General features: G+C 39.4%; 2 protein-coding genes and 2 long non-coding RNA genes across 8 annotated transcripts; 3 read left to right on the plus strand and 1 right to left on the minus strand.

The window, feature by feature from the left end:
- Window positions 1–1,119: 1,119 nt before the first annotated feature.
- On the minus strand, window positions 1,120–76,050 carry SYNPO2 (synaptopodin 2). Of its 2 annotated transcripts, none has more exons than XM_053975903.1 (5): window positions 75,654–76,050; window positions 23,945–24,096; window positions 18,921–19,711; window positions 13,618–15,803; window positions 1,120–1,882 (listed from the first exon to the last, which is right to left on the minus strand). In XM_053975903.1, exons 1-5 carry the CDS (start codon window positions 75,780–75,782, stop codon window positions 1,316–1,318), a joined length of 3,825 nt encoding a protein of 1,274 aa, XP_053831878.1. In that variant the 5' UTR covers window positions 75,783–76,050; the 3' UTR covers window positions 1,120–1,315. The 2 variants fall into 2 exon arrangements, with proteins under 2 accessions (XP_053831878.1, XP_053831879.1); XM_053975904.1 differs by having other exon boundaries at window positions 1,120–1,874; window positions 13,616–15,803.
- Window positions 21,237–22,508, plus strand: LOC128806392 (uncharacterized). Its single transcript, XR_008436800.1, has 3 exons — window positions 21,237–21,381; window positions 21,464–21,595; window positions 22,386–22,508. It is a non-coding gene; the product is annotated as an uncharacterized LOC128806392 (long non-coding RNA).
- On the plus strand, window positions 38,684–41,304 carry LOC128806389 (uncharacterized). The gene is made up of 3 exons (XR_008436798.1): window positions 38,684–38,818; window positions 39,674–39,813; window positions 41,069–41,304. It is a non-coding gene; the product is annotated as an uncharacterized LOC128806389 (long non-coding RNA).
- Window positions 76,051–93,663: 17,613 nt separating the features above from the next.
- Window positions 93,664–135,549, plus strand: SEC24D (SEC24 homolog D, COPII coat complex component). 4 transcript variants are annotated; one of them, XM_053976293.1, is made up of 24 exons: window positions 93,664–93,705; window positions 96,886–97,068; window positions 97,941–98,067; window positions 99,432–99,580; window positions 100,935–101,207; window positions 101,947–102,068; window positions 104,757–104,868; window positions 106,180–106,307; window positions 119,644–119,782; window positions 120,938–121,053; window positions 123,368–123,492; window positions 125,909–126,100; window positions 126,706–126,799; window positions 128,689–128,805; window positions 129,108–129,275; window positions 129,738–129,834; window positions 130,432–130,577; window positions 131,144–131,282; window positions 131,689–131,807; window positions 132,389–132,568; window positions 132,702–132,893; window positions 133,385–133,474; window positions 133,872–133,957; window positions 134,055–135,549. In XM_053976293.1, exons 2-24 carry the CDS (start codon window positions 96,930–96,932, stop codon window positions 134,179–134,181), a joined length of 3,177 nt encoding a protein of 1,058 aa, XP_053832268.1. In that variant the 5' UTR covers window positions 93,664–93,705; window positions 96,886–96,929; the 3' UTR covers window positions 134,182–135,549. The 4 variants fall into 4 exon arrangements, with proteins under 4 accessions (XP_053832268.1, XP_053832267.1, XP_053832266.1 ...); XM_053976292.1 differs by lacking the exon at window positions 93,664–93,705 and adding an exon at window positions 93,749–93,869 and having other exon boundaries at window positions 96,865–97,068; XM_053976291.1 differs by lacking the exon at window positions 93,664–93,705 and adding an exon at window positions 93,749–93,869.
- The last annotated feature ends 1,061 nt before the right edge of the window (window positions 135,550–136,610 follow it).

Consider the following 136,610-nt stretch of genomic DNA (forward strand, 5'->3'; position numbering starts at 1 on the left):
TCCTTCAAGAATAAGGAGGATTGACAGCACTTCTTAAAACTGGGGGTGTTCATTTAATGCTTAAACAATATCTAAACTACCCAGGAAGCTTGGAATACATACATTTTTAGCCACATATTTCTATTGTTTAAATAAGCTGCAAATGCAAGGTATGTCTCACCAGCAAAAATTATTCACCATCCCTTCAGATCCATCAACATCACTTAGATATAACCAACCACCCAAAAATTTGCTCCAAGACTCGCATCGTGCACGACGTATCAGGAACCCTCTGTCACATACCTACTTCTACATAGAGCAGGAAGTGTCCTTGCTAGACAACTTATCTATGTCTTCCCAACTGATGATACAACTCAAAAGCTTTCTAAACATTGAGCTACCTTAGAAACATGAATGACTGCCCAGCCAGTTGGATTACCAGGCACTGGAGCAGTAAATGCTCAGCAAATAGTGAATTTCACAGAGAAATAAAGGCTGTTCAGCCTCTAACTTGTTTGATAGTTTATTACAAAAATAACTTGCAAACCAGTTTAAATACACTCCTCATCTCTTTTGTTGTTCAAGTATCATGGTATTGATCTCTATTAACAAAGCCTTTCTTCCTGGTGTTTTCAGATTAATTACAAGATGTAAAACTTCATCGGAACTGTCTTGAAATCTATCTTGAAATGAGTGACTGTGTATGATTTCCTGTACCTACATATTGTGGTGATTCAGGCACCATTGCCACAGATGTACTTTAACTGTTGCCACAGTAAAAATATTCATGGATTTACTTTCTTAGCTCATTATAGAAATGCAGTAAAAAACCATATGGCAAATAAGCCAGTGCTTCAAAGTCTTCCACTTTCATTAGAACTTCTGCAAATCTGACTATATTTCATAACTTGGAACTCATGTCAAACATTCACAGAAAACCTACAAGATCCTGTAAAATATTTCTTGGTTTTAAAATGCCCTTATTTTACTTTTTTCCACATTAGCTTAACTGCAAGCATTTTTGCTGTCACTTTCTACACCCTTGCTAGATTTTTGCATCGAGTACATGGATTGTCCCACTTTCATCTCCCCCCCTCACCCCAAGAAATGCATATTTTTGCCTTTTGACAAACAGAACAATCTTAGGTGTAAAACTGAGTCTATTCTAGAGGCTACTAGCGCTGCAGTCATGTGAAAACTGTGCTCCATCCAATTTTGTCTCCTCATTTTTTTACTTCAGAGATCACCAGGTCAGCAAGAAACTTTCCTTCTCCAACTCAAATCTTAGGGCTTGCTGAGCTGGAGGAAGGGAAAATGCCCCAGACCCTTCAACTGCTCATGTTGGACGCCTCCATCCCCTTGGCTGTGGATTGTAGTTTGAATCAGCTGTTGACAAGCAATAGTCAGACCTGGAATCCATGGACATTATATCAGGATCTGTTGTGGAGCGCTGCGTGCAGTAGGGATACTGCAGCTTAGGGCCAGCCTGGGTGGGGGCACTTGGGGCAGACAGAGAGCTTTTTTGGGGTGACAGAACCCCCGACTGCTTCCCTCCCAGTAAGGCTATGCTACCACTTGTGGCTGAGGGCTCATTAGAAACTTTAAGTTTCCATTCATCTGGTGGCTCAGGAAGCGTTTTCCTGCGAGCAGCCGATACTACGTTAGCAGCAATGGATTCCTGCATGCTTTGGGGGCCAAAAGCTTCATCCACGAGGCCAAGGGGAGATCTGGCTGCTGCTTCCCAGGGAGTCAGTCTCTTGCCAGGCTTGTCAGCTGCTGTGTCTGGCTTGCTGAAGTAGTCAGGGGCAGGCTGAAATACAAGAGGAGAAGTAGGAGACATGGCTCGAGAGATGAATGAAGAAGGTGTCCCAGGAAGCGATAATGAGCGGCCACTGCTCCTTCCCTAGGAAGACAAAATACCAAATACAGTTATTAACCAGCAAGAAAGGAAGCCCCTTCACTTCCAAACTGGAACAAAAGACACTGAAGGCACGTGACATCCTGGCAGTCCCTTTTTATGTCTACAGGTATCTTTTAGAACTTTAATTTACTGGAAGGGCAGGAGGCAGAGAAAGAAACAGGAACAAAGACACAGGAAATTTAATTTTTGAGGAACGTAAGCAGACCAAAGACAGGCTTTTACTGAAAAACTACAGTGGCATTAGCAACTGTGCAGCTTTCCCACTACTTAGCTGCTGTGCCTTGCTCTAAAAAGACCATTCTTAATGCAGAAGGGAGTCATGTTGTGACAGTTTTGTGTTTACAAGATTCTTCTAACATTAGGCACAGCCTAATTGATAACAGGCTCTGTCTACGACATCTGTCCAAGAACATATCTCTGGCAATCTCCTTTTAAGAAAGGCTTTTCTTGCTCAAAAATTATTAGACTTATCCTAGTTTTCACTTTTTGGGGCACAAAAGTGAACACAAGCAATTAAAGGCGTTAATACAATCATTCACTTAATACCCTTATATGACGCTACTTTTGGCTTCTTTAAAAGGCAATGCACTCAGAATTTCAGTACATTCCGACCCACTTATAGGAGCAATCCATTAATTTTTGACAAATCCTAATCTTCTTAGTAATGCAGCACTTTGAAACAGAAACTGTGTTTGTGAGAAGGTTCTGCAACAGCCATTTGGCAGCGCACGAAGCAGGTACAGCCTGTCCCCAAGCCAGACCTGCTCTCTGTGTCGCACAAATTACCTTTTCCTTATAGTCTCTATAAATGTGGTTCCTAAACACACTGATTCACACTCATTGATTCATGTCCTCAGGCTTAAATGCCTTTAATTCTGAAATCTGCTGTGGAATTCCTGGCTCTTTTTGCCAGAGACTTTGACAGAATTTACTCTGAACAACATTGTGCTCTGTTACTTTTTCTAATGAGCTTCCCAAACTTGAAGCACTGTGAGCATGAACTAGAGAACAGCCAACTAGGTGTGTGATCATTCAAGGTATAGCTGATCTAGCAAAGATTCACATAGAAATGTCACATTTTAAGTGTTTCTGCCACAGGATCTTGCTGCACTTAAGGAACTTGAATGACCACTGCTTTGGGTATTAAGTCCAGTTATAATATCAGTCCCCTGTATGAGAGATGAAACTGAGGAAGAGACTTCAGATTTCAATCTCTTTTAAAAAGTGTAGTGACACTCAGAGGTTATGTCATGAGAGTTTTGACAAGTTTCACAACTGATGCTTTATGACAGGAGTATCCTTTCACCTCTTAGCTATGATCAGCTATTTCCAGTTTGCATTTTGAGAGAGAAAACTCCCCAACATTATTAATCCCATCCACACACCCCTCTATGTTAGAAATTAATCAGATAACCCAAACTGCAAGAAATTGGGTGGTAATTAAGAATATAAAGCAATTAAGAAGATAAGGTCATACAGAGGGATGAAGAAGTTGATCAAACAGGCTCACCTTGTTAGTCTACATGTGTTAGCTCCTCTAAGTAGGGTTCTAGAGCAGAAAAGTTCCCCTTTTTCAACAGACATTCCAGTTCAAAGCCCTGTGTGTACTTTGTAGGATTTCAGAGATGCAGAGGGAAATGACACTGTTTAAACAAGCGTTGGATAAAATATCTGGCTTTTCAACACCTTTAGATGAAGATACTGTTTAGTCTGTCCTGTTCAGAGGAAAACTCCAGAGTTAATCAAGTTAATCAAGTTATGGAAGTATCTTTTTTATAACCATAAGTTATAAAGCAGGAACTAATTTTCTTTGACAGAGTTTAATCAGAGAATGGCGAGTTATTCAGTGTGTTTTACTACTTTTTTATCAAAATGAACCATTCTATTGTATTGTTTAGGTAGAAGTCCTGCTCTGGGCTTCCATTTCCCACTTGATAGCTTGTCTTTAGAAAAAAGTTCTAAAAACTTATATTATTATCTATAATAAATAGGCTGGGTTTTAACTTTGAAATTCCAAAATATGAAAATGCACATCTGTTTCCTCTAGCTTTGGTAAAGTAAGGATAATCTTTGCTTCCTTGAAGTAAGGACTGAACAGTGTATGGGTTTAACTAATATTTATCTTCTTGGATTGTGAGAAGACAAAACCCGTGAGGGTAAATAGCATTCCAGATGTTTTACCTGGAAGAAGGCTGAAGTACATGGGAAGAACCTTGTCAATTCCATAAGGGCCTGAAGTAATTTGAGGAAGAAGATCCCCACTAAGTAACTAACACATTACTTTGGTTTACTTTGGCTTATTGTTCAGCCCCTTCCAGCTAACAAACTCTGGAATTAAGGCAACTTCCATCACTAGAATTCATCATTCATCTGCTGGACAGCAGTAGCCAGACATGCTAATACTTTCTAATATTTCCCCTTTATATTTAAACCTTGGAGAAACATCTGTTGACAAGCGTGTACTAGAAACAATGCGCAAACCTCAGACACAATAGAAAACATGAAGTGTAACTAGAGAATAATTACTCTTCCCTCTTTTTCCCTTAAGCTACAAGAAAATCATAAAAAGAGGGGTAGAGATCTTCCAATGCTACCAGAATAATTACTTTATCACATTTTGTCTTCCTGTAATCTTGTGGTAAAACAGTTATTAGAATATTGAAGTATTATGCAGCAAGACAAACTAGAACCCTCAACACTGACTAATTTATTCTTTTCCAGTTCCTGGATGTTTTCAGAGGGAAAAACCTTTTCTACAGTAGTTATTGAAGGGAAAATGATTCCTAAATGTAAAGAAGAGGAAGAGCTGTCCTTTTAGAGCTGTCCTTTGCAATCAAAGAATTCTGATAGCTGCTAAATGCCTTGGGTGTCTGTGCAAACAGATTGAACTGTTTAGGTTAGTTTTAGTATTTTGAAAATTATTGAAAAAGTATTTTAGTATTTTGAAAATACAAACTAGTTAAACACTGCTCACTGAAACAAACATTTATGACATGGCAAGAATCTCTGATATTTATAAGATATATGTTAATATAAACTAGTATTTATATAATACTACTTCGGAAAGTAACTATTTCCATATACAAGCAAATGAATGTAAAAGCAGTACTTAGGTGTGTGCATGTATAGATCTAGTTAATGTAAGATGGATGAGTGTGACTGTCTATCTTTGATTCAAGAATATCTTTACCAACAATCAGGAAAAATGGGTTATTTTGAACTTAAAACTATTTCAATTTTCTTGTTAACTATGAACAGCTGCAAGACAAAAAGAACAATACTTAGGTTTATAAAATAGTGCAAATTTTAAAGGCAGGAGTCAGAAAGGTCTTCTTCCTTTTTCAAACTAAATAAGAATGAATAATACTACTTAGTGAAATGATTTCCCAGCAGCTGTTTTTCTGTCTCAGATGGCACATCTCAGTAAGAAAAAACTGTGTGTGTGTGTGTGTGTGTGTGTGTGTGTGTTTTTACATGCCACAGCTGCCTTTTTACCAGTCAAGGAGACAAAAGTGAATTGGACTCTGAATAGTCCAGTGAAACTCTCTCCACATAAACTCCTTCCTAATGAAGTCACTTGAAAAATTTGGACCTTCGTGTTTAAGTCATTAAAGAGATTTTATTTTTGTCTTTTCATAAGGTCCTGCTCCTTAATCCCCTATCAAATCACATAAAAATCTGAGTTAACAATAGTGCCTGGATGCTGTTTACACAGAAAGGGGACAAAGGAGGAGGAAGCAGATAAAACAGTTGGTTTATCTCAAAAAGCGACTCTGTCTTTATACAAAGCCCAGAGTGATGCATGTCTCCTTTGGCCTTCTATGGGCTTGTAATGGCCACTCCAATTAGAGACCAAACCACTGAGAAAATGCTATGACAAAATAAATAACACTGAATTTTTATGCCTTTCAATTCTTTCCTTCTTTCCATTTTTTTTAACATGAAAGAAGCACTTCAGCTTTTTTAACTGAGCTGAGTATGGAAGGGAGACATATTGTTAATATTATTACAGCTTTTTTTTTTGTCCCAAACCATTTATTATTTAAACTTTATGTCATGAAAAAATAATTTCTCTCTGAAATGCTGCCACCTCTGCAGTAAATGCTACAGCTATTTTACAATTCAACTACCAAAAGTTTTGAAATAAAATGGAAAAATAATTTTTATTTGAAACTCTTGAAATATTTTACAGTAGACTAAAATGGGAATGAAGAAATTTGGCTAATGAGCCAATGACAGGTGAGGGAATCTCACCTGTCTAACAACTAAAACCTTGTCAGTGGCTGTACTGAGACCAGAAATAGATTAGAATCACACAGTTCCGGCCTGATCCTGACTTCCTCAAAGCTGTCTTGTCCGGGCTTGATTCTGAAAATTTATGGGGAATTTTAGGACTAGAATCTAATTTATTCTAAATTCAGATTGTTTCTAAATGTGGTGTTATTTCAGGTGAGAACAATCATGTTTTCATAATTTGTATACAAACTAAGGAAGCAGTTACTGTCAGCCACCTCACATAAGTTTTGTGGCAAGTCACGTAAGCTTTGCGACAAAATTTGTGAAAAATTTTGCTTTTGAAAATAAAGTCAATTTTAGTTGTCAAGTAATGGTAGAAGAGGAAAGTAAATTATTAAAATTAGGCCTTCACTACTGCAAAATGCCTGGGTGGCTAAAAAACCAAAAGACTATTGCTAACTTGTCATGAATTATTTAGTTAGCTGAATTTGCACCTGTGCAAATGAAAGAAAATCAGCTTTTCATTATCATTTAATCTTTATCCATATGCAGTTCTCAAAATACAGTATACTTATGCCTATAGAAAGCAAATGTCTGAAACTTTTGGCCGTAGGGATTTCCTTGGAATAAACTGTTTATTTCTTGTAAGGAAGAATGTTTGCTGCCACCTTCTGGATTTTATATTGCACAGCTACCAGTGCAAAGATGGCCCTATTTTCTGACCTTTCTGCCTGGAGATGTGGTACCACTGCCTGCTTTAGAACTGGTTTGACACAAATCTTTGTGTCTGAAGTGTCCCATATTTCAGTGTAAATGTCCCTATGTGTGAACATTCATGCTGAGAGCTTTATGCAAGCTCAACAGGAGCACAGCCTGTACTAGCCCTGTGAGGTAGGAGGGTTTCATTCATTCCTACAAGTGGTGGTTCAATCATTCCCACAATCTGGTGGTTCAAACCCCCTGTTACTGTGTGCTCCATGATTGTATTACAGGTTTTATTTTGGCTCTTAAAAAGCTACCTTGAAGCAATGCTAGTGAACTTGGAAGGTCAGCTGTTCCAAAGCTCTAAAATGAAAGCACCATTGCCCAGTGCTGATGCATTTTGATTAAATTTCAGGATTTCTGCCGCACCAGTGCCATTTCAGGGATTCATTTAGGAAATATTACGGTTCTCTAACATAGGAGTATATTGTAAAAAAAGGTGTTTTTGCAGGTTGGAATTCATAGCTGGTCACTGAGTGTTCCCTTTCTGGAATTCCAGCTGGAGTCTGCCAGCTGTTAACACTCACAGAGGGATGTTAAGGATCACATTGACAGAGTAACTTCTGCGTGTGCTGCTGGGCTCTGGAGGGCCTTGAAGTGCCTTGAACTGGACATCCAGGGCCACAGAGTGCCCTGGTGTCAGTGCTGCTCAATCTGTGCAGTATTTACTCATTTGTAGAATGCAACAGTGTAAAGATGAATCCTGACTTCTGAATGATTTGGGTGCTAACAGCAAAAATCTGTAAGAAAATAATTCAGTATGAAGGGCACCCTTTGAAGAGTGTGCATTGAATAAGGAATGGTGCTGCGCATGGAATGATGTCAAAACAAAGCAGCAAAGAGCTGTTTGTCAGATGGGAATCCCCGGTTGGAGTCCTACAGCAAAAGGAACCACATATGACATGACTGCAGATGTTCTGGCCACACAAACCAAGGAGGTTGGATTAAGCTGACACAGGCAACAAGAATTCCAAGTGCCTCGCTTTGCAATCCAAACAGCAGTGTTTAATATTGTTTTTCTCATAATTCTATATACACAGTGTCATGTGCTTGCATCAGTACCACTTCAGTACTCTAGGAAGAAAACCAAGTGTACCCAGATGCCAGATACTTTGCTTTTGTTTTCAGTATAGAGCCATGTACCAACAACCTGCATAGAGGGGCTGTGAGAAGTAGCATTCTCACAAATCAAAGCCAAAAATCACTAGCAGTTATTTATGGTTTTTTGGGGGAAAAGAATATTTTAGAAAACTGAAAATATTTGTCCAAATGTTTTGTATGGAAACTTTTGCTTATAATATAAATGTGCTGAATTCTTTGCTTCTCAATCAGTTAAAGCTCACACTGAAACTGAATGTTGTGCTCCATGTCACCCTTTGTAATCCAACACGCTCCTGTGATTGGGAATGTATTTACTTCTGTAATGTTACTACTTTTCTTCTGTTTGTTGTATTTTTCTAAAAATCATTACAATCTGCTGTTTCAGACATAGATGGAAACATCAAGAGAAACACTCCATTTGTTCAACAGTTCAGTCTTGACACTTATTTAGAAATGACCTGGTTATTTTCATAGCGTCTTATCTTTGAATTGCCTGGAGTTATGAGGGGAGTTTCTGGTTTAGGATTTCTGTCTTTAAAATGTACAAAAGAATGAGGATTCTTGTTTGAAAATGCTGGTTTTACATTAATTCCCACAAAGGAAGCCTTCATCCAGATAGTTAATCTGTAAATTCAGGAAGTTATTTCTCTCACAGCTGAATTTTCTCAGCCTAAGGGAGTGTGCAGTTATTGTATTAACACAGATGTTTGTGCAGGTTTCACATGCACTGCAATTAAAAAGTTTGTCAAGATCATTACAATGAGGAATAGATTTTTCCTTTAAATGCTGTAGAGGATAACTGGAGACTTGATTAGCACACAAAGAGAAAGTCTGCCTGCCTTACTTAAGGAAGCAAATATTAAACCCATGGGATTACTGTCATATGCTATGCTTGTAAAGAAAGAGTTCAAATCTGCACCTGTAGAGATCATTTCAACATAGAGATTCAGGATTTTTTCTACTTTTTAAATCATTTGATGAAAACATGAAGGGCTTCCTTTAGTAAGCTACCAGCTGAAAACCACTTGTCAAACATAACTCTTGAGTGATTCCAACTGCTCCTTTATGTAATTGCATGCAAAAGTAATGTCTGCTGTAAAACAAGACCAGTTGTTGTCATGGGTACTGTGAAGTTGTGATGGGGGCACCAAGACTGCTGTGAAATTACCATGCTTACATATTTTCCCAAGAGACTACCAGCAGTGAGTTCATTCAGAGCTTCTGAATCCACAGGGTTTTGAAGATCCTGTCAAGTTTCTTCTTCATATAGTGTTTCCATTCCAAGCTGAGCAGAGCCATTATAGAATGCCATTATGCCAAGCTGTGTAATTAAGATTTGCACTTGCCATGCCAAACCACCAAAGCAGTCAGTGGAATCCCAGGTGTTTGACTTCAGGTACAGAAAGTTGCATCATGTAAAAAGGCAAGACTGGAAGAGGGAAATTTTTAGAACCAAAGGGTTTGGAATTTTAAAGCTAGCAAATCTGGAAAAGCATCCTGGAAAAAAGAGAGGAGAAACATTTTGCATAGTGTTAGTTGTTGTCATTTCCCTGCTGTTCCCCTGCCTCACAGTATACAGATCATTCCCTACTCCAGAACAGCTGGAGCAGCAGCATGTGAGGGTCAGGCTGGTCCTTTGTTGAGCTCTCATCCTGGATACTTCATAAGCAATGCTCCTCCCAGATCACATCATTTGGTGTGAAGTTCTCTTTATAACTGCTTGTAATCTTTTATCAGAGTTCAATAAAAAAAAATTCACTAAATGTCTGGAAATAGTCAGCTGTCTCTATATGCAGAATACATGAGCCCCTCTTGCTGGTTGTTCTTTTACCTTCAGTATTTCAAAATCCTCTGACAGGTATTTTACCCTGTGTAGTCACTCTTTTTTTATGGAATTTTGTCCCCCCAGCTTGCCTCCCTCTAATCCCAGTAGTCTTTTCTCTCAAAATTGCTGCTCTGCCACTTAGCACTAATTTTTCTATCTGAACCACACACAAGCTCCACACTTCCTTTTTTTTTTTTTTTTTTTTGCTGGTACCTCAGCCTCTTATTTTTTGTTTTTTCCTTAGGAGAGCAGAGAAAGCAAAATAATCAGGCTTACTTGTAAAAGATGGTAATGTTTACATTATAAAAGTTCCTACAAGAAAAATGCATTGAAATATCTTTCTGGTTGTTTCATAATATATTATTTTTTGACAAGCAGTAACATGGTAAGAGTGGTTCCTCTAGAGAAGGGAGGAGGAGTTAAGCAGTTCTTTGTTGAAGAACTAAATTTTGTGTCCTTTATTTTTGCATCAGAGATTTTAACTTTTTGTCTGAAAGCCACTCATCTCCAAAGCAAATCTTCAATTCAGTTATAAAGCAGGCTTAATAATAAATTGAAGGTATATTAAGCCGTGATGGAGGTAGCTGATTTTATGAAAAGGCTGTCTAGAATGTGAGATCAAAACTGGTGCATTATAGTACTTCCGGTCTGTGCTGTAATTAAATGTGTTAAAATAGTCATAAAACACTTAAATTCCTCCTTTAATGTGAACATACTGGAAATATTGTTATTGGACATGGCTTAAAATTCACTGTTAAATATGCTTCCATAGCAAAGATGACAATTGCATCTTGGCAATCTTACCATATTATATATAATAATTCTAATAGCTTCTTCAGAAAATTATTTATGAAAGCTTACTGCCCTTCCCAAGTGAAATTTTAGATGGCTCCTCTACACAAACAATTCATTTCCTTGATATTTCAGCTATGTTTGACTTTAGCTTTTCATCTGGACCCATGACAATGAGCAGCTCACCTTTCCTCTAAATATCTGCTTCATGAGAGATTACATCTTGGATAAACCTGTTACTGTAGGCAGAGCAGTGTTTTGAAATAGTAATAAGAATTAAAGACTTACCTGATTAGTAAAAAGAGCCTTGAAGCCAAATTGGATCCAAGCCCCATGTGTGTAGGATGATGTGTACATAAGAAATTGAATTCAGAGTTGGGCTTTGAATGAGATTTTCAAAAGATCTGAACTGAGTTAAGAGCACTAATGTTATTGAGACTTTTGTTTTTAACTCTTACTGGTGCTTTAAAAATTCTTCTGTCATTGTTCCAGGCCATATAAAATACTTGTATTTGAATGCAAATATGATCAAAATTCAGCTTTTCAGCATAGATGCACTTTCTAAGCTACTGTGTCTCAGAGCCACAGGCATCAATACCAATACTTGTGAAGGAAGGACAAAGCTGCTATAAATCTCCTCATTAGGGAAAGGAAATATTCTTTTGGTGCTGGGGTGAGCAAGTACAGAAGTATGATTATAATTTACAGATGTGCTTTACAGGAGGAGACTAAGCAAAATCATGGAAAGCGATACGAGGCTGATCAGATTTCTGTGTCTTTTCACAGTACTACTTACCTTTGGCAGGAGATCTTTATTCTAAGTACATACTGGTGTCTTAAAGTCCACCAAAAATAGTGTGTGCAACTCTAGATTGAACTTGGAAAGAGGGGAAGAAAGGAGGGAGCAAAGGAGTGAGGAAGGGGAAGGAGGAGATTTCATGTTTACAGGCTAGCATAGGGAATAGACTTCCCCCAAAAATGTACTGTCAGTGTGTACATGGAAGTGAAACAAAAAAATAGCAGCCAAACCAAAGAAAAAAAGCCACAAACAAGCAGAGAGGAAAGGGACAAGTTTAATGATAGAAGAAAAGTACAGATATTGACAGTGGAAAACAGATAGAAGGGAGATCTCCAAAGGACTAAAATATTGCTACTTTCTATTTCCAGGTAAATGCAGTATAGATATTTATTGAGTTTTCCAATTTTTTCCCCTCTGAATTTCATATCATTTTTTTCTGAATTTTAAGGGGGAGATGGATCCCTTGGTGATTTTCTTCTAATTCAGTCAGTATCCCAATCTAAAATTTAAAGGGGAGAGTAGAATTTTGGAGGTCCAAAATTCATAGGAAGGTTGTCTATTGGTTTGATTAGAGTTTGAATTCAGCCTGCTTTCTGCATGTGCAACCAAATGCATTCTTCTCATCTTTGATTGCAATTTGAGTTACCATCATAGGACCAAACTACAGAGATTTTGTTCATACTTAGGAATGTTTTCTTCATCGAGAGAGATGGTTCTACAAACCCTGCTATGATATACAAGGTCCACAATCTGGTCTGTAACTAGCTGAATGATAGTTTAAACAAATATACCAACAGATTCTGCCACCTTTATTCACAGAGTTATGTTTTAATCTTTAGCTTCACACCTGGGATGGATTTTGATTCCTTCGGTTGTGAGAAACAGCCCAAGCACCACTGATGCTGATGAAAGCCATACTAAACTACTCAAATATTTGCTCTAGATTCACTGCAGGATTATACAGTACATTTCAAGACCACAGGCTCTTAAAAGTTCCCCCCAGTAGCAGTATTTCAATCCTTAGTCCCCAATATGACAAATAAAAGATAGTAAAAGACCAGAGTAAAAAGATTTCACGTGGGAAGAAGCACTGTAGAGACCCAAGAGAAGAAAATTAAATGTGTACAAGAGGCCAGTAGGAAGACATGGTCATAATCATGATTTACTGGTAATTTCTTTGGCACAGAGTACTCTGGGAGCAAGAATCAGCACTCTACAGGCAGCCCTCCAGTTCTCAGTCACTGTGCTTTCACAAGAAACTGGTTCATTACTTTGCAGCTGCAAAACCCAGCTCTCCTCTCTGACTGCTCAATAATTTTGATTTACAGGCTTGTCTCATACTTGCTGGGTTCAAGGCGAACTCTGGTTAAAAATATGCCTGCATGTGGGATGTGAAATTTCCCCAAAATGGGAAATTTAAATAAATTTGTCCAGCTGTCTTTCCACCACTTTTCAGTCTTCATAACACTCCAGCATCTCTTCCAGCACATTCTCTGTGAAATCACAGAGGCAATTCATGATTTTGGATCACAGCTGATCCACATAGCTTACAAGCTAAGCCCCTGGCTGATCAATCAGATTCCTGTGGAAGGACCTTCAAGCCAGGACAGATTCTGAGTGAATTCCATGAGGCTCTGTGCAGGCCAAAGGTCTATCCAGTTGTGTTCTGCTAGTGATCAGTCAGTGTCTAACACTGTATTTTATGCTTTGTTAATAATACCTATTACTATTTGTTAATAAGGCACTTATTTAAAAAAAAAAAAAACAAACCACCAAAGTCCTCTAATCCCTAGGTCATTAGAACACAGTTGGGGAGAGGGACAGGAAGAAAGGTGTTCTCTGTTAATTTGATATACCAGGAATATTGCTCATTGTTTCGATTGTTGTAGTCCTAAAGCAAAAACCTAGTGTCCTGCTCACTTCATGCAATGGCACCTCTCCATTTTAGGATGTCATCTCTGTAAAGCACCTGATAAAATGCATAAATGTACTAAAAATTTTAGATCTATTTTGATTCCTTTAAAAAGTTCAAATATTTTGGACCCAGATTTGAGGTGATACATCTGACATTCTTAAGTAAGCTAAGGAGCACCACTGGCACAATCTCTGTGCCAGATGACTGCAAGTGACTGCAAGCAAAACGGACACTAAGTTTCTGCTTAGAAACCAGGTTTACTCTTGAATAACCGATGGCTTCCACACCTGTGCAGTGACGCCAGCTTTCTTGGCTGAAAATTTTGGCCTCGGAGCAGTAAACAAAGAGGATGTGGTGGTTTCTGGCTTAGAAAACGCAGAGTAGCCTGTGGGTGAATATGATTCATTCCCTGGAAGGGAGGCATTAGATGGGAATGAAGGCTGGGACCCGTAGGCTGGCACGGAGTACACCGAAGACGGCCGGACCCATGTAGGAGAGCCAGCACCAGGTGGAAGGTAGGGAGGTAAAGGCAGTGTTTGCTTTGAAGTGGACAGCTTCGATGTCTGCTTCATGGCAAGGTTTTCTTTAGGAGGTTGGAAAGTAAATAAAGATGGATCAAGTTGATAAGGTTGATGTTTCATGATATCCAAAGCATTGAGACCTTTCTTAGGTTTTCTTTTTGTGTTTTTGGTAGCAGCAGCGGCCTTAGAGGAAGGCTTGGTAGCAGCAGGAGGGTAAGATGGACAGTGGATGGGATTATAAGCGATGGGTGGAGGTGCTCGGACATTAGATGAATATTTCCAAGAAGCTGGTAAAGATGGAGTTGGGGATGTGGCTCGTGCCATGTTTGCCTGCACAGTCTCTGAATCCACCACATACTTCTCCATTCGGGAATGCCTCCTGGCAAACAGCTGTGCTCCTTTCCCACTCATAGCTGGCGGCATCTCAAAGGGAGGCTTTGTTTCTGCAGCACTTGGGGTGACTGGTGTTGCCTTGGGGGCAAGGTTTGGACTCGCCAGGCTGGCCTGAGGCCCTTTGAAAGGACCAGCAAGGTCAAGAGTGCTTGGGGGATGGACGGGAGAATGAGGATACTGTGGAGATTTGGGTGGTGCAGGATACGCTGCCTGAGGTGAAGCTGGTGCTGGGAAAGAAGGAGGCTTGTTGGAAGCTGCAACTGAAGGTGACCAAACCGGTGAAACTGGAGTACTAGCAGAAGGAGACACCTTGAGTGAAGGTTTTGGAGCAACAGGAGGAGGGGCCTTTTGTTTAGATGCTTGAGTCTGCATGAAATTGCAAGCTTCTGCTCCCAAACTGAGGTAGTCTTCTTCGGGTCCTGACTCAAAACCGGCTCCAGTCCCTTTTTTGCCCTCTGCATTGTGTACAAGGGACAACAGGGCAGGATTAGGACTTACTTTGGGTGCATCTTTGAAATTGAACATAGGTTTGGAAGTGCTTCTTCTCTTTGCCTCCTGCAGTATCCCGGTTCTTTTGGCTGGCACGGCAATCCTTTCATCCCTGGACGCGATGTGTTCCGTGGGCTCGGTGGCTGCCCACGCAGGTGGGGCAGCCTTGCTGACCACAGGAGCTGAGACAGGTCTGTAGAAAGCCTCAGCTGGTGGGCTGACAGAGCAGTAAGGAGGTGCTGCTGCTGCATCTGAAAGGGGACTGGTGACATTTCTTATGGGTGAAAATGGTGCAGCTGCTCGGTTTTGAACTCCGGAAGGGAAGGGTTTTGCTGTTTTATTCAGAGATGCTGCCTTTTGAGTTCCAGAGGACTGAAAAGAGAGGTTTGTGCCAGGTGCTAAGCCAAAGCCATTTTGTTGTACCACTTTGCTGTGATTCTGGCTCACGTCTGTGTAGCTTTTGCTCACACAGCTCTGCTGTCTTGACATTTCCTCCTCTTTTGATTGATAGACGGAAGAGCTCACTTTCTGGAAGTTCTCTGTCACGGTGGTTTCCCTGTGCTCCTCTGTCTGCACTGTGCTTGCCTTCATCTCCTCTTGCTCGGCTGTTATCTGATCCATCCTCTGCCGCCTCTTGGCAAACATGAGGGCCCCTTTCCCTGTGCTGTCTGCAAGCGTCTGCATCTCCTCTCCACTTTTTGTCTTCTTTTCCACCTCGAGCAGACCACTGTCCCAGTCAAATGTCACAATCTTGCCGTCCTTGTTAATGTCAGAGAAAAAATCTTCATCTATTTCCGACTCACTCGTTGCAAGCAAGCTCACCTCAAAAGTGTTTTCCTTGTCCCCCTCTTCACCTTCACCCTCTTCACCCTCGTCCTCGTCACGTTCTAACTCCCCAGTCCCGTAGCTGACTAAAGTGTATTTCCTCGCCCTTTGGCGGCGCTTCTTGAACATCAACACCCCCTTGGAATTGGGGTTGGGAGCTGCCGTCAGCAGCAGTGCAATGCTTTTACATTTAGATTTGGCTTCTTTCACCTGCTTCTCCGACAGGCTCTCGCTTCGTCGGAGCCCTGTGGAAAGAAAAAAGAGTGCACATTAAATTCATGCAGCCCATGAAACTGCAAGGAGACTATCAAGTGCATTTTTCTGTACTGAAATTCATTAAATATGAAAACATTTCTTTTGTATGGAAAGTTCATTATACTCGAGCTTTTCTCACAGTATCAGCTGTGTTATAAATTCCGTACCCAGCATGCCTTGGAGACACACCCATGCAAGTTCAAAGGCTACATCACTTTCTTTAGGACTCTCTTAGTTCAACAGGAACATTACACATGTCTTTATTTCTAGCATTCTTAAGTTTTATTTCCAGCACCAACAGGCAGGTGATATTTTCTCATTTATCCAGCTTCTGGTCTGGTATTTTCCAAGCATTTGACTACAAGTTCCTAGGCTTACAGCAGCCATTCCCAGCCAGGCAGGCCCATGACTGCTTTATGTCCAATATTGAATGAAACTGAGCAGATTCTGTCTGACAGTGGCAGCAGCTTCTGCCATTTAGGTGCTTCTTTTACTCCTATAAGTTACAAACTTGCTAAAAGTCAGTATGCTACTTTGTATTAGCTGTTTAAAAGCAAGTATACATCCAGAAGGGCATACACAGACAATATTAGCATTAACTTTCAGCCCCTTGGTAGATGTGGGAGTTTGTCCATGGTACACAGTGAAAGCAGTCTTTAAACAAGCATTCAGTCTTCAGTCTTTAAATAAGCATTATTTGCCTGAAATATAAGTTCTGTAAGATATAACATATAGAGAATATTTATTTTGGAAATGTAGCAAGAATGAATATACATTTAAGAAGGAGATTCAACTGATTTCTCAAGGGTACTCACTGGAGTATCAATGACAATATTTCTGAAAGCATAAACTACTGGTTTTCATCAGGTCATGTGAAAGAGGAACAGATGCAGCTGCAAGGCTGATGGATGCACTGGACATGAGTGTGACTGCTTCCTTGTAATGGGACATGGAGCATGTGCCTCATGGGGCAATGCTAGTAAGGTGGTGCCCCTGCTGCTTTCCCTTCCTCATACTCTACCACTGAACCTCATCAATGACAGCCTCAATAGTTCCTCCCTTCAAAAAAACCACAGAATTTAAAGCTATTCTTGACTAAATCAATAGTCATGAGGAAAAAACATGCCTCTGATAAAAGTAAATTTTTTAGTATCTTTTTCTGGCATAAATAAAACAAACTTATTAAAGAAAGCAATGCCATGTGTTTTCTAGTCATGATCCTTTTAGCCATGTCAGTAGATGGAATCTGATACTTCTGTTAAAGACAATTGGAGTTTTGCCATTATGCCAGATGACTGCGCAACTGGACTAATGGTCCTCACAAGAATCTATAGAAGAGAAAAGAGCATGGCACCCAAACCAGCAATTTGTAATATTTTATGGTTGGAGAGCTGAATCAAAATCCTTGGCTCAGTTCCTGTGACAATGGAATTGCCTACAATGGTCACTGAAGGTATTTTTCCAGAACTATGGGTTTTAGTGTTAGAGTGCTGCCTATTCAGGTAAATATAATTTGAATAATATTTACAGAGAAAATTTCTGCTAAAGAGATCAAATACCCATAATAAAAGTTCTTCTCTAGTTCAGACTTAAATGCTGCATAATAATTTCTATTTTTGCAGAAAACATGCATAATATTTGCTGCACATTGAGCATTCACTATGCTGGGCAATTTGTTTTTTTTAATGTGTAGACAGGTTAATAATAATAATAATAAAAAGAAGAAGAAGAAGTAATATAGTAATAATAATGCAAAAAAAAAAAAAAAAAAAAGTGTTAAATCAGTGGTTCCTAAGGATAATGACCTGCCACTAGTTTAGAAGAGACTGAGATTGTCGTAGTTGACACAGAAAAAGGACAGGACTTCTTCTTGAAAGAAGAGTTTATAATTTAAAAAGTAGTTCATCTTTGTGCTTTTGCCTTTTAAGACAGGCATTGCAAGTAATTCCCTAAGAAATGCAGGCACAGTCCCACTGCTGGTTCTGACTTCGCAGCCAAAATGTGAAGCATGTGCACTTTTCTTTTATACTTCATTTAATATGCCCAAAATATGTGGGTTGCATACAGACAGTTAGGCATAAGTAACTGCCTAATCCACTTGCCAAAGAGACACAAATGGCTATGATGCTAAAAATATGCTTCCAGAGGAATTAGCAGTGGGTTAGCAGAGGAGTTCCAACACTGCATATGAAATAGTTTGTTGCTACAGTATCTCACTGCACACAGTCAAGCACCTTTGACATACTGCTACTAAATCCCCAGACAGGATTCTTCACATTGCTGGGAAGGAGCAAGCAACCAACAGAAAACTCCCAGATGAATAAAATAACAAAGAAATAAATAGATTAATTAATAAATAATACATTTCTACACCCAATTAATCAATATTGGCTCCAGTGACAAGTTTGCTTCCATATAAACTTCTTGGACACCTTTTGAAGTTGACCTCTGGGTCTGGGAGTCAGGAGAAATAACATGTTCACTTTACAGTCTAGAGAAGGCTGACAAAACCAAAAGGATCATGTAACAGTTATACACATGCTGGTGTCTGTCAAAATCTCTTCTGCAGACAACATCAAGCTTTGCTGCTGGACTTTTTTATTAACTTTTCAAAGCAGTGGATTAGCTTTGGTTTTAGATGATGCAAACGACAATGCAAAGCTTTTGCTATAAAAGGAGAAAGCCACAGGATTCACTTAGACACGTGCAAGCAACTTGCTGTTGTTGTTAATATTTTACAGATTGCCACTGAATATGAGTTAGAAGAACAGCAGAGTTCAGCCCTTTCAGGAGATGTAAGTATTTTTAGTTGGACAAAGTAATGAGTTAATTTCAAAGTGGAAGTCTAATAAGCAAAGTTATTCAGCACAGTTAAGGCATGGGTACAGTCTCGGCTCATCACCAGGAGCATTGTATTACCCTGAAAAATACATAAAGCAAGAACAGAAACGTAATTTGAAAGAGAGAGAGAGAGAGGGAAAGTTAGAAAACTGCAGAAAAAAAATCTCTAAACATTTTTTTCTAATGCATTCTAAATCCTGAAATTATATCCAAAGCTGCAAAAGATGGCCCCAGGCAGTGCAAATGATTAGATGGGACATACTCACTTGCGTGCCTTGCCCTGTGCTTGAGAGGTCTGTGTTCCTTTTCTGAGTGCTTGCTGTCTTCTCCCTGCACTGTGGCTTCTGGTGAGATTGCAAAGGAGAGGAGGGAAGGAGGTGCTTCTGACTGCCCTCCTTCTACTTGAGAATCAACACACCCCCTTTCAGACAGAGACCTGGGTGCTTCCTTCTCCCTGTCTGAGCAGTCTAGGATCACCTCCACCCTGGGGATAGATGGAGCTGCACCTTGGATCCTCTTGACCTCCTTGCTGCTAGAAAAGTGGACTACTTTGTTTGACCACTGGATGTTGCCCTCCTTCACACCCAGGGGAACTGCGATGAGGGGGCTGCTCCCGCCCTGTGATGCACTGGGTCCTCTGCCTGAAGGGGGGCACTTTTCTGCCCCCAAGAGAGTCACAGCAGGAGCACTGGTGGCCTTGTGGGCATCATTTGAGAGGGACACCTGCAGCTCAACCATAGCACCTGGCCCTTCTTCTGCCGACCCTCTGACACCAGCCTCATCTGTCACAATCACTTTGGGGGTGCCTATCACTTTAGGAGGAATTCTGTGGCTTTGTGTGGTCTCTTGTTTTGTTTCAGCAAAGTGTGTGTTGCTCTCTGCTGCTCCATGGTGAGTCCCACTGTAAATCTCTGTGATGCATAAATCTCCATGGGGTATCTTTTGCGCTATGTTCATTTGCAGTGTGGTGTTCTCCCCATAGTCCTCAATTTTTATATTCTCGTGCTTCCCATTTTCTCTTTCAGCATTCAAGGTTTCATTTATTCCACTGGAGGATCTGCACATACATAAACAATTCAAGAAATTAAGCTTCTGTAAGCACAGCCATTGTAAATAGAGTTGCAAAAGCAATTTCTGCATAGTATTTCTCCACCCTAATTAATTGTGGCACCTTCTAGCAGGTCCACTTAAATAGAAGAATTTTCCCAGAGTGTAGACATTTTGAATAGAAGCATCTTTGTATCTTTCAAAAGTTTTCAACTTAACAGTCCACTAAGAGGGAAATTACATGACTCTGGTAGAACTATTACCCCACTACTAACCTGAAATGTGGAATTGTATAATTCTTAACATCAGTGTGCTTTTACAGACACATTTCTGTTACAGGGTTTCCAGAGAAATGCTTCTGAGACTTTTGAGACAATACTTCATATTTCACATGTCTGTGAGAAAATTGACTTTGTATGACACCACAGGAGTGGTTAATTTTTGGTTCTGTAGCCACTACTGCAACAATTTTAGGCACCATCCTTACATGCGGTTCCTGTCCCAAATCATTTACTCTCTAAGGAATAGAGAAGTACTGGATAAGAGGGAGGGAAATGAATATTTGAAATACACATTTGAAGAATTCCTGAGAGGATCATCATCCTTATATATCATGGATTAATTGAAATATTCTGGGCCTATTCCAGTGATCCAGCAAAAAAGGGTAGTGAACCTAAACAGTATTTCCTACCTATTTAAAAATATACTATTTCCAACTGGAAAATGTTGTTCTCACTTATAAAACCTACAGTATATGTCACTGTAGCTCCTTTTTCTAAACTATTAATTCCTCTGGCCCAGTTAAGATGATTTACTGCTCTTAGGACACCTGGTGTACTCTCTAGCACCTTCTTTCAGTACTCCTGACTGTACTGAGTACTATTAATTTGAGGAGAAACCTTCTGTGCACAGCAAGGCTGCAGCATGTTATTTAGAGTTTCTATCTGCTAGAAGGTAGCAAAGCACTTTTTCAAATGAGGGAAGTGGTAGATGTCCCCAGTAAAGTCCCCATCAAGCACTACAGAGATTTTTGAAATCAAAAGCAGCCCTGGCTATTCTGAAACTTTGAAACCCCCTAGAAGTAAAGGTTGGAAGAAGCAGCGGAAGGAATGAATCTGTCAGTGTGCTGAAGAAACTTCAATATCGCTTGCTTTTTAGGCGTGCAGCTTGCTGCTTGTGGCAGTCCGGGTCTGCCTCAAATAGCATAAAAGGTGTAAGATCCATTTCACCACATATGGAGCTTGGTAAAGGTCAGACAGATTTTAATTTAGGGAGCTCCTTGTGACTGCTGCTGGATCCCATTGGATGATGCTATTTGGATGATCAATTGTACTGCTCTCGAGCACAGATAAATCACAGAAATCTGTAAACATTTCCTTGTAAGATATGGACTGGGGGCTGGGCCAGCTAAATGTTAGCCTTTATTAGTAGTTGAATGATTGTGTGTATGTGTGGGAGAGAAAGAATTCCACCTTAAAAGGCCCTTGCTACTCTATATAGACATAATTGTGTATCCTGTGTCAAAAGGCAGAATACTGGGTATGATTTCTCTTTTGTAATTTCAGATTCTCTTTTGTTAAATGATTGTTTCTATTTCAGACCTTTCCAGCTCACTGCAGGAACAACAGCCCTGGTGTAATTCCAGGAAGGAAGCTGAAGTCCTGGAGTCAGCACGGCAGGGTTTGTCGCAGGCTCATGTTTTTACTCCCTACATGGTGTATTTCATGTTGGCATGCACTGAGCACTCCCTTCTTCCCCCTAGAAATGTTCTCTCCAGACTCAGCAGTAGCCCAGGAGCTGCTAACACTGATGTGAGAAGGCCAGGTTGGCGTTTCGGTGTTTGTCCCTTCTCTCCATGTTTCCTGCATCCATCTGCTCAGCATTTGCCAGGAAGGTCAGTGAGATGCTCCCCCACACGGAATCTGGGAGTGCCTGCCCTGCAGGGTGTCTCTTTCCTCTCATCCTGTAAACCGAGCATTTTCTGGGCACTGCTGCTGGTCACTAACTCCCTGTGCCTTACACGGCATTGGGAAAACTTTTGGTAGACATCAAAGGCCAAGTAGCATTTTAAAAACTATTTTAAAAGCCCAATTTTCCTCCCAGGAAGATTTGTAAGAGCAGAATTAGGTCAACAATTAATGCCTGTGAAAATCGCATCCTTCATGCAAAAAATTCAGGGACAGCCAGGAGCTTTCCAATGGAAAATATTCTTCCCTGCTAACAAAAGATAGTTAGATGTTAAGATCACCAGTGGAATACCACTTAAATTATTCTTTCCTCATGCTTTCCAGCATTTTCTTGAGATGGCTGCTAACAAGTGGCTACTCAGGAAAGGAAGGATTTGTTTCTCATTGCCCTCAAAGGATGCTAAGACACTTCCTGAAAAATCCTTATGGGGGTAGTGCTGAGAGGGATAGTACCCACAAACAAGGTGGGAGTGGAAGAGAAGTGTTTCAGTCCATTCTCCCATACCTGGGAAGATATAGACAGCAAGGACTGGGATTTGGAAGAGATAAGCTGATGAAAAGAAGTTTAAAGATTCTCACAGTGAATTTCTTTAGAACATTTTAGTCACTTTCAGAGTGTTGAGCAACTGCAAATTTTCAATAATTTCTGACATTGTTTCATTCCATGAAACACTGAATTACATGGTATAAACACTCTGTTTTGGTTCTGATTTTCAGGACATGCCTTGCTGTTTACCATGCATTCTAGCAAGGGCAATGGAGGGTCCCTTTCACCTGCAGCATCCTGTGGCCTTCAGACAACTGAAATATCAGCTATGGAACAGCAACAGGCAGGAATCAAAGTATGTGGAGTTATTTCTATGGTTGAAGAGAAGACAGCTGGTCAGCCACAAATATCATTCTTACAAGTGCAGTTCCAATGTTACGAATTAAAAACAAAAGAATGTAGCTATCACATGAGGAACACTCAGCTGCTCCCCTGCTGAACCAGGAGCAGGAGCTGTGCACTCTGAGGAAGGTAAGCTCTAATCCTCAGCTAATACTGTCCCCCTGATGTCCCCCTGATCCTGTCACACTGATCCATTACTCAGCCCCAGACAGCATGTACACACAGGCCATGCAAAATGTCTGTTATAAATAAAATGAGCACTCCTTGAGAGCATCTAGTTTTGATGGCAGAGTGTAACTTTGAACTGCTAAGCACTTGAGGAAAGCTCCTTTGTGCAGGTTGCAGGAACCATGAGGAATTCCACATGCTGTGTAGCCAGAGACGAGTGCTTGTTTTCTGCCTTTCTGAGGACACTGCTCTGGTAGCTGTCATGATGAATTCTGATCCTTTCCTGATCCTGCCTGTGAGAGGGAGCTGCAGTAGCTCTGGGGGGAGCTTTAAGTCTTTACAAGGAGTGTGGGAGTTTCAAGACTTTTCTTCCTCTTCTTACCTTCACTGAAGGCAACTCAGAGTTCATCCTGTCTGAATTCACTGTCTGGGGAGAATGTGCTTTCCTGTAGGTGGCTCTGAACTCAGGTTGCCTTTATTATACTGATGGCAATTACAGAGCAGGCATTGGAATAGACTGATGTTCAGTCAGCAGTAATGCTGGCCTGCTTGTAAGTTTGTATGAAGCTTCTCTGCTTTAAGAAACTTGAAGCATTTTCAAAAACTGAAATTCCCTCTCACTATTTTATAAAGGCAGAAACTGAGACCCAGAGAGCTGTGACTTCCCCCATCTCATCTAGTGAGGTGATAACAGCTACAGAAATAGAATTCATGACTTCCAGACCCTCTCCCCCTCTTGACCACTAACACATTTTGCCACCTAAGAAGACCACTTGCCATGTCATCATCAAGACCTATCTGTGTAGCACAGTTTCTCCATCTATACAGCCTTTGTTTTATGTAAGCCTCACGTCTCTATCTGTGGGGAATAACAACACTTCACTGCTTCAAAGGGGTGCAGGGAATAACTGAACTCAGGGCTCTGCAGTATGCATATATGGTAGTAGACACCTTGCAAGTATTAATACTTACATTTGGAGACTGTACTATTAATTCTGTGCCTGACTGCTGCTGGCACAAAGTTATATACATTAATTCCTTCAGCTCAAATTCTCTGTCTTCCTTTTCCATCCAGGCAGAGTTACAGACATTAACAACAGGACTATCAGAACCTCTCAGTATAAGTCTGCAAAACCTCTCAGTATAAGTCTGTGTTCAAAGCCAGCATTTTCCAGCTGATTCACTGAATTGCACCAAAGAATCCTGAGCATTCCTGTACCTCTTGACAAGCATCTGCAGGACGTCAGTCAGGCTTTCCATCAGAACAATGACTTCAGCATAGGTTAGGTCTCCACAAGGCTTGCCATTGATAGACACCACCTCATCCCCCTCACACAGTCCAGCCTTGGCTGCTTTGCTTTTGCTGCGAACCTACAATGAGTCAAAGAAAAATTCCAAATTGCACAATTAGTGTTCATTTGAAAACAGCAGCAACCATGTCCTCAGCATGCTTTTTGTCTGTGCAAAAGGATTAATGATATTGATCATAAACAAATTTATGGTAGCACAAATTAATAACTTGTCTCAGTTGAGGTTAATACTATTCTGGCCAGTAATAATACAAAACCTTCTGCTTACTGAGCTTGTGAGCTAGGTGTCAAACAGGCTGGATTAATTCTTTCAAAACTGGGAGACATGGAAGTTTGGGACAGACAACAATCAATTGATCACAGTTTAGCAGAACTGCAAAAAATGCCCCATTATTTTCTCTGAAAACGAAGATTACTAAGAGCTGAAATCTGTGCTGAGATTGTAAAAGAACAGTCTGTAAATTCAGGCCTCTCTGGGCAGAGTATCAATATCTACATGCTGGTCACCTTTTCCTTAGATGCCCAACTGTAGTTTTAGTCTCCAAACGATAGATATCTGCATGCCTGGAGATCCTAAATCCATGTGAGTAAGAGCCCTGATTTATTAAAGCATGCCTGTTATGGTCTAAATTTCCCTGTTAAGTTCTCATTCAAGAATCCTGTGCAGCTCAGTTTTTCATTTTCACTCCTTTTTCCACTGGCAGTGTGTTTTAACTTATCACAGTCTTTGCATAACAAAACCCAGACAGCTCTAACACCACTCAAGGTATGCCTACAGTTGATGGCTATTTTTGAAGTACATATTTGGCAAAGAGTGTGTTATATTAACCAGGATTCTTGCACAAGTCTATTTTAGAATGACATATACACAAAAAAGGGCTGGACTTGAGTTCTTTGATCTCAATCTTCTACTTCTTGGTGTGAGTACTTTGGTCTTATACGACATCCAGTTGTTCATTCAGTGTGTTTCCCTTGTTAATTCTCAGGGTGTTTTCTTGAAAATTTTTAGAGAAGTAGCATTTCTACCACACTCACAGTAGCAGACTCAGTCCCTACTCACTGTAGGAAAGCTACTTCTGATATACTCTGGATCTGAGGGTGGAACTGCCCCGCAGACTCAGGGAATTGAATTAGATTTTCTATTAAGCCACTGGGCTGGTACCTAAGATACATTTCAGAAAGGAAGTTCCTTGGAGTCAGGATGATGTGGGGCACAACAGTAAGACCACACATTTTTCTGTGACAGGGCCACCACATCTATCTCTGCTGTTTCAATTTACACATTCCCATATGTCACATTATGGCTCTTGGAGCAGTGAAGGAACAGAAGCCTGGTACATACAGAAGCCAGTTTCTACCTTGCAGAGTTAACATTTACATATATGGAGTGGTATGCTGCTGTGTTTATCTCCCCTTGGACAAGAGCATAAACATCCTTGTGCCTTGGGAAGAAATGACACTTTAGACAGTGTTGAGAAGGTTTTGCTTCATATAAGAGCTAGCATTTGTGTTGTCTTTTTTTAAATAGAAGGGTATGCTATTAAAATTTTACAAGATATCTTGGCCTGAATGTAAATATTTAATGTAGATGCTATGAAGAATTTTGAGTGAGCCTTTTTCAGAAAATCTATAAACATCCATTATAGAAACCTGTGAACTCTGAAATAATATGATGTGAGATATGATAGATTGTGAGAAGTAAACTTGTTTCTCTTTCTTTATTTAGTGTTTGAGGGACTTCTTGGTATCATAAAAAAGAAAAAAAAAAACAGACAAGGAGATTGATTTTCCTTTCAAAATTTGTAAAAGGTTCTCTCAGTCCATTTTTTCTGCCTTATGAATTATTGTGAGATCACAATTCCAAGATATATGAAACTGCAAGCAAAAACATCCTCCCAAATTTGAACAATGTCTATATAAAATCACCGCAGTATTAACCTTTTTTTTTGGTGTTTCTGTTGGGTTAATAAAAGGGAAGAGAGAATGCCCAGAAGAAAATAGGCAAGGGAAGATTGTGTGGTAAATTATAGCAGTTTGCTTTTAGGATAGAATATCCCATCATAATTTGTGTTATTTCAGCCTCAGCATAACACCCACTTACTCAACAATATGTAGACTGCTTTGCCAGGCAAGCTGTAATTGTTTCTGGCTTTGTTTATTTGTTTTCACTGGACACCCACAAAAATGAATAAATAATTTACTAATGTAAACCAAAACTTTTCAGATTTCTGGGAAATATAATATAAATAAATAAATAATAAAGAAGAAAGACCCACCCAGAACAACAACAACAAAATTCCAAGAAGATTTGTGGAAAGAAAGATCTCCCTGGTAAAATATGTGTTGGGTGGACAGTATTCTCTCAAAGTTTTGGCAGAAAGACTTTGAGGAGCCCACTGGGAAACAAAAGCTGCTTTTGTTGGCAGAAATGCAACTTGGTCACACAGGGGACAGTAAGAAACCTTTATCCAGTTCCTGGGAACTTAAAGCAAGGCATATTTGGTTGTAAAGCAGGAGAGATAGTTAAAAAACTAGTGATTGCTCTTGCCTCATAGTGCAGCCCTGGCTTTTTCAGGTACTTGTTTCTCCTATGCACTTGAAGTTTTCCTGAGGGAAAAAATGTGAGTTTTCCAATAAATTTTTTGAATGGGATCTCACCACAAGAAAAATAAGTTTGGAAATATTTTCTTTGTTTTGCAATGCCTGCAATACTAGTATAACACAGCAAAACTGGGCTGGTGCTGTTAGTGCTGAACCTGTCAAGATAGCAGCTGCTAGTGGGTACCTTGAAGAGCTGCACCCCATTTTCAGCTGGTGCTATCTCTATTGCTTTCCTGCTCTCCTTCAGTCAGGACACTTTATTGTTCAATGTACCTGAATTGTGTAATTTATTTTTATTCCTAGATTTTTCCTGTATCCAGAATTTCCTGCTATCAGGAGTGCCCTTTGATGATTAAAATATCAAGTGCTGAGCAATTCCTCACATCCACAGAAATATTAAACTTAGTAGAAAACTGTTCCATGCTATGTGAAAAACTTAGCTGGGGTGTTCACTATTATCTGAGCACCCCAGGGAATCCAGGAATCCCTGGCACCAGTTCAGAGGCAGCAGGGACTGGGGGCTGCCCAGAGGCTGCTCAGGAGGGTCTGTGAAGACTTCAGGTGGAAACTGTGAGTGAGCAAGCTCTGGGTGCTGTGCTGGCCTGGTGAGAGATCACCTCCCAAAGACACAGGTACATGGGGAAAGTGTAGGACAGGAACTTTGGTGGTGGCTGTGGGATGCTGCTGGGGCTGGAGTAGCCATGGATGCTCACAGCATATGGCAGTTCCAGTCAGTTTCTTAACCTGTAAAGAATGGACGGATACACAGTGGCTGTGCTCATGTGAGTGTGGGGAAAAGGTATTTTTAGAGAAAGCAGATGGGAGGGCCTAGCCCTCATCCTGTGTACACTGTAGTGCTTTTAATTTAAACTAGATCAAGTCTCCTTCTGCCAACTGGATACTCTTTCCACATAACCAGAAATCTTGTGATTCAATCTGAAAGCTCTCCAGTTACAACCCAGAACCATTCCATGCTATGAAACGAAGTGTGGTAAATCAGGAATAACTGAGAAATTTGCTTCAAAAATGTTACCCCAATGAAGCTAAAAATCTGGAGTAGATGCACCTGTCACTTGCTGTGGCTGCAAGTGGATGCACAGACAGCAACTGTGGCTCAGCTGACCAGCTGATGATTTTGGGTGCATGTTTGAGCCCTGTAATAAGCAGATCAGGGCTGAGGTATGTTGAACCTGGTAACAAGGTCAGTGAGTTGTAGTTTAAAGTGAGGCAAATAGACTTGAGGACACTCTGCAGTCCAGGTTCTCTAATGGCACAATGAAGAATTATTAGGATTTTTCATCATTTTTCATCATCTTCACCAGTGATTTTTGTTAAGGATTATGTGTATCTTAATTTTGTCCTGGAGTTTAGTTCATTCTGGAGCCAGGAGTGTCAACTTTTGTCTGGGACATGTCTCTAAGTGCTGTGCATCAGGTATAGCCTTACTGAGCAACCAGCCTGAGGAAATGAGCAATATGACCATAAGCACAGTCCATTTAGCCTAAAAATGTATCTAATAAAGTAAGACTTATGTAGGTTTAAAATATACATATATTTGCACTGCAAAATTCTGAATTTAAAGCAAGCTTTCCAAAACTATGAGTTATTTTCAGAACTGTTTACTCATCCTTTTTCAGTCTGCCAGCCGCTTTTAAACAGCAGAAGAGGAAATATTGCCACTGCCAGTAGCAATAAAATATCCTTCCCTGCCATTTCAGGCACCTTGCTCATACAGAGAGAGTAGTTTCTTTCATTGAAGGGGTTACCTCTGGAAGAGCCTATTCAGTTGGATATCCTGTCTGATTCCTGAAGCCTCATTTGAGCTGCTGTTGCCCCTCAAGGTTTGAAGCTGGTTCCTGGAATGTTATTCACACGTGTGTCCTCAATGGTAGGCTTGGGTCTTTGGTGGCTGGCCTTGTGTTCTGCTGTGATGAATTATGTTGCCCAAAATAGCAAGGCTTATCAGGCAAGGGACTTCTGTAGATCAGTTGTCCATCCTCATTATTGTTTACTCTTTTAGTTATGTCAACTGCAAACTTTACCAGCAGTGATTTTTTTTGTTTTCTTTTAAACTGGTGATTAAAGAGCAATAGCAAAGGACATGTCCTTTGACTACTGTTATGCCCTTACTGAATGATTCCTCGGATTAATGTTACCTTCTCAGACCCAACAACTTGCCAACTTTTAAAGCAGTAATTTTTACTACAGTAGCAAACTGTGCCCGTTGATGTCCTGTTGTTATCAGTAATGCAGGAATGTGTTTAATAAATTTCTATTAAATAAACTTTTTAAAGTAATCATTAAACTAAATCTTGGGATTAGTACCCTTACTCTGTAGAACTAACTAACTAACTATGAATTAATAGAGTGGCATTGTTTAAATATGCCTTGTGTTGAGGTTTTTTAATTGTTCTGTTGTATTGCCAGAGATATGAAATGGTAAAGAAGCAGAGAAAATAGGTGTCAGTATGCAAGAAGGTGGGGCTGGAGAGACCCTGCTGCTTCTTTGGATGTTCGTACTAATATTAAAGCAGTAAATGGTTGATGCACTCCTTTCACAAGTCATATTTTCTCTAAAAGAAGCAACTTTAACTTTGACACCCTGAATACAGTTCTGATGTTTCTAAATGTATTTTTTTTAAATATACAGTCAGATATCTTAACTTTGAGAGCAAGTATAATTAAGTTAAGAATCCAAGTTAAATGGGTTATGTGTCAGAAATAACAATGAAGTCAACTGACTTGAATACGCCTAGTCCTGGCCATAAAAAAGATGGTGATTCAAAGTGATTGAAAAGACAGGGGAAGTGAAGAAGTGATCAAAAATCTTAGTCATTAGAGAAAGTTGTATTCTGCTTGCTGACAAAATGACAGTACTACACATGAAAGTACACAAAGTATAGTGGAACTCAGCTTTGCCACTTAACTAAGTACAAATTAGTATTACAACAGTTAAAGGCTTGCCTTGTTAATTGCTGCAATAAACTTATCTGGCTAACAAGTTTTTCTTAAATATGTTTTGAGGCCAGCATAAATAAAGTAACATATTCAGTACTTAGTTTAATTTTATCAGACATTAAGTCATAATTTCCAGAAGTTATTTTTTCTCATTAATTGATTAGCTAAGTGTTAGTCATGAAGTTCAGGATGAGGGATCAAAGGTCAGTATTTAATACATAGTATTAAAAAAAAAAAATCCCAAAACCCACCAAAAAAGGCACTTCTTCTCTTCTGTTATAAACCCTACAGCAAGGGCAGTGGCTGGTAAATGTATTTTAAAATATTTGAGAGTTATCTGTCACTCTAATAAAATGAGCAATGCTTTGCTATGAGAAAGAAGCAGAAGCACTCAGATTAACAAATGTTAGTGTATTAGTAGTTTGACTTGTATGAAGTTAGGGAATTGAAAATGAAATTACAAATCAAGTTAATTCAGCCACAGTTTATAAATAAAGCTCTAGGGCCTTGTTTGGCAATGGTTATGCATGCAGGAGTCCTTTAGACAGAAAAGTAGCCTTCAGTTACTGAGCTTTTTGAAGGTTAGATATGAAGGAATGTACAGTAAGTTAAGCCTACCTCCTAATGTGCTTGGGTTTTTTAGGGATCTCCATAGATCCTTTAAATAGCTCAGAGACTCCAGGCTGGTAAACAGGGCTATTGCCAAATCAGAGGGGATGATGAAGGGACAAGCTCACATCCCCTTGTTTTCTCCATGGTTTCAGGAGGGGCTTTAAGTCAGGTTTACAATGAGAACATCCAAATGTATTTCCACCTTAACACTTTCTTATCCATCCCCAAGCACTGCCATCACAAGTTATAATGTGGGCTGTATAAATAATGAGTCTTAAGGAAAAAAGTGTCCATAAATGAGGAAAACTGGAAGACGTTTTTGTTTTTAATTTTCTGTTTTACTATGTCTATAAAGAGAAAATAGATGTCAGTAGACAGGTAGCCATGTGCAGAAGGAAAGAGTCATCAGATCTTCAGGGAGGGAATTGGAGCCACTTGTAGATTTAACTGAGTAATGGTAGCAGAGGAGTTCCTTGAGAGGTTTTAAAAGTCATATAATTAGGAAATATTCTTGCCTAGAACTCCTGCTTTGCATCCACATAAATTCATTGGAAATACCAGGTTCTGGTCTAAACTGAAGGCATTTTTGTAGGACAGAGCTCAAGCTTATGGATTGCATTTTGAGCAAAATGGGTTAAATGCTATTGAGGTAACAGTGTCACTGATGGAGTTGGATTTACCTGGGTGTATGTATTCTGTATACAGACTCCACGATGGCTGCATGCATTTTACTCTTATAAAGGGCCTCTTTAGAGCTGGCATACCAAATTTTAGTCTGCTTTCATTAGCCATGCCTGTACTTGAGCATGAGTCTGCTGCTGATGTGGCTCGAGCTATTTGCATCTGTGGTGCCTGGAGGTGACTTTGCATCAAGCTGATTCCAGTTCTCATCCTCTCCAGACTGAACTGCTCTACCAGATAAGCTACTTTTTTTCAGAATCAGTCAGGGTAAAAGCCACAAAGTAAAAGCTTCAGACAGGGCCAGTTGCCTGGGATTTTGAGATACAGCTGCTCCCTAGCTCTTCTGAATGTATGGGAATGCAATGAGAAGCCTTGCCCCAGAGCTAAAGCTGAAGTGCTGTGACTTTAGCTACTATAAATATAGATAATATGATTAGAGACAGTATGAGTATAAACTACTTTTCTATATTTTACCTTGAAGTCTCTGTGTCCCCTCCTTTGGGGATTATATGCAGGATTTACACAGTAAGACTGGTGAGACAATGCAAATGCCTGTTAATTAACTGGGTTAAACAAAGATGCTTCTAAGTTATCTCCCAAACAGTTTTCCTGAGAGGAAGCTTTGAATAATGAAGTATCTTTGGCTTGTAAGGTAAGCACAGAATATTTTCTCTCACCAAATTCTTCCCGGTAGCAGGATAATGATATTGGGAATTGGGCAGTTCAGCCCATCCTTTTCTCCTTCTGGTCTTAAAGGAAACCTCCTAGAAATACCCACTTTCATGTCTGTCTGTAAAGGTAATTATCTTTCTAAATGGGTTATGGGACAAAATAACATTAAAGACATTAAAGGAGAAAATAGTTAATATGTCCAGACATAGTTTTATTACTAAATGTTCAAAAAGCCTTTTCCTGAAGGGGAGGTAGGATAGTAGTCTTTGAATGCACAGGAGTGCTGCCATTGATTATGCTAAGATCATCATGGGAAAAACTGAATGCTGGTATAGTATTATAGTAGTTTATGGCAACACAGGAGATCTAGGATGCCAAGCCACATAAAACAAAGGTACTTTTTAACTTTAAAATCCATGGATCCTATTGCAAAGGTTCTGGCTTTACTTAGCAACTCACTGGTAAAGCAGACCTTTAATCATGGTTTGCTCATGTAAAAGTTCATGGGACATTCTTGCAGAGGAGATATGGTACCAGGTAGTGATTGGTTTACTTTTTGATTAACTCTGTCTCCATTTCTTCTGCTGCACTGTACATGTGAAATCATACTACTTGATGCTGGATCAGTTTGGTGACTGTTGTCTCCTCCTTCCCACAGTGTCAGAAGTACTTACATAAAGGTTCAGCTCTTCACAGTGTCTATTTGACAGACTCAGTTTGGCAGAACTTCTTGCACATTCTGTCGTGGGAGGGTTACAGAACCTGTTTGGCCATTTATATATTGACAGAGCACTTGTGCCATTTGGACCCAGAGAGCATACTGATCTCAGTGAAAAGAAAAGCCTGCTCAAATTCCCAAAAGCCTTGCCTAATGTACTGGTGTATCATCTTACCGGTGGTTGCCTTTTTCTGGCAGGAATCCAAAGTTAGCAGCTGAAGAAGAGATGAGATAATGACCTCTGAAATATTGATGTGGTATGCTGGCGACGCAGCAGATTTCCCAACAGTGAGTTTGGGTGTACAGCACTTAAAAGTCTGCTGTCCATTTTGTACAGCAGATCCAGTGCATAGCCCTTCTTGGAGTGTACCATGGCATACTTGTAGTTGATGTGTCAAAACCAAAATGTTGTGCTGCTTTCACCTTTTTACAGTGAACTTTTGCTACGGCGGAACATGTGACAAGGAGAGGAATGATGCCGTTGTTTTGGTAGATGTGTAGAGAGTATGGCAGATGTGCATTGTCTGCTCTATTTCCATTCCCCTTTTCTTCTTGCACTGCTTGAGCAGTAACTGGCTGTATGCTTCCTGCCTTATTTCTAAGTCCTAAGCAACTTTGATCTCTCCATGAACACTGTAGCTATGTTTTCATTTCTTCCTTCCCACTGCTCCCCATACAGAGAGATAATTGCATTGTCAATGTTTCTTTGGGATTGAGAAAATAAAGCACCTTTACTGAGTGCTTTGGTATAAAAGTAGAATAAAAAGTCTTAAATAGCAGTGTACCTTATGTTCTGGAGACTAGAATTTCTACAATGATAAGGTCAAGGGAGAATAAATAGAGATCTAAAATATCTTTATTATCTGTTACTGAACAGTTGGAGGCAACACGTGCTACAATAGACAGTTCTTGTGATAAATCTATCCACTGCCTAAACTGGGGCTGAGCTCTTGTCACTGAGGAGCAGAGGAACTGCAATATGCTTGCAGTATTTGTACTGTCCCAAGGCCATACACTGGGAGTTTCCAGAAGGAAAAGGGACATCTTTCTTATACCAAAATTGCAGTCAAATCACAGGTAAATGAAAGGTAAAAAGCAAAACCTGCTACCTGAAAGTACTTACCTGTTGATGTACTTACCTGCTGCTAAGAGAATGAGGGTATATAATATTTGCACACTGTTACAAAGAGAACATTTCTAGCCTAGACTTGGGGCTGCTGGGAGAAAGCAGCAAAGGTATGTGAGAGGTAACTGAACCCTTTAGTTTCTTTAAAAAAAAGAAAAAGAAATTAGTTTGCTGGAGGTCTTTGTACTTTCCCCAGTTTAGTCCAAAGCATGTTTGTGTAATTTGATGCTTTGACTCGTGACTTGTCTTTCAGATTAAGCAACGTTTTGCGGGCAGACACAAGGGGCATGAGGGTTTTTTGGGGAGGTAGCAGTAGGGGGGATAACTGGCTTCTTAGTGACACACAGCCTATAAATCCATCTTGCTGGCAGGCAAATGAGCCACTCAGTTTACTGGTGTGCACTTCGTCAAATCCACTCATTCCTAGCTTCATATCCTGTATCAATTACTCTGTTCTGTGTGGCTCCCCTGTCTCATTTTCACTCCACTGGTCACCTGCCCAAATTCTCTTGATGCAAGGGGGATGGGAACAGGCCGAGAAGGAAAGACAGGAGGGTTCTCATTACAAATCTGGATTTGAGACAACATATTTAATCCTTAAAGCAAAACTGTTCCAGTGACAGTTAAAATGTTCAGTCTCCCCAGTCTATTCCCCAAAATGGTATTGTTTATTACAATCCCTTAACATTATGTCATGAGCTTGCAAATACATGAGCATGCCATATGATCATCCTCCCGAAAGGAATAGCAAAGGCAGCAAGAAGGAACAAATGCCATCTTACAGGTTTCTGTTTCAGCAAGGGCTGTAGCTATCACTGTCAGTGATGTCAAGGTTATCCTGAAATGTGTGCCCAGCGATGTATTTCTTGCTACTTGCCTCACTGCTGAGGCAGCAATTCAGTCAACACCATGCAGAGGTAACTGGAAGCTTTGCCTCACTCCCAGTGGAGAAAGCAGTGGCCCTATGTTTATTGTGGGAGCTTTCTGTGTGTACAAAGCTCAGCACAACTGGGCCAGATCTCAGATTACGGGGTAGGGGGGCTTTGGTGGCTGTACTAGCACAAATGAGAGACATTGTTCAAAGAAACTAAATAACATGAGCATCTGGTAAAGGCAGTATCTAGATAATATACATTAAATAGTTATTGTGTTATGCACAAGCAAAGTGTTCAATGCCAAATAATCTTCACAGGAAAGCACAGTCTTCCAAGTCATTTGAAAAGTATGAATCAAACAATGGCCTTAGCTGAGAGCTCCATACAGGGGCTATGTTCCAGCTTCCAGTGCTTGTGGTCATCTTTACCTGGACTGTTCAACTAAATTAAACTTAGAATTAGTCTAAAGAAAAATGGTCCTCTGGGAAAGCTGCTAGATTTATTTACCAGGGCTTCACATGAAACTCCACCATGTTGCTCTCTCTTGAACTGTATCTATTCCTTCCACTCCTCAAAATAAGTCATCTAGATTCAAGCTTCCCTACTTCCCAGGAAAGTTCTTACTGACAATTTTCAAAACTGCCTGTTTCACTGAATTTTCACTCTTCCTTGACATTTCTCTAATTACTCAGTTCTTCATATCTGAGACATGTAGTGTACAAATTTATATTGACAAGTAGCTTTAGCCATGAGGTAGAGTTTCAGACAAGTCTCCCAAGACTCACAATTTAAACAAATAGTCAAAGAAAGCATGCAGAATCAATTAATTCCCTTAGCATTCCTCATGCTTATGGTGTAATGTTTTGAAACAACCTTTTAAAACTGAGGCAGTCTCAGGCCAACCCACCTTGGTGTTTAGGAGGAAAAGCTCTGCCAAAGCTGGTGAATATTCTGTGAGTGCCAACACGTAGGTTCATGTGAAGGCCTTCTGGTGTTGTCTGGCTGCTGTCCTGGACAGCTCCTGTTTTGTGACTCATTAGGAAATCTGGATGTTCATCAGCCTCACATCTCCCTGGTGACTCAAATAAAGCTGGTCAGGAAAGGAGCAATGGTGGTTCCGAGAGTGGATGTACACCAAGGATAACCTAGCCTGGTAGAGGCCAGAAACCTGGGAAGGTCAGTGATCTATTTCTCCTCCCAGAAGAGGAGATAAGGATTCTGTGCTTGTGCTGGAAGCCCTAATGATGGGGAAAATGGAGGCTGAAGATTCCTGAGAGATGTTTTGAAAACCTCCAGGGAATTAAGAGAAAAAAGTATTCCCTCTGTGGGTTTTCTCACCCGCCTGGGCAACAACAATGGGCAAGATTTTTAACTTGTGCTTTTAATAAAAAAAATAAAGCCTATAATCTGCCATGAAGATTTCCTTATCTGAGTCTCAACTTTTAAAGAATATTTCCAGAATTTGACTAGTTATAATTTTATCAGTTTTATCAAGCTCTAAAATGGCCATAGACAGATTGATGCAAACTGTCACAAGAATTCATCTTTCTTTTTCAGTGACTTAATCTGAAGTGGCTTTAACCAAAGATAATTATAAACAGGAATAAATATTTCTATTCAAAAGATCACTTTGTCACCCCCTTAATCCTTTCTTGTGAAGGCAGCTCTTGAACACGTGACAATCATGCAGGTTTCATGAAATTGACATAGAGATTAGTATTCATGATCTGTCTTTCAGCTCCTAAATAAAATCCTGTGTAAGTCAGGTGTGGGACCAACCAGACCAAAAACAAAGTATCTTACAAGTAGAGCATGAGACTTGCCCTGGAACTGAAGGCTGAATAATAAATGAATCTCTCCCAGGGTGAGCTAGAATTATATCCCCATCTCCTCTTCAGATTTTAAGATCAGTACTCACTCACATTTAATAATTTGGAAGTATCAGCAATTTCAAATTCATGCTATATATGCTTCCAGGGAAATATTACAGTGGCAGAAGAAGAGCTATTTTGGCATGGCAAATGAATAGTAGTAGTCAGACCACTCCACTAAGAAAATGCTGTTTTACTCCAACAGTAAATGTGGAAGCTGAGCCAGACTTCTGGCTCCCATGTCCAACTGTGGCTGTTGTCCTTGCACATTTGTGTCTGAGGCCAGTCTAACACAGAGGTGCTGAGCTCTGTTTAATGCTCCTGGACTTAGTGCTCCCAGGAATTAGACCTCCTGTTCTTACAGTCTCCAATTCCAGCATGCTGGCAGAGTTGGCTTGTTTAGTCCCTGACTTTAATAAGAGCAAGTTGTCAACATCTTCAAAGGCTGGATGAAGAGGATTTGTATTCCTCCTGCCCTTCCTTTCTGTATAGCCCCAAGAGGAATGTCTGCCTGAGAATGGGAAAAAACTGCTACCCTGATGTGTGAGATTTCTGTTTGTTTGTTTTTGTCTGTCCTGTTGTCCTCAGTGCAAGTGTTGGGCTTAACTCAGGATATTGTGCCCAGTCAGGCAGTCTGGGAAAAGTTGGCAGCTGTGTCTTGGGGGGGAAAGAAAGAGTGTTATTTTTGCAGAGCTGTAAATCCAGCACCTTTTGCCAGTGCTGCATCTTTTTTTATTGCTTGTTTCTAAGAAGGTATTGCTGCAACAGCACTGGCTGCAAAAATCTTGTTTGCTCAAAGTTCACGACAGGACAGGTCATGCATTTTGAACATGTGCGGAACACTCGTAAAGGAAATACGGAGCGAGCTTTCCAAAAGCTCCAGCTTTAAATGCAACAGTTTCCTTGCTGCCTGGAGCTTCAATGTCAAAGAGATTTCTATTTTTAGAGAGAGATTCTACTCAAAAAACTATATAAGGCTGTGCTGGGGAGACCATTACTTTTTTATTATAGATGACAGTGTTACTCAGTTGGGAAGAAAAATTCTGTATAAAAGTGAGAAACACAAAGATACCCTCATCTGGTTGTCTTTTGTGTGTGAGAAGGAACTGAGTTGAAAGCTGAAGACTCAATATTTGTTTTTCAGTATTTTGATTTCTCTCAACTTCTTGAAACAAGTGCTTTAGCCATTAAAAATGTCAGACATGGCTCTTGATCTGAAGTCATGATGCAAGAGGGAAGAGATAGCTTCCAAGCAGAGTTTGATGCCAAAAGACAACTTACTATGCTAACACGTGACAACATAAGGGAAAACCCCATAAATAATCATTGTTTTATTCATGGGGAAACTAAGTAAAGCTTGATGTTACGGATTCAGCCTTTACAGGTTATATATTTATTGGTTATCATGAGTACAAGGTGCACCTAAACTGAATGGGTGCTGCAGCAAAGCCATCAGGTCAGGTGGGCTCAGAATAGCAGTCACAGCTAATGGCAGGAAAATGGAAGAGTATCTGAAGTTCTACCTCTGCTGGGGAGCCTGCTTCTGAAGTCTGTTTTTAAGTCACATAGAATCATCCAGGAAATACCTAACTCTGTAACCCTTAATATCTGGGTTTGTATTAATAGAGAGGAAAAAGATCTGTACAGAATTGGATGAACTTGTGTTCTCAGTTAATGTTCTCACTATGATTTCTCCTGCAGTTTGGAGAGGAACTGTTGGGCTTCTGGTCTGGCTGAACTTTCAGAGGCAGCCCAGATGACACTGGTTTTAGCAGCTGTTGCCAATGTTAGCAAAGCAGCTGGAGCCAATTTGGTTTTGCTTGAGTAAGGACTAAATGAGGTAACAGAACTAAATTAAGGACACTGGGTCCACTTCTTCTGTAGTCCAACACAGCTCCTGTGATGAATTCTGAATTAGGGATGGGACTGAAATTATGCTGGTCTTAACCTGCCCAGGGTTTCTACTTCTGTTTTTATATTGTCTGGCTAGCTGTGACATAACCTCTTTGGCTTCAGGTGAATTAAATGGGGAACAGCTATACTGAATAAGGGGTGAATGAAAAAACAGGAGCTGGAAATAATGTGTGCATTCCTGTAACATAAGGAAAGACAGTGGTCTCGGGTTGTGCAAAGTAATACAGGGCAGACTAAGTGGTGGCAAAGCTGGAGCATAGGCAGCAATGGCTGAACAGCTTGAACGAGGGACATTCTTTCATACATTCAGTGCACTGAGCCAGGAATAGCAGGAGAAATTACAGGTCTACTTTGACTTTTTTTTTTATTATTATTCTGGAGAAATAAAATTATGAGCATTTAGAAACACACCACATACTGATCCTGGCTTGTTATTAACAGTATGAGAAGCAGTTCAAGTATCTCGGGGCCCAAAGGTACCTTTGCAGAGTTATTGGTGAAATCAGCTTTAATTACTGACACCGGTGCTAGTATAGGATCAGCTGGCCGGCTCAGCTGGGCCTTGTTGCGCCGGAGTTTGGGGGCTGCACCTGAGGGACCGAACTGAGGGGAGGGGAGGGGCGGGGCGGAGCGAGCCCCGCTTCCCGCGCCTTTCGTGGTCTCGCACTGCCCCCTGACGGCCAGCGCTGAGGGCCAACCCGTCGTCAGGGAATTGCAGGAATTGCGAGGCGTCATTCCTGAAAAACCTGAGGCACGTGGCCATAACTCTGCTATACCGTTCTGCTAAAGGAGTTAGGCGTTGTCTAGGAGGGGGTCCACACAAAGCAGCCCCTCACCCGTACAGGAGTCGGAAGTGTCTCTTCCCTCTGAGGTGCCTCTGTCCCTCCCCTGAGGAGGCCCCCCAGAAATGTCTCCATGGCCGTCCCCTCCTCCTTCCCCCCGTGTGCCCGCCGTGCCGGCGAACCCTGCCGTAAAAGCCGCATTCCTCACTCGATCCCCTTGGCAGCTGTCTCCGGGCAGGAATCCCGGGCTGTCTTTCCACAGTTCCTGGACAGTTTCCTTCTGGGATTAAACAAATCCCCACACTGTTTCCCGAACAAGCAACTGGCTGAAGGTTTGGTAATTAATTCTGACTTTTGCTTGCTGTGCATTCAGATGGCAATTAACCTTTTCCTTCTCACTTCTAATAATAGACGTAGAGATTTTCTGATATTGATAAGCCATTTCTTAAAATGTTGTACATCTGGTCAGTCATTTGTCTTAATGTAGTCTCAATTTCTTCAGTGTGGTTTCCACTGAAATTTTCATGCTTCACTTGTAAGATACTGTTCTTCACTTGAATTTGGTTTGGTTTTGTTAGCTACTGTCCATAGGGAGATCAGAACTGATAATTCCTAAATAACTAAAAGCTTCCATTTGATTAACACTACCTTTTCCAAAATGACATAAATGTATTACATAGAGTTTCCATTTGTAAAATGTAAATACAAATATGTTAATATACAAATGCATATTCCAATATGATAATAATGGACTATAAGGTCCTTTTGGACCTGAGAAAAAGAAGTACTAACTGAGGCAAGATCTTTTTTGTGTTTGATTACAGCAAGGTATATAATCCTGCATCACCTGAGCTTTTCCCACTACATTGGCTGGATATGTCAAAGAAAAAGCTTGAAAGTCCTGAAAACCAGGGAGACACAACATCACGCCTGAAATCTTAGTAATCATCGATTGATCATCTGAAATGGTTAGTACAAGGATACATATTTTATCATTTAAATTGGTTTATAGTTATATTTCAGTTGCAAACTTTTAAAAATACTAACTTGAAGATTTTGGAGCCAGTATAAACTCGATCTGCAATTTTTTCTTAAGCTTTGTTCCAATGTCTATCTCTCATGCCCATCTAGAAAAGCACACTTCTGTTTTCTGGGCTCAGTAATCTCCAGTCATATGAGACAGTAATGTATTCTGCATATTAAAAAGTATCTAAATGATGTAGTAAGCACAAGCACTTCTTTAACACAAAAGAAGAAGCATTTTCTTACTGACATGCTGCTGTAGGAGACAAATAGGATTAAGCAACACCATTGTGTTGTAAACAAACACCATCAGTCTAAGTCATGATTGTACAATTATTTCCTCAGGCCTCCTCTTATTAGCTGAAGGTTAACTCAGCAGCACAAAATGCACAATGTTACAAAAACCAGCTGCACTGTGCTTGTGTTAGTATGAGCCTGAATTTAATTAAGGATAAAGATTTATTTGAGAAGCCACCAATTTCCAAAATATTTGTAAACATCTTACTACTCCTGGAGTCATTCTGTGTAGCTGTTTTGAAACATATTTGCTGTGATATTTGTTCTGAGCACCCAAGAAAGAAGTAAACAAACTGGGTAAAAGAAATGAGATTGAGGGGAAATTCTAATTGTCTGATTGTACATGACCGTAAATGCTTGTCATTAGATCTGAATATTTAAACATCACATGTAAAGAACACCAGACAAATGTAGAATGGGATATTTTTTGCCTTTTACCCCACTATCCTTGCTTTCTTGTGATACAGAAAAGATATTATAAAAAATTTATGGAATTATCATAAAGCGTGCATATAAAACCATAACTGACCCTATTAAAACCATACTTTGATGAATTTAACTGCTGTCTCTAGCTTTAGAAAGTTCTGGATTCATATGAATGTTGATCACCACCAGAGGGCCCAAATTTCTCTTTGAAATAGCCAGATTATTTATTAAAAGTAGCATAGTGGAATTTGGTCTGTTTTGATAATTACTGATTTTTTTTTTTTTTTTTGCTTCTGTTGCTAATATGCACACACACATGCTGTGCTCTTTGTACAATGCAATATAATGTAGCTTTACTTTGATGAGATAATAACAAGGACCTTCACGATAATTGGGTCTTATTTTAGTGGAAAGCTTTGCTACCAGTGCAAAGTTTAATTGTGCTTGTCAGGTGAGACTGCTATTTTCTGATTAAAGGTTTCCCAAGTCACCTGGTGTTACAACTGAAGTTAACGTGGTCCCCGGCTGCTCTGTGCTTGTCTCAAACTCCAGAGGGCAGTAAATCCCCGCGTAAGGAAAATGAAAAAGTCTGCTCCTAGAAGAATTCTCGTTCCCTTTTCGTACAATCCCACTTCCTAACCATTCCCTATCAGAAGCCACTGTAAGGCATTCCCAGAGTAAATTACAATAAATCAAATGCATAGTTACCGTGATGTGTTGTTGGTTTGTTTTGGGTTTTTTGTTTTGGTTTTGTTAATTTCTGTTTTGTTTGATGTTTTTGTTTGTTGGTTTTTGTTTGTTTGTTTGTTTGTTTGTTTTGTTTTTTTGTTTTTTTTTTTACTTCCTAGACCTAATACAGGCACAATTCAATAAACTTTGTAAGTTAGTGTAACTTGCAGGCCAGAGCACTGTTTGCTAAGCTGCATATGTTGTTGTCTTGATATACGGTAAAATGGAGCAGAGAAACAAGGACATGGGAAAAAGAAAAGGAGATAAAGTCAAAATTAGGACTCAGGGAAAGGAGTACTACAACCACAAACAATATTAGCTGCAGCTACAGTAGTGGGTGGCTTTTTTGTAATTTTCCCTGTCTGAATATTTTTTGACAGAAGTGAAATATGAACACTAAGATCTGTTCAGATAGGCCAAGGATGTTTAAAAAAACACAAACCACCAAAACACAATCAATAAAAAACCCAGAAAGCTTAGGACTTTCCCTCATTAAAGCTCTTTGCTCCCCAAAGCTAATGACTTTAAAACTCAGTTTTGCAAAGAGGAGTGATTTGATATGAAATATTTGAGCAGCTTTATTAAAAGACATCATTTCATATTCATATTGCACATTCAAAGTATTGCAAACACTTCAGTACCATTTTCACATTTCTTAATCTATTTTTACAATCTCTTCAGATTAACAGTAAGAATCATAAGTTTGATCTAGCTGAGATAGGGACATTTTATCTTTTTTTTTTTTATCCTCACTAAGACCATTGTGATAGAGCATTTCTTGAGCTTCTCTGTCTTCTCACATGTTTGATGTGAGAACATGAGGCTTTTCACCAAGTCTCTCTATGCAGGGAAGTCTCCCCACAGGATTGAAAATTGGCTGTTATCATTAATGGCAGATCTCCTGTGAGTTTCTGTTATTTCCTTACACCACACTTTATTGCCAGAAGATTCTATCTTTGATTGGAAAACTACTAATGTTGTACTCTGAGACACCAGGGAAGGAGTTGCCTTATAAGCCTTTGAAGGCATTTATCATTATTGTCTGACTTCACTGGGTTCGATCCTTTGGAAAATGTTGTTTGGGTTTTGGGTTTTTTTTGAGTAACATTCTACATCCAAGCAGTGTTATAGACTTATGTAAAGGATGCTCTTTTATTACTCCTTTTCATTAGTCCCTCACTGAAACACATATACACATATAACTGACTAATGTATACACATATAATTGACTAATGAGAGCCCACAAGGTATGATTGTTGGCATTGTAAAAGAGCCACATTCAAAATGATCTGGCAAGACAAAAAGTGGATTTTTATAATTCATTAGAGTAATACAAACTGTTTCACTTGGAAAATGGAATTTATAAATGAAGAAGTGTCCTGTGGACATCAGTTCAGCCGCAGAGGTTCTGGAAGGTGTTTAGTGTGACTCTAAAGCTGAATAAGGGAAGCCTGGGGCAGGAGGTAGGTGGTAGGATTTATGTTGTCTGTTAGATTCTTTCCTTAGGAAAGGAGGGAAATGTGATCCTGGGCTATTTTAATAGGATAGCTCAATCTGCAGAACATGGGAGGTAATTATTCATCATTACTTGGTGCTGTGAGTACCCTGTTGAGTCTAGAAAGATGTGGGCAATTTGGAAAGGGTCCAAAGTAGATCAGTAACTATGCTCAAAGAGTTAGAAAGCATGACCTATGAGGAAGCTGGGGAGGAATTTACTGTATTCAGTCTTTCTCTTTTGGAAAAAAAAAAACCACAAAAACAAGTATAGAGATGGGAGGAAGGACTTAACCTCTTCACAGCAGACAACTATTATAAAGAAGGCAGGAAAATTTTTGGTTCTTGTTTGTAGGCTTAAAACAGCAAGAAATCAACTTTGCAGTGAAGAAAATGTAAGCGCATATATTCAGTATTTTTTTGGACAGTATCTTTGAGGACAGTGAAGGATTTTGCTAAGTTAGGAGTCCCGGAAATTCCTTCACTGGAGGATTTTAGGAGAGTTTAAGCAAATTTCTGTCAGGAATTGCCTATGCTGGTTTAATCCTCTGGGCTAGGAGCTGGTTTCAATAGTCTTGAGTGAAGTTTTACTCTGGCTACAAGTGCTGATTTTTGGTGACTGAGATTTTGACAAAGCCCCATTGCAAGTGGTCATCAGTGGGGTTGGTAGATATGAGGTGTTTCAGCTCCAATCAGTGGAGCAACAACCCCTCAAGGCTCAAGCAGCCCCACACATCTCTGCTCAATGCTAGCAACCACCTAAATAATCTTATTGGAAATGGGGAAAACCAGCCAGGAGCCTGGTCTACAGGACCTGACTGAATGTGCAGTTGCCACAGAACTGAAAAGGCCCATGCAAACATGTCTTAAATGGTGCCCCAAACAGCCTTGGTTCATCTCAGCCATATTTTTGATAGGAAGAGTGCCTGCAACATGAATACTTGAAAACATAGAGCCATTTTACCTCTGCGTCTGAAAAGAAATAGCGTAAGAGAAGAGAAATGCATTCCTTTCTGGAATAACTTAGCACAGAATTGAGATTCCATAAGGCCCAGCCTGACTTCACTCAAGAGGGCAGCAGCCACAGGAGGGTGTATTATATGATCTCTCTCATTCTTCTGGGGTCGGTGTAGGAAGCTACAGTCTGTGCCAGAGAGGATTCTGCAATCATCTTGAAGATGTTACTCCACTTGTTGGTGACTCTAACAAGGTCTGGCTATGGAAAATAAGACTCCTATAAGTCCCAGTGCCTTTATCAGGCATCTGGACTCATCTGGCAAAACAGATTGCAGATCACTTTTGCTATTGGGGGTGTAACTACCTCCCAAAGTATGGCTGAGTTAAGTGTCTGGATGACTCAATTAACAAATGCTTCATTTCTCTCCTGACTGAAGTTCATATCGAATATGGAGAATCTGGAATGGCTTTGACGTCACCCTAACCTCCTGCAGATGCTTGTTCACCTTGCATTTGGAGAACACTTCATTATGAGTCATCTGTATTGAAGAGGCCCTACAACTGAAAAAGAGCAGCTCAGGACAGAAACATTGATGAGAGAACAGCCACACACACAAAAAACTTCTGGAAGTCTCTTCTTTTTACTGTATGTATGCAGTGAGACATAGGAAACCCAAACAATTCCTGGCATGAGTAATGCAAGGAAATTAACTGTTTGATTTAGCACTGCTGCCTATCCTCTCAATCAATTGCTGCATCTACACTTGCTCTGGGCACTGTGTCACAACAGCTGTGCTGGCTCCCTATTCAGATTATCAAGTAACAAAATGGCAGGAGATTTTCTCAAAGACTAGTAACTTGTAGAGAGTCATTGGATATGTATAAACTATAGCTTCAGCTCTGAGTAATAAATATGGCAATGTTATATACCACCCCTCAAGCATGCACAGATATGTGTGGACCATGAAATGATAAAATCTTTCCCTACAGTTATTTAGGACTAATGTAGAGATTTATGCTTCATCCAGATCTGTTCTCCAGATTTTCCTTAAGGGAAAGTATCTATGTATTTAGAAGCATAGTCTATATCAACAAAAGTTTGCAATGTGCAACATACGTTCTTATAAGGCACCAGTAGTCCAGTGCTTGTAGTCCAGCTGGATATTTGTTATTAGTATTTTTTTCTCAAAATCTCTTTAATAAAGCAGAAATCAAGGGATTTTTTTGATTACTAGCTTGCTTAGAGGAAGTTGGCTTATTTATGTCAGTTGTCATTTACAGAGACTGCAGCAGTTCCAAACATGATTAATAAAAAATGAAACTTCTTATACTTGAAGATACATCTAAAAAAGAACAGCGGAATGGAAGTTCTGGTTCCTGTCCAATTCTGACAGTGGTTTGGTTTTTACTTTTTTATTTCCTTTCTAAGCAATTTCTTCTCTGCCTCTGGGCATTACAGTAGCTTTGCATTCAGTGAGATCACCTACAGAAGACCCCTGTTTTTTATCAGAGAATCCTCCTGCTTGATGATTATCCTGAATTATTCCTTGCTTTTTGGTACATTACAAAAAGAGCGAATACCTGGAAGCATGCTGTGCTGTATGGATTGCACAACCCTCATATGGTTCATTTGCTCTAATTCTGATGCTGAGGAAGATAAGGAAATCATCAACTAACCTGAACTTAGACACACACAAGGCACTGGAGCTCACTATTCTTCTTACTTTCAAGGCCCTCAGACTTCTCTTTTCTACACCCCTGCTTCTCATTTTTCTGTAACTCAACTTTTCCATTCAAAGCACTAATGATTTTCAATTATAAATTATTTCAGTAATGCCAATAGGAAATATGAGAAGTTCAAACTAGTTTTGACTACCCTATTGTACTTAGAAGAGCTGAGAGTACTGCAGGTTGTGAAGTGAAAAAATATTCCATTTTTTTTCTGGAACAATATTTGTTAAAAATTTGTTAATTTGTTAAAAGTATATTTGTTCCCTGCACTTCATTTCTCTCTCAATAAAATGAACTGAGAAACCTTAAACCCAGATATTAGGAAGTTTTCTTACAATTAATCACTCTGAATAAGAAGCATCTGGTTTTGAGTGTACTAAATTTATGGGAGAAACCATAAATGAGATGACATCTTACATCAGGACTTTATCTTAGCATAAACAAATAACTCATGTATTTCTTTTTCGAACTCTGCTGTCCCCAGTCAGATATGAGAACAAACAAGACATTAGTTTTATTTCCCAGTGTAAAAGTCCCTTAAAGCAATCTACTGGGAAAAGTGGGTCTGGAAACCACTGGCATTGTCTCACCTAAGCTATTTGGGTTGTAATGAATTAAAAAGGAAAAAATTCTAATTTTAGTAGTATTTTAAGTAGGCTTGTGAGAACTCAAAAGAGGATTGAGGTTGCTCATTCTTAATGAAACAATTTTTAGCTGTGGTTTGATTTTTTTTTTCCCCTGAAAAGCAAATTAGATGATATGAATATTGATTAGGGCATTGGTACACATCTCCCTGCAGATAAGGAGATGATCAAAGGACATTAACCTTTGTGCTCCCCCTTTCTATCTCACAGTAGAGCCTAAGGGAGACGAGTTGCAAGGGCAGTTCCAGCAGGAGCTCGGCAACCATGATGATGGTGGTGATCCTACAGTTTCCTTGCATGTTATGTGCTCCCCTACAGGTAGATTGCACCCAACAAGTAAATGATATGGCTTATTCGATTCCCTCATAAAGGATAATATGCTGGATTTGACATGCATCTGGAAAAAGCATTGGTTCTTCAGGCAATGTATGCATTGCAGGCCCAAGAAAAGGCAAGGCAAAAGCAATATCTTTCCACTTATCCTCTGTGTAATGACAACCATTGTCAACCAGCTGTAGAAAAATGTCCCCTTACTTAAATTTTACTTGCCAGATCAAACATTTCTCCTACTTTCCACTTAACACATCTCTAGCTCTATTTTATTGAATCAGCAGTTTCTCCTTTGTTTAAAAGAAATTAGTCTATCTCATAACAAACCATTCCTCACTATTTTTCCTTCTTCTATTTAGCTGAATTGTGCAGACTTGTTCTGCAAGCACAGATTTAGGGATTTCCAAAACCTAAAGGTCAGCCTGAAATTTCACAGCATACTTACTGTACAAAAGCCAAGCAAGGAAGTGTTCAAAGAGTCTTTGGAGAGCACTATCCTAAAATATAAACTTAGAGTCACGGCAATCCCATGTGCCTCATGGTCCGTATCTTTTTTTTTTTAACAAAGGATGTTATTAATATGAATTTTCTCATATCCTGAACTCTCAAAATAAAGCAGACTTAAGAGATCATTTTTACAGTTATCCCTTGTTCCACAGAATGTGGCTGTCACATTTTATGTGACCCTGTATCGACTGTTTTAAACAGGTTAGGTTGCTGTTTTTATTTAACGGCAAAGTCAGTTATTTTTTCCTCAGACCATATCTTGCCCTCAAATACCTTCTTTCGTGATGTGTTCTTAAGGTAAGCAGATATAAATATTGAACACATACTTTAATGGTCTATAATTACAGTGGATGGTCTTAGCAGTGCTGCCCATCCTATATAATTCCCTTATCAGGGAACACACTGGGATCTCCCTGGTCTCAAATAGCTGATTTACCCTGATGATAAAGATATTTATTGACATATTTGCCTGCTTTTTGCAGCTTAAAGCTATCAGGGAGAGTTCCTTTATGAAGTATAGAAAAATATTGGGTCATGGACACTCACACACATTTTCAGATGACTAATGCTGTTGCTGAAAGGAAAATGCTTCCAACAAATCTGCTTGTAATTGGACCTGACTCAGTGCTGATTCTTCCAAAGCTGGCTAGAAAAATATATACTAATTCCAATCTAAATTGCTCATAATCTGCTGTGAGAGAATTGGAGTTACTGTTTACTATCCTTAATATTCTCCACAAAAATATGAAAGTATTGTGAAAACTGTTAAAAGAAATGTGTTCTTTCAGTAAGACAATTGAGTGCATCTCAGTAGTATGTGGACCAGGGAAATCGAACAAGGAAAGAAGATCCTCAGGAAACTGTTGCCTAAATATGTCACAAAAAAAATGGGATCTAGTTAGTTTGGAAGCCTGGTTCCTTGTGATGTACTGAAGCTAAATAGCAGGGGAATCCATAAATCGTGTTAAAGAGTGAAGCAAGTTGGAAAACTTTAAAGTAATTTTGTACAGAAGTCCTCTTTAGCTCACTAGTGGTTTGGGGGGATTTTTTTTCCTTTAATCTTTTTTTCTCTCCAGATAAGTCAGATATGAATAGACATACAGTATGGGGGAGAGCTTGCAATGGCTACAGCTGGAACAGAATCCACGCCTTGTACAGAAGTTTCACATTCCATTTGCAGACCATAAACTCTTCTTTCCAAACTTTTGTTTTAGCATCAATCCTGACAATTTTCTATGCTAAACCAACTGCAGTTAGCATTGCTGCATTGCTGTGTGTATTTTCCTCTGTAACTCTGCCTTCTGCTGCTCAGCATTGGAAATATCAGTGGTGCAAGGTCCTCTGGAAGAATTGTGTGGATTTATATCCTCAGCACTGCTTTTCAGCTCGTGTGTGCAAGGGACTGCTGAGCTTCTGCTCAAGCCCAGCCCTTGAGTTTCCATCATTGCTACCCTAAAAGATAAGCTGGTGACTGGCAACCAGACCATGCCAGCCCAGCTCTGGGCTGTAGCACTTGTGTAAATCCACAGGGAACTCAGGCTCAGCCAGACACCAGAGGCTTAATTCCAGCTCTCTTTGATGTAAAGGCACTGCCTGAACTCTGTAGAAAGTGATACATGTATGAGAGCAATAATTTTTAGTGCTTTACATCTACTTCTAAAGTTTAACAAGGCTCAGGCTTTTTATCTCATTTTTTTTCTCTGTGCAAGACTAAGGTTATTAACTCTTACATTTTATCATTATATATTTTTACCTACACACTATGGTCTCCTGCTGCTAACAATTCCTTTACTCAGCTCTGTTCTCCTCTTTTTCAATGTTTATTTTTTATGTGGAGACATTAATTCCCAAGATATCTTGTCATCTCTTTGTGTATTCAATGTGATATCTTTTTTTTTTAATTATTAAACTTATGTTTCCTAGAAACAAAAAAAAAAAAAAAAAAAAAAAAGAAAACAATCATGTCTACATGTGTTGTAGAAGGTAGGAGAAGATGAGTGCCAGGTCTCTGAGCACAGGGTCTCCAGGCAGTTGATTTATTCAGTTTGCACTATGTCTACACAAAAAAATTTACTGGCATAACTATTTTTCCACATTTCCATTTCTAAACGCTATGAATGGGTACCTAAACTCATGGCAGTGGAAACAAAACATCTGCACCTGTCTAGCTCCAGGTTTTAGCTGCAGAAATCTACATTTTCCATTGTTGTTGTCACTAGGACATTTTCCCAATGGCCTCTGTGAGGCTGCTGTGTGCTTTCTATTCTGTCCCATTCTTTAGTACAGACAGAGGTTTGACACTTCAAATCACTTTAGCAGGTTAAAGATACAACTCAAGTTGTGATTCTCTTGCAAAAGGAAAAAACAAGATCCATGTGTTTTAGATGCTGAGAGGATTTTTTTTGGGACCAGTATAGCAAATATATACCAAATATATAAATACCAGCATTAATTTGTAGAGTCTCATATAGGCTTGTGAAAACCTCCGGTTTTGTGCCAACAGAATCCTTATAAAGAAATTTTTACTCCTGTTGCCTCTATTTTATGTTTCATTGCAGGACTGTAACTGTGTAACAGTTCTGAGTGCTGTGGTTCAGCCAGCTGTATCAGCATTATTGTGAGCCTAAGCAGATAGCTGTTGTATAAATTAGTGATGTATATTTATACAAATTATGTGCTTGAGCACTCTGGTGGGTTATGGCTATTGTTAGTGCACATCATGTGCCACTTCTGGCTGAGAGAGTAGATAGGAATCAGTGTTTATGAGTTATAGGTTCAGTCCCAAAAGATCTGAAAAACACATCTTCCAAGATTTTTGAGAAACCTTGTCTCTCATTACATGAACACAGCATAATTCTCCATGTTTTGTTGGTTGCTTATTTATATCTCCAGATTATAAGCACGTATATTGTTGTTTGTACATTGTACAATTGCTTTACATATAGCTTGTGCAAAGATGCTTGTTCCAGAAACATAACTGACCCTAATGTTTAAGAAATCAAATATTGTGATAAATTAGCTTTATTTTTTACAGATGTCTAAAAGAGGGAGGTAGAGGTGACACTTGTGCTTCATTTAATTATGAACTCTGAAGTATGTGGTTTTTATAGCTTCACATTTCAAGGTCACAAGCATGGCTGTGAAAACTTTTTTTTTTTTTTTATCTGGGTATGTCCATGTAAAGAGCTTATATGCTTGGTAATTGAATTTAAATGAACTAATACAAATCTCCTTGCAAAATTCTGTTAAAATTTTTCTGTTTCACTTAGTTCCACATGAAAACTGAAGAAACAACAAAGCAATTTCATGTTTATTTGAAACTGAGCTAAGCTCCTCTGAGCTTGCTTATTTGTGAAAAGGTTTGCACTATTCTATGAAATGCAGTGCTGGAATCTGTTATGGCTATTTGGCATTCCTTCAGGTGATCCCCACAGGAACATTTCCTTCCTACAGAAAGTGAAACCACAATTTAAAAAACAGTATTCAATTACTTTTCTGGTTTTAAGGTTCTTTTTAAATATTTTTTGATTTGGAATGTAATGTTTAGGCAAGATCACAAGCTCTGATGTAAAATTAGTAAGGCTGAATTACTTTCTGGGGCTCATAAAGAGTTCCTGTCTCATAATTCAATGAACAGAAGTATTTCTGCAGCCAGAATTTGAACTATTAGAGGATCAACTGATTTTTCTCAAAGTATTGTAACTGTAGTGGCTGCTTTATGCTAAGGATTTATTATATGAGGAATTTGGTTTTAGCCTTGGGGATAATTAGTACTTCACAACCTTGAGAAAACATCAACACAACTAGGGACAGAAGGTAAATCAGAAAGTTTCTGGTTTGATGTTTTATCTATTAAATCTTCTGTCTGCATTTCATTATTAAGGAGAAGTTTTACAACTTTTGCAAGCAGGTGCTCAAGATAATTTCTGTGGCCGTGCTTAATATATTCAGAGCACGAGATTTTATTCTATGTGCTGTAATTAGTCTACACTGGTTTAGAAATGGCCTCTTACTGCAATGGATACACTGTGAAAGTCTCAAAAGCACATGACACTGTATGGTGCTCTCAAAAAAACCCCAATCTGCATTAGTTTGCTAACCAGAAGCCAGAAATGGCAACTAAATTTTAGAAATTAGATACTATTCTATTAGAGGATCACACACACAGTAGTTCATATCTTTTATACCCACTCTGGGTTCCTCTTGAACATGTTAAACAGTTATGATGGATCTAAGATGAATCTATTATGGGAATCTGCTGACACTTAAGAAATGCTTCATTTATCTATCTGTTAAAGTGCTAGGCAGAACCTTTTTTCCCCCAGGAAGAGGAAAGATGGGTAAAAAGATGTACATGTGGATAGGAGCAGTAAAGCTGTCATTATTAATGAATTTCCACAAGTGTCTGATTGGATTGAAGCATCTCCAGTGCAGCTTTAAAAACTTGAATTGACACAAGGTTTGTATGATCAGAGCAGATGCTTTAGAAGGAAAGAAAAGGGTGTGGGTATTCAAATGGTAATCACAAAACTATGATCATGAAAGATCATACCAATTTGTCATAAACCCTCTGTGAAAGCCTGAGAGAGAAAGACAGGGACCTAACCAACAAGATTTTTGACCTCTAAACCAAAAGAAAACAGTAGTAGACAAGGTAGTGATTGCTCAGAGGGAAAGAAAATTCAGAAAGGGTGGTCTTTGTTGGATTTAGGTGCCCTGTGTCACTGTGATAATGTAAATGTGGCCATAGTTTGGCTTGTGTTGAAAAGTCCTGTATCATATTTGTTGATCTTGTCTTAAAATGAAACCATAGCAGTTCCTCACAGCTCCTCTTTAAGGATTTTGCAGTTACTGGTGGTGGCAGTCGTGTGTTGCCTCCTTTTCCCACCTTTTTTTTTAAATTTTCAATTCCCCAAAGAGCTTTGTGGTTTTGTTCTTGCATTCCATTTTCCTTTCTTTTCCTTCTCTCCATTCTAGCCAGCTACTTTTGGGAGGGACGGGAATAGCCACTGACTTGCAGTACATGATTTCATCTTCTTGTAACCCTAGGGAAGATAATAGGCAATTTACTTCTGTAGAAGGAGAGAACAGGAAATCTTGTCTTATAGGAAAATATGGTTTTGTTCTTGGATTTAAAATAAAAAATTACTCTGCTCCTCATTCAGGAGGAATGCCTGTGATTGTAGTAATTGTTCAAAGCTCGAACTGTGAGAGACAGACAAGGTTTAAGAAAATGTGACAAACGTAAAGATGTGTTAGGGTAGTCTTAATGCAGGCTTTTTGTGTGCTTGAGGAAAGCAGGCGATCCACTAGTGCAGGGTTACAAAGATGAACTTGTTTCATGTGGTTTTAATCAAAGCTGGGATGCCTGGAATTAAGGGTCATCACCCTGCGAGGCACCTTGAGAAGAACTGCTGTTTCAAATAAGGCCATTGCTGACATGAATGTGCACTGAAAGTTATGCTTTGTTAGAAACCAGGCATAGCAACCAAACCAAACAAAACCAGAAAGAAAACCCACATATCAACAGAATATCTCAATTTGTATTTTACAGTAATTTATAGTACAGAAAAGAAGGAATATTGTTTCATTGTCCAAGAAAACGAGAAATTTAACTTGCTCAGGCACATCTAATATATTACACAGTAATGATTCTGAGCAGTTTTGAGGCCAAACCACACTTGAATAAATTGGCCAGATTTGTTCTTTATTTTATCCACTTCACCCTGCTCCCACAACTGGCTGCAGCATCCTCCTTGCCTCTGCTGGCTGCAGCCACAGCCCTGAGCTTGGGTTCATCAATCTGGTTCCACCCGAAAGAACGCGTGCAAGTGGCTCCTGTGCCCTCCATGGCGCTCCCCAGTACTCCCAGATCTTGACTGGGATACAGGGGCAGACAAACCTACCTCACACTCAGCCTGACAGGCTTCACACTGTGCATGGCTCTGTCATATGCCAGAGCCCTTTGCAGAGCCACAGCTCATCAGGTACCACACACTTCCTCTGCCAAGAGCTTGTTTTGGGTGTCTCAGAGGTCATGATGCATTGCTTTCTATGCACTCTAACAGGGAGGAGATGAAGGTTCATCACAACTGCATCTTCAGCTGATGGTAAAAAATCGAATGTGAGTTCAGTGCCCCAAGAAGCTGCAGGATCTGGATCAGAAGTTAAAGCTGCAGTTGTTTCTGTCAGTGATGCTGCGTGGTAGCAGTATTAATTTTTTTGAAAAAAGAGATGAAGATAACATTAGAAACCCACAGCTCCATGGTTTTGGTCTAGGTTTTGCATTTGATTTAATCTCTTGACATTAAAATAGAGTTGGACATAGCTTAATACAATGCAGTTTTACCAGGTCATAGGTACTTGTTCCCTTGTTGCCTAGCTATCCTGAGTACAAATAAACAAAGCATTCAAGGAAGGCATAGTTCTGGATGGGGAGAAGGGCTTAAATGTTGTTCTGTAAGACTTAACTAAGCAGATGAAAATAGGTTCTGACACATTTATCCTGGGCTTTTCTGGTGCAGAGCTAGCCTTGTTTTTCGGCCAAAAATCATGTCAAATTCATGTTAGGATTAAAAATATGAACTCATCTGAGGAGAAAAAACTCAAAGATAAGACTGCAGTAACATATGACAGCCCTCTGTCTGATGCTGCACCAAAGTCTACTTGTCCCATTACTTAGAAAAGAGGATTGTTGGATGTCTCCATGGGGACTGGACCCCATCTCCCCCACAGTGGCCACTGGAGATCTAACAGCACAGCTACCAGTAGGGCTTCATAAAGAAATTCCAATGTGCTTTACCCTTTGCATCCTTCAGATATTCAGAAGCAAGTTTGAACAGAGAACTGGAAGCCTGAAATTTCTTGTTACCTCTCTTGACACAAAGGATTTAACGATGAAGGACTGTCATAAAAGGATGAGGCAGAGCAATTGTCTAGATGTGGCCAAAAGGTAGTTACACTTTTAGGGTCATTTGAATTTGAATCTCTAGTAATCTTAAATTGAAAAATTAGATTTATATTATGCAGGGGACAGAGAAAACAGAAGGAAAATACCAAACACTTTTCCTGTGTTTCCACTTATTAAGCAAGGGAACCCCAATGCCCACTGTTGAGGAATGGGATAGTGTGGGCCTGACTTGTACTGAGTAGCATAAGGTTCTTAAAGAAACCCACAAACCACTGCAGAGCACACCTGGGGTCTCTTGTTTTCCAAATTTAGCTGCACAAGAGGAACTGCTACTTTTTTTCACCCAAACTTTGAATTCAATCCAGTCTTTCCAAGCTTCATGCTTAGAACATTTATGTTGTGTGAGAATTCGATAAGCTGTCTTGAAATTTATGTACCTTACTATTTTGTGTACAAATGTAGCAAATCAGCAATATTAGCAAATTCTGCCTGAAAGATACTAGCAACAGACTTCTTCCTTTAGGAGCCTAGAAGATCCTTTGCAATCCTCCTTATAGACAAGCAGTGAAGCGGCATTTGTATCTGTGTTCTCATACTGCACTTGGGATGAAGCTTATTGTCATTTTGGATCAGCTTGCAGTTACGTTATTGAACCCAAAGAAAGAAATCTAGACAAAAAAATTTCCTAAATAGGACAAGATGGTTGCATCGCCAGTGTTCTAAAATTCAGCATGCAGTAGACTGCCAGAACGTGAGTATATTTTTGTTTTTCCTTCTGCCTGCCAAGCCTAGTTAAATACTGAAGCATAATAGTAATAGCATCCTGTAACAGGATGTTGCTATTTGCAAGCATCTATAGGTGATTTTTGCTGGGAACTAGCGACTTCTGTATTTCATATCAACACTTTCAAAGACATGTTTAGCTGATGGTTGTTTGAATGCATAACATGTAAACTATTCAATATTTCATCTGTATACTGTTCTGTTTTGGGACATCCTATCTATAGGGCCATAAAAGTTCTTTCATGACTGTCCCTGATCCTCTTTTCATTTGGGCTCTATTTTTGGTGTGAGGAGTAGAAATAATAGTAGGGTTTTTCTACAAGAGCCTTACCCTTACTGAAAGACAAAAACCCCCAAATAAATTTGGCATGTCTTCAAAGCCCTCTCAGCAGTACTGATGTCTTCTTGTTCTATAGTCCAAACAGTTTTCTTAGGCCCCCCCACCTGCTGGCTGAAGTAAATTTGCTCAGCTGCATAAATGAGAAAGAATTTCATACTGAGTATGTTTGAAGGCTTGTGAACCAAATGGAATTACTGTCATGATCATTTACACATTCTTGTGCACACAGTGTTTGTAGTGAAGCAGTTAATACATTTTAGTTACTGTTCTTTCCTGTTTGATAACCCTCACAAACCCAGACTGAACTTTTGTACTCATCATGCATCAGGGCTTCCCAGTACCTTTACCTGGAATGGTTTCTTTCAAACTTGCCAGTTGAGCTCCCTTCCTTAAAACACCTGACAGATGAAGGAATGGGAAATGTCAGGAAAGACATGTATATGCGATTAAACAGGGGGAAGCATAGTGGAGCTCTTTCCCCTGGTAGAAACGACCAAAAAGATGACCCTAACAGCCAGCTGATGTTAGAATTTATGTAGTTGATGTATATGGAAGGATTTAGAAGAAAAGGACCAGAAAACCAAGGAGAGAGCAGAAGAAAATAGGGCCAAGGTTAGGTTAGACTAAGCAATACAAGGTGTTTGAAAACAGCTTCTTAGACCAAGGTAATTTAGAAGTGGATAATTCAAGGGTGAAAGTTGTGTGCTTATGTCTCTGTGCAAAAGGAAATCAGAGGAGCACACTATGGGTGTCAGAGCCCACAGAGGGATGAGGGACAATGAGACTTTAGATCAGGCTCTGACTGCAAAATGTGTTCAGAACTGATCCACTTAACAACTCAAATGTGATAAAGACAGATTTGCAGGTAAGAGCAGTAGTTGGAAACCCAAGTCCTAACTATTTCCAGAAAAAGCTGTATCTGACTCATAAGTTTAGGCCCTGGCCTGTAATGTGGGACTATTCTGTGTGGATTCATAACTCATCCCTGCCCCTCATCAGCTCTTTGTAACTCCTGCAATAATTACTGCAACCAGCTCTTCCAATGGAGCCCTTCAGCATGTTGCATCGCCATTAATCAGTTCTGCTGATCACATCAATATGAAAACTAAACTTTTATGTTTCTAAAATGAGTTTGCTGGAGCAATCTTGGGCCCAAGTTAAAAACTAGGTCCTGGCATCCAAATGCCTCAAAATAAATAAGCACAAAATATTACAGAATTCTCACCCACATTGTAGGAGTTTAAAATGAGTTAAGCTAGGAAGTTTGAGTAATATTTCAGACTTTTTGGTTTGTACTCCATCTTTAGCTCCATTAGAGTACACTTTGATTAATAGAACCTGTTGTCACCCTTGTTCTGTGCATCAGGCTATGATTTTTCAGAAGTAATTATTGCAGTTATACAACAAGGTTTGAAACTGGCTGTGCTTTCTCTTGCAGTTTTGATTTTAGCTATTCTAAGGAACATGCTAAAAATGTTGTTTTACAGCTGTGGCTGTATCTTGCATGTGTACTGTCAAAAATGGACTAGATTGACATTTAGTAGTTTAGCTCCTGGCAGGAGTTGGATATTTGTCAGCACCACTGGTCCATAACCAAAAAAGGTATTACTTGGAGAAAAAAAAAATCTTTCAAATAATCTAGATTTCTACTTCTGAGTGCAAAAAAACAGGCAAAAGCTATTTTATATTGTGAGCATGGAGATTTTCCTCCAGCAAAAGTATCTGTTAAGTTTTCTTCCATAATGATTGGTTTAAATTTAGGCGTTCAAAATACACAAAGTTGGAATTCTGGTGGTGCTGTGTGTAAATTTGTGTTGCTATGAGCTGAGGCTGCCAACTAATGCATAGAAGAACTCAGAAACCAAGAAAGTGGAACACTAAGGGGAGGCAGCCACAGGAAAGGGACTCAGGGAAAGGACTTAACTTTCAAGTTGTGTGCTTGACCTCTGTCAGTCATTTGCTCTGCAGTAGGAAAAATAGAAACTAAACCATTGGCCTTTGCAACTTTGAGAAGGCTGCTTTACAGGAACTTGTCATTTTCAACCTTTGAAGGAAATAGGAGCTCAGCTGCAAATTCCAGAGCAGTTTGAGGTAACATTTTTATGGACTATCACTACACTTTCTTTGGAGTCTTTTTTTTAATATACACAATGTATGTTGCTGCCTGCCCTATTATTTTTTGTAAGATTGTTTCCTTTATTTCTCATTGTTGCCATGTGTTTATTTTCATTATCCTTTTTTTCTTTTAGGCAGGAAATCATAATTTGAGAATACCACCTAAAAGCCAAGGTACTTCTTTATTCAACACTTGTAAGTATTTCTGTTGTCTCTGCTGAACATTGTATTATTCCCCTGAATATATGACCTAGCAGTCTCTTGCAGTATATGCTCTTCTCATAGCTATTGTTGTGTATTACTACATTTTTCACTTTGATTTTTCACTTAGACGTAAGTATCTGCAAAAGCTACCATCAAGGAAGTCTAAGCAGTAGGGAAATCCACTCCTATATTGCTCAAAGAACCCACTTGTCTCAATTGCAAGCTGCACTTTCTCACACCCAGTTTCTTCCTAAATCTCTGGCTTTAGTATGAAGTGCAATGGCTGTTATAAAAAAATAATAGGTGTTTGCTGGCTGATGAATACCTATACCAGTGCCAGATAAATTAAATCTACAGTCCTGAAAATACTCAGGATGCTTCCTTTTAAATTAAGAAAATCACTCTCATTAAATCAATTAGGTAGCACTTAGAGGAAAATTGATCTAGGATATCTGAAGGCATTAGTAAAGTGTTGGGTTGTTTCTATTCCATTAGGGTTATATCCTGGCCAGTGGTTTGATCAGGATATTTGGAAAATCTGGAGCCATTCTACCAGAGGAACTGTTGCCCTCTCTGCAGGTGTTCAGCAGGAGTCCTCAGCAGAAGGGGGAAGGACGGGTTTGCTCACAGTTGTGCTCTCTCATGCTGTTACTGCTGGTTCACTTTGATCCACAAACCAAGGCAGCAGCTCCTCAATCTCTGTGGGGAAAGCAGTGCCTTGTTGTATCTCTGCCTGCTGTAGATCCTGAAAAATGACCAGTGTCAGAGTGGCCAAGGTGGGTCCCCGCCACGTGTGCCAGCCTAAACACAATCATATCCTCAGCACATTTGCAACTGTGCAATGCAGTGGCTCATGTTAGAAAGCATGAATAGCTCAATATGGTATAAAGAAATCTGTAAAGGCTTCAAATTCTGTGGTCATAACCCTTTCTGATTTAGGGAAACTGTTTATTTTAATAGTTCACTTAGTCCTACTGATGCACTCTTAATTGAATTCAGCTGAATTATTTCCCTGTCTGCTGCCAGCCTTCACCCTCCCACAACTCCCTGGCAACCAGGTCCAGGGTAGGCCTTTAAAAGAGGCACAGACTCTCTTCTGCAGTTGAAATATCACTCCCCTCATTATCAGGCAGAGCACTATGCAGACTACTGTCAAGAATGAGCCTCCTGTCCCAGCTGGCCTCCCATTCCCAGCAGCAGGACCCTTCCCGAATAGCAACCTTCTAGGTCCTCACAATGAACAGCACTTTGGGACAGCAGCAGCAGCAACAACAGTTTCACCCACGCCTTTTTTAAAAATGTGAGATCTATAAAATATGTATATTTTAAAAATCTATTATATTATAAATTCTATCATTTGTCTATCTACAATCTACTGCAGTGGTAAATTATGGCTTTGCCTGTAGATCTCCCATCATCAAAGGTACCTCATAAAGCATCAGCAGTGCATGGCTAAGCTCTACTGTAAAACCTGTTAGACTGTAAAGCATAGAGTCATTATTTCTGGGTTTGCAGAAAGAACTGAGTGCTTGTGACACATCCGTGAACCTTGTTTGGCCAGGACATTTCCAAATGGTCCAACATGAGCAAGTTGGAAGTGGGGTGAAGAGGGTTTTGAAGCTTTTTTTTTTTTTAACTTGGCTTGAAGACTACAGGACATTCTAGATATATTCAGAAGATTCAAATGCAGTTAGCCTCATGGCAATTTGAAATGTTCAGCATTTTCCTGTAAAATTCCTAGGAATGGGAGTCCAGATTCATCAATAGTCTTGCCAAATTACAGTCAAGATTTTGCTTTCCAAATATGAAAATCCTGTTGAAATCACTTGGTCACTTTCTATTAACTTCAGCCTCAGTTGAACTAATCTTAGGAGAAACACTCAGGGAAAAGTTTCATAGTGCTTCAAGCATGAGAAAATAATAATAAAACACATCTACTACCATTTTGGGAAACTTTTATATAAATGGACAACATTGGAAATTAGCTTTCAAACAAAAACCACATAATAGTCTGAAATTTAAGGGAATGTGGCTTGACTACAAGGGACAAATTCCTTTATATTGTATATACACTAAGGAGAAATAAAATAAAAATTTTCTAAAATTCTCATGCTATATTAGCAATATGCAAATAACTAGTGCTGAACTTGGAAAAAAAATTAAATTTTTCCATGTTTTTCATGGAACACTTGCTAAACAGCCAGCATCCCTCACCCAGCTACTGCATGAGCAAGCCTGCACTTTTTCAATGCATGTTCCTAAGATGAACAGATCACAAATCCTGTTAAAACTTTGCTTTATGACACATAACCCCAGTTTCTCCCCCTGAAAGGCAGGATACTCAAGTGCTGCAGCACTAAGAGAAGCGGAACTGTAAGTGGCATGCTGAAGACATGATTTTGTTTATAAAACTGTAAAAAACTAAGATGAGGGCTGTAAGGAAACAATGCTGAATCATAAAGATTAACAAAAGTTTTTATGTCCTAACTTTACTATTGTATCCTTTGTGGCATTGCAGGGAAGGCAATGCAGGGAGTAATACAATAATATTCCCTTATGGCATTTGCAGACTCTACTGTGTGCAGCATTAATATTGTTTTATTGGAATAATGTTATAATTTTTATCAGTTTAACTGATAGTGTTGGTGTCTGGGGGAATTTCCAAGTACCTGAAGTACATGGGCTGCAGTAGCAAAGTCCCATTATCTATGCATAGCTGAGTAGGGGATCGTTCCCCAGCTCGATGTCTGGTTTTGGCAGCCAGTGATTTGCCTGGTGCATGCAGGAGCTCACTGCCAGACTAGACCAGACTGGAATCAAGTAAATTAAAATTTCCTTAAGAAAGGGGATTTCTGCCTTATCTATAGAACTGAAACTAGGGCAGAATGTTTTAGTCTTTCCTGACCTTTTCCCTTCCCTTCAAAATACTACAGTATTAGGTTGACTTACAGCATTCTGAAAAACTTCATATTTTGCTTTTTCAAACTGTCCTTATCATGCCCAAAATAGAAGATAATTTGGTTTGATTTTATTAAAATCTTTTCTGAACTTTTTACACTGTAGCTATTCTTCCCAAATGAGTCATACAATAACCATTCCCAGTTTGTAGTCAGTTCTCCAAAGAAGCAGAATTAAAAAGAAACAACTTCCTTTTAAGGGAATGAGACCTGTTTGTAAAGATAAACCTCTTTCTGTTTCTATTTGAAGACATTCTCCATAACCCAAGAATTGATAGTTATAAACACACTACCTACTTTATTTGGACTACAAAAACAGTCCTAGCTATAGAACATTGTTTAATTTAGCCTAAAGCATCTGTAATACACTCACACATAAGGGCATTGTTGAAACAACAAATGCAACATGTCAAATGAGCAGCAAGTTTACCAGAAATCTGTAAGAAACAGCTTGACATTTGTTTGATTTCCTTTCATGTAATATTTTAAAATCGATTAATTTAAACAAAGGAGTATTTAATATTTATGTGAAATTAAAACAGTTCAAGAGTATGTAATTGTATAACTAAGCTAACAGCAATTTCTTTTAAAGTGCTGTATGGTTCCCAAAAGGAATCATGCTGCTTCAATGCTAGACAATACATATGCTCTTAGGATTTGGGAAAATATAATTTGCTGTGACAATCCATGAACCTCTGAAAGCCACTGTTATTTTAATAACGGCTTTGTTGTGCTACTCAATTCTGTCCATAGAAACTGTAACAGGTATTTAAGTGTCCTCACTGGGCATTTTGTTCTCAGACTGTGGGCCTGCCAAGCTTATTCCATCAGCTCTGCAACCAGCAAATACCAGTTTCTCTAGTACCACATAAAAAAAATTAAAACATTAAAAGCTTGAGATTACTTATTACTTGGGTTTTTTTCTCCCTTGGGAGTGGGATCACTTTGCAATCCAGGACATCCAGAAATGTATTCTAATCTTAATGGAAGCTGGAATTCAGGTAAGAACCAGATACTGGTACTGTAAGGAAAGTTGCATTTGTCAGGAGACCCACAGTAAGTTTTAAAAAGTTGGGCTATGGGTATTTTTTAAGATATCTGACATTCATTTCAAGATATTAATTTTTAAAGTATAAAATGTATGAATGCATGCAAATTAAACTATTTCATTGGATCTGTTACTTATATAGGAAAGTAAGAATAGAGTTATACATTAGTTAAAGGTTGAAGGGGACAAAAACCTGATATTAATTCAGACACATAAGCAGAGATGAATTGTTAAAGTTGTATTGCCATCCATTTAGCTCTGAACCCCTGACACGATATTTTATTAGAGGGGTGGAGACAACAGAATCCTTTGTAACAGAGATTTATGTTACCAGAGGAGCTACAGCAGACTTTTTCTGTGTTGTTAAAATAAATTAATCACCCCCAGCAGGGGAGCATCCTTGAATTACAATGGTTGCATTATTCAGAAACTGTAGATTGAATTTTTAAGGAAATCCAAAAGGCATGGAGCTTGGGAAGGAGCCAGTTGTTTTTTTGTTTTTTTAATGCTGCCATTTTTGACAATTCTTAATATAAGAATCTGGAGTATTGTTTCAAGCAGACCTTTGGCATACATTTTTTATGATTTGATTTAATTTTCTTCCTCTGAATTACTATTTTTATGTATTAGCACAAACACAATACAACATCTCTCATCCCAGATACATGCTGAAGTACTTTCATGTTCTTTGTCCAAGATCTGTGCCAGCTTTCAGACATTTGCTAAGTCAAGGATGCAGTTCCATAGACAGAAGGCTGCATCCCACACGTTGATGAAATGCATCGATCCTATAGCAGGACCAGCCCAATGTGCTCCTTCTGGGAGCTGAAGTAATGTTTTCCAAACAAACCTTTCACAGAGGAAAGGGATGCAGGGTAACTGATGCCATTAGATCATACGCATGAGTTTGGTTCAAAATATTTTTTAGATGTGAAATTCCTGCAGAGGGTCAGAGCCTCCAGGTGCACATTTCTTGCCAGGATCACTGAGGGATGGACTCAGCAGGGAACAGCCACATGCTGAACACACAGCGTTGACTTTCTGCAACACTGGTTCTGTCAAGGAGGAAGGGCCTTGAAAAACATCACCATATGAAGTCCTATTATTTATGTTGAGGCACAGCTTTTATTTTTAGCATGGATGTAATTTTTATAAAACTACTGCTATAATGTTAATTTTTATAAAACATACTGCTAAGTATGACAGATAAATATCACTGATACTGCTGAATCCCTCAAATGAGTGAAACCTAGGACAAAATTCCGACTTGCTCAATTAGTTTAAATTAAATCCTGGTCTCTTCCAAAACTTTGAATAATAGAAATAAGGATTAAGAAACATAACAGGAAAATGCTATGAGACTAAAATAAAAAATATTTTCAAATCTTACTCAGATGTTAGAATAATAATAATTTTAAAGAATTTTCTAAAAATAACAACAAAAGAAACAAGCACATGCAAAGGCACATGATAATCTTGACTGTATCATACATCTGGAAAATACAAGTGCACATGAAAGAGCTGCTCAGTTGAGGATTTAATTTAATAACTCATCCTGCTCAAGAAGATTAACATGTGGCCATAAAAAACCTGCTTGCCATCAGATGTCACCCCAACATGGTCATAGAAAGATTCCAGATAGCCAAAGTTGTATTACTCTAGGATAGCAGCATCCCTTTTAATTTTGTGTGGCTACTGTTGCTCCAACTTTGCTCCAAGATGTCCTGCATATTTTTCAACTATTAAATGATTCATCTGACTTGGCTGCATTGTTGTAGAACCTCCAAATAACCTTACTGTGTTTAAATCCTAAACCGTGCTACATCCTTGTGACTTGATTTTTAGACTGAGAACTGCATTGGAAAACAACAAATAACTGCATCTTGTACCAATTAAGAGGCACCTTTTGTAAGTACTTTTGAAATGAAGACTCTGGCAGCTACAAATCCAAAATCCCCCATGTGACATTTCCCTATGGAAAATCCGTCAACTCCCAACAAAGGTCAAATACTAACTTGAAAACAGGAGACAAAAGCAGAAGAGGAAATGGACATCATTGCCTTCTCCTCTCACAAGCACTGTGCTGCTTTCAGAGCTTATTTCTGAAAGAAAAAGCTGTCTCAAGGAACATCTGGCAATATGTTACTTACAACATAGGGTGTTAGTGACAGCATAGGGTGAATTTTCCAAAGAGTGTAAGGAAGCCCCTGGTAATGTTGAAGTCAGCCCTGATGTGCAGCATTTTTCCAAATGCCAAGCACCAAACAAAAGAAGTAGAGGCCATGAGGAACTTATGAAGGCACAGGTATTAACTGAAAAGACATTTATGTGAATTGGTTCCATAATTTTGTATTTGTTTCCTGAGCAAGTGCTTCCCAACAATTCAAATTACTATGTACCTTGAAAATTGATTGGTTGTGTAACTCCTTATCTCATGACACTGATTTTAGCTTTTTAAGAAACTCTTACAGTCACAGTTTTCAGTATGCTGGTGATGTAAGGAGTCATTTTAAAACTAACTGAAGATCAGAAGTGTCCTTTTAAGCAACTGAATAGGAATGTGAAAATGTACAGTGCTCTTTTTCTCCTAAAAGATGATAAACTGACTCAGACTGCCTCAGAAGACTTTGCTGACACCTCTTACTAATATAACTTTGAGAGAAAGCTCCTATTATATAAACTGTGAGTATCTCCAAGTTTCTCTGGGAAGCACACTTTCTAAGGATGATGTCTTTAAAAAGATGTCACAGGCCAGCACCTCCATTAATTAAATTCAGTGTTAGAATTAGTGTCCAGTTTCCTTTTCTCTTTATTATTTTGCCCTGAAACATACCTTTTTCTTATTAACTTATATAATTAATTGAAAAAGCACAGCAAAAGCATTTTAATGTCACTGTGTTGGAGAGGATTGTACATTCTTTTAGCATGGAAGAAACTAGTCAAAACCAGCCAAGTGCAGTTGTGTCAGGATCTGTATTTGAGATACTGCTTTAGGGAGGGACTAAATGTGTTCAAATAATGGAGAAACTAGAGGTACAAAAGGCCTGTGTGAGCCAAGTTAAATGGCCAAAAGGAAACCCAAGCACATGAAAATATCTGGCCTGAGAGCATCTTGCAAATGTGAAACTGAAGAAATCCACAAAAGTTCATGAAAACTTTAAAATTAAACTAAACAGTGCAATTTTTGCTTTAAGGGACATACAGGTATAACATGAATATGAATCCCCATGGATGTGAATTATATGTAAATCCCCATGGGTGAACACTGCTTTCTGTAGTACTACTCTGAAAGCAAAGAGGATTTTGTAACATATCCTTTCTTCTCATAATGATCTGATGGAAAGCTATTGGAAGAAGCTTTTTAGTTGTTTATCAGACAAGAGAGACACTGCATAGGGTTGAGGAGAGGTAACTCCTACAGCTGTGAATCATTGGGTCTGCCTCTGGAACATTTGATCCAGTCATTGGAATAAATCATATTCCTTGCTCTTGATGGACCATACCTGCCCACAAACATGGAACAATGAGTATTTTTCAACCTTCAAAAAAGTATTTGGGTCTAGAGCAGTAAAAGGTTTTGGGGAAAGATTTGGTTTGGCTCTCATTTTAGGTGAGCTTGATTGCCATGCTGTTGCCTACAGCAACACTCAAAACAGCCAAAAAGAAAGCATTTTCCATAAGAAGAAGGGTTCCTTCCCACCCTTTGCAGATTCAGCTGATTATGCAAAAACATTATCCCATTTCTGCCTGTCTATTTTTATCCCAGGGCCCAGCAGCTGATGAACTGTGCCAGGGTTTAATTCTTGAGCACTGGACGATGCAGGAATCCAGAGGCCTGAATGCAAGTCTGATTTGAACAGGTCAGTGCATCTTTAGTTTTTGCCTGAGTCAATTAGCACCCCATATCAATTTGTGCTAATTCCCAGCTTCTGCAACTTTTGCAGGCCTCTTATGCAAATCAGGCCTGGAAGCAAACAACCAGTGAGTAACCCAGAAGGCTGGTACAGGGCTGGGCACTATTGTTCTCATTTCAGTGCTGCATTTCAGTGCTCTGTTTGTTCATAGTGTAACTCTAAAAAAAATGACAGGCCACAACCATAGCTATCTCCTCAGGCTTAATTATTGTAGCCTTTGTACTGTTCTTGCTAGTGTACAAAAAGGAGCATTAATGGATCTTTCACTACATTAAGATTCATAGGATTGTTTCTCACTGTTCCTGTAAATACAGAGGAAGAAAACTGAAACAGAATCACAAGAAGTTTTAAAGTCAAACCCCTTCTCTAGTCACAAATTGTGCCATGAAATCAGAAATGCTTTGATAACCTTATTCTGGGGATGTGGAAAACTGACTTAAAAATGTAGCACGTTTAGGCGCTGCATCAGGGTCCTTGAAAGGAAGATTCAACCATGAAAAATTTAGTTACATCATACCTGTACTACTCATCTGTTAATTTTAAACTATTAAAGTAAAAATGGGCTTAAGCTGCAAAACTCAGATTTCCAACACCATGGCTGGTCATGATGCAGTCTTGGATTTGGTGTACTTCATGTTAGTCTATTCTTAATCAAATTAGTAAACTGAAGATCTAGTGATACAAACTGAAGTCATGACTAAAAGTAAGGGCAGAAAAAGGATAATGAGGAATTTATTAAAAACACCATTTAAATATAGCTCAAAATTTGATTTAAATTGGATGCAAGACCTGTGAGAGTTCTTACACCTCCAGGGCTCCCAGCCCTGTCTGCTCAGGCTGTCATCATATGGAGCTGCAAGGAACTGAGGCTTGAGATAATATTTTTCATAATATTTTTAATTATTATTTCACTGCATGTCATCCATAGTTGTGTGTAATATTACTATTTAATGTTCATAATATGGTGTCAGGTGCAGAAATATTTTTTCTCTTTAAAGGATTACAACTGCTTCCTTCTTCGGCAATTCTACTGAGAATAATTTTTAGTCAGGTTGTTTCTAAGATCAAAATTTGTCCTAACTGTAGTGTTATGAAACCACAACTCAAACCATAGTATAAATTTATGGAGCCTTCCTTAAGGGGATTACATTTTATTTGTGTGCAGGGACTAATAAGTAGAAGTGAAAGGAAGATTTGGAATTAGTAATTTCATGTTATGATTTTGATTAATTTGGTATTCTGTGATTCTTGACTTGGTTTATATACAAATTTTCCTAAGGGCATTAATTCTGCTATATGGTCTGAGTGGAACTGAGCTGAACAATACTTTCAGCTTTAGTAAGAAAACATTAAACCTCTCAACGAAAATCTCTCCAAGGCAGAACTAACTGTCTTTACATTCACCTATCTGTGGTTTTGGGGATTGTGAAGAGCACCATCTAGTGATAATCAATAATGTCAGTATCATGAAAAGGTGATTATTCAAAGTGGACTTAAAGGCACACTGCAAATTCATTTACCAAAGGGACTGGGGGGCTCCAAAGGAAACAGTGTCCTAGTTATGGTTTTCAAATGTCAGGTACCTTCCCTCAGATACCCCCAAAAATGCACAATGCATCTAAAGACTGACTTTGACTAACAGTATGAATACCATGAGATAACAACTTTAATACTAAAATTTTGTTTCAAAAGCTAATTATGTAATCTTAATATGCATTCTATAATTAAACTCTCCACTTTTGTGAATGGCTTATTTTATATTCACCAACATAATATACTTATTCCACTGACTGACAATTTATGTGAAACACTTCTAATTTCCTTTTTTTTTTTTTTTTGGAAAGCCAACAATTCTGAAACTTTGGTCTCTTTTTCTATGAATGATGTCTAACAGCTGCTCCTTCATGAGGCTCTTAGGCATTAAATAGTATCACATGTAGGAATTTGCTTAAAACATCGATGCTTAATGATAGTTTTTCCTAATTTGAAGGATTTTGCAAGCGAGTCTTACACTATCCATCCTGCAAGTATTATTTTAGTATACAGAAAGCTCATTATGAATATATGATAATAAAGAAAGCTATTTATCCCTTTCAGATTACTTCCATATGCATCCTCTATAATTAAATCAGTGGCTTATGGCAGCTGGCCTTTGAAGTGATCGCTGCAAAATAGGAAGATGTAATTTGTGGAACAAAATGCTGATCATTCTATTCCAGCCACATCTGTTAAGCTCTAGGAGTTCAGAGATTTCTGTGCTGAGAGAGTTCATGGAAATAGAAAGTTTCCTGTATTTCTTTCAGTCCAAAGGAAGTTTGGTGGAAGTGATGGGCACTATTATAACCAAATAACAAGGCTTGAAGTTGGAGGCATTTTGCCCACAATTTGCAGTGAATTCACTGAAACTGATGTTTAAGTGAGTACCTGTACTTTTGTATTTAAATAGAAGTAATACGGTGAGAATGGTAACAGAAAGCAGAGCAAGATTTCCTGGCAGAGAAGACAAGGATTTAGAGAGGTAAGTAGAGAGATGACTGTTTCAGTGGTGGTGGATAAATAAAGATGTCAGAACTCATTATGTGATTCCCCTTGATAGCAGCACACCTTGGGAACGCCTTCTATTACACAGGTACAGACAACAATTGCAATTACTGTTGCACAGCTCTCCATGGAGATGCTGTTCTTACAGATGACAAGCTGGACACTTAGAGCCTTTCCAGAAGGATGCCAGTTAAACTGTTGGAGACACATCTACAAGATGGGTGTGTCATGGAGTTACAGACTTGTCCAGCCACACCTGTGCCTGCTGGAAAAACGTCACCCCCACCTGCCTGGCACTCCTGTCCCTTTCCTCCTTCCTCTCCTCACCTGGGGGTTTCTACACTTCAAACCTGACCAATAAACTGCTCATAGGACTGTTGCCCAAACTGTCAGGTAAAATGAGGTGAGTTAGGAAAGCCCTGATATCTAAATTGTTTAGGGAATACCATTCATCCAACACAGGTCAGTCTGTTTGCACAGCTAAAGAAAGTGAGAAGGCAGTTATAAGGAGTGCCTTCAACCAGTAAACATTTGCAATGTTTGCACTGTCTAAATTTTTTCCTTAGCTTACACTGATGCATTATCAGTCCTTTAATTAATGGCTTCTAGTTTCTAGTAATGTCAATCTACTCTGTTCTATTAGCAGTCATTTCTTTCTCTTACAAATAAGCAGATTGAAATGCCTTCAGCTCAAGTGAGTATGTTTGTCCTCACACAGGTTTCCAAAACAAGTTGGAAAAGAAATATACCAAATAATTACCAAATAACTTGAATAAAAGTTACATTATATAACCATGTTGTCACAATACTCCAAAGTCTAAGGTGATCTTTTGTTCCTTAGAAGGAAATTACTTCTGCTAGACACAGAAATCTGTACTAAATAATTCCATAATTCCACTCTTCCCAATGCGGATTTTTATTCATGATATCTGCTTCCAATTAAAGCAGATATCATTAAAGCAGATTATACAAACTAAGGCCCAATCCTTTGCCCTTTGAAGTCAATGGCAAAGCTCCCAATGAGTTCATGGGAAAAAAGTAACTCCTCTGTTAAGGCTTCCTTTAGTGCAATTTCAACTGTTAGGTTTTTAAAACAGAGCTTCAGCTTTGCCACCTTTGCCTTCAGACAACAGCAGCTCCTGGTATTCCTGTATTAGGCAGAGAGTACTAGGAAGGGCAAATTTAATCTTATTAAATTATGGTTCCCTGTCATTCTGTTTGCTTTTCTTTCTGTTGCTGTGAAGAGCCACAATGGACATATAGTGTTTTACATTACTTTTATTTTAGAAACTTTCTATAAATTCAATATTGCAGCAATTTATGCCATACGTGGCATGTTTATGCTATGGAGAAGGTATGAAAGGAAACCAGCAGTATAGAACACCCCAGTTTATCTACTTTCTTCATAGTTTTGACCCATTACCAGTTCATCTACTAATGAATTGTAATATAAAACATGCTTCAAAACCCAAAGCATCCAGTTTCCTAAAAAGGACCATATTTCTAAAATATACTTACAAAAAGGCAAGTTCATAAAATAATGGTTCTACAGTCCAGGATGACATAACACTTTTGAAGCAAAAGGTTACCCATGCATTCAGTGCTTAGTCCCAGATGTAGGAAGGAGATGTAAAACAAAGAAAGATACTTAAGGGATTCAAAATCTATTTCTATAAAGTAGAATGACAATTTGCAGACAGAGTTTCCCTGCTAAATAAGAGAGAGATGGTCTGTGCTGTGCCCAGGACTGCAGAACATTGTAGAGACCTCATTGTAGAACATTGTAGGGTCTAAACCTGTTGTCTCTGGCAAGCTTAGAGTCAGGTTTTTGTTAGAATTTACCTTCAACATAAGCCACAAATAAGACAGCCACTTTTCAATGTTCTTAGGCCTCCACTGAGAGCAAGGTCCTGAGGTGTTTTGAAGATTTTTGGCCTTCGTGCTCAACACAAGGTTGTATTGGCAGGTAACCAAAACACAGCACTTTGATTTTGGTGCATACTGAAGTGTTCCAGTCTAAATTTTTGTTAGTCTGAGCCTAAAATTCCCACTGACTATGGCACTGACCGATTCTAATGAAATGGTGCAGATGGGATAAATTACAGAAAAGGAAAAAAAAATCCACTGTGTAACTTGTGTACATTAGGTTTGAAATTTAAAACCTTCAAGCTGATATCCAGGGGTTTTTTTACTGCCAGTTTTGTTCCAGCCAGTGCTCATGAGTACTGGTTGCAGTCTAAATATCATCATTTCTATCCATAGCTAATTCTATGCACAGAATTGTTCCTCTTAAAGCTGAAGCGCTCTCTGCTAATCCTTCTCCCTTTATAGAGTGCTAAGCATTTAACTTAGGAAATATGGTCCCTTAAAGTTATTTCTGCTCTAAATACTTCTGCTGCAAATAGGAAGAACACTGACTTCTGCATTTGAAAGAAAAGCCTTCCATGATATGCATAAATTGTTAGCTGTGTCCTCTTAAACAATCAGACACAATCCTAGAGGACTCTGTAAATAACATTTCCTGTTGTGATATTTTAATGTGAACTTTGCCAGAAATCTTACTATTACATTCACATTCACAATAAGAATGCAATGGCAGAAAATACAGAACAATGACAAGTAGTAATGTCTTCCAGTGTATTTTAAATATTTCCAGCAAAGAAAGTACAAAATGAAGCAAAGCTCTATACAAAGCAGCTAATCTAATTTAGTAGGAATACGCTGGTTTTTTTTTTTTTAGTTTGTTTAGTTTAAATCCGTGTGAATTATGGTGTTCATTCTATTCCATTGAAAATGTGCCTAGCGTGAGAGCTGGAAAAGCATCAGTTGGAAATAAGCACAAATGAATAATGCCATGTATCCAAAGCATACTTGTATTGGCTAAATACTGTGGGAAGCATGCCAAAACCAGCTTGGTATGTAGTCCTGTATATCCAAAATGGGGTATACACTCATGTGCTAATTCAGCCTGCAGCTTTTAAACAACTAGATGGGACTTCAGTGCTAAACATTTCCACTGGCACAATGGCTGGAATGCAAAAGCTTAAAAGTAGGGAACACAGAGCCCTAACATTTAGAAGAACATGTAAACCTTTGTTGGTTAAGGTGCATGGATTTTTTTCTTCATTATTTTTCCAACTAGCACTGGCAGATTTTTTTAGAGTAGAGTTATTTAGCAGTGGCCTATTTTAGCTAGATTTGGGGAACCTTACTTTGTTCCTCTGTTTTGCAAAATAAATTAACTTAAGTTCCAGAAAGCACAGCTTCTTCCAGTCTGTCAGTGAAGTTTGGTAATTTACTTAAATACAAGCTGAACTATGTCATCTAAACACATGCAAAAATGTATTGGTTATTAAATTGGGTCAAGCCTCGTAAAACAGTCAAAATCTTCTCCAGAAAAGATAAACCCACAATCTTCCACATAAGTCCTCGTGTGAAAGAATATGTAAATATGCCTTAAAGGGTTTTCCAAATATCAGCAAATACCAGCTGTGTCAGATGGTCTGAAGGGTGAATTTGAGAATAAGAGTCTGTCCAGGCTGCAAAAACAAACTATGTTTGGAAATGTATTAGCCAGCAAATTTAAACAAACACTTTTAAATGCCGTCCAAGTAAGGCAAGCTGTGTTTAAAATCATGTAGGTCGACTCTAAACTCCCCTCCTTTGCTGCTGAAGTTCAAATAGCATGTTTTAAACATGACTTGTTCTGCTGATTGCTATTGCATAAAGTTGTGCTCAAATCCTGCTTAATATGTCAGGTGAACGAGGCAGGATCAGCACGGTGGTGTTAGCCCAGTGCTGAGCCTTCACCCAGCTCACTGAGAACTGCAGTTCCAAACAGTGATGGAGAGGAAGATCCTGCTTTCACTAACTTCATTTACCTGCCTGCAAGTGGGAGCATTTTCCAGGGGTGACAATGTATGAGCATGAAAACAACTTAAAAAGGTTTCCTTCAACCCAGCAGCTGTGATATCTTTTGTGGATAGACCAACTGTTTGCTTATATATATATTACACATATGTGACTGTGGTGTGTTTTGCCTTACCGCAGGATCCAAAGCATAACTGTGCTAACATGTCTCACCCCTTATTTCTTTTCTGCTAGACAAAGTGTAGAGGTCAACCTGACAAAAACCTCTTGTGGTTGTTCTGTATGTGTCAAGTATTTTGGATAAACAGAGAGAAAAAGCCAAATTACCACAACACAGCCCACCTCTGTTTACATCCGGTGTTAAGTAATCATATTCAGATATTACTTTTCACACTGTTGGTTCAGGTTATTCCCAAGTCTTTGAGTTTCACTTTCTGTTTCAGGTTCCAATGAATCCAAAATGATGAAACTGAGACTTGAAATCTGAGCGTGTTGATGGACAAGGGCACAAGTCTAAAATGACCAGGCAGCCAGCTGTCACATGTCATTACTAAGCCAAAGGTAAAACTACAATTTGGGAAGCAGTAGCAGAAGCCTCCTTGTAAGCATCTGTTCATTTTTACTTTTAGGATACTAATCTTTATTTCCTTTGAAGTGCTTATAGGTCTGAGTCATGCAACTTGCCTCCCTTAAATATTAGAACTATTTGGTTAAGTTCCCAAACTTGAATTACCAAGACTTTAACAGATACAAACAATGAGTTCATCAAATTACTCTTTGGTGCAGGTAACAAATATGCTCAGAATAATGTACCTCTCTTGCAAAGATGATTTAATAGAGTCACATTGTAAATGAATATAAATCTAATCATCTATAGGACAACTTCATCAAATTACCTGTTGCAAAAGACATGCGTCTTAAAAGATATAACTTTACTGTTAACTATTGTTAAATATTAATAGAAAAAGTCACTGGACTTTCTTTCAAATGCTAGTTCAGAAAATCAGCCACTATTTTGTATATATTTTAAATTAAAAACTGCAAAGAAATTTTCAAGAAGAAAAACCAGGATGACATTAATTTTAAAAATATTCTTTCATATATCTTATGGTAAAATGAAAAGGACATCATGCACTGCTTAGCTTTTATATATCTTGAATACTTATTCTTCTAGGGTCACTGCTACACTGAGCTTTCCCATCTCCTGCTTTGGGTAAGCCATCCTACAGCACAACACTGACATGGTTTAGTGAAGGGATATGCACAACCACTGTTTTCCTTAGCTTTGGACTCATGATTAAACTTTTTTTATAATAACATCCATTTATTAGATAACTTCCTTAGCACAGTATGTCTTTGGGCATAGCATTTAAAATACTTTATTTTAAAGGCCTTATGTAATATTGGGATAGTATATAGAATATGCAAATTCTTTTTAACCGAAAATAAGTTTTTATTAAGTATTTGCAACATTATCGGACTTCACAAAGTAAGTTGGTGTACAGAGCCAGGGTTTAGAGGAGAATTGTTAAATACTTCTTATGCCTCTACAGAAAATGAGTCAAATTTATGTCTTGAATAAGGGTTTAAAATAGACAAGCAGAATGATACTTTCTCATACTTCAGAAAAATCCATTTGTTGCAATCTCACACTTACAAATTACTGAAAGGTCTTGAATCTAATTTAGTGGCTGTAAAATTATTTGCTAATGAAAATTGCTTGTTTTATCTGCAAAAGTACTTGTGAAAAAGTACTGAGATATTTTTTGGTAAAAGGTTTGTCTTTATCTCTCCATTAACATTTTGCATGGTAATGGAAGAAAATAATTTATACTCCACGGAAAACTCTCATGGATTTCAGTAGGAATGCTACTTGAATATATGCTCTAGGAGCTAGGCAGAGGGGGGATGGTTTACATATTCTTTATAAATGTAATAAATGTAATAAAACTATTTTAAGAGGCATAAAACAAACACAGTTTCTGGCAGTGAGCTGCAGTGACTTTTCCCATCAGCTTTAAAAACAGTATGTTTCCTTTATCAAAGAGTAGGGAGTGTGAATTTGGGAATTTTGTGTCCTGACATATTTTAATGGATTATCTCATTTCCCTCTATTTCATATCCCTCTCCACTTTAGATATATTTCACAATCACTTCTCCACTCATGACCAGAACCTGAGTGCCCTTGCCTCCACTCTAACAAGGGTAAGCAACCCCTCTGGAGCCTTTCCCTTAAAAACAAACTTTTACCTGTGAGTTTTTTTCCTAAAAATACCTAGTATTATTTTTCTAAATATGAGTATATTTTCCTGAGGATTTTCCCATTAGAAAATACTGTGTATTATTGAATATACAATATTACTATGTATTACTGTAAATACATTAATGTAAGGTCCAACTACCTCAAGTCTCAACGTTTATACCCAGACTTAAGTGGCCCAGTCTAAGATGTGAACATGAAAAAAAAAAAAAAAAACCAAAAAAACAAGCTACCCTTGAATAGACCATTTTTATGAGGAAAACTAAAGTTTAGTCAGAATTTTATGGTTTTTACTTTTGATTTTATGTAATCAAGGCCACTTGCCTTTTGCCATTGTTCACCATTTTTCAATTCTAGCTCCAAGTTTTCACTAGATGGCAGGAGTCCACTGCCCTCTGTATCAGAGGCTTTACTTGCACAGCAACAGTTGCCCACCGGTAGGAAAAATAGTGAACATGTTCAAGTTTTGCAAAACATAGAAAAACAAAAACTTAACAGGAATGAGAAAAAATATTCAGGCCCTCAATAAATCACAGTTCTGTTACTGGATATGGTTAATATGATAGGCTGGAAATAAGTGAAAAGAATAATGAAAGATGTTCTGTTCTTGACAGAGGAGCTAAAAGGACTTTCTCCTATAAAATGAGGTAAATTTATTGTTTCTGCTCTCTGTGAAAAAGTTAGCTGATTCAGTAAATTAAAGTTAACTAATAACCAAGTATATTGACACCCTGAGAAAGTTACAGCTTAAATACTAAACTGCTGATCGAAAATACTATATCAAAGTAAAACAAAAACTCGGCGTAACCAAAATCCTGGAAGGAGATAAGACAAATTTTAAACTTTCTCCCTGGGTTTAACTAGGCAGAGCTCATGGGATGATGATCAGTCTCTGTACTATTTCAGCCAGTGGTATTTTGCTGAGCTCAGAGCTCTGGACAAAATTTGTCCCTCTTGTTTAAGAAAACAGAATGCAGCTCCATACAGTTACATAAGCTTTAATAACTGTGATAAATCTTCATTGTTGCACCGGAGTAAGCACTGATTTCTAACAACACTACTTTTGAAATATTATTTCTGCAAACTGGGGCTACCAGTTCCTATTTTTAATTTATTGTCAACTTCTACTGTCTGTCTTGCCCTCCTTCTACACATGCAGATAATTTATAAAGTGTCCAATAATTTTCAGCGTTGCTCATGAAATATAAGAGGGGACGTTTGGCATCTATTAAAGCTGCTTCTGAGACTGGATAACTTTCCAAAACCAGAGATAAGTCAGTGTAATGCTTTCCAGGATTCCCAAAATAGTAAGAACATTTTTCTCATGATAAAGCTGTATTTATTCTATGATCAGAGTAGAAAAACTGTCATAGATGACTGAAGCAGCATTTCCTAATATGAGATTGAGTTTTGCGATGTGCCGAGTTCACTCAAAGCCAGAGCGCGAACAGGAGCTGAAAGGCACATATCATGTCACAAGTGAAACATTCAGCATCTAACAAAACCTTTGCAACACTTGCAAGCTACCCAAAAGTAATAATCCCTTTTTATTGAAACCGAGAGAATCAGCACCTGTAGAAGCTCTGCAAAACATGTTAACAAATTCAAACAAGCATAACAACAAGATCCATACCAACCATTTCCCTGGAAGCAGGATGGATTTAAACAAAGTCATCCTGTTATCTGTGCCCACAAAACTCCAACAACACCTTTCTGTCATGCTCTTACCTTGGCAATTTGCAGAGGCTGCTTCTGCTCCTTGCCCCCTTGCAGCCTGAAGCCCCACGGCGCCCCTCCACTCATAGCAATGCAGAGGTAATCTCCTGTGCCCATTTTCCTGGTGCAGTTTGGCAGCATTCACATACGGGAGAACATGAAAAACTTGGCTTGCAGATGTTCAGCGAGCTGGAGATCCGTCTGCCGGGCAGAGCTGGAGACCCAGAGCACCACACTGTTGCTGCTGCTGTGTACTGCACGAGCGAATGTAGTCATTGAAGGGAATGGAAGAGCTCCCTCGCCTCGAGGGCACAGCCCACTCTTTCGTCAGATTCCGATGCTCAGCCCACCTTCAAAGTAAAGTAAGTGAACTTGGAGCTTAAGGGAATGCACACAGAGACTGAGGCAGAGAAGGCTGGCTTTAAACGAGTCTCCTGCCAGCTAAATCAAAACAACAGCAGAAAGAAGTGTACATTTCCCTGTGACAATTTGGGAAATAAGTTCACTTTAGTAAACGGTACCAGACATTTGAAACCCTAATTTACTCATTTTTACTCCAAGCAAAATCTCAAGTGAAACACCATGTACATCTTCTGAATAACTGATTCACTTAGACTGAGCTGGCTTTAGGATTTTCATCTCTACTCTGCATGTACTTTCTGCAAGTAAGCAAAAAAAAGAAAAAAAGAAAAAAAAAAAAAAAAAAAAAAAAAGCTTTATAAAGCTTTATAATTTCCCTGTCAGGGATTTGCTTCATTTTCTAGTTCTCTCTGACCTCAGTATAGTTTAACATGTGCTGCGATTTAGCAATGACCTGAATTACTATTGGACCCTAATAATACCTGTTCTTATGCAGCCTGCTGCCTTTCCTACCAGAGAGGGGAAGAGGGTTAGTGAAATGAAGTATTAGATCCCTCTTCAGATGCTATCAATGGATGGTTTACGTTGTTTTGTTAAAGGGGAACCTTACTATAAGCACCAAAATAAAAAAGAAATTCACTGGGGTGGTTTAAGAGGTGACTGTTCTTGAGTACAGGATGAATATTCCTCTAGCTGGGTGTTAACAACTGACAGCATTATCTCCTATCACCTCAGCCCAGTCAGGTAGCTTGGTTTAAATCTGTGGGAGTGTAGTTTGCTTCAGAGCCTTTGTAGCTCCGGCTCCAGAATCTCAGTGGTCGACCCCGACTCTTCCCAGGCACTTTCTGCCAAAGGTTCCAGGACAAACCATTGTTCCTGGCTGCAGAGTAGAGCACGTTCTTTACCTCTGGTCCTGTCCTGACTGGGCCAAGGGCTACCGCATGCGCGATTTCCTCCTTAATCTGGGTGAAAGCTTGTTGCTGCTCAGGGCCCCAGTGGAAATCATTCTTCTTGCGGGTGACCAGGTAGAGAGGGCTCACAATCTGGCTATACTCCGGAATGTGCATCCTCCAAAAGCCTGTGGCACCTAGGAAAGCTTGTGTCTCTTTCTTGTTGGTAGGTGGAGACATAGCGGTGATCTTGTCGATTACTTCTGTTGGGATCTGACGATGTCCATCTTGCCACTTGACTCTTAGAAACTGAATTTCTCGAGCTGGTCCCTTAACCTTGCTTCACTTAATGGCAAAACCAGCTTTCAGCAGAATCTGGATAATTTTTTCTCCTTTTTCGAAGACTTCCCCTGCTGTGCTCCCCCACACAATGATGTAATCAATATACTGTAGATGTTTGGGAGCCTCATTCTTTTCCAGTGCAGCCTGGATCAGTCCATGGCAGATGGTGGGACTGTGCTTCCACCCCTGGGGCAGTCAGTTCCAGGTGTACTGCACTCCCTTCTAGGTGAAGGCAAACTGAGGTCTGCATTCTGCTGCCAAAGGAATGGAGAAGAAGGCGTTCGTAATATCGATGGTCGCATACCACTTTGCGGCCTTGGACTCCAGCTCATACTGAAGCTCCAACATGTCTGGCACGGCAGCGCTCAGTGGAGGTGTGACCTCATTCAGGCCATGGTAATCCACCGTCAGTCTCCATTCCCCACTGGACTTGCGCACTGGCCATATAGGGCTGTTGAAAGGTGAATGGGTCTTACTGACCACCCCTTGGCTCTCGAGTTTACGAATCATCTCATGGATGGGAATCACAGAGTCTCTGCTGGTACGATATTGCCGACGGTGTACTGTTGCTGTGGCAATTGGTACATGTTGTTCTTCAACTTTCAGCAGTCCCACAGCAGAGGGGTCGTCTGAGAGACCGGGTAAAGTATTCAGCTTCCTGATGTCTTCTGCCTCTACAGCAGCTCTTCTGAAAGCCCAGCAATGTCCTTTTGGGTCTTTGAAATATCCATTTCTGAGATAGTCTATGCCAAGGATACATGGGGCCTCTGGGCCAGTCACGATGGGGTGTTTCTGCCACCCATTCCCAGTTAAACTCACTTCAGCCTCCAATACAGTAAGCTGCTGGGATCCTCCTGTTACCCCAGAAATAGAAATGGATTCTGCTCCTACATATCTTGATGGCATCAGGGTACATTGGGCACCGGTGTCAACCAAAGCTGTATATTTTTGTGGTTCAGACGTGTCACGCCGTCGAATCTACACAGTCCAATAGATCCGATTGTCCCTGTCCTCTACCTGGCTAGAGGTGGGGCCCCTCTATTCCTGGTCATGGTACACGTTGCTCTCTTCCTGTAAATAGGTTCTTGAGGTTCCTTCAAGAGGATCAGTTATATCATTATTCCTATATTGTCTGGAATTCTGTGTGTGAGAGACTGGAGCAGCATTGACTCTAGATGAGCTTTTTGTGTTAGGTGTTCTTTTTAGTTCACGTACTCGAGCTGCTAAAGAAGAGGTGGGTTTTCCATCCCACTTCTTCATGTCTTCTCCATGCTCCTGAAGAAAAACCAGAGGTTTCCTCGTGGAGTGTATCCTTTCTCCTTGGCTTGGGAATGCCGGCTCCTAATGGCAGAGACTCTCGTTGGTTTTGATGAAATATGGTAGACTTCTTCCTTAAGTTCCTGTTTTAGTTTCTGATGACTCTCTTCAATCAAGTCCCGGACTTGCTCAGCCAACCTTGTTTCCACAGACGAGACATGGGTACGAAATGGGGCAGTGACAGTATCCTCGTAAATTCTTAATTTATTAGCTAAGATGCCCACCCTGTCTTCGCCTTCCCTCTACTGCAATGTTGCCAGGTAACGGGAGTACATCTCTGGTCCGAGCCGTGCAAATCTCAACCACATTTGCGATGTGCACTGGACACAGTCTGGACTCTTAGGAAATCTCTCGTCTTCTGAGGAAATTATTTCCAACACAGCCAATTCCCTCAGGCATCGGATACCTTGTTCCATGGTGTTCCATTTTCCTTGGTGCACCTGGAGGTCTTCTTTACAAAGGTATCTGTCCCTCACACTTGCAAGCAGTCGCTGCCAGAGGCTGAGAGTTTCTTGGGTTCTCCCGATCCCCTGGTCGATGACCACATCCCGGGACAGTGATCCCAGTTGTCTAGCCTCACTTCCATCCAGAATGGTGTCATTGGCTGCAGCATCCCACATGCGGAGCAGCCAGGTCAGGATGGACTCGTTTGTCTGGCGAGTGAATTCCCTCCGCAGGTCACGCAGCTCACCCAGGGATAGAGAACGAGTGATGATCTCTGGTTCTGTTTCTTCTGCTGGGTGCGAAGGTCCTGCAGCGTTCTCATCAGTCACTATGCGGACTGATTTGCTCCTTGATTTCTTCTTCTGAACGGGGGCAACTACTATTGGTTCAGGCTGCTCTGGTTTGGTGATGGTTTGTGTGGAGATGCTGATGGCGCTTTTGGTTCCTTCCTCCTCTGTGTCGGTCTGTGTAGGCATAGACACCCTTGCTTTGCTTTTGGTTTCCTCCTCTGTGACAGTCTGCATCGACATGGATGCTGTTGTGGCATTTTGTACGGACACGGACACTGCTGCTTTGCTCCTTGTTTCTTCTTCCTCAAGAAGACGTGCATCACACTATGTATGTTTTGCTGCATCACACTATGTAGTGTTTTGTTTCTAAGCATGTTGCAGACTGTGCAGAGAAGACAAAGCAGAACTAACAACAACATTATGCTGTCCTTGGCATCCAGAGGGAACTTAAAATTTTCAAAAACTGCTGTGTCAAGCCTGAAAGGTTGGAAAAAATCAATCTTTACCCCTCCCCCCAGGGGCTGGGTGTGGTTGCCGAGGCCCCAGACGTAGCAGCCTAGATTAGGACAAGCAAACAGAATTGAGTACATATTCCAAATCATGTTCATTGCCTCGGAGGTTATAATGCAATAGACATACTAGATCAATAAAGCAATTCTCATACCATATCCTGGTTTACACATGAGCATTACAACTGCCAGATAATTCCCCACGTTCGGGAAAATATAGAGAGCTAGGTATAAGACCCAAAAAAGCATGTTAAGCATCATAATGAATAGGTAACCTCTACAATACAAAATTGTAATTCTGACTTCTCTCAGTACCTTCTTGCCCCACCTTGGGCGCCAAAAATCTGTTCTGGTTTGAAAGCAAAACCAGCGAGAGACTCTAAGTCAGAAATATAATTTATTAGGAAAAGAAAAAAAGAAGACAAAAATACATGCAATGATACAAAAGGAAGACCACTGACAAAGTCAGAATACAACCTGACACCCCTTTGGCCAGCGTGCTCGTAGCAGTCCAAATTGGAGTGTCAGATGTGGTTGCTGTGTCTCCTCTGAGACCTGTGGAAAGGCTGCTTTTCTGTCTAGAAATCCCTGGATTTATCCAGGTGGGAATGCCTAGCTTCTCTCCCTGGGCAGAGCATCTCACAATGGGCTGATGTTATTTTGAGTCACAAGGTGTGTTCTTAATCACCTGTTAAACAGAACTGGCTCCTGGAGAGTGTTATCTCTGAGTCATGTGGCAAGACATTGATGGGCCTATTAGCAGGAGATAAGGAAAACTGTCCAGATGCTACTCAGATGGTAATAGGAAACATCTTGGTGCTCAGTCTTGGACAAAATCACATTGCATTTTGAACTATGCTGGTTCTAAAGGAGAGTGTTCAGCAGGTGAGCAGTCTTTAATGTCTGGACAAGTTTCTGAAAGAACCACCTTTTGTTTTGAGACCCAGGGTACTGGGACACAGATTCTCACAGTATAAATTCACTCAGGCCCCTCTTGAAAGTGCTTCCACTTGGGTTGGTTCTAAGTTGTCAGAGATGGGGCTGCAGGAAACCCTCATCATTTAAATTACATGAATTTGCATCTAAGCAGCAGATAACCACTGAGGGCTTAAACCTATCCAGTGCATCTGTCAGTTAAGTGACCCCTTGAGTGATGCTTCAAAGGCAAAATATCAAGGTAGAGACAGGATCTTCTGTCAAACTGAAATATTCTGGCTGGAAAAAGTAGACAGACTTTTAGGAGCCTGAGTCCTTCATTAGTCCTTTAAGACACTAAGGTAACACAAAGCCTGAGTAGAGAGAAGATCCCTAACTAAACAGAGGAAAATGTCACTCTCTCAATAACAGGATTTAGTAGGAGGAAGAGTGCTTGCTTTATTGACTACAAGTCAACAGCTCAGGAGAAGCAAAACCAGCACAGGTTGCCATATAATTAAATACTTAAGGAAAACACCATCAGAGAAGCCATGCTAGGAAAGGGGATGGCCTTTAAAGAGACATTGCTAGACAACCTTTGAGTGCAGACATCTCATTTGAAATAGTTCAAGGTGGCTAACTGCTTATTATCTTCTGCAGTGTTGATACATTGCTGTAGCAGACAGATTTTTAGTCTTTCCCTAGGCAGATTCTTGCTTTAGACAAATTTCTCTCCTTTTTACCCAATGATGCACGTTTTTATAGATTTTATGGCAATGAAATTCTTCAGTATGTAGCTGCAACAAATGCTCCATGATACTCTGTTAAAATACAAAAATTAACAATCTGTTTGAGCAGAATTTATCACATTATTATTAGTCCTTCAAATGTTACATGTTTGTGACGAAATGCCTAATTACTGTTAGGATGTTTTGAGCTTGTATTAGTCTCTTATTATTTTGGTAAAAAGGAATAATCAAACCTGATCTCTGCTTCTGAACTCTTCATATACTTACTGGAGAAATCAAAGAGAATCATCCCTGCATTTGGATGGTCGCATGTGTGATGGAAATTTGTACTAGAAACAGATGTTTCTTTCACCTTTGACCATATAACTGTACTGTGCAAAATATTTGAACAGAACAACCTTGATTTTTCAGCTCAGTGAAAAAATGACCAGTCAGAACACCAGGATCTGTTTGATTTTGGTGGATGACAAAGCTTTGGGGATATTTTAACCTGGTACATTTCAAGTGATACAGGACTCTTCGCTTGAACTGACAAGCACTGTGATCCTGACAGGAGAAAAAAAATAGGAGAAATAGGAAGAAAAATAGGAGAAATAACTTTTGTCTTGTCAGCATGTTGAGGGACTTTTCTAACAATAATTTCAAACAAATTCCTGCTTTCCTCTAAGGGCTAATTTCTTGTTTGCTCTGCAGTAAGGAAACCATTTGAAGTCTGTAACTAAACTATTCCCATGATGGGGACACCCAAAGCTTCCTATGTCTTAATCTCACAAATAACACTCCATAGGCCTTAACAATTCCCAGCTGCTTTATATGAATTTCTTAAATGCTTATGCTGCAGCATGTTTTGCTTTTTAATACAACTCCTATCTTTTTGTACACTCCTGCATCCTTTGGGATTTTTGAATGCTGGTCAGAAACTGGACATCAAGATAAAAGTGGAGTCCATAATGGAGTTTATGACTTTTTGATCTCTGTTAATTCTAGAGCTTAAATAAATTGCATCGATTCTGAGATTATTTTCAAAATACACTGGAAAATTTCAAGCTCATGTTAACTACAGCCATTTAACCACTCTGACCGCCTCCATTGTTTCACTAAAACCTAAAGATCCAGTTTTAGGCAACAAGTGAGATGTTTGTGACTTTGATGTCACAAATAATCTTATAAACTGGGAAAATGACAAGTGGCAGAACTCACTCAAAATCTATCTGTGCACAAATACAGGCAAAGCTTTGGCTTCAATTTAAGCTTGTATGATGAGATCTGTATTACAACATTTCCAGGTCAAACCTCCCCTTGCTCATCTCCCTTCAAGAATTGCCAGTCAAAAAACCCAGCACAATAATCTGCATGAGCTATGATAAGGTAAGAATAGCCATACTTGTAGAATAGCCAAAGTCAGACCATCTATCCTGAAATGTTGTCTCTGATAATAGATGGAAAATAGAACACGGAAAACGGTGCATTTCTTTCCCCAGGGAGCCTCCACTCAAAGACTTCCTCAGCTGAATGTGGCAGCTCTGTAGCAGGAATTTCTCTTCCATGAACTTTTGCATGTTGTTTCCTCTTGAGCCCACATAACTTTTAGTACCTTTAGCTTAGCATGAGAAATCATCCCTAAATACTGACTTAAAGAATCACCTTCTCTGCCTTGAATCTGGATCCTACAGATTCATTTGATGTCCCCTGGTTCATGGATCAAGGAAAACTGTGACCAAGCATTCCCCAGGCACACTTCACAGGCACTTATTTTACAGACCTTTTGCATATCTACCTTTTTTTCAAAGAGAGAATAGAATAATTAGTCATCCTTTACGATCTCACACCTTTCACCCTTTACTATCTTACACCTTTCATTCTCATTTTCTTTCTCTACATCCTCTGTACTTCTAAGTCATTTTTAAATGAGTATCTGCAGCACCACACATGCTTCAGGGAGCAGACAAAGTTAGGATTTGTGCAATAACATGATGATATCTATTTTGTTCTCTAGTTGCTAACCCCAACACTCCTAATTTGCTTTTTCAGACACTGCAGAGTTAATGTGTTCCTGGAATTATCTTTCAAAATCTTCAAATCTTGTCTGTTGCTACTTAGTTCAAAGCACATCGTTTTATATGTGAATTAATGTTTTTTCCCCCAGTGTGAATCACCTTATACTTCTAAGCCATGTTATGGTATAGCTGCTTAGTCTTCTTAAAAGCCTTTGGTGAAGGAATTTGTTGAAAGCCTTTTGTAAATCCAAGATCAATCAGATCACCCTTATCCACGTGTTTTTTGATCCCCTCAAAGAACTGCCTTATGTTTGTGAGGCAGGACTTCCTTTTGTGAAAACCATTTTAATTCTTCTCAGATAAGTCATATTTATCCAGATGTCCACTGTTCCATGTTACAGTTTCCACCTCTTTGTTTTGGATAGATATCAGGCTGACAGACTTCTTGTCTTCGGAGTCTCTCTTGGAAGACTTTAGTTTAAAAATGGCACTCTCTAATCTCAGTAATGGTCAGCTATTTCAGCTTTGAATTCCTCTAAAGCTCTGTGTGGTCTTGGTGGCCACTTCTTAGTTTTCTTTGCCTCATCTGCTGCCACTTGTCCATATATCTTCTCTTCGTACTGTCATAATTTATGATACTGAACAGTTTTACTACAAGTGGATTTATCTAAAATCTAATAATCAAGTATTTCTGCAGCTGAGTTCAAAAGACATTCTTCAAATGTGAGAAGAAATAAGACATATGTTTGTCTTTTCATCCAGCAATAAAAGCAAAGCTTTCATTTCACCTACAGTAGTATCCTAGGGCTGTGGATTCTTTAAAAATGCAAACATTTCCACCCATTCCTTAGTAATGAGGAAGACACAGAGGGAAAGGGGATATCATGATCTCTAATTTATAGGCAGCATTTTACTGCTGTAAGTATCCAGATGGTCTGACTTCCTCCCTTTTCTGCATTTCATTTTCGTTTCATATTTGATTTTTTTCCACATTAAAATCAACATAATCTAGTTCCCCAATAATGCTTATTTTAACAGCTTTCTAGATTTAACTGTATAATCTGTAAACAATTTAACAAACTACCCAATTTATTGTAGAATGTGATTTTAGCCAAATGGGAGAATCAACAGGGGTGAAAAAAGGAGAAAAATGCCAGTGCTTATCTGTTTAGTGGGTTCTTGGTGGTTTTTTTCTGTTTGTTGGTTTGGTTTGGTTTTGGGGGCTTTTTTGTTTGGTTGGTCTGTTTTATTTTGTTAATTATGTGGAGAAAATCTCTCACTTGTAAACATACAGCTGGTATAATGAAACAAATGATAAAATCACAGCCATGCCACTAAAGAAATCATGACACACAGTCTCTTCCAAATGAAGGGAAGGTGGCCTCTTCCAATGTATCCCTTCAAATGATTTTTTTAAAGTGGCTTCTGCAAACTGAGCAATGTCAGGCACCTCAGCACATGTTCTTTTTCCAAATCATTGCCTAATAACATACCTTGTTTCATAGTCCTACAATTCAGTAGTTACATAAGGCAAAAGCAAATTTTGTAGGCAGATCTAAACATCATTTTCCACGAATGTACAGAAGTAGAAAAATACATTTATGCTTAATTGCTATCCTTAAGTTTTCTTCTCCTGACTTAAGAAGCAACATGGAACAGAGACACAGGGAAAGGATTTAATTTTCAAAAGAGGTATAAAATGACAGTATGAATTAAGTATATTCATGGAAAGTTCAAATGTGTGGCTCCAGCTAACATCCTTTAAAGCTGATTCTCTTCATCTTTTCCCAGCAAAACTCTCTTGTTCTACAAGACAAATTAATTAAATCCAGATGTTTTGATTGCATGAGGAACCTTGCAGTGCACTGCCAGATAATAAGATTTGCTCACTGGAAGTACAGGCATTGAGTGGCAAAGGTACCAAAACTAGTAATACCAACTTCTTAGTGAAAACAAATTAAATATACAGGTCATAGATGATTCTTAGCTACCTACAAGGTTAGACAGAAAAACTCTGCTCGCACTCACAGGAGACATGAGCAGTTCTTCACCATTAAAGGTAAAAGCTTTTAATTTTAATCCCTAATGTGGATTATAAGGCAAAGTACTGTATGATGGGTTGGAATTTTAGAACTAGTCCTGCATTCTTGGTTTTTTCCCCAGCTTCAAGACTGGCAAATGAAGTGCAGTGGAAGAAGAAGAGAAAAGTACAGGAGGGTATTTCTCAGCATTTAGGTTACTGGATGTCATCCTAGATTAGGAGTTTTGGATCTATTGTGAGGGGAAAAATCCAAATAAACTGGCAAAATAAGCCACTTTCCTCCAAAACACAGAAACAATGCTGTTAGCATTGAGCATTGCTGAATTATATGCGAGTAAATAGACATTTGTGCAGAGAAGGTAACTACAATTCACTTAATGAGCAGCTTTCAAAGTATGTACATAGGCCCTCTGCAGCCAAAGACCTGCACCATTAAATACAAGACATAAGACTATATAATAATGTATGGATAACTCAAAGAGACAAGAATTTGGGGAAGAGACCTCTCATGTTTCTTTGGTGTTTGTCCTACCTGTTCCTACCACAGCCAGTCTCGGATAATCAGGAAATACTTTCCTAAACTGGCTAAAGAGAAGTAAACTTTTTTTTCCCCTGGACTTCTTGGACAAAAATATTTTGAGGTTTTCCTTTATGAAAAGACAAGCATTTCCGATTGTGTCTAAAAATTAATTCACAAAATAGCTACAAGACTTTGTTGTGAGAAAAAGTAAAACACATTCACTGCAAGGTTTGTGAACATGGAAAAAAAATTGTGATGCTGGAATTACTGTTTCTTGTTAATCTAGGAGTAATGTTTTGGGCTAGAATTCATGTTTCCAGGTGCCATTCCACTGCTGGTTTTACTTATCCCTGTGTTTTAACAAGAACTAATTTACTCTTGGGACTTGGAAAGACTCTTAGGTGTCTATTTCCTTTTTGTTTTGATTCCCAGGAGATGGGATGACTACATTTTTGGCCTCAGTAGTTGGAAAAATTCTGATAAAAGCCTCTAAAGTAAAAAGAAAACTATTTCTATGTCATTTTCTTTCTGGTTTTGGCAGGGAGATGCTGCATCACATTCTTCCTAACATAGTCTATGAGAATCAAAATTGATCTTTGCCAAAGTTTAGAAGAGCCTTGAATGGAACATGCATGTAAGTAATGCAAGCAGGTGTTTCACTTTCCTCACCTCTGCCCTAATGCTTCATCCTGCTCTTTGAATTGTCATTTAAAGGGGGCAGTTAAGTAACACAGCACCTTTTATCCATCTGTTCATCTAAACCAGTTGGATTTTATGATCTCCCCTCTTCTTATTGAAAGAACATTTCATGACAGAGTGTTGGGCTGAAGAAATCCACCATGCAAAACTCTCCTCTGATGTACGACAGTGAAATTAATCAAGAGTAACTACATCATATTCAGTTAGAAAATATTTTTTCATCATAGCTGAGATATGGATTAGGCCGAAATAATCTACTAGATTTTGAAATTATGGTTTAATGTGGTATTTAGGATTGAACACAAATATTTAAAATTAGTTTGATGAATACTCTCCTGCATCAGATTTCATCTTTTAAATTTTGTTTTCTGTTAGCAAATATAGAGGTGATTCACTCCCCTTGACTGGTTGCTCTGAAAGAGCTCAATTACATGCATGGCTGCAGTCCAGCATAAAAATCAACTATTTTTGCATTGCAGTTTAAAGCAGGTATTGTTTCTTACTTGGAAGGCTCCAAAGAAAGAATTTTTCCATAGTGAAAAGAAGAACAGGAGAAGCAGAGAAAAACTGAGTTATAATGCAGTATGGATCTTGGGAAGTTCAGGTTCTGTTACTGCACTTGAAAACTCTCATTTTTTGGTCTGGGCCTGGAAAATGGGAGAAATAGCTGCTAGATATACAGTGAAGCCTTGAGAAATATGAAAACTTCTGAAATTCTCTTCTTGTCATTTGGTAGTTCGATAGTTTGAGTCCTCCTGAGTATCCTTTCCTTCCCTCTTTCCTCTGTATTACAAAATAAGCCATAAGGTTTGTGGAGCAGTTTCTAACACTCACAATTGCAGTGAAGTGTTTTGCTCAGTGTCTGCCCCAGTGGGTCTGATGTTGGTGGTTCCAACTAGAGCATCTGACAAAAAAAGGGCATAAAAAGTTGCCTTGGCATCAAGTCCTGCCTGCAAAAGGCAGACAGCATTGCTCACTCTGCCTCTGAATGATTCTGGTTTAGCTTTACCAGAAAAGCAGGAGTGACACAACCAGGCCCTCCCCGCATGAAATGTTACCCCCCCATCCAAATAACTGCAATAGATTAAAAAGCAATCCAGCTATCTTCATTCCTGGCAATAGGAACAAGAATTCCAACTCTGTGATAACTAATTCCTTTCCAAGTGGAGCAGATTCTATTGGAAAAATCTGCCCTCCAAAAACACCTTGGTGTTTAACCCCTGCTGATCCTGCAGCCTTGCCTGTTGCACTGCATCTTCTTGCCAGGAACCAGTTTCCAGACTTCTCAGCTCCTTCTGCCTCTGGTACAGGCCTCTGCTTTTGGTGTTCATGTACCCTGTAGCTGGCCTTGACATGGATCTGTCTGTTTTCCAGACAACTGCCCATGTCTGCAAATGCTGAAAAAGTGGTTTATGTGCTTCCACAGTGCAAATCTACCACACATGCTGTGACACAAAAGGTGGCGTAGAATTTTGCTCCTGCCCTTAATTTTAACTCCAGCTGCATCTCCTATGCCTCTGTTGCTTCTATGGTGCAAAAATAACATGATTGATTTTTTAAAAAATTAATTCTGATGTTCATTTTTGCTGATCATTGGGAAGTCATCAATTGCTTTATACTAAAGGTATAAAGCATCAATTGCTTTATACTAAATGAACCCAGTATTTTGAAAAATACTTTGTAATTTGTAAAACTGATACTCAACATTAATGGTGGAGTAAAGCAGAAGCACAGTCAAAGTAAGAACACACATAGAAATATTTGCATCTTAAGTAAATCAATCAAATCACCAGTTTGTTATGAAGAACTCACTCAGCTACTCTTTTTTATTGCTAGTAAGTTTGAGTACTCCTCTATAGCAAGATTCCACTACTACATCAGAAATTTTAAACAAAAGCAGGAAGCATAAAATTAAACCCAATGTAAATAAAGCTGCCTCATATGCTTTTGAATGTAAAAGTGAAATATATAAATGTTTGAGAAATTCCATACATTCAGCAAGCAAACACATCCTTTGATGGTTTAACTTTGTGCTGTTCTTTCAGACTGGTGGCCTAATGTTTATTTACAGTGCTTTATAAGCGATACATTATTAAACAGATTATACTAAGACCTCATCCTTGTTTTTATGTTGCAGTTCATTAAGTAGCAATTACAGCAGGATAATCAAGTCTTGGGTTTTTTTTTTTTTTTTTTTGCTAAGATAAGGTAGTGCAATCTTCTACTCTCATGTGTCTTAGATGGTAGTAAATGTATTTTAAAAATAATTGAAATTCCCCAACTGAAACATCACAGCATTTTTCTCAGTACACTACATCTATCTCCTGTAAATGTTCCACATTGAGTTGCCAGAATGTTGATTTCATTAAAAAACCGGAATAGCAACAGTCAGTGAGAGTAAGCAGAGGAATCTCACAGCTTGCAGATATTGGGAAATCGAGAGGCTTGAACTAGCCAGAAAGTATTTTTTGGGAGAAAACAGCCACAGTCATTTTTCTAAAGCACATTTGCTTTTGTGACATGTGGCTTGCATAGAACTTACCACATGTGGACCATAAAAATTTTTATAAAAATTTCTGGTTTAATGAGTTTCAGGGAAAGAAAGTGGTTTTAGCTAAAAGAGGACCAACTTAACAAGAGATCAGGACCTTGGCTTTAAGGCAAGTGCACTGTTCTCAAGACCCAGAGTCTCTCCTTAGCAAATTAAGTACTCTTTTACTTGCATATCATTTTTCATGCCTAAATAGAATTTTTTGCTTTGCAGATATTACAGCAAACTCTACCAACAGTCTCTGAGATAGGCAGTGAATGCCCTCTGTGCTGGTTGACTTTTGTCCTCTGGGGTAGTTAGGGAGCATGGAGACAACAGGGGCAGTCATTGTGGACTTCCCAGTTGCCAGTCATGTTGAAAAGGATTGGGGCAGAGAAAGAGTGAAGCACTCCCAGTCCTCCCATTCTCTGCAAAATTCAGCCATTTCTAGGGTGAAACAATGCAGCTGCTCTAAAGCTTACCAGCAACCAACAAAACATCCCAGTTCACAGCAGGGAATAGAATATATAATTAGTCTAAATGAATTTGCACATGAATTCAGACAAACAGAATACAAGTTTATGAATTGGAATTGGAATTGGATTCACACTTCTTCTCATCTAAAAATACTTGGGAAACTTTAATGAGCACAAGGTGCCAGGACATCTTTATGGGAAACAGCTTGTGGGGTAGCACAGCTTTACATCACTGCGGAGTGGGAGGTCAGCACTCAGCAGAAGGAAGAAGGGAGATTAACTGGCATGATCCCTGTGCTCAGCAATCCCCAATGGCTTCCCAGTGGCTTCCTTGACTGGCCAGGACCCACTATGGTTCTGGGTGCTCTGATCCACAGCCTGAGTTACCTTAGTGAACAAAAACCCCACAAACCAGTAAGGAATTATTCTTCCTTTATTGTGCCCTAAGCTGAAGGGTGATAGTGGACAGCCCCTGTAGGAAGTATCTATTAACATGGGGTACTTAAAATATACAGCAGTGAAAGCATGCCCAGGATTTTAACATTCCTGTATTGTTTGCCCTGAACAACAACACCTACAGACATCAGTCTGGTATTCTGAAAACCCTTGGATGTTTTCATTCCCTATAAGGCAGTGTTTAAAGGGTAAACTCCAATAATATTTTTAATTGTCTTTGAGACTGTTGAATCAAAATATCAGAATTTACTTCTGCTATACCCTCTTTCAGGTTTCTACTGTGCTTAGCTTTGTATATTAGAAATGTAGCTGAGTCACAACACCGATGTGCTTCTTCTTACAGTAGTGTTCTAATTCCTGAAATATTACATATTTTCTTTTTTTTCATATAGCATTTTCGAGTCTGATACACGATATTTTGAGAGGACCATAATCCCTTCAAAATTTTATTGTTTTTTTTATACCGAAGTCCTTGCCTTCATTTTAATCAAATAATATTTTAAAATATAATTTCCATTTTTCTTGTAAAGCACTTTACACTGAGCTGTAAGCTGGTTTTCATAGACCTTATATATACAGTAGGAAAAGCATTAAAGAAGATTTTAATGACTATATGTAAGCAAGATAAGAAAACAAAGTAATTTTTTAATGTAAATAGCTCTTAAGACCCTTCTGATGTGCAAAAGCAAGACTGTAGCTTGTCTGAAGGACATACAAATGAAACAAAAGAAGAAAAACAGTTTCAACAAAAAGAAGCACCTTTTAAAATGCACCTTCAATCCTTGGAGTTTTATGAGCTATTCCTTGTGATGAAATAATCTTTTCTTTAAAGAATATACCAAATATTGCCCACATCTTCCCCTAGGGAAAGGTTTGTTCTGATTCTTCCTGGCACCTTGTAGCAATGCTGTATTTTAAGGACATCCAGTAACTGAACAGGTTAGGATAGGGTTTAAGTTTCCTGGAACCACACATACATTGTCTTAATGGGATGTGCTATGAGATAAAAGACAGCAGATCTGCATGGTTTGCTCAACAGAGGCTTTAATAGACCTTTGGTAGTAATTTCTGGGAACGGTCCAATCTCAAATAATTTGAAAAATAATAATGACTAAAAACCAATAATGGCCTCTGAAAGATTTGAGCTAGCCTTCTGTAGAGTCTGTATACTCCAAAGTAGGTCTGAAATGTATGAAATCACAGTCATTTTCAGCAGCATTGCATAGGTACCACTACAGGATAAATTTTCCAACCTAATTGATTCTGTTAAGAAAGGTAATTTAACCTACAAGATCATCATTGCTGGCAATGATGGAGAACAAACCAGTCTGATTCTCAGATTTTATGGTACGGTTTAATTAAAATGATTTAATACAATTACTTACAGTAGTTTAGCAATGCTGCATTCTCATTTTTGTGAAATTACATTCCAGACCTATAACACACTTTAATTTTTAATGATGTTTCCATGTTTCTGAAGTCAAAAACCTTAACTCTAAGTGTTATAGGTGAAAACAGTAGATAAATCCTACTTGTAGTTCCAAACATCTAGACTGTGACATGCTGCATGCCTTTTGTCTCAGTGTGCCAGGCTAAAGGACAACAGGAGCATCCTTGAAAAAAAGAGGCATCTTGATCCATTTCCAGAGTGGCCCTGAATTAAGGGAAGAACTGCCAATGCCATGGTTTCTCCTTGCTATCTTTTGCTAATCTCATGTTTCAGTTTCACTGGAGCTGATTTCAGGGAGGAGAAATCTGATAGTAAGTATTCGGTGGCCAAGTAAGTCCATGGTTCCTCAGTGCTGAGTTATCCACAGCTGCTTACTCTTAATAGCTCAGAGTGAGACACAGCAGGACTGGTGGGACAGTGGCTGCCTGTCTCCCTGGCAAAACAGGGAATGTCCAAACTTAAACCTGTTGTTTTCCTCAGTGGCGTGGTATTTCAGAAGAGTTTTTGCATAACTTTAATGTGTCTGTTATAACCAGGAAAACAGATAGGGGTAAGGGGTGAAACTACAGCACAGCAATGATAAAAGGCATTGGTTTGCATCCTGCTTATGAAAGAGCCACTGATACCCTGCAGCCAAAACCACATCCAGTTTAACCGATGCTTGTCACCTCGGGGATGAAATTTTCCATTCTGATTAGACAGTTGGGAGAGATTTGAAAGGTTTTAGACTTCCCCTGATATATCCAACAGTATTGGCTCTGATAACACATAGAAAAACAGCTTATATTATTGAGTGGTGAATCCAGCTCTGGTTAGCAAGAATAAGACAGGTCAAGCCTTGTTCTTGCCTGCTCTGTGCTTCTTGTTGAAGTTTCGATGTAGTTTTTTATGTAAAGGATGCCAGTGTGTATCTTCATTATGACATCTGTTTCAAAGGCCCTGGGGTTTTTTCAGGATTTTTTGTACAGTAATGAATGCTTTGGACAGTTTGTTTTGAGCTCACAGCCATTACTGAGGTATAGCTCTAGGTAAAACTGTTTAGTACTTTCAGAAGACTTAATAAGGCTGTAGAATAAGGATAAGAAATTCTTGTGATTCTTGGGGCTGCCCTGTGCAGGGCCAGGAGTTAGATTTTGATGATCTTTGTGGGTCCCTTCTAATTCAGGATATTCTATGATTCTGTGATTCTTCGATTGATTGCTTTTTTTCATCTGCCAGTCTCCTTTCATTTTACTTTAACACAATTATGTTTATTTGTGATCAGGAAGAAAAGTAACTTTACAAATACATCTTCCTCATGTTACTTCCAATCTCTCTCATGTTACTCCCATGTTTCTACTTTGTTAATTAGAAAAACATTACCTATCGTATAACCAAGGCAGCATTTTAAAATGCACTTGAACAGTAATTAAAACCAGAGTATGCAAACAGGTAAAGTACCTGCATCATATTTCACTGGAAATATTCAGGTGGCATAATTTTACATACAGATATGCAAGATATATATGTGTAAAATGTAGTTGTAAATATACATATATACATCTTCGACCAGGCAGCTGGTGACAGGATGAGAGGATACAGACTTAAACTGCTCCAGGGGTGGTTTAGGTTGGACATGAGGAAGAATTTCTCACAGAATGGATAATTAGACATTGGGATGGGCTGCCCGGGGAGGCGGTAGAGTCACCGTCCCTGGAGGCGTTTCAGGAAAACCTGGACGTGGCACTAAGGGACATGGTTTAGTTGACGTGGTTGTGTTCGGTCATAGGTCGGACTCCATGACTTCAGAGGTCTTTTCCAACCTAATTGATTCCGTGATTCTGTTTGTCAAGCACATAAAAAGGAAAAAAAAGCATCCCTTTTGAACGACAGCTCCGTGTTTGGCGCGGGACCTATCCTTCGGCGCGAAAGGAAGCACTGTCCCACAGTGACCGCGCCGGGCTGCCTTTCGCCCCCGCCCGGGAGGGCACGGCCCGACCGCGGGCGCGGCTTCGCCGCCCGCACTGCGCAGGCGCGGCCCGCGCGGGCCGCCTCAGACGTGGCACTCGAGCGCGTGAGGCAGCGGGTGCGCGGCCGTAGGTAACGGTCCCAACCGGCACCTCCGGCTGAGGCGGCAGCGCGGGGACAGCGCGGGCAGCGGCGGGGCGGGCACGGGGCGGCGGCCGCCCTCAGCAGCGTGGAGCCCGGGAACTGCGCCCGGCGGCAAGCAGCCGGCGGCGCAGCCCGGCCCCGGGCAGGCACAGGTACTGCCGCGGGGCGGGTGGCTCCGAGCTGGAGGCCGGACCTGTTGCGAGCTTACGGCGGCTTAAAACTTGTAGGCGATGGGGATAGAAAAGTTACGTGCATAAAAAGGTGTAGTAAAGCTTGGCAGGCTTGGCAGTGAACGGGGAAAAAATTAGATTTTGCTTTCATAGCTTGGTTCGCAATGTGTTACCGGAAAACAGCCCTGAAATAGGTGTGTGTCTGTGTTGCATGCTATGTGTGCGTGTAGCGATTTTCCTTCCATTCTGCGTGTGTGAGCCCGTGAGGATAAAGGTACTCACTCCCGAGACTGGTTACCAAATTGACACTGCAGCGTGCCATGGAATGGACAGCACCTCTGCCTAGATGACGTGTTGGAGAGCATAGTGTATCCGAAGAAATATATCCGCAGTTTATACTTCTCCTTCAGGGAGCCAAGGACTCGAGTCTGTTTCTGTTTCTGTTGTGCTACTTCTGCTTCCATGCACATAGTTAACTTCTCATCTTCACAGAGGCACCAGAGAGCTGCATAGGTGCAGCGATCCTCTGAAAAAGATGACAGCCTATTTGGTAATAGAGGTCATTTAAATTCTGCAGCTGTTCCTCAGTGTTAGTGTTGTTCCCCAGGTTATGGGATATAAGGTAAACTAGTGTTGAGACAGGGAGAAAAAAGTTTTTATGACCTTCTGTATGAACTCTTTTCATAGTGTGGTGGTGCATCCACACTCTCCCCTACAGTGTAATTTCTGAAATGCTCGTAATCCTTCAGGCACCCTTAAAACACTCATTTGTGATAGTTGGTATATATACCTATCCTGAGAAGGGATTAAATATCCTTGGTGCTAAATAGAATCTGGAACTGTGTTGAAGAACTTGTATTATTTTATTTGTGGTTAGAGCTCCTGTCTCACTTCAGCACAACCTCTGTATGTTTATACTGTCTGTGGGAAGTTTGACGTGGCAAGATTATTTTTTTTTTGTGTGTGTGTGTGAGTAAGCTGTGGAGGAAGTAGTTTCCTCTGAATGCTCTTGCAGCTTAAGGTGTTGGTTGTTGCAGCTACCTCTAAGTGAAAATCTCTTCCTTGTTATAGATATAAAGTATGTATATTTCTGTCCTGGTGTGTAGGTAATTTAATGCTGATTTAGTGTCTTTTGGAACCACTAAAACTGACTGCCACATCTTTTCTAATGGAGGTGGGGGAGGGAAGAAGGTACAAGTGGCAGCAGCAAGCCTCTGATTAAACGTCTTTCTTTCTTCTCCCTGTGTTGACCTTGTTAACCAATAAATAGGAGAAAACTCCATAGGATTAACTCCTGGAAGCAGTTAACCAATGCTACTGAGAAATCTTGTGCTGCATTGAAGAGTGTGGAGAGGGCCAGGCCCTGTACACAACTCAGAGGGATTTCTTGTCTGATGTGGATGATCAGTAAAACTGTTGAGGTTTTTTTCTAAAGAAATATCTCTTTAATTTGGGAAGCCTAGGAATGGGCTTTCTGGTAGGGATAACTTTTCTCTACTGACATGTGCCAGCACAGCATAAATTTATCTGTGTGTTCTTGGAGCTCTAATTTTGAGGTGCCTTTGTGTGTGCTTCTGAAGCACAAGTAGTGTTTTCATCCAGTTTCCATGCTTAAAGATGACTCCATGGCTTGAGCTTAAGAATGCGAAGTACAGGTGGTTGGGAAAGCTATTTCAGAGGAACTTAATACCTGAAATGCTAATTTATGTTGTGTAGTTCTTTGGGGATGCCTGGCTTATGTGCTTGAGATGCTTGTTCAGTCAGGGTTTGAATTCTTAACATTTCTCATAACAGTTTAATTTGAGCCTCAAGAAAGTGAAATTCTGTTATTGTTAAATTTAATCTGCTATCAGAATGGAAGCTCTCACATGGAAAAGAGGAATCTTTTCTAGGCTGCAGAGTGTACAACTTTAATAACTTTTCAGATCCCTTGATGGCAAGGGCACTGTATCTGAAAACTAATCTGGTGAAATACAATAATATGGTTTGTCAATGCAGGATTCTTCAGATGTTTTGCTTCTAAAAATGATGGCAGTTACCAGGGCACTCTTTCCTGAAAGTTTTCTAAAATGTTGCTCTGTCCTGTTAAACAAAATCTGACTACAGGAAAGAAATTACATATCTTGTAAATGCTCTCATCATTAGAAAACTCTGAATTGCTGTCTGTCAAATTTTGGGGTTTGCTTGTTTCATTTATTTAACAACAACAGGATCAAGATGTGAAGCTTATGGAGAAGATGCCTGATAACAACAAGGGCAACATACAGTGCAGTTGAGGCCATACTGCCTCAACTCTCTCTTGTAGAATATCTTGTGCTTAGCTTTGGCACACTGGGGAGTTCTGGAGTAAAAAGGCTGCTCAGGCCTGAGCCAGTAATGTAGAAGACAACCAGAATTAGGAACTCTCTCTATCCTGTGTTTTATTCTCTGTTTCACCAGCATCAAAAGCAAGGAGTCTTCCATCACTTGCTTGGAGTTTGGTTGATGCAGGTTTGTAAAAGGTTTGGTGGAAAACTGGTGTCGTATTCCACACCTCCTCTAAAATAAGGTGTGCTAGCACAGGAGAAGTAGTTGCTAGGGGGAGTTTGCAGCTCTGGTCACTCTGCCTTTCCTGATTTTTCAGTGAATTCTGTGTTCTTTGGGATGGCTGGGATTTGGGGAGCAGGATTTGCCATATATTTTCCATGTGTAGTGGAAGTCAAGGCTCACCTAGTAAAAGGAATAGTTTGTGACTTTCCTTTGAGAGTTTTTTCCATCTGCACATCCATTGCTTACAGTTCTCTCTGTGAGCTTGGGAGAGGTGAATCCCATTTAAATGCAACATGTGGTAATGCTGAGGAAACTAAGCTATCAAGCAAAACCAATATTTGCCCCTGACTTCAGGTAATTTTTTACCTTGACATGTGTCTTTTTATCTTTCTTGGAGAGAATACAAGTCACAGCCTTTTAAAATGCACAGAGTGATAAATAGTAGCAGGTGTCATTTTCCTTTTTGCAGATTCCTGTAGAGGACACAATACTTGGAATGAGAAGATTACCATCATGAGTCAACAAGGTTATGTTGCAGCTCCTCCATATTCCCAATCCCAGCCAGGAATAGGAGGTTTTGGACCACCCAATTCTCCAATTCATTATGGACATTATGGGGACCCTAACTCTTCATACTCAGCACCTCAACCAGGTATTATTTTGGCTTAAAATTTGTTTTCAGAGTCTACCTTTCTATATTGGTGTTTTGCATCTCTTTCTACCTTGTGTAAATTTTACACTGATACTGCAACAGGAAACAGAAAAAAAATACCCAGTTTCTCTAAAACTTATTAAAGACAGTAGGAGTTGTGTTACTCTAATCAAATGCTGAATATAATCAGAATTCTGATAGAAATGGTTGTTGTAATAGACCTATTCGAAAATTTGGGTTGAGTACTGGTTTTCATACCAGATGATTTTTTTTACATTAGAATAATTTAAAGGAAAAATAGTTCAAGAAATACAGTTTGAAATGCTGTTCATTCAACACTGCTATTTACATAAATGACAGTTTCTTCACAGTCACTATAGTAGATCTGAATTAGGAACAGTTTTCAGCACAGGAGAGCAGGTGCTACATATGGAAGCTCATTTTGTTTTTACTTTAACAAGTTGTTTTAAGTTTTCATTCTTACCTTGGTCTCTGAAATCAAAGGGACCTCTTGTTTCTACCTTGAAATATAACTGGGTGACAGGGCATTATCACTGCCCCAGACTGGCAATTGCTGTGTCTGTTCATTTTTCTTACTGTCCCTCTTGGGTTCTTTGCTGGAAAGTTATCAACTGCTATTTGTTTCCTTTTTACTCTTAGTTTTTCATATCTGCTTTTGTAACTGATTCAGAAATCTGTGCTTTCAACAGAATCACTGAGATTGGAAGGGACCTCTGGTCCAACCCCTCTGCTTAAGCAGGGTGACCCAAAGCTGTTATTCTTAATGCTAGAGCAGAGCTGCACAGCTGCATTTCTTGCCCATCTTGTTCTTTCTTACATGGTTTTACAGAAAAGTGCTTAATCTTTTGCAGGTGTGTTGAAATCAACTGTGCCTTTTGGATCTCCAGCTCCTGTTGGGCCTCCACCACCTGGTGCACAGCAATTCAGCCAGACCAGTTTCCAGAATGGGTCTGGAACAGCAGGACAGCAGCCACACAGGTGACTGGAAAGGATCAACACCTGACATCTGAGCTGTTTGACCTCTGTTACCTCTCTGTGAAAGAGGCAGGAATGGCGAGAAAAAGGGGACAGGTGAAAGTTGTAGAAAGAAATCTTTGCAAAAAGGTTGTATGAGGGGATAGCCAAGCTTTATTACACAATATTTTTGTTGCAGGTAAAGTGAGTCAATATGCAGCTCTTTTATTTAATTCTGTCAAATATTAGTTATTTTCCACATTTCCCAGGAGTGGCAAAATTAGTTTGTGTACCCATAGCTCCTTCAGTTTTAGTGAACTTGACACCATTTAACAACATTCTTCTTGTAGTTGATTGAAATCTTAATCTCCTTCTGTGGTTCTTAGTTTTTATGTCGTTATTTCATTTTCACTGTGGGAATGAGGACCCAAAAAGACTGGTGATCAGTTGTTCAAGATGATGTACTCTTGCATATGGAGAGGTGGTGGTTGTCCTGAAGATGAAAAAACAAGGTGAATAGAGTCAGGTTGACATGACCTAGCAAAATACCAATTCTTTTCCATAGCTTCCCATCATTGCTCTGACAGCTGTGCATCTCCTGTTCTTCACGTGATCTTGGTTTTTTCCCAAAATTGCTCAGAGCTGCTGTTCTAGGCCAGGAAGTATCTAGACAAAAATTTCAAGTAAAGTTCTACTTCTCTTGAAATAGCGGGGCTCATCCTCAGTTTTACAAGGGGTCACAGGAAAATACATGTTGATTGTCTCTGGGACATAGCCTGGGATCTTATTTTACCAGAGTGAAACAGTCTGGTAGAAAATGCCTTTGTAAGCCATGTGTGTGTTACTGTTTTCTTTTCTTTGGTTATTTTCCTTGCATTCACATTTTCCATATCTGATAATCATGAAGTTTTTCTCTACCCGCATCTTCTTTCCTCTACTACAGAGGACTCCTCAAAAATTTCTCATTTCCTTTTCTTCTTTTCACAGATTTTACTCCTAATCTTCTTCATCATCCCTGGTAGGGAGTCTTTCTTTATAAGCTTGGAAAGGGGATAGAGTGCTGTGATACGTTCAGAAGCCTGTGTTTCTTAATCTTCAGGCTTATAGTTATTACTGCTCGCACTTTGCCATGGCATACTCACTCTACTTTGCTTCTGACAAGTGTGCAAACATGGACTGCCTGTTTTTATTAAACAAGTGTGCAGTCTCTCTGTCCTTTGTGTATTTTAATACAAGTGTACATTTTCTGAGCAGAATGTGGGCATACTCCATTAGGGTTTTGTCCTAATTAATTGTTTCAGCACCGTCATAAGGAGGTATGAAATCTTCAAGAGTTATGATTGTTTGATGTAATTTTTTTGCATAACTGCACTGATTTTTTCCTTTAGGTTTCAAGGCCCTTCACCTCCAAGTAACACAGGACCTTCCTATCCTCCCTACAGTCATCAGTCCCAAGCAGCCTTCCCAAATACTGCACCTGCTTCCTCTACAGCACAACTTGCTGACCAGCTCAACAGCATGCAGATAAATAGCTATGGTAATTGGGTTTATCCGATTGACTTATTCTCAGTTAAAGCATTAGGACTATGATAATTAAAAACTTATTGAACTTCTGTATAAACAGAAAATGAGACCTTTGACCACCATCATTGGCTTAAGTTCTTAGCATTTTTTTATCTCATCCAGTTCCTTAAATTAGTAGTATTGGGTTAATTCTGAATTGCTGTTTGACAGACCTTCCATAAAATTCAGATATCCCATCAGTCATTTCTCAAAATACTTAGTGCACGTGTCAGTAACAGCCAAGGCGTGAGCAATAGTATGCAGACAGGGTTTAATTTTTCTCAACTTCTTATGGTTTCTCTAGTTACAAAGCTATTTTCTTTTTTTTTGTCTAAACATTTTTGGGTTTTAATCTAAATTTATCTGTATTTATTTTGATGTTATACCATCTCAGACCTAGGCCATGAAGATGTGATCTTGTGATGCTGCTATGTAAATGACTTCCAACCACGAATGCCAATATGTATTTAAATTATGCAAAATATTTTATATAAACAATTTAAAAACAATTATGTAAAATACAGTGTTCTCATGTTATGTACTGGGAGGCTTGTATTTTGCATGTAAAGATTTTTTTCAGTTTACATGTATGACAGAAGATGTATTTCAGTGTTTGTATATGAACACGTTGCTTCTTTTGCTTCAAACCTAGTATTGGTTAGTCTTCTAGCTCTCTTTAAAATTGTTTTGTCTTTGGGGGAAAATCTGATTTAAAAATGTAGGTTTTGTAATGTAGTAAGTGTTTATGGATTGTAAGTCTCAAAAAACCTCTCTTTCCAGAGTCCTCTTAATTCTAATTGAAATCTGGATCTTATAAACAACAAACAATTCCTTGCCAGTGTGTACAAAATAATTCCCACATGTTTCATTTTTAGTATCAAGTGGATTTATTTTCCATCAAACCTGTAATGGTGGAATACAAATAGCAGACTAACAAAAACATGCCACATATGATAAATGGATTATTGAGGAAAAAGAATGTTGTTTCACGTTCCGAAATGAAGTAGTATTTTGAAAGCTGAATGATCTATGTGTGTTCTAGAGAAGAACTGTCAAACTGTGGCTTCTCTCACTCTTTCCCCATCTACCCCAGTTGTAGGGTTTTATTGCAAATAGAGCCAAAAGAAATAAAATTACTGAATCAGCTGAGACTTAAACCATGATTTGTCATGTGATCAGACACACAGATTCCCATAAGGCAGCACTGTCAGTATGGGATCCAATATTGCCTCTATGCTATACAAATGTATAGAGCAGAACCAGAGCACCTTTGACACAGGTTTGTTAGGTTGTCATTTCTGACTCACTTGATGTTGTTTCTTGCTCAGGTCCTGGCACTGCTCCAAGCTCTGGCGTGTCTCCCAGGCATCCAGTGGCTTTCCAGGGCCCACAACTGCTGCCCCCAGCCCAGCAGCAGATGGATTTGCCACCTGCACCACAGCTGTCTCCTCCACCAGCAAATAGTGTTAATGGCCTTTGTGCTCAGCCAGCATTGCCTGCTATGGCCAGGCAGGGTGGAATCCCTGGACCTGTCCCTCCAAATCCTAACTTGCAACACCTTCCGGGACAGCCTCCAGGGCCTGGATATCATCCTCAGCAAGGTAGGGAGGGATGTTTGTTATGTGGTTGAAAACAGAGTGTGCAGGCACAATCACTGGTGGAACTGTGTCCATTCATTATTGAATCTTCAGCTGACTGGGAAACATGAAATCTGAGTTCTCTTTCTGTAGAAGGGAAGAATGTACATTGTCAGTCAGTACACTTGAGACAGGCTCTGCTTTTTCTGACAAGTTTAGCACTCTGTTGAGACTGTAACAAGAAAAAGAAGATTAATTTGGATCAGAAACAGGATTAGTGATTAGTAATTGGTGAAGACACAACATACTACAGGAAGGGGTTTTTCTTACACTCTGTAAATGTATAGGCTGCTTTCTTGTCTTGTAGTACTGTCATAAGCAGCTTTCAAAAATGCTTTGCTATAGCAATAATGGATTGCTAAAAGGCAATCAATGATATCGGTTTGCTTTGACTGATGTTAGTGGAGAGATTCTCAGTGACGTAATGGCCTGGCGTGAGTAGCTGTGGTAATCTCTACTAACTGTCCTACTTGACATAAACCTGAAAACTTTGGAGCCAAAGTTGTCACATCTGATGTTGTTCTTACTTTCTGAAAACACAAACTAAAACCAAACTGAGCCACAGAAATGTATTTCTTTTAGTAGATGAAAACAGAGGGGAAGGAGGAGTTGCACTTAGCTGAGTAAGAATTAATTGCAGGCAGAAGTTGATTGATAATGGAACTTAAATACTTCAAATGAATTGTCATTTGTAACACTGCAGGAAACTATGGTCCTCAGATGGCAGCATCTCAATTGTCCTATCCTGCCATGTTTCCTGGTGGTCCAGCACAGCTCTCAGGCCCACCGCAGAAGAAGCTTGATCCTGACTCTATTCCAAGCCCAGTAAGTACCGTGGCTCTAGTTTTTTATAAATGTAACTTCCTGCTCATTTAAGATAAAGGAATGACAAATGCTAACATTGTGTTCATTTTAGCTGGTGGGGTTTTTCATAACATACTTTGGCATTTACATGGCTTGGTTCTCAAAATACCTTCTAGTTCTTGCAGTTTCTAATTAATGCAGTTTTGTACTCTGTGCTGTCAGTTTTGGATCAATTAGTGTATGAAATTAGTTTGAGTACTGAAGAGGCTTTGTAACTTCATCTAACATGGGACGCTCATACATGAGTATATCCCAAATACTTTATAGGAAATACTTTACTAGGAATTCTCAACAGGATTCCTTAATGAGACAGTGGCCAGTACTGTCTGAAGAACTACTTGTGTTCACTGTAGCTTATAATCTTTCCTTTTCACTCTGAAAAGTTTGAAGGCTTGAACTTAGTAACAGACACCAAAAGTAGGATTTGTACACAATACATGTACATGAACTCTGGAAGTGCAGTTCTGGCAACGCTGAGAAGTCACATGCTCAGAAGCCACTTCACCTTTTAATTTCAAGAGTGTATCAGGCAACTAGAATTATTTGCCTGAGCCATCCTTCCAGTTGCTGTAACCTTGTAAAGATTTCAGTAGCCTGGAGTATACTTGATGCTTAAGCTTCATGCAGGCTGAAGAGTCTCAGCTGTTGAACATGCACTGGTAGGACAGTGTCTCTTCTTAGGATGGTGCTAGAGAAAAGAAGGTTATGGTTGCATCCATCTTCCTGAAATAAAGTAGTGTAATTGGTTTGCAAAGAAAGGGCTGCCCAGGCACAGGCAGCATTTAACTTCTTTATTGGAAACAGCTGATGGAAATAGAAAGCAATAGTGTGCCAAACTCATGGAGAAAATGTTCTGGTGCCCACACTTAAAGTGGTTCTGGCAATCATCTGGACAGGTCAAAAGGTCCTCAGAGAGTCAGAATTTTTTAAGCAGCTTAAACCTACAACTTTCTATTTAAAAAAATGTTTTCACCACTGCACAGCAGGCTAGTCTGGGTGAAGGAATCTTACACTTTTTGCTGAGGCTGGTTTGCTGTACAGGAGAAATATTTCTGCAAAAGCTTCACACTGTCTAGTATGAAACTGTCTTGCTTCTTTAAATTGGGGTATTCTTTTGTTCTTCTAGAAAAGATTTTTTTACCCAGTGATGAATTTGATGCAAACCCCCCCCCCCACTCCCGTAACTTTGGAAAAATACTTGTTGATAATCCCTTAGGGGTTAATATAACAACTGCTGTTGCCTCATTAAAGGCAATTTTAAACTGAAAAGCATTGTGTAAAAAAAACCCTGAATCAAGTGTCTGAATAAATAATAAATACCCTTAAGTCAGTCTTTCTTAGTGTTTCAGTGCAATGCTTTTTACAGATAAAATGATCTTGTCTAATTAAAAAAAAAAAAAGGCAGAGAGAGAAGGAGGTCTGGCATGAAAACATGGGCTGATGTCTTGTTTCAATTATGCACACAGTATAAGCAGCCTACAACAGCAGTGTTAAAATAGGTTAAAAGGTTTGTTTAAGCCTTACAGAGAGGATTAGAATGAATATTTAAAAGAAACATGATCTGGGTCAACATCTGTAAAGGACAAAAAGCTAATTCAGAATGAGGAATAAGAATGATCACATGTATTTCTGTTGTTATATTTACATTATATAATTATAGTAGTGTTGCCAGATAAATTTACTTCTCATCTGTAGCCATTGTTGATTTATATTTCTCTTATATATGTTAGAGGCTGATACGTACCCTGACAACATCTATGAAAACTCGCATCTGGACTTTCTCAACAATTTCCAAGAACAATGATATATTTAGGTCAGTTAGTTGCAGAATACCATGGCACATTGATCCTTTGCAGAGCTAAGTCTCAGAGTGGTTTGCTTTCTTCAGCCAGTGGACTTTTTAAAGCAAAACCTTTTTCCTTCTAATTGCAAGAGTTAGCTATAGGTACACAAGCCAAGGGGGCAGGGAAAAGTAAGCAGAAGATATAACAAGCTCTCTGAGGAATGTCTTTTATATTTAAATTGCAGTACAGAAAACTTTATTGATGAAAAAAAAAATATAGGCCCCGGACTATTTTCAGTGTGTTAGGAAATACCTCTTGGATGTTGATCAGTAGACTTCATGCAACTAATTTAGTTTTTGGTCTCTGTTTGCTTTCCAACAGAGGCTTCTGAAGTTCCCTAGCTATTATTAGAAGTTCATGAGCAGTGTAAAGACACAATTCCATGAGGTACCAGCAGCAGTGGCAAAGCCAGTTTGAGAAATTCCCTGTCTCATTCCTCTTCCCTCCCACAGCTGTTTGGCTGCACTCTAAACCAGGTTGCTGAGGAAAGATGAGGAATGATGGATCAGTGACTGGATTTCTGGTGTGGAACAAAATACAGCTTTATATAACTTTGGTTATATCCTGAAAAGTGTCAACCTTAAACCTGAGTGAGGGATCGTGCGGAAGTAACAGTGAGCAGCGTATGGGAAAGGAATTTGGACAGCAAAGTCAGCTGCATGAATATGTCATGACATTATATTATAAATTGTTATAAATTAGGCTTCAACCAAAGTCTTCTTTAGTGTACATCTTAGCCTGTTCATGAGTGTAGCTGAATGCATGACTTACCTTCCTCATACTGTTCTTGCTTCTTATTCATCAGATTCAAGTAATTGAGAATGATAAGGCTGCCAGGGGAGGGCAGGTCTATGCCACAAACACAAGAGGACAGGTTCCTCCCCTCGTCACCACCAGCTGCGTCATCCAGGATCAAGGTAACTGTCCTTGTTACTGCTTTGGGAGTCTTTCTAGGGGAATTCTAATATAATTAAATAAAACAAAGACTAAATTCTCAGATTTCTCATCTGAAAATTATGGTATTTACTCTAAATTGTACATGAAATTGCAAACTTCCTTTGAACAGGAAAAAAAGAGGGGAGGAGGGAAGTGGGAGTTGAGTTCTTACACGTTGGCTTAATACCTCCTCTACCCTTCCTGGCCTTTCAAAGAATATGAATAATTGAGACAACTTTCCTTTTAAACTTAAAATTTTTTAAGGTGTTACATTTCAAGTTGAAAATCCTTTCTGGATTTTTTTGAAAATTTGAAAGGTGGACACTAGAAGAAGCAGTAAGACTAGACTAGCACTGTTACCTTTTAAGATATGAATTTCTGTTCAAGTGAGAGGCAGTGTGCAAGTTGTCTAGTTGATGTATGTTGGCCATAGGAAAAATTTATCTGCCTTTGCTTCTGCCTGGAGCCTGGGGTTAGTCTTCCACATGCTGCTCTTGACAGCAGGCTCAATATTTTAGTACAGGTTAAACTGATGGTGTTATTCAGCCCAGCAGTAATTTATCAATGCTGAGATAAACTGTATAAAATGTACAAACACACCGAGGTTTTTTTGGCATTATCTGAGAATGGGATAAATCCATTCTGGTGATCCAAAAAATTCCTTTCAAGAAACTGAGCAGAGCTAGAGTTTGTTGGTTACAAAGGGAGCATCAGGGAGGTGATTCCTGAACTCCTTTCAGTGCTCTTGCCTGCAACACACAGCTGTTTCTCTTTGAGGGGCCTGTGCTGAGTGTCCTCTTGGAAATGTGGTGGTGACTTTGCACCCTATATTTTGCAGTGTAGGTGAGCATGGTGATGTTAAGACAGACACAGTGTTTTCTGAACCAGAGGTAACTCATTAGAGCAGTCTTAACAGTAGATATCAGTCTGCCTCATCCCTTTATGTAGTGTTGACATGTCCCCTGGGATATCATCCATATTTTCTTCAAAGATCCTAGGTATGGAATGTTTCCAGGTAATCTCTACGGAGATTCTTCTTGCAAGTAATTGTTGGCTTATTCTTGTGTGTTTAAATCTCTGCTTTAAACTCAGGAAGAAAAGATTTAACCAGAGGGAGGGGCAATGGGCTGGGATATAAAGATGGGTAGAAGCCTGCATGGGAGGAAAAGCAAGCATGTATTTGATGTAGCACATGCACTTGTTGCTTTTTGTTGTTCTGGTTTTCCTGCTCTGTGCGGGGGTGGGCAAGTTCCTTCTGCCAGCCTTTCACTCTGCTCCGCTGTGTTTTGCAGGCCATGCCAGCCCCCGTTACATCCGCTTTACCACCTACTGCTTCCCGGTGACATCAGAAATGGCCAAGCAGGCCCGCATCCCCCTGGCAGCCGTCATCCAGCCCTTTGCTGCTGTGCTGCCAAACGAGGTAGGACGTACTGAGGATCAGTCCTCAGGCTTCTGCCTCCAAATTAGCGCAGACTTGCTCGTGTGTGACAGGGTTGTTGGGGAGCGTATTTTAGCTCAGACTATGGATTGGTATGACCGTAAAGAGATGGCAGAAGACTGAGGGTTCTTGGGTCATGGTGTAACTTCAAAAGACAAAAGTTTTCATTTGGAAAAGGTACAGGAGTGATGACTCCCCTGGATTCCTGGTGTTTCCCCAACTGCCTCTAGTTTATGCCAGCTTTGTCAGTTGCTTACTCTGCTGGAACTCCGTAGTTTTAGGCAGAGGTATTAAAAGAGGATGACCACAAGCTGTATGAAGCTAATTTTAAGATGTGGAGAGTTAGATTTGAAGAAACACATTTTTCCATTGAGGTCTTTCCAAAATAATTTAATTTCACAACAGACCAAGAAAATGATTTGGTTTTCTACTTGGATGAGCTGAGTCATAGAAAGAAGACAAATGTAACCAGCCATTTTTAGCACTCATTTGAAGGCACTAAGCTTTTCTCACATAACCATCTCTAATGATCCTCCATATTCAAAACATATCCCTAGTTCTTCTGCAGATTTTTTCTGCAGTATTCTCTGGTATTAAAACAATTACCCAGGTTTCCTGGCACCCCCAGAGGATTCTATCAGTGTCAGGGATAAATCCATTTTTTAAGTGCAGCATTTAGCTACATCATCTGTGGGATTATCTTGCTTGGTCTTCATCTGCTGTGTCCTCCATTGCTTCTAAATTCTTCAGCTTCTAAATTCTGCGAGGTCTGCAGAACGCATTTCCTTTTCATGTCTTACATTGATATACTCCAGAGTGCTGTGTCATGGGGGAAAAAGCAGGGATTTCATCAAAGTTGTATGTGATTGTGTCTTCAAGAACTCCTCATAAACCGCCTGCACAGGAAAGCCTAATTAAAATTGCTAAGACATTCAGTGCTTGGTTTTGCAGTCTGATTTTTCTTTAACTTTGTTTTATTGCTTATAAATTCTTGGTAGTTTTTTGTTGTTTTTTTTTTTTAATATATGTTGGAAAAAAGCAGATGTTACTCTTTATCAGGATGGATAACTTCCAATCCAGCAGACCTCTCTAGTTCAAAATGAGAGCATTATTTCAGCAGGGTAGATTGTAGTTATCTTCTCTGTGGTCCACAGGGAAATAGGATGTACTACTGATGGCTCTGCAGATACACAGTTTCACCATATGTCTGCTAGACAGCAACTTCAGGTTTCATTCCAGTTCTTGAGGGAAATGTGCACATTTGGCTTGTTGCCCCCTCTGCATTTTCTCCTAGATGAAACTCCTGCTGTTGCTTCTCCACCCCTTCACTTTATCAGCTAATCTTTGCTCTTTACCAACCTTGATCCCAGTTTCCCAGGTGGCACTTACAAAATCAATTTTCATGCTGGCACTTCATTTGTGCACCTTGCACTCAGAGTTTGCCTCTAGCCCTTTATGTTTCCCACACATGGCTTCCTTGTCTCCTGCATTGTGTTTGGATAGGGTGATCAATGAATTGCTAAAATCTAAATCTCTTCTGCATGCATAAATTTGCAGTCTGTCGTCAGCCAAGTTCAGGGGTGTTTTCCTGGGGTTGGCAAGAAGATGTGCTCGGTGACCCACCTGTTGTGAAGTGTTAGTGCTCTTGAGTTGTTGGAAAGGTCAGTGGGGCTCATTGTAAGGAGCAGTATGTTTTTCCCTAGCCTCGCCTTTGGAGGAGCCTGAAAAATGTCTCTCAAAATTGGCAAAAGCCTAGCGTGGAAAATTCTAGTCAGAAGAATTATAGCTTGGTAAAATTGTAAGAACTAAGGAGATAGTGTTAGAGTGGGAGGAGCTGGGCAGTCTTAGTTGAGGCAGCTTTTCCATGGCTTGCATGTGCCCTTTGTCTTCACTGCTGCTGCCAAAATAAGATCTTACTCTTAAGATATCCTAATAAAAATGGTCTTCCATATGGGATTTATAACTACTTTAATTTTGAAAAGCCACTTAATTTGAAAGAACTGGGCTTTTTATAGAGGTAAAATACATTCAGGGGCTTATTTGTGTTTCTGAACTTTGTAGTAGGGTGCATTCTGCCTGAAACTGTTGACTGCAAGGCACAGGAAGTCCTTTGTTTCAGAATATCCACCCTGTTTTAGAGATAGTGCCTTTTAACAGTTTCTACAGGTGATGCTCATCACTTGCTATTGGGTTACAAGGTGAAAATATGTCTTAATTTCTTTATTTCTTGATATACAGCATGTTTTATACAATAACTACTGCAAAAACTACTAAACTACAGCAAAAATTTAGTTAAGAAAAAAGAGAAATAGCTAAGTCTTCTGGCAGTGACAGAATTAGGTATGTGTATGACAGGGAGAGCCCAGTTGTACAGATCTTCCTCTCTTTCTTAATTGAGCACTAGTCACAATTTGGGTGGATGACTTGTAAACGTAATGGATTTTGGTTTTAGAAAATAAACTGTCAATTGCCTTCATGGAGACAGTAACTCAACTGGAAATTGAGTTCTGGGGATTTGCTTCCTTTGACTAGGGATACAAGACAAGATGGAGATAAAAGATCCTGTGAGCTTTCTTCTAAAAGGTTTGGATCTGGTGACTTGACAGTATTCTCACACTTTCAGTTGGAAGGTTTTCCAAAGGAGAAAATGTAATTTGGGATTTCAGAAAGTCTGAAAGGCAGATTTAAGTTCATTAGTCACTGTGGATTTTTTTTGGCCAAGTGGAATATCTACACAGAGGGGCTGGTGTCCTGCCTCCAAAAATGAAGTGGGAATATTAACATGCAAAGTGAATTTTTTTTTAAAACTTATTTTAGCTAAGATCTGATAAAAAATTGTCAGGAACTAAAAACTGTCAAAAAATTGAACAGGGATGTCTTTTGAAGAGGTGTACACCAGATAACTTGTATCCTATTCTTTTCTAGAAATGGAGCTATCTCTGTAGGAGAAAATAAGAACAGAAAGTGAAATCGTAATGTTGGTGGATAAGGATGGTAAATGAAAGGATCTCATGCAAGTCTTTGAATAAAGTGTAATGTGTTTCAAGTGAACCCCCCAAAAAAACAGGGTTTGCCTCTGCAGTGAGAAAGAAAAAGGAAAAATGTAACCTGGTAAAGATGCACAATGAGAGTGTTGTAGAGAAGCCATAATTAAAATTGAGACTGTAGTTGGTCAGACTGAGGAAAAGATCACAAATGAGGTTTTACTTGAGAAATGTTAAATTACACATGAGAGCGAATTTAAGGCATAAGTGGAGACCACTGGGTAAAGATGGTTGTAGGGTTCTGTTTGATACCTCAAGAACAGGTGTGGTAGCAGCACTTGGCATGCAGGCACTGAGCCTCAGAAGGGCAAGTGAAAGGGATTTTTTCAGAAAAGCCCTCAAGCTGAAAGTTAGTGGGGGAAAATCGATGGAGGGCACACAGTCTTTTAGAGGTTGCTACAAAAAACCTGCAGGCAATCTAGAAAATCATGAACTAGTGAACATTGCCTGTGCACTATTTATCGCTGGAAACAAAGGCTATTAAAACATTCATGCCTTCTGTCCTCTGCCAGTGTCTTAAAAGCACTACAAATTTCACAGTCTTATCTTTCCATGTCCATATTTATTATTTCTCAAAAATAACAGTTCATTTTCACTCTCCTGATTTGGATGATCTATGGAAAGCATTTGTTTGTTATAGATTGAGAATACAGTATCATTGTTTGACAGAACTTATGTTTAGTCCACCAGTGCTTTAGCAACAGTCTATAAAAATAAACTAGCTCTCGTAGTTATCATCCTAGACCAAGCCCTACATGAATTTGTTTTGGAGATAGATGAATGTTTCCAGAGCCTGAATAAACCATGTGATCTTGATTTAGCATTAATAATACTTGCTATCAAAAGTTAGTTAAAAGAGTATTCCATGTTGTAAAATCCAATATAAACAATTCAAAATACTTATCTCTAGCTTTAGATATTTGCCTTCTTTGCTCCTTAGTAGCTTTGCATCATTGTTCTCTGCCATGTTCTTTCCTATTTATTTAAATTTATTGGCTTTTAGAAATATTTGTTGGTGGGTATCTAACATTTCACTTCCATTTTCTCCTCAGCTAATTAATTAGTTAAGAGAATGGAATTGCTTCTCAGAAATGCTGGTTCATGAGCTAAAAGCCATTTTACCTTTTCAGAGTAGTGAAATTTGATGAGGCCCAGCATGGCTAAGCTGTTTGAAAAGCCATGATTTTTACAGGGATGGTTGTATGGGTTCCTAGATGGAGTTGTAAGGTTGGCAGCAGCTAAAAATCAAGTGAGGTGGATAACTAAAAATGTGAACCAATGTTGTCAGTGTAGTTTTTGTTTTCGGGAAGTCCTCATGCTCCTCCAATCTGCTTTGAACTCCGTGGGACCCAGGTTCTGCTGTCCTTGATTTCACAGCTAGTGAGCAGGGCAGGCCGGCTGTGGCTGTAGTTTGAAGCACATGTTTGCATAGACACACAGATTCATTAGCAATTATGTGCTTGTGCAGAACTTTGAGGAGAGTGAGGAATGCTGAGTCTGCAAGATGAAATTATTCCAACTAAATATCCTGCTGAGGGCTCCTTTCTATTAGGAATGTGGTAATAAGCTGGCTCTGGAGAGCAGAGGTGCTTGCTGATAACACTTATGCACTGTAAAAAGCCATCATTTGGTTTTACACTTTGATTTCTGTCTTTTATTCGTTACTTATTCACAGGAGGCTATTACTGCTTAGAGCATGGGAGCTTGGCTAATTTAAGAGCTTTTAACAAGGGATTTTGTATGGATTATTTTGTGTATTCTGGTGTCTGTATTGTCCAAGTTCCAGCAGGGAATGATTTTGTCAGTGTCTTTGGGTTGTTGTGCTTGTTCTAAAACATGGTGGGAGTAGAAGTCCTGTGTATGTAATGTACCTTAATACACATTGCTGTATATCATGCTGGTGTGAGCCTAAACACACATTTTCCAGGTATTAAAATAAAACCATTTCCAGTGCATCCTTGTTGGTGGTCTCATTTGGGAGAGGACTGAGACTTTGAGCTCATAGTTTTGAGTCTGCTTGGGGCAGGGCAATCTTTGTTGCTCTGTCAAAGCTGTTTTATTTTATTTTATTTTTTTCAGCTAATTAGTGGCAGGTTAATGTCTAGGGGTTTTGCTAAGCTTCTCTGAGGTGCCAGACTCTGCCATTCATGGTGTAGAGAGCCCGGAACTGTCAAGCACATGCAGGTGCTTCACCCAGAAAGTGTTACACCGCTCTGGAGATCAGTGCCTGTAAGCTTGGTTTCACAATACCTAATTTAGAGGTGCATAAATCCTGTATTAGATGAGGCTTTCTTTATGGAGTATGCCCTGTGCTAGTCTGCACTTGGTAGTAAATCATTTGGAATTGGATTGCTTCCCAAGACTTCATCATCAAGGAGAAAATTTTTTGTTAGCCTGTAACTGCACTCTGTAACTAGAATGAGCATTCAGAGGCAGGTTTAGCAATGGCTTTTGCAGCAGAGCTTCTTCTAATTGAAGCAAATTTTCTCATTTACTTTCTTCTATCTTTTGGTTTTTAGTGTACATTGAAAAATAGTCCTAAAATGTACCCTTTAAAATACTTCTGTGATATATTGGTCCCTGCACCACTGTTACTATGGTAAGGATGTAATTCTGATAGAGATGAGAACAGTGACTTGAAAGTGTGACATTTATATAAATTTTATTAATGTTGTAATCAGAGTTCCTGATTGATTTTATACAAATTTGCAATTTAAACTGATAAGAAGCCTTTATAAGGATGATGTAATACAGTTTCTGGTAAATCAGAGACTGTGACTGTCCTTCAGGATTGTAATGGCAGAAGAAAAGTGTTACTAAGCAGCAGTACATATAAAAGGGAAATAAAAAGTAATAGTTATATCAATTTAATTAACTGGCCAATAATACTAATAATTTGTTTTGCCAACAAAAATGACACTCAAATTAAAAATCACTTGGGCTATTGATTTATTCCTTGAAAACTTCAGAGAGTCAGAACACACTGGTATTGATTAAGTTCCAGAGGAAAGGTTTGTATTTCGCTTTTTAAACTGGAGTTCTCCTTGCATATTTTATTTATCTATGCATATTATGCAAGTAGTATTTTGGATGCCACCATGTAAAGTGTGTTATTACATGGAAGTTGTGTGCTTGCTAAATAGAGGCACAGATCATCTCGTCAGCAGGGCATGTCTGTCCTTCACAGGATTCCTTTCCTCATGTCATGGTTTAACCCCAGGCAGTTCACTCCCCCACCAGTAGGATCAGGGAGAGAATGGGAAGGGTGAAAGCTGGAAAACTCAAACCTTAAGACAAAGATCAATAGGGAAAGCAAAAGCCACACATGTCAGCAAGTCAAATCAAGGAATTAGTTCACACTTCCCATGGGCAGCCAGGTGTTCAGGTATCCCCAGGACGTACCATCACAGTAATGGTACCTTGGGAAGACAAACACCATCATTCCAAATGTCCCCATTCCTCCTTGTTACCCCCTCTGGTCAGTTGGGGTCAGCTCTCCTGGCTATGTCTCTTCTCAGTCTCCTCACAGTGTGGCAATGTGGAAAGTAGGAAAGGCCTTGGCCCTGGATGAGCCCTGCTCAACAGGAACAGAAACATCTCTGTGTTATCTCCCGTGTTCAGCATATATCCGAAACACAGCCCCATTCCAGGCACTGTGAGGCAAACTAACTGTACCCCAGCCCAAAGCAGCACACTGCCATAACTCAGTTTCACACAGTTGTGACACCCAGCTGTGCTAATAAAAGAGAGGAAGGTGGTTGCAAGCCACATACAACTATTATTAATGTTTGAAGGTTCTGGAGTCTGCTTGAAGCATCCCAGCTATTGTAGAAGCAAAAATATTCATGAAAGAAAGACTCAAGAGAGGGAACATTCTGACCTGATGTGGTATTTGTGAAGTAACAGTTAGTTTTACTATTGACCTTCAAAACCACCATCCTAGAAAAGACTTGACTTATTTATAAAGGGCATTAAACTCATTCCAAATGTACTTGCTACAGTGGTGAAGTTGTTCAGTGCTGCTTTTTGTTCACATAGCAAAAATTCTCCTTGTACTTTCTAAGTTCTCCTATGGCAATTGGCTAGCTCTAGTTGGCTTGGGAATGGAGCATGATGCTTTAACTATGCCCAGTTCTTACTGATCTCAGTGGAAATAAATTAATCAGCCTTAGAGGTATTTTCACGAATAAATATTGTTCAGGAAAGGCTGCACATAAGCAGAACTGTTCTTTCCATCTCTAATTAAAATACTCCTAAACATTTCTATGCTTTTTTCCCTAATTAAAGTTTCTTTAATATTTTTGGCTGTGCAAAAATAGGTACCATACAGCTCCTGTTACGAAAGTTCTCAGGAATACAAACATGAGTAGTCAGTTTAAAAAGTCAAAGTAATGTCTTCTAACAAAAGAGAAACAGCTCTGATTTTGAGAAGGAAGGACACCTTCCACTCAGTAGATTTTTCATGTATGATCTCAGGTCAGCAATTGCTTTTCTCTCATATGCTAATAAAATATATTATGTATATGGACACACATCTGTCTATCTACTTATATGTGTGTATGTGTAAAAAGGAAAAATTCCCAACACATGATTGGTCCCTAAAGTTGGTGATAGCCCAGCAGGCCAAAATGGATCTGAAATCCAGCATGGGTTTTTGGTTTTGTTGTTACTGTGAGGATGTGAATAACATTGATAATGTTCTGGTACAGAATTTCCTCTAGGAGAGTATTGCTTCAGAAGTCACTACAGCACACTTAGATTCATGTGTAAACTGAAATAGTTGTTCTGTTAACCTAGACCTGCATGTTCCATGAGCACTGTTTGGAGTATTGCTTTATTGCCTGTCCTAAAGATATAGAAATGGTCACAGCTTTGTATGCATGAAATGGTCTTGGACTTCTTAAAACAGAATTGACGTGCCAAGTAAGCCATTATCTTTGTATTTTACAGGCTGTGCCTGTGTCTTAAACTGTGGCGTTGAGTTGATCATTTATTTAGCTGTCTTATAAAAAAATTATGAGAGGTTAAACTTACCGTGATAAATCATACAGCACCATACAGTAACAGACTGGTCCTGTCCTGAAATCAGTATTTCATGCCCAAATTCAGTCTGACATTTTGAAGATTCTCTAGAGCTCTCCTGCAATGATTTGCAGAAAAACAGAAATAATACCTGAATGAGGTGTCTTTAAGAGTTCTGTTTGGTTTTGTAAAATAAGCCAGACAGATATCATGTCACTGAAAATCCAACTTTAATTTTAATGTGAAAATCTTATGACCAGCAAAGCTAATCCCTTGTAATTACTATTTACCATTTCTGTAGAGAAGCTCTTTGAACCTTGCCTGTCTTACTTTTCAGTGGTTTTACAGCTAGTGTAGCAATCTTGCCTAAGAGTCTCAGAGAAGGAGTGCAGTGCTGGACCACCTGTGATACTGATAAGGTGGGAAGTGGAGCTGTGGATTGGTACAGCCCTGAACCTCAGCCCTGGCATGTGATTTAACATGTGCTTATCACCCTCGGGAGTGCTAACAGCAGTAACAGTTCTGTCCTAGGGCAATTTTGTCTGCCCCTTGTTCTTCCCATGGGTTTGTGCCTCTGCAGCAGCTCCCACTCCTGCTGGGTTGAGGGTGCAGTGGGATGAGGCAGGTCTGACTGGGACCTGATGGGTTTCAAGTGCTAACATTGTGGAAGTGTGTTGTGCAGCACCATTTCTTGATTAGCCAATTTCACGCTCCTGCTTCTATCATCAGTTAATCCTGGCTGCTGACCTTGCCTCGAGATACAGCCTGTCCCTGCATCCAATGAGCAGTCAGCACTGCAAAGCTGAGAGGTGCTGCAGAGCATTGCCCTGTTAACACTTGAGACTCCCACCCTGGGATCATGACCAGCAGAACTTGGGGTGCCTCTGTCAGGCATGGGTAGTGAACTTTTGTCCTTTTTCCCCTCTCCTTCTGTCCCCTGTATGATACAGAAGTTTTAAAGAAGTAAGCAAACTAATTTTGGTATTTTTTTACATCAACATTTTATCGTTATTACATGTGTTTTCTCCCCATCCTCAAACTTTTAAGAATCCTTCTAATGTTGAATAGAGTGTAGTCTGTATTTGCACTCTCCACGCTGCCAACTCTGTGCAATTAATTACTTAAAAAGGGAATGCTGAGTAAGGATTTCAGGGATAGGTTGAGGTATGATACACAGAAGCTGATAAATAGTTTTCTGGTTTTTTTCCTACATACTGGCTCATATCCCGTGTGCAGGGTCCACTTGAAATTCAGCTCCCATGCCATGGTGTGTTTTGCAGTGCTGTGTATGCAGAGGAATGTGCAGCTTGGGCCTGGAGGGGCTTTGAGCAAGGAGGTTTGAACATGCTTTTGGCATTTTTATGTGGTCTGTGAAAACCAGGCTAGAGCCAGGAGACCCTGCATCACATGGGGGATGCTTTAGCCTTGCTGCAGTCTTGCAAGCAAACAAGGAAATCAATGGAAAAGAAGTGTGATATGGAAAATAGTTGAACCTGTTGTGAACCTTGCAGATGAGATAGTCCAAATTGGCCTGAGTCATCAGCTGAGGAGGCTGAGCATGTTCAACATCTGAAAACAAAGAACAGGCAAAATAACTCCTGCCTTCAGAGGGAATGGCTTCTGATAAAAGGCAGTGGGAACATCACAAAGGGAAATGCTTTCTTGACGTTTTAATGTGAATCAGTAAAGCAAGTCAAAACCAAGGGATTATTTGTAGACTGGTTAATCTTTCTCAAAAGCAATCTATGATGATAGAAAAAAAGAAAACAAACCCCTTCAACAGTGCTAGGAAACAGAGACACTTTGATTCATGACCTAGTTTTTTTCCAAAAACATCAGTGTTATATTTCAGAATTGTCTTTGATTATCCAGTGAAGTTTTTTGTCATCTTTTTACTGTACTAATTAAGCACAACATTTTCATGGGGCAACGGTGCCATGCTTGGACAAAGCCTTCTCCTTTGTTCATTAGAAAGTTATGTTGTATAGAATATCTTGAAATTTTCATAGGAATATTTTAGTGACTAGATTTTCATCAATCTTAACTGTCAGTAACAACTCTAGAAGCACTGCTTACACTGTAAGGGTGTGATAGAGACACTGCTCTGTTTATTTTGTTGTCTGAGAAATGGGTCATTTTCTTCAGTATCTATATGTGCCTCTCTTGTTCTTAAGAGCATCTCTCACTTAGGATTTTTCTCTTTACAGTGCTTTCCCAGAGATGTGCCATGATGATCTGGAGCTTTAGCACAGTCCTTACTCCTACACTTATAATTTGCAGCTGTGGTCCAGATCCTGCAATAAGAATATGGTGATAGTTTGCAGGCATCACCTTCAGGAGCGTGTCAGGACTTCATTCTCATAGCAAGCAATAGAAATTCAGCTTTCTCAAACTTTAAAATGCAGGTTCAAGTCCCTTTGGAAATTTTTATGGATGTGTTTTATCTTGGAGCTGTGCCACCAACGTTTGTCTGTTGCTTTGTGATATTTTTCTGACTCCTGAGAGATAGTCTTGCTGAAATATTTCCAAAATAAAACTCGTCTTATTTCAGCTATATTTGGGGTTAAGTTATGGTTTATCAGATCAACTCTCAGAGCTTGCACTTCAGTGGGGCCTTAAGGTTCCAGAGAAATTAAAGTTTGTGCAGATCCCTTGCAGCACTTTCCATCTTCTCCCCAATCCTCCTTTGCTTTAACCTAAAATTACAATGTTGTGCCACCCAGCCAAACTGATTCTTTCTGAGACAAGAGAGAAAGGAAATGCTGATACTTTGTAGGTGGAAACACAAAAGAAACAGGAGTATTGCATGTACTTAAAAAAACACAAACAAAAACCAAAACCTCCCAAATTTAAAAAACTATTATTCAATTTTACCCCATTCCCCTGCTCCTATGAGAGTTTGCCACTGATTTCGATGGGAACATAAAGAGACCTCTCTGCTTTTTCTTCTGGTGTACAGTGACATCTACAGAGAGTGGAGCACATCAAACAAGACTTTCCCATTCAGTATGACTTTTTTTTTTTTTTTCCTCTTCTGCTTTTATGTACCCTTAATTTAAACTCAGGACTTTTTGCAAGCACAGTATTACTTACCTTTATACATTCCCACAGAAATCCACTTTATTTTAAAAGTTATTTTACTATGACAGAAATCAGTTTGATGTTTGGAAGTGCAATAGCAGTTTGCACACTGAAATAGGAACTCCTTTCTCTTGATGGGGTGGTGGGATGTTGGGCTCTACAGTGCAATGCACTGGAAGGCACCTCTTTGGAGATGAAGTTTCTTTCATAACTGTGTTGTTCTCATCAAGAAGTGGATTTTGGATGCTTTTGGTCTGAGTTCTTCTGTAGTTATCACACAGATAGCTTTTCCATTAAATGTTTGAATTATTGATGTATTGTTCTGAAGTGTTAAAGAAAACACTAAGATGTAAATTTCATTTATTTTCTAAAAATTCCAATTAATGAATTAGTAAGGAGACAAATAGGGCTACTATAAAATTTTTTTTTTGTTAGACAAACTCCTTAATTCTGTCACGTACATTTTTAGTTGGCTTATTTCTTGGTTATTTTTTTTGCTCCTAATTTTTTGTCTTCAAGCAGGTAATTTATTACATGTGTGTAAGAATGTAGATACTTGGGCTCTGAACTTCATGGTGTTTATTTTTTAATTGTTCCTGTTTATGCCTTTTATGTAAAAGTCTTAATTCTGATATATCAAATGTAGACCTTTTTGGGAAGTAAGTCTCCTTGGGTATTAAATATTAAATGTATCAAACCAAGCTTAAAAGTTACTGCATCGATGTGTATAAATGCATCAGGAATTGGTTTAGTCTTGTTTTTTTCCCCTACCAGGTCAGATGTTATGATAATATTAACTGCAAACCAAATCCAGGTCTCATTAAACTAATATAGCAGAATGAGAATCAGAAAATTGCCAAGTAATGAACAAAACCCAGAACTTTTAAACCTTATTAAGCCATTGTAGCTGATGAGCAAGTTTCATGGCCAAGGCTTTCATGTCTGAAAAATGACCCTGATATTTGCCAGCTGGCATTATTGGTTAATTTGGGTTAAACTCAATTTGCGTAAAGGAAAGAACACAAAGTAAAAGAATATCTCAGTGGAGCAGGAGGGAGACTTAAAACCCATGCAGTAAAAACTTACTCTGACAAAATGCATCCTTATCCAGCAGTAAAAAATAAAGTGTATAAAAATAAAGTGTATAAAAGAAAGTGTATAATAAGGTGTGTCATGAAATACACCCATTCCTTAAGAAGAGACAGAATAGTTATTAAAAAAAGAGAGAGAGAGAGAATGTGCTAGTGTGATTTAGCATTGAAAGGCATTGTCAGTATTTTTCTTCTTGTAGGGATCTGCTGTGTCCAAACTCTGGACATTTCTTATTCCTGCCTTTTGAGACTTTTAGCTGGGAATGAAGGGAGTAAGAAAAAAAAATAAAAATTAATGTTTCACAAATAATTTAGGAAACTTCAATTTCTGTAGTGATTTCAAGTATGACTTTTCTAACTCTAAGAATAATCAGAGGAATCTTTCACTTGCTGCAGTTTTTATGGAAAGAGGCATCTGGAGAATGTCTTCCCTTAGCTGTGGGTTTTGGCAGGGGCTGTAAGCGAGCGTGGTCAATGTAATTAAACTGACAAGTGCTTGAGGTACTGTACTTGTTTGCTGTACATACTTTCCTTCATAAATATTAGCATTTCTCCTAAATGTCCCCCTCTAGCTGGTGACCCTGACATCATTTAAACTGGAGTGTAGCATGTAACAAGGCAGCACAGGAGGCAGCATTTAGGACAAAATATTAAGGGCTTTCTCAGCAAATACCCTTTTGCAATTGACAGGCAGCTGTAGGTTTCTTCAGGAAAAGTTCCATCTGACAGAAGCCAAAAGACCTGACTCCCAACAGATTTTTCTTCGTGAACTCTAAAAATTACCCTTTGCTGGAGAAAATCAGCCTGGAGCTCTAAACTTCCAGTGCTTGAAAAGCTCAGTTGTGGGGTTTTGGTCTGAATTCTTATTCTTTTTCTGATAAACATCAGAATACAGCCCATGAACTTGTGAATTTAGCCCCTGAGGGGATGTCTGGGGCTCAACAGCTTTTGTGTGAGTGCTGAACAATAAATGATCTCTTAATCAGGTGGTCTCTAATGAGTTCAATCTGAATTAACTCTTTGTAGCTCTCCTTGGTTTCACATTTACATTGCTCTCTCTCTGTACCTCTTCCTCCATAGACGCCTCTTTATCTCGTAAACCATGGGGAGACTGGCCCCATCCGGTGCAACCGCTGCAAAGCTTACATGTGTCCCTTCATGCAGTTCATTGAAGGTGGCAGGAGGTACCAGTGTGGATTTTGTAACTGTATAAATGATGGTAAGTGGTGTTTCTCTAATCTGGGATTCATATCAATTCCGTAAGACTAAAAAGAAACTGTATCTCTAAAATTGCTGATTTAATAAGAAATAGTTTAGGGAAATGCAGTAACTAGGCTTATTTCACAAATTTAAAAAAAAAAAATCAATTCCCAAGAATAGTAGAGGGAAACATTTGTTCAGTACAGTTTAAAAAAATGCATGAAAAATAATGCTGACTCATGAAGTCCAGTCTGGTATGATCAAAACTTTATTTTAAAAAAATTTGTGACAACACGGGATACAGAACTGCTTGTGTTGTTAATTGAAAGCAATTTTTGTGCTGAAAGAAAACATAAATTTCTTTAAGAAATGAAAATTTACAGCAAGAAGCAAATATTTAGACCCATGTTAGCTTCTTCCTGTGCATGACTGTGGGTGCAATGGTTAAATAATCTATTAATCTTACTGTGACAAGTGTTGGTTTTCACAGAAGATACCATGCCATATTTGTTCAAGTGTGCTGCATGTGACTCATAACTGTTCTTGTGCTCCTGGCAAAATCCCAAATCTTTGCCAGAACTAGCCCTTCTAGACATTTGTATCAAGCTGGATTTCCTCAGCAGGATCACAGGGGTATGGTGCTTTCCCTAATACAGTAATCTTTTCAACTCTGAAACGTGAATCTTGTCAGACTCCCTCCAACATCTTTGCTGCCTGGAGCTCTAATGTTTGTGCAGGCATAGCAGATAATAAATTTCATCATTTGTTAACAATTTAAACTCTCATAAAGGGAAATTAAGATGCACTGGGAGCACTTTAAGAAAGACATTTAAGTTGCAGTATCATTTTAAATCATGCTGGTATTACTACAGTGTCTTAGTCAGAAAGCACTTACCAAAAAAAAAAATCATTGCTAAGGACTAAAAATGGCTAAGAAACTAGGTTGATATTCCCCTCACTCACACACACATGGACTTCTACAGGCAAAAATGTAGCATTCTGAATACATATTAATTGAGGAACCATAAGACTGGCTCTGTGTAAATTGTTGGTGCAAACCCACTTGATTTCTTACTGCTTTGGAGTATATCGCATCTGCTGAGAGGATTTGTTGTGTTGTTCCTCTCTTTCCTCAGTTTTAAATGTTTTTTCCTGCTCTTGTGTTGGCTTGTAGTCCCCCCATTCTTTTTTCAATACCTGGACCACGTGGGCCGACGGATAGACCACTATGAAAGGCCTGAGCTGTCCCTGGGATCTTATGAATACGTGGCTACTTTGGATTATTGCCGAGTGAGTACTGCCAGTGTGCAAGCCAGTGTACAGTGTTATGGCAAAACAAACAAGCTCCTCAGAGTAAATGCACTTGTAAGCTGCATATCAGTTTCCAGGAACATTCTCGGAAATATGGATAGGCGTGGAGAATACAAGGGTTTGTTCTTTTGTGCTGCAGAACACTATAGAAGCAAGTAAGAACAACAAGCAGTGCAGCAAAATCATGGATCACCAGTCTTTAAGTGAGACGTGTTTGGTCCTACCCAGCATGTTGCACTGTTCAGGGGATAGCTTTAGAATTCTGGTGCATTGTTGTGTTTTAGATGTATGTCTTCTACTGATTTTGAAGACCAACATGTGCCTAAATTGCCTTCCTAATACCCGAAACCTTAGCAAGGCAATTTGACCTTGGAATCTGTTCCTGGCAAGAGTCTTCTTAGGATTCTGACCAGTAAGTTACAGTGGAATTGGTTCTCTCTTCTAATATCAACTCACTGAAAAACTCAATCCAGAGCCCACTCATGTTACTCTAAATATTTGTAGTTGGTTTTATTACAGAACTCTTTGATACTTCTGAAAGCATAAATTACTTAATCTTTTCAAACTTCAGCTCATTTTACAAAACTGCAAGTGTGACTTCATCTGACCGCAGCACGGACATATTTTTCTGTTCTTGCTGGAATCTGGCAGATTTTTTTTCCTGTGAGTAGAGCTGAGGCCATCATAAGGTTAGAAAAGGCAACTGGGTCCTACAAAATCTTGAAGTAACTGCCAGTATCTTCTTCAGACCATCAAATTATTACTGGTATGAAGAAAATGAAAAATTTCTTTCTGCTTGCTCATTAGAGTACTGCTCCAAAATCCAGTGAGATCTCTGAGTTAACCTGTAAGACTTGATTGAAACCTGGGTTAAACCCCAAAGCAGGAGAGAATTGCAGTGAGATGTTGCAGAAAGTGTGAGACATTCAGTGTACATCCAGTGAAGCTCCACCAAATTCTGAAGCCTCAACTTCTGCCACATATCTTAAACCAGGGAGTTTCCTCTACAAGTCATCCAATCTGGTCTGCCTGCTTGCTACAAAGATGGATCTGCAGACTTACTGCAATGTTACAAAAAAGAAATCTCTTACAAAATAATACTCTGCACTGGAAATGCTAAGTCATTAAATGTAGCATTATTTTGTAATTCACTATTAATTTGGCTCCAAGTTGCAGAGGTTCCCTTCTTTTATAAATCCAGTACAAGACCAGAACTGAGAAGTCATTTCCTTTTGTGCTTATCAAATGACAAAGATGAACAGCTACAAAGAATGTTAACAAATCCCAGCTGGTTTGCATTATTGCACTCCTGCTAAGCGGATGTGGTGAGAGCACAAGTCCTTGTTTCTACCATATATTTGTCAGAACTTAGAGATTCTTTCTAAATGCTGATCTGATACAAGAGTTTAGAAGCAGTTTTTGGTGCAGTTTCTGAAACAAGCATCCAAGTACAGTAAACAGAACACTTTTGAAAAAGACTGCCTGGTTTTGGTTCACTGGAATTAATCCTGATTTGCATGAGTCAAATGAGTGAGATCAAGAGTATAATGTTCAGTTTAGTTTAAAGTTTGCCAGGGACTAGGGATAAGTTATCATTCAAGGGTTAGATTAATTTTTCTTAACTGGAATTTTTCTAGGGTTTAGTTTAACAAGTATAATTTAAGAGGTCAGAACTCTATATGAAGGAAGCGAATCTGTAATGAGAAAGCTGTCCTGAATTTGACACCAAATAATGACTACTACTCATTTAATGGGACTTAAGAAAACCTGTTTTAGGGAGTGTGATGTTTACTCTTGCTCTCTTCATTTTGTATCAACTTTCTAGGTATATCTCTTGGCATTACTCTTTTTTTAAACAAACCTTCCTCTTACTTTTTCATACTTACAGAAACTTGTGTCAGTAGTGTATGCATGATTTTTGTGCCACTTACACTGTGGATAAGAGGAACTCCCCAAGGAAAGCAGGGGTACAGAAAAAGCCAAAACACAATTTTTTTAAAACACTTGAGTTCCAGCAGAAAAAAGATACTTCATCTTACCTAATGAACTGTTACCCTTTAGATATTTTATTCCATTAAGATGCTGTTTTGCAGTGATAGTGTTCTATTCCAGGGCTGGACTTTACCCAGTACATGTCAGCTCTCTGCAGTAGTTACTATTTACAATTCACAGCCTTTTTCAAACAACTGAACACTGTATTTGCATTGCCTTATGGTACCACCTTAAAATTTTTTTCCTCGTAACAGGACACTGCCTAATGGTCCCTGTTAATGGTCTTTTTTTTTCCGTGTAGGACAAGAAGCCTCCTAAACCACCAGCTTTTATCTTCATGATTGATGTATCATACAGAAACATAAAGAGTGGCCTAGTGAAACTCATATGTGATGAACTGAAGATTCTACTAGATAAACTTCCAAGGTAAAGAGGCATTAGTGTACTTGGCTTGACTCACTGCGCTGCACTTCTCATGCAGCTTTGCATGTTGAAAGGCAAAACCAAGCTATGGAAAATGTCAAAATTTCCAGAACAGGAGTTTCTTGAGTGACAGTGACCAAATGTTAATTCTTAACACTGCTGGCAATTGTTACACTTGAATGTCTGGGCTTACTGTATGAGCAGAAAGAATCTGCCAGGTTACTGCACATGGAGCTTGTATTCTTTTCCTTTCTTGCAGTGAACTCTAGTGGTGTTATCAGCTCAGTCACAGCTCATAGCTTCTGCTTCACTGGCGGCAGTTGTGTTCACTGGAGCCCTGCTTTTCTCATTGAATTAAACAGGGAAACACCCAAACCAGAATACTCTGGAGTAGCCAGTTTCTCTAAAGCCACAGTGCTGGTGGCTTTTATCTTTAGCTCTTACTGTTAATTAGCAAAACTTCTAAGGCTTCTTGCTGTGCTGTGAGACTTTTCTGTCTTGGTTTGTTCTGAGAGAACAAATCTTCTAGGCAGCAGCAATTTTATGAAATAGAGCATGTGTGCTTTGTGAGCATGAAACACACAGCAGTAGTGTTACTTCTCATCAATATTATTGATACTGTATTATTTTAGCGTATTTTGGTGTAAATTTTAGTGTATTCGTGTAGCTTTCAATAGAGTTTAAATAACACAGACACGTAGGGAAAGTGGGAGCAGTGAAAGACTGAAAATGAAGTAGACAGGATGTTTCTTGTCTACATATAAAGGCATATTAAAAAAAAGAAAAAGAAAATGCTTTCTAAATAACAGTGTTTGCAGAGGGAGAACAGACTTAAGAAATGGAGAGAGCAGTGTGAGGAAGGGTGAGAGAAGACATCCTTGGGAAAATATGGGATATGTTAAAAATCTTTTTTCTTATGGCCTTCTGGGATCCCTGCACCGGAAAGAAATTCCGATCCAGGGTGGGGGTTTATTTTATCATGGCCTATGTAAGGCCATCTCTCAAGTAGTTTTTCACTGAAAATTACACTGGAGACACAAGTGTTTGTTATTATCCTGGACATATCTCAGAGTTTTCCATCAGGATTGGTCATGACTGTGAAGAGAATAAGAGGCATGAGTGGAGTAACAAAAAAGCATTTGGCAGTTTGGAAACTTGAATAGGGCAAGTAGAGGAGGAATGAAAGCAAGTGTATCCATATCAAAAAAGACACATACTCATCCTTTCCACCAGCACTCTGAGAGACTTGTTGTGAAATAATTTGGGCCAAAGTTTTCATGTCTACTGAAAAAACCAATTAAAAAAAGAAAGCCAGGCCCTTCCGTTTCCTCAGATTTTTCTGTTGGCTTAAACAATATTAATTTAAAAGAAGACAAACATAAGGCATTCCACCAAAATCTGTGGTGAAAATTTTACTGTATTGCTTAGATACAAAGGTCACTGTGTGTTCATTTTCTGTTGTTGGGCAAAGACACCTGTAGAAATATTCTGCTGTTCCCACATGAGGGAAAAGCCCACTGCACGGAATTCACCTTGAGCTCGTATCTTTGAGAGGAAGGACTTGGGGTACCAAAGAAATCTGTGCAGAAAAAGAATTGCTGAAATTTTAGAAAATTTTAGAGTAGATGTTTTCAAACCTGTGTTCCAAACAAGAACCCTCTCCCTGACTGTATTTTGAGAAATACTGAGGAATGTGTTTGTAGAAATGTGCTTATAAGTTCAGAAGACCAGAGTAATGAGTTGTGCAATTATGATTTTTAGATACATAATTAAAAATAAAAAACAAAAAGTATTTTAGTGCATTTCTGTGCATCTGAGTCAGGTTTCTCCTTGTGAGTCTTCAAAAATAACTAGAATGTGAGCTCTAACAGAGACAGTTAGCTGCTTAAAGCTAACCCTTAAAACAATGATAGAACTTGATGGAAGTGGGGCAGTGCAGACTGACACTGGTAAGAGCAATACCTGGAATAAAGGTCCCAACACCTGGTGTGTAACACTTTTGGGACTGGGATGCTTATCTTTGAAGTAGCAAAATGCTGTATGTATAGAAATTGAATAGCACTTGGTCCTCAGCAAGCTCCATAACTAATTGTGCTGTTCTTTTCTTTGCCATGTTATGATATCAGCATGGTTTATTCTTTATCTTTGGGATTTTTGACTGTTTGAATGGGATGCACCATTGATAGGGTTGATGTATACCTTTTTATAAAGAGTAAACGACAGAGCAGTTGATTTTATTGGGTGTTTGAATTTTACCTAAGGCAAAGATTGAGGCCGTTACAGCTGCTTGATTGTTGTTTGCTTTGTTGTTCCCAGTACAGATAATGATCAGAGAGCAGTGTTGCATGTCAAAGGGATGCTTTTATTGCATGATCAGGATTTCAGAATAATAGCCATTTGGGTTTTGTTTTTCTTACAGAGAAGAGCAAGAAGAATCCTCAGCAATTCGAGTTGGTTTTGTCACTTATAACAAGGTCCTCCACTTCTTCAATTTAAAAAGCAGCTTAGCTCAGCCTCAGATGATGGTGGTCACAGATGTGGCAGAAGTTTTTGTTCCTTTGCTGGATGGCTTCCTTGTTGACTTTGAGGAATCCCGATCAGTTGTTACCAAGTAAAGTACAGTTATACTTCATGAGAGTAAGATGTGAATGCTTATGATGTGCGTTATGCCTTTTAGTCAGCTGGGTTTGGGGGCATACTGGTATCTATTGAAATACTTCAGAAGCCAGGAGATCTTCAAGCCCTGTGTTTGCTTCTCTGAGGCAAAGAAAAAGCAATAGCCACAAGCCTTCCGATGCCAAACTGGAAAGGTTATGTAGGCCAGGTGTAAACTGGCAGCTATGCTGCCTCAAAGCTGGGAGAGGGGTGAGGCTCTGAGCCATGTTGTGATTTTGCTCTTGCAATGCGCATGATGTGCCTCTGTATATGATCTAAAGACTCTGAAGTCCTTAGAGCACACCAGAACTACTTAATGGTTAGCTATTTTTTTATTTATTGCATGTTCCTTTAGATTACAAGCTTTGAAACAATGCATCTCACAGAAATAAAAATTTTCTTTTATTCTGGCTTGGATCCTAAGAAATTGAACAAGGAAAATTTGTATTATTTTTTGCACTATGAATTTTCATTATCAACATCTTCCTGTGTGAAGATAAGGTGTGTTTGGGGATTACCTTACACTGACCAGTTGAGACATCGATCCTTTCTCTTTTATAGCTTGTTGGACCAGATTCCAGAATTGTTTGCAGACACTAACGAGAGTGAGACCATCTTTGCTCCAGTTATCCAGGCTGGCATGGAGGCACTAAAGGTTAGAACATTCCTGTCTGTCAGAGATGCAGCTTGAAATCAGGTTTACTAAAAGCCAGTCCCATCACAATGGAAAATTAGGGGGAAAAAGGTCTGTGATTGTTTCCAGCACTAATGTTCCATTATTCTAACAGTACCTTCCAATGGCCGTAGTCAGAGTAAGAACTGACAAGCATAACATCTGTTCCCAGATATTGTTATTGAGGGAAACCAGTCCCCAGAGTCTATTCCATGTAGGAGGGATGTTTAGGAGAAGATGAGGAGCAGTTTCTTGTTCAGCATTTAAGAGAAATAAAGACACGTTTAGTTACCACAGCAGAACAAATCGAAACACTTGGGTTTGCACAGTTTGGTATCCGGTTTTTTCTTTCTGGGTATCTAGCATGTGTGAAGAGCAGGAAAGTCAGTATAATAATAACAACAGACTTTACTCTGGTTATTCTCTTGCTTCTGCAAAACTTGTTGTGCAAAACAGGATATTTATAACTCTCTGTGTGACCAAATCAGGCCGTGGCTGGAGGGTTTCCATTTAACTGACAATCTTCCAGCTTGGATACAGCTGGCAGGGAATCCACAGACTGAGGAGCTCCCCAGTTGCTTTCCGTATGTCTGGGACATCCCCTGAAGTGCTGACATTCCCGTGGAGCATTGCCAGTTAAATGCACACCACCCTGGTTTGCCACAAGATTTTAGGGGCAGAGCACAGCCAGTGATGCTTTAAAATGGTTGATTTGGAAGCTTTGTATGAATAAAGCATGAACTTCAAGTACATAAATTTGTCAAAACAAAAATGAACATTTTTCAAATATGTTTTTTCTATATTGATTTAATACCTGCTTTCTTTTTATTTATTCATATTATCAGCAGGTATGTGTGCAAAGCACATCTGAATGCTTTTTCCTAATATTTGACTTCTATGAAACAAATATAAGGGCCATAATTGTAAATTTCCTTTGATGATGGCTATAAAAGAAAGTAGCTCTTAATTAAACGTTTTATTTAGCTCAGGATTTTTAAGTTATAATTTGTAAGGTTTTTCTCTCTGAAGAAAAGGTATTCATCTGCGAATACCTTTGCTCAAGAAAACAGTTCTTGTCTAAAAAGAATAAATGAATTGTGTTAAAAATACATACATTTTAGAAATTTGTCAAGCCAGTAACACTAATTCCTGATGCATATCAGGACAAACAGGTGTTTGGAAAGTCTTTCAGACTTCAGCAGAAGTCTTCTTCAAAGAAATTGTCATTGATGATCAAAAGTAACTGTTCTTGAAATATCAGGGGTGAAATTTCAGCCATTTTAAAAGTCAGGTGCTGCCTTCAGTTGTGTTTCTGCTGTAGCAGAGAGACTTCTGGTTTTGCCAGAATGCCACAGCTTATTTTGAAAGGTAGAATGTCCTGTGAACATGGTGATTTCTGATTTCTGATTTGTGCCTGCATCTGGCAGTGTAGATTTCAATTTGTAACCTGCTACAGGGATGGAATTGTCAGCCATTTATAAAAATGTATGGAACACCAGTGTGCCTGAACTGAATTTTTCTGTTCAACTGCATTTCCTTATAATTTGATCCAATCTGAGTATTTGTATTTTGATGCCTATTGCATAATGCTTTTGTCCAATTGGGAAGTCTCCAAGAGAGGAGTTCCTCCTTTTGCCTCTGGAGAAAGTGCTGTTGGAATGCCTCAGCCAGTAAACCTGTGTGCTGGACGGCTACTTCCTTGGAGAAAAGCCCCTGTTTGTTTGGGGGCTTATTCCATCAGGTTGTGAGCCTGGAGATGAATTCCTGACCCCTGAGGAGCTCGCAGGAAGTGCTCACTGTTCTCTGAGCCCCCCAGTGTGTGTAATAAACCCTGCAGTAATAAACGTGCCAATGTGGTGTCTTTGGAACAGGCTGCAGAATGTGCTGGGAAATTGTTCATCTTCCACTCTTCTCTGCCAACTGTGGAAGCACCAGGGAAGCTGAAAAACAGAGATGACAAAAAACTGCTCAATACAGATAAGGAAAAGGTATTTTCTGCTCTGAGCAAGGAGGGGACTACTGTTACACTGCATGTCTCTAATAAGGCATTGATCCTTTTTAATCTATTTTCTTTCACACAGAAGCATTTGGTTATATGATGCCTCTGTACTGATGGGTTCTCCAAGAACATACTGAGGTGTTCCCTGTATCCATGGGCAGGGGAAGCATGTTTTTGATGATAGCCATGCCTCACTTCAAACTTCCACTTCATCCTTTTGTCTTCATCTGGCCCTTTGAGTTGTGATTAATATGTAATATAATGGCACTTGTATTTTTTATTCCTGTGCAGACCCTCTTCCAGCCACAGGGAAATTATGAGGCCTTGGCCAAGGATTGTGTGGCCAATGGCTGCTGTGTGAATTTGTTCCTCTTCCCAAATCAGTACATGGATGTAGCCTCCATGGGCCTTGTCACAATGTACACTGGTGGAACACTGTACAAGTACAACAATTTCCAGGTTAGTGGAGCAGGTTTGCTGCCTTTCAGATAGTAACAGCTGGGGTGTTGCTGTTGTTTTTCATCTCATTTCAGTGTATGCTTGGACACTTAGCTTAAAGCAGAGCAAATCTGGAAAACCTGGTTATCAATTCCAGGGGATAAAATTAAAATTTAACAATGGCAGGTTAAGCTCAAGTTTGGATCTTGAAGTAGTAATAAGCTGGTTGGCATCCTAAAATTTTGCTGAAAGGTCAAGTGCAGGAATGCCCAGTTAATGTTCAGGCCTGGTGGTGAGTGGTGGACACTTGTATATACCTGATTCTGATAACAACAATCACATTTGAAATACTTTTTAAAGGACTCAAGAGCTGTGAGCAGATTTGCTGTGGGGAGATAGGGATCATGGGAGGGGATGTTGGGGCACTGCTGTGCTGCTGCCCTTTGGTGTTGAACCTCTGAACCTTCTGCTTTGTGTTTGCAGCTTGATACCGACAGCTCCCAGTTCTTAAGTGACCTCAGGAAGGATGTCCAAAAAAAGATGGGATTTGATGCAACAATGAGGGTTCGGACAAGTACAGGTAATAGGACCCATGGGAATGAACTTTAAATAATGTAGTGCCGTGCAACTCAAGATCAGGCTGGTTTAATGTCATTATGTACCTCTTGAAAATTAATTTAATAGACTGATGAAATCCATGGCTGTGTGTATATATTGTTACTTATGTACATATATATGTACACACACACATGTACTTCCTGTATATGCCTCCTTAATAACTGATTTTCAAGTCTGGGAAAGGCTTCTGCTCACTCTGCACACACCATTGACTGCAAGGAGATTGTATAAAAAGGTGTTGGATACTGACGTGTGCCTTCATTTTCGTACTCAAATGACATTCCTATGGCTATCCAGCTTCTTTCATTCAGTCTTAGCTCAAATGCAAGTATTAGAGAAAGGGATACACTCAGAGGCCAAGCCAGCAGTGCAGGAGCTCTGGGTGTCCCAAGTCACAGCTTTTCCCTTTCTCCAGCTCTCACAAATGCCATCAGCAAGGACAGTTGTTGGGACTCCTGAGGCTGTAAAGCCCTGAGGAGAAATGGCTCCTGCTTCAGTAAGTGATCTCAATTTAATTTGCCATTTTAAAATGAAATGTTCTGTTTGAATCTGGCTGCAGGCTTCAGGGCTACAGAATTCTTTGGGGCCATTTACATGAACAACACCACGGATGTGGAGATGGCAGCGGTTGACTGTGACAAAGCAGTGACAGTGGAGTTCAAACATGATGACAAACTGAATGAAGACACTGGGGCCTTAATTCAGGTAAAAAACCCACATTCATGTATACCATAAAATGGTGAGCAAGACCTTCTAGAGCCAGAGCAGCGAAGTGATGGTGTAGGAGTGGTGGGAACAAGGCACAACTTGCACAGGCTCTTGTGCCATAACACCACTAGTAAAAAGTGTGTTCCCCTATATCTGTGCTGCATGTTCTATTCAGGGGTACCCAAATCCTTTCTAAATACTCACTGAGACCTCATCAGCTGTTCATTTTTTTCTATTTCACTGTAAATAAGTTTATGTGGAGTAAGAGATTCATTGCTACTTACATGGCAATTGTTATTGCTGTGGCATTCCTTGTGATCTCTCTATTCAGGAGCAACTCTATTGCTAAACCTCACTTCCCCCTCTAGGGACTGTAGGACTTTTTATTATGTTAAGATGAGTAACTTATAAAATTGTCTGATAGATGTCCCTAAGAACCACAGGTATGCTGGTGCTACAGTTGCCAGCAGCACTGCCAGGCTGCCCTGGCTGCAGAAGGTGTCATGTGCCTTTTGTGTACAGAGAAGTTGGCTCCGTGGTGACACTTTGTGCCTCTGTTGCAGTGTGCTGTCCTGTACACTTCGATGAGCGGGCAGAGGCGAATCCGCATACACAACATAGGTTTGAATTGCAGCTCCCAGTTAGCTGATATCTACAGGACTTGTGAGACTGATGCACTTATCAACTTCTTTGCTAAGTCAGGTACTGCAACAGACCAGTTTTGTTTCCTTTTCTACTTTGGCATGGATGAAGGGGAAGGAAAGGGGACTGAAGTGATTACTTAGTGGGAAATAATTTTTTATAAGTTGCTGCTCCATGCCTGAGCAATTCCTGAAGTATTATGAAATTGAAAAGACTAATATTTACCTATTTTAGACAAACTGCCATAAAAGTAATGCTTGTGTAATACACAGAACTGGGCAGGTACAGTAAGTGGCAATGGACATCCTGCCACAGTGTTGGGGGTTTGGTGGGGGTTTTGGATGTCTGTAGAAGAGACTGAAAAGCAGCCTCAGCCCTCAGGTGTGTAAAATCAGAAACTAGCAGCAGACAAAGATGCTTTGAGAGAGTGTCTTTTTTAACACACACTTTTATTCTGTGCTTGTAGCTTTTAAAGCTATTCTGAGCCAGCCCCTGAAGACAGTCAGGGACAACCTGATGAATCAGACTGCTCACATGCTGGCCTGCTACAAGAAGAACTGTGCCAGCCCAGCAGCTGTCAGCCAGGTAAAACCCACACCCAGTCCTACCCACTCAGGCTTTACCACAAGTGCACAACCACCCTGAAACGTCAGCAGTGGTGGCACTTAGAGCACAGAGAAGCTGTTGTTCTGGAACAAAAGGCAATGCCACTGACGCCTGTAGTCACACAAAGGAGCTCAGCTAGCCCTTTTCTTCCTGCTGGAATTATGCAGGGACTCACAAAGCTTTCATTTTTAATTCTTATGTTGTTATAAATGGTTGCAATATTCTAATTTTTCACTAAGCAGACTGACTGATTTGTTTCCATTTAATTTATTCAGTCACATTTTAGTGATTCAACTCAAAGAAGGACTCAGGCTTTTCCATCCCAGAGGTGTTGCCAGTAACCACAAGCCTGGGCAGTGAACTGTTCATTTTTGGTGAGGACCAAATATGTCAAAAACCAGGGTCACTTACTGTGGAACACTATTTCTCTCCTTAATTCTCCAGAGAGTGCCCCAAAAATTAACAGTGTTACAGGGAGATGACAGCAGCCAAGACAGCAACTACAGCTTATAGAGCAAATAATTTCTGTTGAATTCTTTTTAAATGTGTTGTTTTCTCAGCTGATCCTGCCAGACACGATGAAGGTGCTGCCCGTGTACATTAACTGCCTTTTGAAGAGCTGTGTGCTGGCTGGCAGGCCCGAAATCCCGACCGACAAGAGGGCTTTCCACCGTCAGCTGGTCATGGCCATGGGGGTGGCTGACACACAGCTCTTCTTCTACCCCCTGCTGCTGCCAATTGTGAGTCAGTGGTGGTTTTTTCACTTTAATTTCTAACCCCTCTTACCTGGAAAGGAACCACTACGATGTACCAAGCCTTTGATTTGTTACTTTTCAAATCAATTCCACGGCTCTTGTGTCTTTTGCCCCACAGCATAGCCTGGATCTGAAGAGTGATGCGGTCCCAGCCGCTGTCCGCTGCTCTGAGGAGCGCCTCTCTGAGGGAGGGGCCTTCCTGCTAGCCAATGGGCTGAGCATGTTCCTGTGGCTGGGAGCCAGTGTGTCCCCAGAGCTCATCCAGGGGCTTTTCAACGTGCCGTCCTTCACACACATCAGCACCGAGGCCGTGAGTAGATGCAAACTAAGAATTGAGGATTTAGCAAGGCTAGATGCTAATCAGAGAAACAAGTGAGGTCTTTATTCATCCTTCAGCCTTAAAAGCAAGAACAGGTGACCAGCAGAAGGTGTTTAGACAACAGAATTGCTTTAAGTTACATAAAACTTAACACTTTGACACTCTGAACACTAAGAGGACAGAAGCTTTCACAATTTCTTTAATCTTCTTAAACTTAGTTGCAGATGTTGAAGTCCTTTCAACTGTGTATTACTAAAATTAGAACAAAACACTTTGCAATGGTTAAGTTTTCCTGATGATGAATTTTCATCTAGTGATTATTTTAAACTGAAAAATGAGTCCTCAAGGTGAGACTTTTTAGTGGAAGAGATGGAGTTTCCTGGTTTAGTATGAAATCCACAGTACCTTAGAATGTAACTGTCAGCAGCTAGTCTTGTTTAGAGATGTGACTGGACTATAACAACTTGCTTTCCTTCTGACAGACATCCCTGCCTGACCTGGACAATCCATTTTCTAAGAAACTGAAGCATATCCTGGAGCAAATCCAGAGCCAAAAGCCCCACACTATGAAGGTAACTGCTTTCTGATTCAACTCATTCCTCATACTTGTTCAAAGAAATGCTTCAGGCTTTGCCAAAACTTACCAGTGGCTGTAAAAGATTTTTTAGGTATCGGGAGTCTTCCTGCATGTAGATGAGTTCCAGCATGATTTGTAGGCACAAGCATCTCAAATGTGCTTTATTCCAAATCAAAACTGATTTTCAAAGGTAGTCAAGTTTAAAAGGTAATCATTTTTATTCTGCACTCTTCAATTCACTTAGTCTCCCCAGCTTCTGCAATGTGGAGATTTTTTAGTTTTGGGGGTTTTCCCCACCTCAAGAGCATCCACTAAGAGACAGAGGAAAACTGTACTGCCATCTAGTCTGAATACATCCTAAAATTATCTGCCTGTATCTCTTATCTTTCCAGCTGATGATAGTGAAGCAGCGGGAGCAGCCGGAGATGCTTTTCCGCCAGTTCCTAGTAGAAGACAAGAATATTTATGGAGGAGCCTCGTATGTGGATTTCCTCTTGTGCATTCACAAAGAGATCAGCCAGCTGCTCAGTTAAGGCAACTCAAGTAAAATGTTAAGTTCCTTTTTGCCTTTGCAGGAGCGACAGTTTTTGGTGCCTGAAGACTGGCCCACAGCTCCACCAGACCCAGGCCTTCTGCTCTGCTTTACTGACCCTTTTCTCTGCTCTTTTTGTACAGTTTCATTTGATCCCACCTCTCCCCTGAGTATTTTGCTTATTTCTTAAGCTGTAGAATAGGAAGTTCTGCACTTGGGTATTAATCTTCTGGGAGTTGTGACTCTCTACATGAATTGCTAGATTTCAGAGTACCAATGCTTAAGAGCATATATGGCATACCTTTCTTAAAAGACAATTTAGAAAACTCTCAATTATTCCTTTTTCTAGTCCTAAGTTGTACTAGAGCTGGGAAAGATGATCAGAATCTATACAGAGGAGGAAAAAAATACAAAACATTTCTTTTTCTAAGTGAGGACATGGAGTTTAATCAGATTGACAATAAACATGTAGTTCAGTTTGAAGGATTTCAAAGTCCTTCCTGTGAAACAAATATCTGTAGAGTAAATCCCTTTTTTCCTGGAATGGACAAGTGTTACTATATACAGAAGTAGAGCTCTAAGGACCCTTCCACAGCCAGGGTTATCCAGGAGACAGAAACGCCTCCGTTTTGTAATTGGACTTGAGTAAGTGTAACAACAACAGGGATCACAGGAAGAACCGTAATCAAACAATCCTTTTGCCACCTTTGGCAGATGATGTCACACTATTATGATACAATTCTGTCCACTTGGGGGCAGCAATTAGCTTAGCGTACTATTTAATTACATTTTCAAAATTGCACAGGTTAGGCTTTATTTAGTGCATTTGCTAACTGGAATATTCCCAACACAACTCAGAAAAACCTGTCCTTCAAAATGTCTGTGGCAGATCAGCTGTGAGACAGTTGACACATTAACCAAAGGTTATTTGTGGTGCTATAAAGCCTCTTGTTTAATACCAGTTCTATTACAATGACCTCCTCTCCCATGACTAATTTAATCAATGGTCACTGCTTTGAAAAACTAGCCTTTTGCTAATACCAATATTGAAGGTAGAATTTGGAAAGCCAGAGCCTTTGGAATGGCTGTTTACCTCAGATACTTCATCAGTCTCTCTGTCTCTTTAGGACCAATGCCTCTGAACGTGAGGTTTGAACTTTGCCAAGCTTGAAAAGCTATTAGTGTTTCAAAGAAAGCCAAAAAATACTCAAAAGTAAGGTTAAGCCTCAGTAAAGAAAAAAGTGCCTTCAAACATGTTAGTGTTGCTACTTATATTAATTATTTAATATCCAAAATAAGCAGTCAAAATGCATAGTTTTTTGGTTCAACAGCTTATCTATACAGTCATTCTTGTCGTTCACCAAGAGCTCTTGAAATAAGTGGCTGTATTACAAACGGGTCCTCGGCCTGAATTCAGCTGCCAAGACAAGCACTTTTTAGCTGTAGACGTTACGCTGTAAAAAGTATTCATTGCCATTTCATTCATAAAATGACACCAGCAACATTTGTGTAAAGAAATAAGCAATTATTAAATATAATCTGTGTGTGTGTGTTTATTTCATACATCCCAAGTTCTCCAAGGTTCTATGGCCATGACATCCAGCAGTGAGTACACTGTAAGTCTGAAAGTCACCTTCTCCTACTGTGACTCTCAAGACAGACAGCTTACATGGCCTCAGCATTTTCAGTGTGTTTCTGCTGTTATCACCCATGGCTGTGGTGAGAAGAAACGATCCAAGTGAAGGAAAGTGTCCCAAACCGGGGCTGTTCAGCACCAAGCTTAGGTAAGCCAAAGTTGTTCATATTGGCAGAGCTACTGCAGCAGAGCTCTGGCCTGCCTGGGCAGTGTTACCTACAGTAAGACTTCATGGTGGAGAAAACAGCACATGGTGACAGCAGTTGTGACAGTAACAAGTATCACACAGACATACTACAAGTACAGTGCTTGGCTTCACCATAAACTGCAGGACTGGAGAGTTACACAAATTTGGCCCTTTTTTCTTTGCCTTTTTCATTGCTGCAGTAATTATACTCAAAATTACTTTGTTTCACAGAACTTGCCCACTGCTTTCATTTCAGCCCATGAAAATAATGCTGTTATGAAAAGGATTAGTGCAGTTCTCTTCCAGTTTACACAGTTGCCATATCTGTTAAAGCAATAAAGTTGCCACCAACTTCAGTAATTTTGCAAGGAGAAAACACCTTTTCTACTATATACAGAAAGAGTGGGTTCATTTATCTATCACTTTCAGATTACTCAATGTATCTTCATAAAGCCAAAGGATTTAGATATTTCTTCAATGCAATGGACTTGAATTGTTCATGTATCCTTTTTTAGAGTGCTATAGCAGGGCAGAGAAAACCAGCTGAATATTCTAAAATTAATTCCATTACTTACTGCCAGTTAACTTCCATGATCATCTCAAAACTGCTCATTCAGGTTTGGAGCCTGAATTCCACTCTTCTAAACAAAGCATTCAGCACCTATGAGCACACACAATGAACTGGTGCTAGGGAAGAGCTTCAATCCCCTGAGAGCATTGACTGCCAGCCTGCACAGCACACCAGCATTCCAGCCAGCTTCTTGGCAACCAGCACA

This window comes from Vidua macroura, chromosome 4 (assembly GCF_024509145.1).
Source record: "Vidua macroura isolate BioBank_ID:100142 chromosome 4, ASM2450914v1, whole genome shotgun sequence".
NCBI lineage: Eukaryota > Metazoa > Chordata > Aves > Passeriformes > Viduidae > Vidua > Vidua macroura.

Bases quoted from the DNA above. Each gene is read 5' to 3' on its own strand.
- SEC24D (XM_053976293.1), top strand. From the start codon at position 96,930: ATGAGTCAACAAGGTTATGTTGCAGCTCCTCCATATTCCCAATCCCAG. The intron at 99,581-100,934 runs GTAATTGGGTTT...TTTCTTGCTCAG, and splicing joins CATGCAGATAAATAGCTATG to GTCCTGGCACTGCTCCAAGC. The intron at 102,069-104,756 runs GTAAGTACCGTG...CTTATTCATCAG, and splicing joins CTGACTCTATTCCAAGCCCA to ATTCAAGTAATTGAGAATGA.
- SYNPO2 (XM_053975903.1), bottom strand. From the start codon at position 75,782: ATGCTGCCAAACTGCACCAGGAAAATGGGCACAGGAGATTACCTCTGC. The intron at 24,097-75,653 runs GTAAGAGCATGA...GACTCATTGTAG, and splicing joins AGCCTCTGCAAATTGCCAAG to GTTCGCAGCAAAAGCAAAGC. The intron at 19,712-23,944 runs GTACAGGAATGC...ATGTATGTGCAG, and splicing joins CTGCAGATGCTTGTCAAGAG to ATCCTCCAGTGGAATAAATG.